This window comes from Castanea sativa, chromosome 6, assembly GCF_040712315.1.
Source record: "Castanea sativa cultivar Marrone di Chiusa Pesio chromosome 6, ASM4071231v1".
NCBI lineage: Eukaryota > Viridiplantae > Streptophyta > Magnoliopsida > Fagales > Fagaceae > Castanea > Castanea sativa.
The window spans coordinates 51217639-51332401 of NC_134018.1; the positions used below are offsets into that span (position 1 = coordinate 51217639).

Here is a 114763-nt window from a genome sequence, read left to right on the forward strand (position 1 = left end):
TGACCTATACCAGTGCTTTTTAATATATAAAAAGCACCGATATAGGCCCTGAAATCCACTAGTACAGGTCTTCAAAGTTATTGGTAAGGACTGTCCCGACACATGTAAAAACACCGGAACAAGGTGTAAAAAGTGCCGGGACCTATCCCAGCGCTTTTGAGAAGCACTGGTATAAGTCCGGCGACCCTATACCGAATGTCATTGCGCAACAGTTTGAAGCACCGGGAAAAAAAGTGCCGAGATAGGCAGTTTGGGCCTATTCCAGCGCTTTCTAGGGCTATCCCAGCAGTTTTGCAAACGCTGGGATAGCCCCATTTTTTTGTAGTGTATATGCTCTTATCACAATACATATCCCTAGAGTACTCTTGATGACCACTAGAGAACCTCAAAAAAATATAGTTTGGGAAATGGTACATATTCATTAATTAATGCAAAACAAACAGGTTTTATAGGTCAAGAATGTATTGACCCATTGTAATAAATTAATTGATTAATTAGCCAAGTTAATTAATTAATCCAATTAACATGCAAAACGCGTGGTAGCACAAACGAATCACCAACTAAGTTAATATGTAGCGAAAAATAAAGTTGACACGGTAATTTATTTACGAATAGGGAAAACCTCCAAGGAAAAAACCCTACTGAGTGATTTTAAGGTCACCACTCCCAAGAATCTACTATTATCACAACAAGTGGTTACAAGTAATGGAATCCCAGTACCTTATACCAACCTAGAGTTGAACTTTTACCCCAATACACAATTGGACTTATTCTGTAGTGACAATCTCTCATTTTCAATGCACAACTCCCAATACGTAACTAACCAATAGATGCGCAGATCCCAGTACGCGACTTAATCACCAACTTGAGAAAGATGTTGGCTGCAAAGTTCTTCAGTTCATCAACACGATGAAGATCACGAAACTCATTGATTACAAAACCCAACAGCGTACAAACGCAGTAGCTTCTTTAAGAGAAAGATGAACTAGTGAAAATTTGGTCTCCAGTCACAATTTGCATGAACAAAACTTTGCTATACTCACGCAACTGTGCAACCTTTGACGGCCCTTAAAATAATCCTTATATATGTTTAGGGTTGTGAGAAAAGAAAGCCTAAACATGTGCACACGAATTGGAGTGAAATCGGATCTAAAAAACTGATTCATAAATCTCGATAGATAGGGTATCTATCGAGAAACTGTCGAGCATCGGGCTAAAGCAGCCTTTTAAACCTCGATAGATGCTATCTATCAAGCTTTAAAATTCAGCACTTCTTCACTTGTATCTTGGATAGATTTGCATGGCTTTAACAATTGGACTTGAACTCTTGTTCCTTGAAGTATTAAACACATCCTAGATTTATCCAATTACAAGTAAAGTGCATTTTGTCAAAGGATTAGCCAATTCTAAATGACATATATTCCTAACAAGATTGATGAAGTCGCTAGAAAGTGAATACATTTAATATAATTTTCCTTTACCTAAAGCATTTAATTTTTCAGCGAGTGAGCGAGGATCTTGGTGTACTAGTGATTTCGTTATTTTAGTACTCCAGCGAATGTACTAATAATATGGATTTATTTTTTCCCAAACTACATTTATTATTTCGTTCTAGTGATCTCATTACTTGGTGTGCTTTTGCTAATAAGATAACTATATGGGTAACAACAAGTAACGCGTTAATAGATTAGTCATACGATATTTGTTGGGCTATTGTATTTTGGGAGAGACAAATTAGAGAAAGCCTACACCTATTATAAAGCTTAGCTAACTGAGAACTTGAATCTTTTTAAAGAGAGCAAGTACCGCACCACAATTCAAAGTGTTGTGTAATTTTTCGCAAATACATATTATCCAGAATTATTTCTATTTTGTTTCTCTTGTATTTTTCCATTTTTCTTGTGTTTGCACCAACATGTTGTAACTTGTAATTTGTAACAACTGGTTAATACCTAGAATTTGGATGCGTTCTCCTTGTCCAATCTACTTTGCACTATTTTATCCCCTACCATACGTATAATAAGATATTGAAGTATGGCTTTGCATTAAAAAGGAGTGCTATTTTACATATACTAGTTTTGAACCTGTGCCATTAGTCATGTGGAAAACATGGATTCGAACACGCTCCTACTTGTTACAAGTGAAAATAAATAAATAAAGAGATAGAAGGTCTTGAAAATTGAAGAGCTTACATAAGCAATATTACGATTCTATCACAACTGGTTTTAATATTAGGCATTGTTATTTGAGGATATTGAGAAATGAAAATGAATATTAGACACTGTTTCAACAAGACTGTTTTATCAAGAAATTGCTAAAAGTTTTTTTTTTTTAATAAGTAATAAACTCTATTGAAAATTGATATAAGGACAAAAGGATAAAACAAGGCACACAAGCAATGTGTTAAGAGCAACAATGAAAGAGAAACTAAATAGCAGTGAAAGTACAAAAATCAAGCATGTCAGGCAGAGATATGAAAGCAACAACACCAAAAGCATTTGCCCATTCAAACAAAGTCTGAAAGAAGAAAAACTTCAACTCTTTAATCGACCTTTCATCCCCTTCAAAAGTACATGTATTCCTAATAAACACAAAATCTAAAATCCATAATTTGCATTTTTGAGAGCATGCAATTATATCTCTATCCACACATCAAAAAATTAAAATTAAAACAACAATAAGTAATTTTTCAAGAATAAGTTTAAAAATAACTTAAAATATGATACTAATAATGATAATGATGGCTTACCTTCGCGTCACAAAGTAATTTAAGGACTATCCTCTAGAAAAGGATAAATAAACAAAAGAATTATAAACCGTAAAGAAAAGAATAAATATATGATAGAGCCACTTTCGTATTTACCTAAGATTTGGGGGGGGAAAAACAATAAAAATGGAATGCCTCTATAGGAAAAATGCTATCTTAAGACCTATGTTGCTTAAGAATTAGTACCAGTCAACAGAAATAAAGAGATGGTAGATGAAAGAAAAGCACCAATTGGAGCTTCTTTTTTTTTTTTTTTTTTTTGAGAATGAATTGGAGCAATTGATCTATGCCACATGATATAATTTCATTACACCCAAAAAAAAGTATTTATTGTCCGATAGAAATAAATGTATTTATAAACTCTTTTATGTTGAATTTTCACATTAATCTTCTTCCTCTCACTCTCCTCTCACTCTCTAAAACATAATAAAGTGAGCTCCAGTTAGTTCAACTAGTAAAGTTTCTGATGGTTGAATAAGAGATCTAGAGTTCAATTCTTGCCTACACCAAAAACTGATTAGTACTTAGTCTAATGATAAAGAGCATTATCATGAGCGGACGCCTTGAAACTTACTCTAAAAAAAAAAAACATAATTAGAATGCAAGGATATTATACTACAAAATATTGACAAAAAACTGCAACTAAAACGAAATCAGCCACCAAATAACTAACTAAAATGAAATTCAAAATCATAGGACATGATCATTGACCAAAAGACACTAAATGGCGTATTTGTCATAAATTTTTTATGTTAATTGTAAAGTTTTCCTTCAGAGTATAAAAATTTACAAAATTCTACCAAGAAAAAATAATAAAAACAAAGACAAACATAACAAATATATCAATTTTGATAGAATTAAAGTAAACACTTCCAAATGTCAAAATATAATCTAACATCAATTTTATTACATGATTGCTAGCAATGTTTAAATTCAAGTAAATTAGTTCTAAATTCAAGCAACATGTACAGATTCTCCACTTGTGCCATTTGGATTTATTGGGTCCACAAATCAATATTTTTTTTTAGAGAGAGTTTTGATCAACCTATGGCATCCACTCCTGATGATAGCTCTTTATCATCAGACCAAGACACCAATCAATTTTTGGTGTAGATGGGGATTGAACCACAGATCTCTTATTCTATCATCAGAGACTTAAATATTAAATAGAAGCATTGAAGTGATTATTATTTACTGAAAATTTTGGTAAGAGTAAAAATTAGTTCAATTCAAATTTCACGTTAAAAATGTTTTTTTTCTTAAAAGAAAAGATAAAGATGCATACATTTTGGATGAGTTTTAAAAATAAAACCTGAAAATTTTACTAAAATAAAGGTTGTGTAATTGCTTGGTAGTGTGGATGAACCTCTTGAACATGGGATTTGATTTTTTAAAAATAATTATTTTTTAATTTAGTTATTGAATTTCCTTATATGCCCCATCTTTTATTTTTAAAGAGTAATGATAATATAATATATTAGGGTTATTTTAGTCAATAGAGTTAGAAGTAACTAATTTTCTAAATCTTCTCAATATATAGAGATTACACTAAACACACGAAAAAAGAGTCTCGTGCACGTGCAACGCGTACAATAAGGTTAATACAAAATAAAAAGGGAGAAAAAGAGTCAATATATAATAAAGAGGAAAGGATGAAAGAAGTGTAACGGTAAGATAGAGAGTAGTGGGAAGACAAATAAGCAAAGAGGGAGGGGAAAAGTTGGAGTGAGTGTAACAAACTAACTGTAGGTGTTGACTAATAGAGAGAAAAATAGTTTTTTTTTTTTAAGAATAAAAAGAAAAAAAGTTTAAAAAGATTATTAAAAAAAAAGGTTGAAAATAAATGAATAATGTGACACAATGATAGAATAAAAAATTTTATTGCTACGTGTCCACACACACACACATATATATATAGTGGCTAAATGATTAAATTCATTATTCTCTACTCTTTAAACTTTTAACTATAGTCACCTTGTGCATGATAGTTGAAATGTTGTGAAGATGACACCATTTTAAATTGAACTATTTTTCCTTCTCCATCATCATAAATGGCAAACATTACAAATTTCTCCAAAAAGGGCTTCAGTTTTGTTTAATATTGATGCAGAGAGTCGAAAACTTAAAACTGGATTTTGCCTAATGTTGCGTGCCTAAATCATAGATGCCAACTTTATTTTCAAATTACAAATGAGAGAGAGAGAGAGAGAGAGAGAGAGAGAGAGAGAGAGAGAGGTTGGACTTGGATCAGATAAAGAAGTCAGAATGAAAAATTATTCTAGTTTCCACTTGGAAGTCCAAAGTGGTTCTTGCTTTTTCTGTGTTAATTTAACATGTGAACTTGGTTAATTATAGAATAAATTTTTTTATTGAAACAATTATAGAAGCAATTAAAGAAAGGATTAGCTAATGAAAAAGGAAGCCCTTCTCAATTAGCAAAGGAAATTTAATTATTCTTCCAACTGTCTTTTTAATTCTATTTGATTTGAATCATTTGATAGCCATAGCAAGTGGAACATATTTCCTTCTTAAAATTTGAATGGGTAGAGAGAAGAACATGGCACTCATCACTCATGTATGGTTATGATTAGGTTGCTGGTCTACATCATATGATTAGAATTCTTTCTTTGTTAAGAAAAGAATTCTATTCCAGATGAAGATATTTCTTGAATTTTTTTTTTTCAATTCCTATTTTGATTTGATCATGGATTTTAGTGGATTTTAATGTGTTATCGGCGGTAAGTATTAGCAGAGTGGGAGTACTCTGGGTTGGGCCACGGTTAAATTAAACAAATATAACATGCCTCATCAAGCAACCCAGTTTCTCTAACACGGTTGAGCTTGGGCCATTTACCGATTATAGTTTTAGTTAGCTACATTTCTACTCTAATCAACCTTCTTGACTGCTGGGCCAATACAATTTAGTCTCATAGAGAAGCAAACACATGGAATGATAGTTATAATAGGAATGGTAGTTTTTTTTTTTTTTTTTTTAGAGTTTCAATCTATAGCGTCCGCTTCTGATAATAGCTCTTTATTATCAGACCAAGACACCAATCAGTTTTTGGTGTAGGCAGGGATTGAATCCCAGATCTCTTATACAACCATCAAAAACTTTACCAGCTAAGCTAACTGGAACCCACAGAAATGGTAGTTTTTATTACTATAAATAAAAGGTATTATAATGAAATAATTAAATATATTCATATGTTTGATTGTAGCTCATAGCACCACCAGCAATAATCATATGTGTGGAGTCAAGATTATGAAAGTAAACATATTCATACATGGGTGTCCATAAACTCACGTACCATTCTTTTTTATTTAGCTTTAACTGGAAATAGAAATCTTAAAAACCTTCTTTTTTTTTTTTTTTTGAGGGTGTAAATCTTGAAAACCTTGTCACCTTACCACACACTATCAAACATAGACTCTGATACTACTTGTTGGGAGATAAGATAACATATTGGAAGACTCCAATTGAGGTTTTTTCTTATTCGTTTTTTTTTTAGAAGAAGTGACAATTGAGTTGTTAATAATATATAAGGTTAATGGGCACTTGTACAAGGTTAAAGATGAATTAATTAGGAGAGAGAAAGAAAGTAGAAAAGAAAATAATATAATATTCTCTCAAATTAATTAGGTTAGCGAATATAGAAAGCAATTAATTTTAAAGATAATATTGATTATAGTGATTTTTTAACCATTAGATTTCTTAGAAATTTACGGTTTAAAAAATGTGTAACTTTTGTAGAGTTACACTAGATGTAACTCTCTCTCTCTCTCTCTCTCTCTCTCTCTATATATATATATATATGGACATCACTTAACCCAAATGTGTAAGCTAATAAGTTTGGATCCAACTATATTATATAATAATTACTTGCTCTTGTCATTATTATTTAATGTGAAATTTTACTCATGTATATATCCAACCAATGGTAATTATGAAAAAAGAGCTGAGCTCTTTGCGCTACAAAACAAAGGGTGCAATTGGATCTCCCTAGCTCCCAAATGAGTTGGCTAAACGAATACTGGGAGTTCATTGATATACATTGTACGTGAAATTTTAATTCAAAATTTTAAGCCAACTTTGGACTTATTTGTTGTGTACATCAGTTTTTAACCCTTTTTTTTTTTTTTTACTTAATTGCCTTATATAAGAATGATTAGGTTCCGAGGTACTTTCACATTAAATTGAGAGAAAAAGAAACATAATATGGAAGGGCTCAACGTATTTGTCCAAATTATTTACTAAATTATCTATGAAGTCGATGCTTATTCTCCAAGATTATGAATGTATTTAATTCATGATTTCTAGATTTTCTGGTTAGTAACTTCCATCACATTTTTTACTGGTTCAGAATCATTATACGCGATTCTGTTCAGATTCAAGACCAATTCAAAATCATTCTACTACATTTTTGTTTTAACACACACTCCAAATGACCTTTATTTAGAGAAAAATATAAACCTTCACGCGTAGTTTCAACCTCCTTTAACATATGAGGAGAAACATATATATATATATATATATATATATATATATATATATATATATATATATATATATTTATATTTATATTTATATACGCCCTTTATATATGATCCAAAGGCACCATAACTTTCTTCATCCTTTCCATTAACATTTTCTTCAAAATAAAAAAGATAGCAATATAAGACATGGACACCAATAAAACCATTGCCATGTTCCTTATTGTCTCCTCCATGCTGGTTGTGATGGCATTTGCAGACGAGGCTCAAGATTTGGAGACATGTCTCTCTGTATGCACGCCTGAGTGCTTGAGACAGAATCCTTCAGCAACACCTCCTGCATGTGACAGTGCCTGCAGAGAAATTTGCACCATTCTCATTAGAAACGGCCAAGATCCCGGTTCACCATTTTCCGTTGAAAAAATGAACGGTTTACAACATTGAATATTCGCCTTCGATATCTACTTGCAGCCTGCAGTTTGCTTTGCTTTGATAAATAAGTAATGTACCAGTCCTAACTTATTTTGATAAATATGTTCCTTTGGTTGTATATGGTATTTCTAAACTTGTATTACATTAACTTGTGAAGACTTTTGGATGAGTTCTTCAAGGGATGTACTGTTTAATGTATAAGATTGTATTTTTGATATAATATATGAGTAAAAGTTTTATTTATTTTTTGTTCTAGTCTCATTATTTGGTGTGTTTGTGCTACTAAGATAACTAAATGCAAGTTACAAGTTACAACAAGCAATACGTTAATAGATCGGTGGACGGCGGAACAACTTGTCCAAGCTAAATCAGAGTAAGATGAAAGATGGTGGTAACTGGTAAGAACTGGTAATACATTGAGTTTGGATGAGTTATCCACGTCCAATCTACTCTGCACTGTTTTATCCCCTATTGAATACCGTACGTATAATAAGATATTGGACTATGGTTTTGCGTAAAAAAGGAGTGCTATTTTACGTATAAGATCGATGCTGACTACAGATTTGAGGTATGATGAATTGGCATCTAAGAATGATGGGAAGTACATTGCTGGAGTACAAATATGTCTTGCCACCAAGAGTTTCAAAGCAGGTACAATGTTGAGGCTGAATTATATGCTGAATAATAAGTATAAGATACCGTCATGGAAATTTTTTTATTGAATCTCATCAATGCCCATCACCTTTTTTTAAAAAAATTATAAGAAATTGACTATATTAAAACCGAAAATAAAAGTACAAGAAGTATCCAGGGTTTAAGAAAACAAAAAGATATAATATAAAATTGATAAGATACAATTATATTAAGTAATCAACGTAACAATATTGGGAATGAATATTATGTGAAAGGTTGATAAGGTAACTCTAATAAAGGAATATAAAATTGAATCACATAACATTAAACTTATTGAATGTTTTGATGGATAACTAATTATATTTGTTACAAAGGCTGCATATCAATCATCTTTCCGGCTTTTCTAGACCTAAAGTGAAAGCTTTGTGCATGCATCTAAGGGAATAAGAATAAGCATGAACACTTTATTTGGGGTATCATGTATGCACTACAAAAAAAAGGTTCTATAGCCGCATTTTTAAAACGTGGCTACAGCTCCAAAAAACATGGCTATAGGACGATTTGGTCTATAGCCATGTTTTTTTAGGCTACATTTTCAACCATGGCCTAAAATGCGTAACTATAGGCTTGATGGGTCTATGGCCACGTTTTTATAAACGTGGCTATAGGACATACTCTAGCCACGGTTTCAAAACCGCGGCTATAGCCACGTTTAAAACGTGGCTATAGGTCAATTGTTGATTTCCAGGAAGAAAGATTAGCCGCATTTAAAACGCGGCCATAGTTGTGAGCTAAAGTCGTGTTTTTAAAAACGTGGCTTTATCCCACAACTATGGCCACGTTTTAAAAACGCGGCTTCAGCCCATACCTATGGCCGCGTTTTAAACGCCACTATAACCCCTGAATAGTTTTTTGAATTTGTCTATAGCCGCGTTTTTAAAACGCTGCTATAGACTTTTATTTTTTTTTAAAAAAAATTTGTAAGCCACATGGTAAATGCATTTATAAACGCTGCTATAAATTTTACAAATGCTACTATAAAAAACCTGTCACACACACAATTCCAACTTCTTATTCCTGCAAAATTCCAACTTGTTGCATACAACAAAATAACAATCTCAAACCTGTCACAATCTCAATCAAGCTTTAAGGACTATAAAAAATTATCAACCTTCAAAGAATATGCAGTTCAATACAGTAAAAAAGTTGCAACAAGCATCAACATATGATTTTTCAACCATCCTCAACTAAAAACATTACACAGATGCTTCTAAGGGTTCCTTCCCATCTCCAAGCTCTTGTCTACAAGTGGGTACCCTTGTTTTATAGGTAGAACACAGTTTATGTCCATAATGGCACTACAAAAATATAATGGCAGCAGTTAGACAAGATTAGTAGCTGTATCTATAAATACAGATACTCTAAAAAACAAGATTAGTGAAGTTAGACAACTTTTTACCCAATTCATGTTTATAATTCTAAAGCAATTATAATTATTGCGGATGAAATTTGGTCTCTACAACTTTTTACCCAATTTATGAAATCAAAATCTTCCACATGCAATGGACCATATCCATATCAAAATAAATTGGATGTACATTATTAGCAGATGTTGTCTCAAATTTTTGCACCTAACTAGAAACAAACCATTCTCTTCTTCATCAAATCATGGCATTATGTGCAACTATCACTACAAGTTCTTTCAACCTTGTACCTCCTCTTCATCAAATTCCACAAACTTCTAAATCCAACCACACCATTCAAGCACACAATATTGTAAAATAAAACCCTATAGCAATGTAGGAAGGTGGGAAAGATAGACACACCTGAATATCAGACTTGGACAGACCAAGCACGTCCATGTAGAAAATGTACTCCTTGGGAGTGTCCAAAATGTCAACTGGAATGCTCAACACACCCTTGTTCTCATTGGACTCGTGTTCCTACAAAGGAAACATCAATTTCTCAAAGCTCTCCGTGAAATTGAACAAGTGGTTCACCAAGTCCCCACTGATCCCAACACGGCTCATTTTTTCCACTTCTTAGCAACGCACACGAATGCTCTGTGAATTTCAACAAACACAACAACAAGCATTAGCAACTAACAACGACAAGAGTGATACTACATAAACTAATTTGTCAAATTATTGTTGATGTGACACTAATTACATTCATTTGCACATTCATTTGGAAACTATTTATAGTAAAAATTCATAGCTTCTCAGTTGTCATACACTCAAAAGCATTATAAATTTCATATCATTCCCTATGCATGTCTCTTCCTAGACAACGTGGCAAGTATAAATTCCTTTGAATACCAAAGGTCAAATTCTTCCTAAACAACAACAAAAACAAATCTTTTAAAAGTGCTGACATACCTGCAACTTGTGAAGGTATTGAGGCTGACCATGTCCTCTCTTAATGGTTCTAGTGCGCTCCAAAAGCCTGTCAACAAAGACTCGACTTGCCATTATCAACATGAGCAATAATGGAAACTTTCCTATCCAAAAAAATTACACAAATTGAACCAGCAAAAAGTACTAAAATAACAATAAAGAAAAAAAAATCAAACCACAAATTACGAAATGGTATTGTTCATATTTCAAACTTACAATGAGAACAATGCATAGCTTCACTATTTAATCCTCTTGGTCGTTCTTCTATGTTGTTAAAGCATCAATGTAGCTGTCTACATATACAAGAGATACAACTACAAGGTTTTTTTGCACAAAAAATATTGTCAATCTTTGAATGGCATGATTGACCTGTATATAATATCAAAATAATAATAATGTCTACAATATTCCTTCATGAACAGCCAAAATATTGTCTATATGTGTATAATACAATATACAATCACAAAATATCCACGAAGAGTCCTCATTTAGATGCAGCGCTACCCTGAATACATTAAACACAACGTATTATTTCTAACATAACAATTCATTGCAATAAACCACTATTTTCATTAAATTAAATTAAATGCAACATTTTTAGTACCTGAGACTGCAGCTGTGAAGCACTTATAAATGGGCCTAAATCACGTAACATGTCGCCCATTGTTTTCATCACCTCTATCATTTGTTCGTTATGCTTTGCTTCTGATTGGACAATTGCTGAGGTGAGTTGCGCCTTATGCTGCTCATGTAAGTCTGCGATTTGCTCCTAATGCCTCTGCTCTACCTGGGCAAGTTGGTCCCTCAAAGTCTGGTGCGAAGTTTCCAATTCAGTCATTCGATGGGTCATTTCGATGGACGACAGTGGAAGTGTATAGTATGAACGGTTGGACCCATTTCTTCCTGATGGAGTTGGTCCAAAACCCACCCAAGAGCAGTGGACCACATAGAAGCTTTCATCGGTAACATAAGCTCCAATTCTTTAAGGAATTGAGGAAGAGCAACAGTTATATTAAGCATGGGCTGCTATATGTTACCTATCAGCCTAGACCAGAATAAGTTCGAATTTTCCTGATTCATGTACTAAGAAATTATAGTTTTATTGAACAAGTTGCAATTTGTCAGCCTAAGTCAATTCAATGCCTGCCAGCTATAGTTTATTAAACACAACTGTCAAAACTTACTCTTAGAGACCAATTATCAGTCATGAATCCATGCTATTGGATTTTAGATCATTTTTTTAACATCAATGCGATGCTTACTTGCTAGTTTAAAATTTATGTCTATTTTTATCTAAAATAGTCTGAAAATTTTATTTTCAGAGAGAAGCCAATCTTAGATATCCGCCTTGTCATGATTCTAGGGGCAGTTCATTCCTCCACCAATGAACTATAGCTCAACTGGCATCACCCCCTTTGTCTAAAAGAGGAAGGCCTTTCAAAGAATAATTTAGCAAACATGGGCATTCAGCTTGAAGTCAATTCCTCTCTATGAGGAAGGCTATTCCATCCTCAACATGAAAATTTGTGACAGTAAAAATATCTTTTGATATTTTATATTTGGAGGTATAAATCCAAACGGTTTGGACATAGTCTTAGTTAACTTTTTCATAGATATTAACAGAAGCAACCTCATTCAAGCTTGAGATGATGATCAGCCTTTGAATTTAAAGATAGTAAGAAGTCCCAGCAGAAACAATATCCAATATAGATGGGATGAGGTTAGTATCACATTAACTTAAAGTCCAGCAAAAATCACATCAATTGAACTATTAATCAAGGCAAAAAAATTTGTAAATCACGGAAAGCATCTAATGAAGAGCAGCATTGGTATGAACTGTAAAACCACATGACCAACAATGTCTCTAGACACAAACAGAAATAATAGAAAACACGAAATATTCCCGAGTTAGTTGTATTCAATAACACAACTAATTTCTAAATGCTTTTGCTAGCTGAGAAGATGCAGGAAAATAGAAAAGAATGAAATAAAAGATACAAAGCTTTTCAATTGAAAAACTACACATCAACAGTAATAATTGTTGAAGCAATTCCTTGATTTAACCTAGTCTCATAATCATCTATTATGGTTATGAGAAGCTTCGATATTGGCAATACCTGTTCTCCAAGCAACCATATTGTACCTAATGCCAGAATCCCCCATCTGGCTAGTGAAGAACGTGAGTTATTTATATTTTTTATTATACAATTTCAGTTATATAGGTGCTGTCCGATTAAGATAAAATTAGTAAAATTGTCATGGTCTCTCATATATGATTTTGCTGTGTGACAAAGTGATATAATGTTGAGATGTGCGAAATGGACCTCCAACCTAGGAAGGAGTGTTCATGGGTGTGGTTTGTGGAGAAGTATTCGGATTAATTAGAATGTGTTCAGCAAAAGCATCCAGCTTTGATTGGTTTAGGGCTTGGGGACTCACATCTAGCGATTCTCTCCCTTTGTTCCTTAGCTCTCTCTTCATTTGTAATTAGTGCTTCTTTTATGTTTTTGCTTTTTTCTCTCTTTTTTTGTACTCTTTGACATGCTTTGCAATATATTTGGTAAATCCTTCAATCCGTGGCCCTCTAAATACTAACACATGTATTTATGTACTCGTAACAACTAGATTTACTTTCTTTTTTAAATAAGTATAGTTAAATAAAAAAAAAATGTCACTCTTTCACAACTAGACAATGTTCCACGCCATAGGCAAATACTTTGTAATTTCATTTGAAAATTATTTTTATATGTTTTTATAAAGATCAATATATAATACTCATTTTGTTGTATAACATTTATGATATTTTTTTTCACACTTTTGCTGAATTCTTTGAAACCCGATTTCCTTAATTCATATCTTATAAATTTTTCTTGTCCTAGAAGTAGTTTCTAAACTATTGAGGGGATTTTCTTTACTAATCTAGATATATGAGGTTGGAACTGAATGGTGCTTAGACAAGAAACTATATTTTATTATAAATTTAATATTAAAATGACTAAAATAAAATCTAGATAAAAAGTAGTCTTTATTTTTATAAATGAGCACTTATTAAACACTTCCTCAACCACTCCAATCTCACCTCTAGATCCTAAGGCCCCAATCACAAACACTGTGTTCATTATCTAAATGAGATGAAATCATTTGTGTACCAACATAAAGAGAACATGATCAAACAACGATAAAATAACTAAAAACACTGCCATTTATTAAAATTTAATTGCCTCTAACTAGGCCTCCATATCCTTAAAAAAAAACTTTGAAATTATCATAATATTTTACTTTTATGGATGTGGCTCATATTGATTCCAAGCAGTCAAATAATACAAAGAAACCAATAAATTCTATGGTCTAAAACAAAATATAAAAATAAAATAAAATAAGAGTGGCTAACCGCATCAGTAATATCAATTAGCTAGAAGCAGTATTTATAAGAAACTGCTTGTAGCTAGAATCAAATAATAATCTTAGCTAGAATCAAATAATAATCTTTTGCAGTGCTGGCAGGGGCAGGAGTTTTGTTTCTGGGAGGGCTTGTTTACAAGAAACTGCGTTCTAATATAAGAAGAAGTTGGTTAGGACTTGCAGCCAGGAGACCGGCTCTTTGAGGTTGCAAGAGATTATTATTTGATTTCACTTTCTTTGATTGCTTGAAGCAATTACTTTTACACCAATAGCTAAATGATTGAATTCATTATTCTCTACAGTTTGAACTTTTAACTAGAGCCACCTTATAAATGAATAGTGGCGGAGCTAGGGGGGGGGCGAGGGGGGGGGGGGCAATGGCCCCCCCTGACTTTTCAAAAAAATTTCTAATCTTCTATTAAAAGTTGTATAAAAATTATAAATTACATAAAATTTTGCCTACTGCCCCCCTCAGATTTTGAATTTGTTATCTCAAAATTTAAATTTGACCCTCAAATTTAGGAACTAATCCAATAAAAGCAAAACCCAACAGAATCAATTAGGTAAAAAAAAAAAATTTGATATAAGAACCCCAGAAATAAAAACCCCATCTGGCCCATTCATTCCTCAGCCCATCCTCCAAATTCTAACAAAAAACCCCATTCTCCTCCATCAAATTCCAAATCACCAATGACAAAAATATTACTAATATATGAACAAAAGAGCAAAACAAATCTCCTCTTACATTTACTAGGAGTATAATGCCCCCATCACGCCGCCTCTCCATGACAGTCCTCCACACCACTAGTCGCCCTTCTATGAATCACTGGTATCTTTCTCATTTTTTATCTCGCTCCCTTCTTGTGTGTTTGTTAGCTTCTTTTTCTTTCTTTCTTTTTTTCTATAACTATGTGTTTTGTATTACTCTGTGTGCTGTGTTACTGCTGTACAACACTTCAAAATACTATGTGTGAGTGTGAGAATGGCGTTTTTGTGGTTGTAAATTTGACAAGTGTGGATTTCTGTCTTTCACTTTAATTATATAATATATTATAATATTTTGAGTTTCTGTCATATAATAATATATAAGATTATAAAATATCGTTATATGTAATTAGTTATTACAATGTATTGTTATTTGCATTTATATTTTGGCTTGAGTGGTTGAATTATAAATGAGTTTTATACAATAAAAAAAACGTAGGACACAACATCATTAAGCTAAAATATTAATTTATAAAATAAAATTTTTTATTGGGTCTTGAATTTTTCTTAATTCAATAATTTTGTTATATTTAATTTGCCCCCTAAAAAAACTTCCTGGCACCGCCACTATAAATGATAGTCCAAATGTTGTCAAGATGACATTGACACCATTCTGAATTGGACTATTCTTCATCCTCCATCATCACACATGGCAAATTTCTCTAGTAAGAGCTTCAGTTTTGTTAAATTTGATGCAGAGAGAGTTGAGCACTTAAACTGGATTTTGTCTAATGTTGCATGCCTAAATTATGCGTGCCGACTGGATTATCAAATTGCAAATTGGAGAGAGAGAGAGAGAGAGAGTTCAAGAATGGATTTGCATCAGATAAGGACGTCAGAACGAAAAATTAGTCTAGTTTCCACTTGAAGTCCAAAGTGTTTCTTGCTTAATATTACAAGTGAACTTGGTTAATTACAGAAGAAATTAAAGAGAGGAAGCACTTCTCAAATAGCCAAGGAAATTTAATTTATTTTTCCAACTTTCCTTTTTTTAATTCTATTTGATTTGATGCCATTTGAGTAGAAGCATTATTTTTGTGCTTAAGGAATGGAATCCTAAACTCTTTGTTTTTCAAAAATAACTTTGTGGGACTACTAGACCCACATCACAGTCAAGAAATTTCATTTATGCACTACCTATAGACATGTCTTGAGCAATGAGGATTCCTGTAGAGCATTGAGAACATTTTATTAAAGCATCATTGGACCCCTTCTCCACTTCTCATTTTATACCTGATTGACTAACATCAATCCTTGAGATTTTTCCTTGGTTCGTAAGATTGCGGCAAAGAATTTTGCTTGTGGAACAACCTCGACGATGACTAATATGTTTCAAATCCTTTTCAACCATATACATTGTTGTGCCACTGGGACTGTTACGAGACTTCGTTAAACATCGTACAAGAACACACGTACCACTTTTTTTGTTTTAGAAAGTTTCAATGTATTGCATTCTTTTTTATAATTGTTTTTTATTATCAGACCAAAACAACAATTGATTTTGGTGTAGGTAAGAATTGAACCACAGATCTTTTATTCGATGACAATAAATTTTACCAATTAAACTAATTGAAACCCACAACACACACGTACCAATTTGATACAAAGTTTGCCACCGTTGCCCTCAATTGACATTGGAAAACTACACTATAATTGTAACAGTCAAATCAAAATAAGTTCAGAGCTAAAAGCTTAATGGAATATTTTCAGTGGCCATAGGTGTGGAATATATTCCTTCTTAAAATTTAAATGAGTAGAGAGAAGGACATGGCACTTGTAAAGTTGAATTTATTAAACTATGTGGTAACTTTATTCCATGCCAAATTTGTTTGTAATTTAGTATTTAGAAACCTTGTATTTAGGTGAGAATAATGTAAGGGTTGTGTGTGTGAGAGTGTCAAGATTTGATCAAGAGTGTGCAACAAAAAAGTGACTCACAACTGGAACTCGCGAGTGGTGACTTGTCAAAATGAAGCATACGTGTGAAGCATGAAGGAAGTTGAAGAGTCAGGACAACTTGATCACTATTGGACAAAAAGTACAGTCTGACCTAGTCTGATAACTGGCGATTGGAACTCGCGACTCATCCCAATCGCGAAATGACTAGCCAGTGCACCCTATTTTGCTGAAAAATGATTTTTCATATTCTATCTCATACCCTACTATAAATATCCTTATACCCACAAAATGTATATGAGAGAGAGAACTTTCAAAAAGAATTTTGAGAGAGAAACCCTTGAGAAAAACAAGATTGATTCATCCACAATCTTATACACTTGATTCTCCAAATTCCTCTACCTCACCCTCTCCATTGTCATACCCAAGAAAGGATCATAAACCAAATCCTTATCTCACCAAATTCAAAGTTGTGAGAAGGTTCTTGGTGTTTGGGAAGCAGTTCAAGAAAAAACCAATTCATATTGGTTGACGCAATGGGCTAATTGCGGGATCCGGAAAGCTAAAGAAGACAAGGTTCGATGTAACCTTGTTGGAGCAAGAAGCTTGGAGGGCTTAGATGCATTGGGTAAATTAGACTTGGAATGTCTATTGCTATTCATGTATCTTAACTGATTTTCTAGTGGATCATTTACTGCTTGGAGAACGGTGAAGAGGTTTTTCATCGAGTTCTTCGATAACACGTGCCAATGTTATCTTGTATTTGCATCTCTCTTTCCCTTACTCTTAGCTTTTAATTTCTGCTGGTTGTGATTAACTAATGGTTTAGAGTAGTTTGCTAATTTGAGTATTGCTTATATTTCATATTCCGCACATATATTGTTTGAATATGCTTACTTTGGAAAATTTGTATTTAGGGGTCCAAACATTCACAAGTGTTTTATACACTAAGTGAGTTTTCAGCACTCATAACTCACGTATGGTTATCATTAGCTCGGTTGTCTAAGTCATATGATTGGAATTCTTTCTTTGTTAGGAAAATAATTTTATTTCAGCTGAAGATGTTTCTTGATTTTTTTTTTTTTTCATTTCCTATTTTGATTTGGACATGGATTTTAGTGGATGTTAATGTGTTTTGGGTAGTAACTATTAGCAGAGTGGGGCTACTATAGGTTGGGCTATGGTTAAATTAAACAAATATAACATGCCTCATCAAGCAGCCCAGTTTCTCTTTTTTTTCTTTTTTTCTTTTTTTTAAAACGAAATTATCACATTTGAACAAAGAAATGCTCAACCCTACAAATCCCTAATACCTCCTACTCATTGAAATTTACACAAGACTTTGTTCTACAAGTGACCACCTATCTTGGATCATATCCTTTTCTTATCACAACCTATTATTTATTCCACCATGTATCCATACAATTCCTTCCTAGCATTTCCTCTTACAATTGAATTCCAAACCTTAAAGAAGATCGCTTATCTCTACATTCATAAATTTGTATTGAACATGAACAGCTTCGCTATTATATTCTTCTTCTGCTTACAAGTCACTGAAGTATTTACTTTCAAGAAATATTTTCTCTACACTGGTTCTTACATTATTTTTTAGAGCCTAAAAACAAGAGTAGTCCACATTTCCACTTATAACATATTCAATAGCCAGATAGCAAGAACAGGACAAATATCCAATTGATCAAACAGTGCATATATATACACACATGCATACATGATTGAAGATAAAAAGATGGAAAAACAATAGATCGATAGACAAATTGTTTGAGTGCTAAGAAAATGTAAGAAAAAACATAACCCCATGAGGCCAGGACCCCAATAATTCCCAAAAGCCACGAAACCCGTCAAAAAAATCTAGCATAGGCATCTTATCTACAATTATATCAGCTAAACAACATAAAAATAAGAAGATTGAAACAAAACACACTTACATATTCAGCTTAAGTACATGAACTTTGAAAGAAACCCAATTAAAAAATTAAAAATAAAATAAAAATAAAAACCTTACTACTAAAAGTCTAAAACCAAATAGTTAGGCGAGACTGGAAAGAGAACGAAGAAGCTGAAGGGAACATGAAATAGAGCAGCTCGGATTTGGGAAAGGTATTAAAGCATTCATATTTGGGAATAAAAGTCGCTAAGGCAGAGCAAAGCAAAAAGATTTGGGAATTGGTGTCTGTGTATTGTGGTTTTTTTCTTTTTTTTGTCAATTGGATTGAGGTAATACCCAAACCCGACCCAAAAAATTCAAGTTTCGGGTAATATCCTGATTACACTTACTCATGATATATTAGATAATACTCAGACAGTTTCGGGTAGGATCCAAGTCGGTGTTGTGAAATGTTAAAGTACTCGCAAGTGTACAAACCATAACAAAGTATAATTTGACAAGAACGATGTCAAACCTACAGGGACTTAAATGAACGTAGGAAAATTAATCAAATCTTAACCAAATTAATCCTAATCTAGTTCAATAAAAATTGGTTGTTTGCAACTAAATATACTAAGAAAATAATTAAACTAAGCAAAGATAAAATATAAAGCAATAAAGAGATGTAAACAATCTAGATAAAGGAATTAAGGTTTTAGAATCTGCCTTGTTAATTCATATCAGCATATATTTATGATCATTAATTTTTCCCAACTACTACATGATAATCTAGAAATCAATCTTGCTACTATGGAAAATATTATCATTAAAACTTCTATTTAAATATCTAAAGCATATTCTTCTCCGCTTCTTAAGTATATAATCAAATCATCAATTTTATCTGTTGACAAACAAATCACAAGAGATATCCAATTTTATAATAAAAATAATAATAAACCAAGCATTCAATTAATTGAGATAAATTCTAAATCATGAGAAAAACATGACTGAACTCATATCTAGAATCTCATCTTAGTCAATTGATATGAAGCAAGAATAATTTAAATCATTAAAGAACAATTATTGTGGGAAAAATCAAATCACATAAACAATACTAATATTTCTTAACAAAGTTTCATCTTCAACCTTAATTATAAATTTAGCTACTCATAGTAATTAAAAGAAAATACAAAAATAAAATACTAAGCATTAAACTAGACAAATTATTAAAACTGTCATGGAAGAAAACCAAAGAGGTAGCCGCAACCTACATGTTCAGCCCCCAGCCGTCCTTTGAATTTTACCCTAAAAAGCCTTTAAATAGGTCAAGAAATCCTATTACAAGTTGAATTTCCCGTTTGGAGAAAATATCAGATTTTTAAGCTTCACTTAACCGACGATTTTAGCCCATTTAACGTCATAATTTAGACTTTTGGTAAACTACAAAGTTGTATCCCTTTAAGTTAACTTTCCAGCCCAACTTGAATCATTGCGATTGGACATTTAAGCCAAAAGTAATGTCAAAAATACTAACTGATGCGCAAACTGGAATCTTAATCCGAATTGGACTTGGATTCGATGCAAATTTCCTTTGATTTCTTGTTCTAATTGGACTTAAATTTAATTGGATTGGTCTTCTTTAACTTCATCATGGCCCTTGTAAAAGTAAAGTCCACTAGCTTTCTTTTTTGCACAAATCAACTTATTTAATTCCATTTTCCTACAAAAGACAAATTCACGCAAAAAGATTCAATTAAGCACAAAATTAATTATTCCAAAACTAAATATAAAATGCATGAATTAACTCAAAATAAGTATGATAATGTTTTCTAACAATAATATAAATATGCAAAATTAAGCTATTATCAATGCATATCAGTCGAGTACTCAATACCCATTGGGTTTGGCCATCCTTAGCTGCGCCAATATAAATTAGTCTCATAAAGATACAAATGGCCCAAACATAACATCTCTCTCTCTCTCTCTCTCTCAAATTACATTTTTCCACAATGAACCCATTTTACATTTACCTCCCTTGAACTACAAGAATGCATGATCGACCTTCTAAACAAAAACTCATGTAAAATTTTACCCCCTCCCGTCACTTTCTTAGTTAAAAGACAAATTTACCCTCTATCATATGTTAAATTTGTCTTTTAATGTTAAATTCCGTTTGACTTAACCCCAAAACAAACGACAATGAGTTAAGTATTATAGAGATAATTTTGGGAATCAATCTTGTATTTAGATAGTTCATAAGAGAAAGTGTGAATGAGGTATAGTCTAAATTGAAAAGGTGTAATTTTCCTCTCTCTTTTTTCACTAAATAACTTAAGTATCGAAGATTTCCCACTGAGGTACAACTCAGCGGTCTCTTTGATTAGTTTTGTTTTCTTGCAGATCATAGAAGATCGTCAAAGACTCCTAATTGGACGAATAACCTGACTGATGATCTTTGACGTCATTAAAAGGAATTGTGAACTAACCCGTAGATGTATTACCCACCACTGTAAAACGCAAATGATTAGTTCTAAGATCTCAATGTTACCTACCACTAGAGTCTAGAGATAATATATATGAACCATGTGGATTGACATATATTGAGATCAGCGAAACGAAATTTCATTAGATTATGACATGTTGGCTTCTTTCCATTGACTTTCATTAGATTGAGACATGTTGGCTTGTAGCATGGACTTAATATAGGGCATCCCTACATAGGAATTCACTGTTAATTTACCTTTGGTTAATACTAGAAATTTATAGTAGTTTCATGCAATCTAATTTTGTTATGGGTGCAGTTAGGTAGATCGTCCCCCTTATCATGGAGATGAAAGTTGTAAGATTGTTTGTTTTTGAGCCTCAAGTTTGAAGAAACATGAAACTTTCATGTTTGGTCTAACTGAAGAAACATGAAGACGTTGTCTTATCTCCAATTTCACATTTTCACTTAAGTGAATAAAGTTCATGTGTTGTCAACTTGTCATTATTGAAACGTCCAATATTTGATAATGAACCAATAATAAATTACCCCTTTTTTACTAACTTTTATAAAAACAATTTTTTTTTAAAAAAAAACGTTTTTTTATACTTTTAATAATACTAATATTTTAACTCTCACAAAACATAAAATTCAACAATAAACACATTTTTATTAGCGGTTTAGTAAATATTTCTAATCACATCAATAATTCTGAAAAATACTATGTTCGACAATGGTTTGATATCAACAATTATATCTCGTTTATGTCATATATATACTAATCTTATCACATGCGCTTTGTGCATACAATAAAGTTTTTTTTTTTTTTTGGTTTAGTGTTATAATGTTTAAAAGTGAGATAAAGATAGTATCTTAATTTTTAGGGTCTTTCTCTACATGATTTAAAAAAAAAAAAAAGTTATGTGTACGTGAGTTTAAAGTTTGAAATTTTGAATTTAAAATAAAGAATGGTAATTTAGATAAAGAAGATAAAGGAAAAGGTATGTGAATTTTTCTTTTAAGTTATTTGTACGCTAGTTTAAAGTTTGAAATTTAAAATTTAAAGTAAAAAGTAGTAATTCAAATAGAGAAGATAAAAGAAAAAACCTAAAACTTAGAAATAATAAATTACTCTTTTTAACCAATTTGTATTTTTAAATTTAAAATTATTTAACTAAAAGATAAGGGTATTTTAGATAATTTAAGAATTAGTGTGAGGATATTTTAGTATGCAAAATGATGAAACCCAAACAGTGAATTCTGTTATTAGTATATTAGGCTCATCACACACGCTTTGCGCATGTAATAATGCTCTTTTTTTATTTATTTAATTTTTTGTTTAGTGTCATAACGCTTAAAAATGATATATAAATAACCGTATTTTTTTTTTTAAGAATGAGGTAATGTAACGTTGAATAGTGTTTAATAATGAGATAGAGAACTATAAGAAGTTGAAACTCAATGGGACATTTAAATTTATTGATTGGGATAAGAATTGTGATAAGTAAAAAAAGTTTAAGATTTGAACAAAAGAAAGATAATATACATTAGTGTGGATGGATGAGGATTTGTGATAACTGTATAAAGTTTGGATAACAAAAATTTTGGAATGTAAAAAAAAAAAAATTATAGAAATTTCGGGATAAGAATGAGTAGTTTTTACTTTTTACATGAGGTAGGTTTTTTTTTTGGAAGCAATAATTTTTTTTTATAAAGAAAATGTAAGTATTTGAATTCAAATAGATAAAAAAAAAAATACAGATAAAAATAAAAAAAATTTGAATATAAATGGGTGGTGAGAATAACAGCTTTTTTCTTTTCTTTTTGTACGTGATATAGTAATACTGTTTTAACTTCTTCTTTTTTCCTTTTTTGTAGGAAAAAAAATTACACTAAAGGATCTGTTATTTCAAAATTTGTATGAGAATATTTTGGTACTCCAAAAATTGAAGATGAAACATGAGAATCTTCTTATTAATAGTGTGTGTATATATATATATATATATATATATATATATATATATATATATATATATATATATATATATATATATATATATATATATAGCCTCATCACAAGCGCTCCGTGCGTGTAATAAATCTTTTTTTTTTTTTTAGATAGATTTTTTTTTTTAATAGGAACTTGGGGTAATTTTTTTTTTTAAAGAAAAATGGGGTAGTTTTGGTTGCTAGACAGGGTAGTGGGAAGTTTTATAGAACATGGTTTAGTTTTATAAACATTGGTAGGTTTTTTGTTTTTAATTTTGTCAATTTATAGTTTTAACCTCATTTTTATGTTTTAGGAATAAGGATAAGTTAATTAAATTAAGGGTATTTTTGGAAGTGAAAAAGACAATAACTAACTTTCTGAATCCTCTTAATATATAGAAAATATTAATATATAGAGATGAGAGGATTCTCCTCTTTCAACTGAACTTTTATGTGGTTCAAAAATACCCACATTGATGAAGGGTAAATTCATTTAGAAATAAGGTCATAAATGTCAAATAAAAAATTTCATTTTGAATTCAAAAATAGAATTCCTAAAATTTAGGATTTTTTACCTTCACGTTTAAAAAAAAAATAATGTTACAACCACAAACTATTTTACAATATTTTTACAAACTATTGATGTGGTAAATTCTTATTAGTTCTTATAAGAGTGAGTTTTGTGTTCTAAGCCCAAGAAGTGATTGGATTAGGGCTCAGAGAGCTCAACACAATAAATTTGTAGAGAGTGAGCTTAAAACCTAGGCTTCAATGGATTGAGCAACGTGCACAGTAGATTAAGGATAGTAAGAAAGCAAAGAAAATTAAGCTGTGTGCAAAGAAAATCCCTCCTCGGCAAAGTCTGAGAAGAGTAGTTCTTAAATATATTTATTCAAACTTGGTTACAATTTCAGTTCTTAGTTGCTACAGTGTCTTTTTCCATTATTTTCAGATGATCCATTTCCCTGAAGGATCTTTTACATTATATAGCCTATTTCAGCTGATCTTGACCTTTCACTTATTGATTATGCAGGAAGCTATTCAAGTGCTTGTTCCATCAGACGCCCTTCTCAAATCTTTTGTGAGTTACGGCAACCAAGACAATACTATTCAGGGGTCTTCTCTACATAAATGCGACCAGGGGGTTTGGTGGGGTGCATTAAATGTGGTGGCAGCTACCACCCCTCCAATCATGTCAGGACTAACCCCCATCTCTGAAGTTCTTCCTCTATAGTGAGGCCTCCTCTGATGATGTGTCATTCACGTGGCCATGGCTCGCCTCCTTGGCCTTGCTATCTTAGGATATGGCCTTCTCGGAACTGCGCCGGCCTCCTCGGCATCAGGTATGACACGTGGCACTATTACCATATTAAATTTCTGTATCCCACAGTTCTAATATAGGTCCACCACTAACATTACATTTATGTTTATTAATAATTATTTAAAAATTACTAAAGTCACATCAGCAATTTATAAAAATATTGTAAAATAGTTTGTGTCTATAGCATTACTAAAAAAAAATTACAATTACTGCTTATCTTTAAAGTTTATCTTTTTTATTTGTTTTAGAAATAAAAATATATATTTATAAATTATAATAAATGCAAATTATTAACTTTTACTCAAAAAAACAAAAGAGTTTCTGAGCACGTGCGTGAGTGTGTGCTTAGAGACTAATATATATAAAAGAATTATCTTCTTTAAACTGAACTTTTACGTGGTTTAAAAATACATTCATTAATGAAAGGTAACATCTCTTAAAAATAGAATCATAAATGTCAAATAACAAATTTCATTTGAATTCAAAAAAAGAACTCCTAAAATTTAGTTTTTTTTTTTTTTTTTCCGGTTTCACGTACATCTTTTTATTCCCTAATATTTAGTATTTTTATTTATTTTTCATCTAAATAAAAGTAAAGCACTCCCAATTTAAAAAACAAAAATCTAGGGCTTTCCCTCATATTCATCTTATTTTTCCTACCCAAAATTTTCTCTATATTATTACACTACTTTCACACACGCTCAAAAAAAATTTACAGTTCTATCTTTTATAAAAAAATTATCATTATTATTTTTTTGAAAAATAAAAAAATATTTCCAAATTACATAATATATGCAAATTACTAACATTTACCCAAAAAAATAAAAATAAAAATCTCTGAGCAAGCACATGCTTAAAATTGATTGATTTAAAAAAAAAAAAAAAAAAAACTAGTATAAAATAAAGGTGGAGTTAATATTAAAAAGGAAAAAAAGAAAAAATAGGCTTGAAATGAAAAAATTAATGTGGACCCCACAAGGATTCTCTGATCTCAAATTATCTGCAAAAATGGAAGATCTTTTGATCATCACTGGATAACGTACTCCTGTTACACACCATAGATATCCCTATCCATACAGCGCTGGCCGCTTGGCGCTTCATGCTAACGTACGCCCTATGGTATATAAAACACATCCAAACCCCATTCGCCTGAAACCTTCGCTTCAAACCCGTGTACTATGCCGCCCCGGCGTAACCTAGCCAGATGGCAACAGAGCACGCTATCTTGCGCGGGCCAAGAATTGTCACTCAAAACCTAGACAAACAAACCTCTCCTCTCTCTCTCTTTCTTTCTCTCTCTCTCTCTCTCTCTCTCCTCTTGTGTGGTGCTTTTAGAAGGTCAATCATACACTATTCCTTCGCTGTTTCAGGTTCTATTGCTAAATTGCCCTTTGCATTTTTGCTGTTTGATAATAAATTTCCATGCTTTAATGTGGGTTCAGCTTTCAATCACAACAAAACCCATGTGCAATTTTCACCATTAATGTTCCAATCTAGGGTTTTATATTTTTTTTCTTTTCTTTTTTCAATATAATTCTTTGTTTATTGTGTATGGTTGAGTACCGCCCTTGTTAATGTGGTTTGGATTCCATTTCATGTGTTGGTATTGAGAAAATCTTGGTTGTGTAATGGGTAATGTTGAAATACCCAATTGGCTAAAAGGGTTGCCATTGGCACCTGAGTTTAGGCCAACTGACACTGAATTTGCTGACCCAATTGCCTATATATCGAAAATTGAGAAGCAAGCTAGTGCCTTTGGTATTTGTAAGATTATCCCACCATTGCCCAAGCCTTCTAAGAAATATGTGTTTTGTAACTTGAATAAGTCGCTTTCTAAGTCCCCGGAATTGGGTTCTGATGTGAATTGTCCGGGTGCTTGTTATTCGTCGAAAACGGGTTCTGGGGATGGTGGTAATGAGGGGGAGATGCGGGCTGTGTTTACTACTAGGCACCAAGAATTGGGGCAGAGTGTGAAGAGAACAAAAGGGGCGGCGCAGAGTCCGCAATTGGGTGTTCATAAGCAAGTATGGCAAAGTGGGGAGATTTATACATTGGAACAGTTTGAGTCTAAGTCTAAGGTTTTTTCGCGGAGCATATTGGGAATGGTTAAGGAGGTATCACCATTGGTTGTAGAAGCAATGTTTTGGAAGGCAACTTCTGAGAAGCCTATCTATGTGGAGTATGCAAATGATATTCCTGGGTCTGGATTTGGAGAACTGGAGGGTCAGTCTCGGTATTTTCATAGGAGGAGGAGGAAGAGGAATTTTTACCAAAGGAGTAAAGAGAACTCTGACTGCAACAATAATGAGATAGATAGTGTAACGGATTCCCCTAATGATGAGATTAAAGATTCTTCTGCCAAAAATGAACCTGATATGTCTTTGGAGACACCAAAGCCAACTACTACTTCATCAACATTGTTATCAGATGACACTTCACGATGCTCTAGGCGAAAGAGCTCAAGTGCTATTAATGAGATGGAAGGTACTGCGGGTTGGAAGCTATCAAACAGTCCATGGAACTTACAAATAATTGCACGGTCACCCGGCTCACTTACACGTTTCATGCCGGATGATATTCCAGGTGTTACTTCTCCTATGGTCTACATTGGTATGCTTTTCAGCTGGTTTGCTTGGCACGTTGAAGATCATGAGCTTCATAGCATGAATTTTCTCCATACTGGCTCTGCAAAAACTTGGTATGCAGTCCCTGGAGATTATGCATTTGCTTTTGAGGAAGTCATTCGCTCTGAGGCTTATGGTGTCAACATTGATCATTTAGGTATGTAATTTTTTTAGATGATTATTTAGGAAAATGTTTTGGGAGTTTACTAATTTGACAAACTCTAGCATATTTTTGCCAAACTGTAGTATATTTTTGCCAATTTTTTTTTCTTGGAATGTTAATTTGGGGTTTTTTATATTCACAAAGCAAAAAATTTAATAATGAAGGCTATATTTCTGTATTATTTATAGATGGAAAGGGGTGCTCTGTTTAAACAGTAACAAGGGTTCGCAATGTTTTTTGCTGGCATTTACCCCATCTTGCATGGCCACTTGTCAATAGATATGCCTGAATTGTGCATATCTGTGACTCAACATTGTTTCCATGTGATATGACAGTAAGCACAAGTGGCTGACTTGGTTGGACCGTGTAGGCTTTCAAATGATGAGCCACTACATAAGCCTTTTTTTTTTCTTTTTCTTTTTTTGTTATTAAGATTTTGAAGCATTCGTAGCTCTTGTTTTACCTTTTGGATGTAATTCTTTTTTTTCCTAATTATATTTCATTTAGCTAGCATGTTTATCTTTTTGCTGTATATATCATCTCTATCTTGTCATCAATTGATTTTTTTTTTTTTTATAAGTAATAAGTTTTATTGATATCAAAAAGGAAACACCCTAGTACACAGGGAATGTACAAGGGGACAACAAATCAAATACAAAAATTGCATGAATCTAGGAAATCAATAAAAGAAGGGAATGATTGGTTTTGTAAAGCAAACAACCAATCCAATTGTCATCAATTGATGTTTTACTTGATGAATGACTTACAATTCCATTTTTTTTTTCAATTGGTAATTCACACACGCAGTCAGTGATTATCCATTTCGACAGTAAAGATATGAGTGTTTGGTTAGGTTCAGGGCAGGGCTTGCGAACCATTGAGTCTCAATAGACCTTAAACTACTCCAAATGAGTGTACTTTTATATGTGGTTTAGGAGTTGTTAATTCTCAAATTGAATTGGAATTACGTCAAAAGGCAAGCAATTAAGGAAAAGCCATCCACGGGGTTCAAACTAAGGACCTTTGCATTTCAAACACAATGCTCTAACTTGTAAGCTAAGCGGTCTCACAAAGCAGGAACTGCACATGTTTAAGAATTTAGTAAGCTATTGAGATCTTGGCTATTAATCATTCATTCCTAGTTATTCATAATTGATATGAATATAGAATGGTTTCAAAAATTAATAATTAAATGAATAATATAGAATAGAATTTCAAATATATACCCAAAGAAGTACTTTGCATTTGCAGAATCTAAATTCAATTAGGATGTTCTAAATTGGACCTGCCACTTGAAGGAGGGTGATTTTTTAAATAATTTAAAATGGTGAAGCATTAATCAAAAGTTGGTCCCACAAATAATTTTGATTTTTTTGGCAATTTTGCAAAGTATTTAATTTGCAGTTCTGTCCTGACACAGCTGGAATTTACTGTCCAAAATTTGCCAAATTTTCATCGATTTTTTGATTTATTTTTAATAGAGGCACAGTTCTTAGTCTGGCCATTTTATTTTACTTTCTTTAATGTAGACAGTTCATTTCAATCTGAAATTAGTTTGATTTTATCACTTCTATAGCATTTTTGTAACTCAGGTCCAGTTTCTCTTATCTGCAGCTGCACTCACATTATTGGGCGAGAAGACAACTCTTCTATCACCTGAGGTAGTTGTTGCATCGGGCATTCCATGTTGTAGGTGGGTTGCTTTCTTTCTGATTAGCATTCTAAAATTTATGTGAGGGTTATACTTTTCTGTAATTGAAAATGTTTTAGGTTTGACTTATGGTGCTGAGTTGCTGTTTCTGTTCTTTTTTTTTTTTTGGTTGGAGCTGTACTCATGTCTGTTCTTATTTTTCCTTTAGGTTAGTACAGAATCCTGGTGAATTTGTCGTGACTTTTCCAAGAGCCTACCATGTAGGATTCAGCCACGGTAATTGCTTTATAGTTTTCATATTTTCATGATTCTTTAACTTATAAACTCCTGCCCTGAACATACTGATCTTACTGTATTAAAGACATACCACCTGGTGTATAGTACTTTGGAGAAACACATGTTAATCTAAGACAACCTAGAAGGTGGAAGTTCTGTAAAAATTTGGAGTGGAAGTTGGTTTACAAAATATGAATAAATTTCCATTTATGTTGTTTCTTGTAAAAGCAAAGGATTCAATTTTTTTGTGAGCAGGACCATTTTGGCTTGCAAATGAGCTGAAAATGTGTTGTTGGGCTTAAAATGATCAAAAGAATTAATTGGACACCTTACAACACTTCTGCCAAGTGACCTTGCAAGCACCTTTTTCTGCATGGCCATTGTCAATCCATTTCTGCCACTAATATATATTGTTTTATCTTCCCTTTCAACATTGGCATTTCTGATTGATGTCTGTAACAGTAATTTGTATGTTTATTCTGCTCTTAGAATCTCGATGTCTCAGTGACTAGAGTTAACTAGAGAGCCTGATTATAGGCTTGTTGCTATTACAAGAAGTTCCCTGGAATTTTTCTTTCAGAGTGTATTCATTTTTATCCTTTTAATGGATTATTATAGCCTTTCTTTTGTAAATTAGGTTTCAATTGTGGGGAAGCTGCTAACTTTGGAACCCCACAATGGCTCACAGTAGCCAAGGAAGCTGCAGTGCGCAGAGCTGCAATGAATTATCTTCCCATGCTCTCTCATCAGCAGCTGCTATACCTGCTGACCATGTCTTTTGTCTCAAGGTTAGCTCACTATAGTTCCTTCAAATATTCTGTTGATCCTAAGTGTAGTAACTGAAATATCCTGTCCACATTGCTTCTTAGACTGCTCTCTGAAGATCTATACAAGATAATTCTCATGAATGTTTATTGATTGTAGTGTTCTTGCCTAATTCCTCTACAAGATTAGATTCTCTTTCCAAATATTTGATGTTCAATGGCCAGACTCAGGCATCTGTGACCATCAAAGTTTCCAGCCATTCTTCTTGGTGGTTCACAACTTCTGAAACATGTTTACAGATGTTAATTTAATTTTTTCCAGGATAATATGTAAATTTATGTATTTGTAAAATAGTTTATGAATGTACTTCTGATTCTGTAAGAGTTGCAATTGTCGAGCGGGATTTCTTTTTATTATTTTGTTAGGTATATTTCAAAATATGCTTTAATACTGAATATGGGCTGGAAACTTTATAATTAGACTGGTCCTAATGAAATGAGTTGGGCCTTAATGCACATCTTGTGAAAACTGATAATTGAGCATTTTTGCTTTACTTTCATTTTACATATAATAAATTCTTTGAAGGGAATGTGTAATTGTGTTTGGTAATTGGAATTAGCTGAAATATGTAATAACTGTTAATTTTTCCTATTTATCCTTAAAAGAAAATGCTCTTCCTTTTATTTAGTGCATTAGAGAGTCTCTGTGGTGGCGGTTGAAACCACAAGAGTTTCTCTGTGGAGATAGTGTTGTTATAATTAATGTATCAGTTGTTGCTTAGGGCCATAGATGAGTAACAAGGGCTCAGTAGGCAGATTTCTACTGTACACTTCACATTTGAAATTGATACTTTGGTTGCATTTACCCTTACTTTGTGTGATGCTGCTTTTACATCATATGTTTTTACTTATTGTGTCCATAAAAATATCATGTGGATACCATATCTTTAGTTATTTCTTATGTTTGATTTGCTGGACTTTTGATGCCAGAGTGCCAAGATCCTTACTACCAGGTGTGCGCAGTTCTCGTCTGAGAGATCGTCAAAAGGAAGAAAGAGAATTGTTAGTAAAGAAGGCTTTTATAGAAGATATTCTAAAAGAAAACATTAAGCTATCTAATCTTCTTGGAAAAGTATCAACTTGCCATGCTGTTTTATGGAATGCTGATTTGCTTCCATATCCAAGTAGAGATTCTCAATTGCCCAGCATAGTTGCTACTGATTCTACCTCACCAAGAGAAAATGCTTCCCATATTCATACTGAAAACAACAATAATATTCAGAACGATCTGTTTCACGAGATGAACTTGTATATAGAGACTCTCAATGATTTGTCTCTGGATGGTGACGATTTATCATGTGACTTTCAAGTTGATTCGGGTACATTGGCATGTGTGGCTTGTGGAATACTTGGTTTTCCATTTATGTCTGTGGTACAACCATCTGAAGAAGCATCCTTAAAACTTGAGCCCATGGATCATCATTTGGTTCAAGGAGGCCCCAGAGTCTCAGGACCTGAGAATGCTTGTTCCTCTCCAGATTGTGATGGGTCTATTAAGAGCATTATTCCAGGTATTTGGTCTATATACTTTCTTGCCTGGTAATTTGCTCACATTTTCAATCACTTGTTTAATCTTATTCTGTCAAAAGTAAGTTGTCATTGAACTTTTCTGGATTATATGTTAAAGCCTTACTTCATTCTGTGACCATGTTGTGGCCTATCATATTGTTAGATTGGTTTGTCGTTGATTCTAGCATCTACATGTACACATTTACCACTTCTACTCGTATTTCTGGCAAGACCCCAAATCAGCTAAATTGTTGTACATAAAACTGTGTTAAAAAGAATTGTTGAAGAATGCATAGAACTAGTCTTAAGTCTCCACATAATATAAGTTGGGCTCCCATCTTATGGAGAGGTATTAGCAGACCAAACAACCATGGGGAAGAATGGCATTTTTAAATGTATCTTCAACTGGTGCCAGTAGCTTCTCATCAAAGCAAATAAAAACATGAAATTGAATAGGATTAATCCTTTCGACCACTAAACTCGGCCTCTTCAAGTGCTTTACTGAGTTAATTAATGCTTTGTTCTGCAGAGAATCTCCCTCCTGCTCCTGATGTTTCTCCACCACCAAAGGATCTGAAAATGTCACTCTTAACCAAATTTGACATGCGATGGAACACCTCTAGTAAATTTCTGAGGCCACGGATTTTTTGCCTGGAGCATGCCATTGAGATTGTGGAACTCTTGCAGCCAAAAGGTGGAGTAAACATGCTTATGATTTGCCATTCAGGTAAGATAGGCTTTAACTATGTCAATGATTTATGCTGCATATTACTGTTGTATACCCACCCCTAATTTTAAAGTTAATCACTTTCCCCCTTTTTTATTTTATGATATTTGATTTTTTTTTTACCTCTCTCAAGGATAAACCTGGTTTCTGAATGATGTTGAAATTAATTAATATCTAAATGAGACACATTCAGCTTTTGTTTAATACCCACTTTCTGTTTACTATGAATCTGTGACACATCTTTTTATTTGTCAACCAACCATTATGAGCATACATGCGCATCATCCAGATTTCAACAATAATTATTCTTCAATTTTCTTAATTTATGTAGACTATCAGAAAATGAAGGCACATGCCGTGGCCGTTTCTGAGGAAATTGGTAAACCTTTTGATTATAATGAGGTTCCATTAGATACTGCATCCCAGGAAGATCTGAACTTGATAGATCTTGCAATTGATGATGAAGAACATGATGAATGTGGAGAAGACTGGACATCAAAACTGGGTATCAATTTACGGTACTGTGCCAAGGTCAGAAAGAACTCTCCATCTATGCAAATACGGCATGCACTGACATTGGGTGGATTGTTCTCTGAAAAAAGTGTCACTTCAGAATGCTTGACCGTCAAATGGCGGTCTAGAAGATCACGCTCAAGAAAGTCAAACCATTCTTCCCATGGTAAAGTGTGCGACACAGCTCAATTAAAGAAGGATGAAGTGTTGGGGGGAAGGTCAAATGGCATCATTGTCAACAATGAAAAAAAACTAATTCAATATTCAAGAAGGAATCCTAAGTTAAAACTGGGTGTTTCCACAGGTGCAAGTACAGTTGATGCATGCCCTGGAAAGAATCTGTCAAAAGATGTTTCAGCTGCTACCTATGGAGACCGCAATAAGCAAAGTGGGAAGGCTACTGAAAATGACCTTTCTAACAAAGGAAATTCCAAAAGTGATGCAGGATTTGTTTTCTCTAGTGCTTCCGGAGTGTCTGAAATGCAGCATGAATCCTCAGGGTTTGCAGCTACCAGTGGTAGGAGCTTGAATTCTGCTCCATCCCGAATTGAAGATTCCCTTGCCTCTGACACACTAGTGGTTGTTGAGACACAAAGTGAGAATCACACTCTGGATGATTTTGACATTGATGGCAAAGCTTGTAATGTAGCAACATGGGATGGTTCTGAGATGCAACACAAGATCAAGAGCACTGATGAAACCAAGGAGGAGTGCAAGATAACTTATGCCGAAAAATGTGGTAGTCCACTTATCATTGCAACTGATGAGAGGTCTGGAATGCTGGCAGAGAATCGAAGTATGGAAAAAATCAGCATCACAAATGGGTCTTGTCATCTGGTTTCTGAAGGGGATGTTGTGATGAATGAGGTTTCTGATCTTTCTAAACCTCCAACTCCCCATGTTGCTGATCCTGTTGTGAGAAATTTTGAGGCACAGGTGGAAAATGTACTTCTGGAGGAATCTTGCGTCAACAATGAAGTGCAGCAAAAGGTCCATACCACCAGCAGAATTGAATATGATGGACCTCTTTCAAGTAATGTGGCACCAATCAACCGGCTTACTCTTGCTTCAACAGAAGGTGTTTCTTGTAATATTGCAGTGACAAACCAGCCTACTCTTGCCTCAATGCAAGAAAGTTGTGAAGGTCCCACAGAGATTCATGCTGCAGAAGACATTAGTATTGCCATGTCTTCAGATGCTATGGAGCAAGAACTTGAGTCTGAAAATGGAAGTAACGAGGATGAACCGGTTTCAAGTTATGTTACACCGACAAATGAGCCTACTCCTGCATCAAGAGAGATCCATTCCCCAGACAGAAATAATGAGCAACTTGTCTCAAGTTCTATTTCACCAATGGAAGTTAGTCAGCCTTGTGTATCACTGGAACAATGTCCTGAAGTTCCAAGAGGGTGCTCTGCTGAAGAAGACCTGCATGATGGTGTGACTTTAGAGGTGCAACAAGATATCCAGATCTCAGATGGAACAGATGAGGGGATGCCCGTCCCTAGTTTCATTACGCAAGTGGAAAAAGAGCCTGTAACTATCTCAGGGGGGGAATGTTACAAAGTTCCGAGAGGGATCGATGCTGAGGAAAATTTGAGTGATGGAGTGGCTTTATATAATGAAGTGGAGCAAAAGAGAGAGCTGACAAATGAAAATGATGAGGAGATTTCTGAGTATGATACACTTATAAATTCACCTAGTCCTGCCACAATCCAGAAATGTTCCAGAATCCAAAGAGACACCCATGTTGCAGAAAACCTGCTTCGCAAAGAAGTTTGTTCATCACAGGATGATAGAGAGCTTGAAAGCATTGAGTCCACTCTACTAGAACCCAGATCAAGCACAGACAAAAGAAGAAAAAGAAAAAGAGAAGCAGACCATTTGACAGAAAACAAGTTCGGTTGCAGTGACTTTATCAGGAGTCCATGTGAAGGGTTGAGGCCAAGGGCTGGGAAGGATGCAACCAGTAGATGTGGAATTGACACCAGTAAAATAGTTGAGGAGAAGTTGGTGCGAAAGAAGGTGAGCAAAGCTTCAGATGTTCCTCTTCCTCCTAAGAATAAAAACTCAACAGGGTCTCACAAGTGTGACCTTGAAGGCTGCCGCATGAGTTTCAAAACAAAGGCAGAGCTTCTCTTGCACAAACGCAACCGGTGCCCACATGAAGGGTGTGGGAAGAGGTTCAGCAACCACAAGTATGCAATGCTACACAAACGTGTTCATGACGATGACAGGCCCCTCAAGTGCCCATGGAAAGGTTGCACCATGTCGTTCAAGTGGGCATGGGCTAGGACAGAGCATATACGTGTGCACACTGGTGAGCGCCCATACAAGTGCAAGGTTGAGGGATGTGGCCTTTCTTTCAGGTTCGTATCAGATTACAGCAGGCACAGACGGAAAACAGGGCACTATGTGAACTTACCTGCCTGAAGATATGTCCTCTTTGTTCAAGCTGGTTTTGTAATATATAATATGGGTATAAGCAAGTGGGGCTTCTGAGGCCAAGGGTCACATGTAGTTTACATTGTTCTGGTTAGGTGTAGTGTTAGGCACATAGATTGATCATTTTGTAGGTGGGCATTCTCCAATCATTTGTATGCATTGATAGTTGAAAAGTCTTCAGGGTCTTGATCTCTCTGGATTCTTCGTTTAGGATCCAGCAGCATCATCAGCAGGAGAGGAAGCTCTCCCCAAAAAACAAAAACAAAAGAGAAATGCTACATGTTGGGTGGTCAAATCCTGGCTGGCCAAAATTGTCGGACCTACTAGTTTGGTTATCTAAGAAGATGATTCTCATTTTTTTGTACTAGTGAGGATAGATACTATGTTCTTTGTTGTCCCTTGGTAAATGGATGAAGGAGATGAATCGTGGTACTACATTACCACTCTTTGTTTGAGGGGTAATGATCAAACAACGATAGAGTTAAGTCTGTTCGAGATTGACAATGTGCCAAATGTAGATATGAAATGAATACTGACGCCTTTCTTTACTTTCTTCTCTCTTGTATTTTTCTTTCTTCATGGAGGAGACACATGAGATAGGTACCATTGATCAGGCTAGAAAAGTCCATTGCTATGCTTTTGTGGGTCTCTTAGCTTGTCTAGAGGCGGATTTGGATAATGTGCTGTGGGTTTGGATTGCTTTTTTTTTTTTCATTGTAGATTATGCTCAAAGTGGGTCTGAATTATTTTAATCTTTGACACAGCTATCCAAGAGAGACAAATCATTTTTGTCTTTGTTGTTTCAAGTATGAAATTTCCACGTATCACACTAAAATTCTTAGTCAAATATTTTAACAAATATTGTACGTTTCTTTTGCTAAGATCAAATCTTTAACAAACAGCAGCCCAGTTACGTCTTCCAGCAACCCACTGCTTTTCCAAATTTAGAAATCTTGTAACTATTTTTTTTTTTAATAGTAATTATTTTGAGACCTTATTTTGATTTTTTTTTTATATTAAAAAATTACTATATAATGTGCATTTTTAAGATGAAAAATGCTAAAGACGCAACTTGTTTATAAACTATTAACTTAGCGAATGATTATTAATAGGTAAAAAAGTAACACGAGTGATAATTTTAAATAAAAATTAATAAAAATTTGTCATATTAACCGGGTGTTAAAATATTGTGAAATTGCGGAGCAAGTTAATCATAAAAGTTGATTATCTGATAGACCCTGTCAACTCATGGGGGGGAAAATTTGTGTTTGGTGACTTTTAGTGGTACACGTAACAAGTTAGAAAAACTCTCCTTAATCTCCTCGAAATTTCTTACCTCCTGTTTCAACCACTAAACCAAAACTCAACTAGTATAACTGTAGATTCTTGAAGAGTAAGTATAACTGCAGAAACTAGAAACCCCAACTTTCTCACTTTCCCAAACCAACAACAAAGAACCAAAAAAAAAACACACTCAAAAAATGGCCGCAGCTGCACCACCACCAGCGCCAACCCCAGCTGCCACAGCACTACCAGACCCAACACCAATAGGACACCCTCTCTTTACACGCATCCGTCTCGCCACCGCATCGGACGTCCCTCACATCCACAAGCTCATCCACCAGCTCGCTAACTTCGAACACCTTGCCCACCACTGCTCCGCCACTGAAGCCTCCCTCTCCTCCACACTCTTCACTTCCCCACCTTTCCAATCCTTCACTGTCTTCATCCTAGAACTCTCCCAAACCCCATTCCCTCCCCAACTCCACACACACTCAGCTCTCTTCTCCCCCATTACCCAAACCATCACTCTCGACCTCCCCATCGATGACCCAGAAATCGAAACCTTTAAATCCAATGATAAAGATTGTGGCTTTGACGTTGTGGTTGGTGGGTTTGCTTTGTTTTTTCCGAACTACTCAACTTTCTTGGGGAAACCAGGGTTTTACGTGGAGGACTTGTTCGTGAGAGAGTGTTATAGGAGGAAAGGGTTTGGGAAGATGCTACTCTCAGCTGTGGCTGCTCAAGCTGTGAAGATGGGGTATGGGAGAGTGGAGTGGACGGTGCTTGATTGGAATGTGAAAGCTATAAAGTTCTATGAGGAAATGGGTGCTAAGGTCTTGCAAGATTGGAGGATTTGCAGGCTTACTGATGAGGCTCTCCAAGCTTATGCCAATCCTGCTGCTATCTAAAAATTAATGGGTTCTCTTTTTTTTCTTTTTTTCTTTTTTGTGGCTTTTATTTATTTGTTTGTGTGTTTTTAGATTCCTAGAAATAAAAAGGAACATTATGGTTTGATGCATCTGATGTGAGTGTGTTTGTGATCTACTTGATTCCTTGATGTTTTCTCTATGTGATTTAACTTCTATGCAGCTATGCTTTAGTTGATTCCTCAAATTTACTTTCATTGGTGTTTGTTGAATGTAACTACTTATATGGTGCTTTGTGTGTTTCGTTGTATCAAAAAAAAAAAAATTTTTCAAAAATTTCAAATCTTTGTAATTGGCTAATCCTCATTCATGCATGGATTATCTATTCCTTTTAAATTATAGTGGGATAAAATCAGTAATCACTTTCCGAAAACATTTGAATAAGCTGTTGCTGGGTTACCAGACTTGTGGGCTGAGACTTCTTTGTGGGAAGTGATTTGGGTTGAGGCTAATCTGGAACTATCTAGAGGGCTGAGAGCCTGAGACTGAGACGCTTCTTATTATGTTCTTTCCTTTAGAGGACCAAAAAGTGCTCTGAATCCGACATGATTGAATTGCAATTTTTATTTTTCTCCACGTATCCAAAGTTCTAGACCCCTCGCGAGTCGTCATGATGTGAGGCCCACAGTCTATGCTTGTGACTTGTCAGATTGTAGATACGTACTATGCGGGAGGTTTGTGCCACCGACTTTGAAAACCTTGTCAAAGAATTTTTTTTTTTTTTTTTTTTAAGGATAAGATATTACGGGTCCGTTTGGATAGAACTTATTGCTGAAAACTGAAAACTAAAAATACTGTAGCAAAATAATTTTTAAATGTGTAAATAGTATTGAGGGTCTCATATTTAATTTTTTTTTTTCTGAATAAAGTGTTTATGGATCCCATAAACAATACATGAACAATATTAAGATACACGTTTGGATACACGTTTTTTCCTTCACCCTTGCGTTCACTGCGTTTATGCAGGTCTTGTGTACTATTTAGGAGAACTACCAACTTTTTTTTAAATTGAGTCTCAAGTATAATTCATACATTTAAATATTATTTTAGTATAATATTTTTAATTTTTAATTTTTAGCAATAAGCGATATTCAAACACACCTAAAACGTTATGAATGGGTTAAAATTAAGTGATTTCTTGTTCTTAAATTTAAAATAATAAGTTTTTGAATTATAAAAATTTCTAAATTCATCCATTCTTCTTATTCTATTAATAAATTTAAAAATAGTTATTTAATAAATCTTACTTTTAAATAATTTTTTTCTTTCTAAAATGAATCGGTTGCTCCTTACATGATGTGTTATTTATTCAATCTTGTTAGTAACAAAACAATTAATTTAGAGATTTCTCAAAGTTCAAGGAATTAACTATCATTTCACACTAAAAGAACAAACAATCAATTTGGAGAATTTTCAAAATTCAAGGACTTAACTATCATTTCACATTAAGGGTCCATTTGGTTAGAAGAATGAAAAAGTGAAAGAATAAAAAATGCAGAGAGGATAGAGAAGATTTTAATTTTTCTCATTTATGTTTGATTGGGAGGGTGGAAAAGTGGATGAATGGAAAAAAAAAATTTTGTTTTGTTGAAAATAAAGTTTGTATAAATTTATTATCATGTCTCTATTAAATAAAATAAAAGGTAACACATTATACTTTTAAAAAAATTTATGTATAGATAGACACTAAAAAAAAAAAAGCATAACAAAATGTTTAAAAAAAAAAAGAGAAAAAAAAAACCAACCAAAATTAATGAGAAAATAAACATGAGCAAAAAAAAAAAAAAAAAAACTACACATCTAGAAAAAGTCAAAGAAAATAAAAAGAAGAAAAGAAAAGAAGCTACATGAAAAAAGAAAAGAAGAAAAAAATAATAAAAAAATGAAAACAATCACGTCAGTAACAAAGAAAAAAAAATCAAGGAAAAAAAGTCAACAAGTCAATAACAAAGGAAGAAAAAATGAATAGAGAAAATAAAAAGCCAACACAATAGAGACATGAATGTGAATTTTAAAGGTATTTTTAGAAGCTTATTTTATGATTTTTTTTTTTCTCTCAGTTTTCTCTCTATTTTGGAGAGAAAATTTTTTTGTGGGTCATAAGAGAAAACACTTAGACCCTACCATTTATTTTTAGGAATGGCAACAGGTCAGGTTCGAGTCGGGTTTTTGCATACCCGGACCCAACCCGCGGGCCAAGACCCACAGCTCGGACCCGACCTGATTATTAATAGGGTTTTTTTTTCCGGGGCCCAGACCCGCCCCGTCGAACCCCACGGGCCCCGTTTATCTTCATGGGCCCAAATCTGGCCCAACCAAAAAAAAAAATTGAAGCCCATTAATTTTTTTTTTCTAGATTCAAGCTCATTCAAGCCATATAACGTGGCCCAAATGCCAAAATTTGGCATTTAGGCCACATTATATGGCAGCCAAATCAATTCAAATTATAGGTTAAAATAAAACGCTACAAAATAAAAATAAAATAAAATAAATCAAACAAGTCCAAAAAATAAATATCACAAGTCCAACAAGTTCAAGAAATTAAAAAGTTACAAAATAAATCCCACAAGTCTAAGAAATTAAAAAGGCTAAGAAATTACAAAATATTTTATCCTCCACAAACCAACAAATTAAAAATGCTAAGAAATTACAAAAGGCTTAGAATAATTACAAACCAACAAATTAATCCAACAAGTCTAAAAAATTAAAAGAGCTACTAAATTATTACAAAATGTCTAATCCTCCGCAACTGTGACACAACTCCCATCCTCCTTGTTAGGCTCCCCATCATCAAGAATTGTTTGAAGATCACAATCACCGGACATAGTTGAAGAACCTGCAACAACAATGAATTAAAAAATGGAATAAACTTCATCAATTTGTAACTAGCAACAATAAAAATACTTCTCAAACTATCTTCTGATCACTAGATACCAAACTACCTCCAAAAACCCAATTTGGACAACCTTTCCAACTGATAATCTGGTAAAACAGAAAGTAACAAAATAAAGTATGAATAATCTAAGCATACCCCGTTGAAATAAGCACATTTAACAATTAAAACGAAAGTAACCCAATTTGGTTTCATGTAATACAATCACTAATTATACGAAACTATGATATTTTCCAAAGATTCTATTACAGAGCATCCATAAAAATAAAATTTTGTTTCATCTCCTGGTTGAGATCCTCTTTCAATACAAACCAAAGCTTTAAAACAGAAAAACAAAAATACATACATCAATTGGAATCAGAAGCAGCACAACACATATACTCATGTTTCACAAGACCATGTTTATGAACAAAACTAAATCATGTAAAAGTTACTTGAAAAAAGAATTCAATACCACAAAAAGAGAGAAAAAAGAGAATCAGTTATAGATTAGAAACATCAGACTACTGGGTTTCCAGTGAAGAAATGAAAAACCCAGATTAGCAACTACATATGTTTACCTATGAGCTTGGCCGAGGGCCAGAGGCGTGGCTGATCCTGTGGGCTTGGCCAAGGCGTGGCTGTGTGCTGAGGCATGAAGGGCTAAGGTGAGGGCGTGATGAGCTCTGAAGGGCTGAGGCGAGGGCGTGATGAGGCGTGAGGGCTGAGGCGTACTGAGGCGTGATGGCTGAGGGCACTGAGGCGTGAAGCTGAGGGGCTGAGGGCACTGAGGCATGAAGCTGAGGGGCTGCTGCGGTGCTGCCTGCTAACTTTTGGGGACTGAGAGGCGTGAGCGTGAGGGGCTGATGGGTAGTGAGCATGAGGGGCTGCTGGGGACTGAGGCGGCTGGGGCTGATGGGTAGTGACTTAGGGTTACAAATCTATATATACATATATACATAAGGGGGTTTTAGTAATTTAACATAATCGGGTATTTATCCGGGCCGAGTTTCGGGTTGGGTTTCAGATTTTTTTGACAAAAACCGGACTCGCTTAGGGTTTTTTTTTTTTAAATCCATACCCGACCCTATTCTTTATCGGGTCGGGTAAAATCCGGCCCATTAGGGTCGGGTCGGGCCGGGCCGGGCCGGGTATCCGGGGGTCGGATCTAAATTACCATCCCTATTTATTTTCCTTCCTCCCCACCCAATCAAATACACTCTAAAAAAGTTCTCCTTCCTATTTTTTCTCTAAAGTTTTTCGCCCTCCCTATTTCACCTCCAAACAAACACACGCTAAAAGAACAAGGGATCAATTTGATTTTGACCAAAGTAAAGAGTGTAAGATTGAATTTATTCAATCATTTTGTTTGCTTTATTTCGTGTCAATTTGATTGTAATTCAGCATTTAGAAACTCTTGTATTTAGGTGAGAATCATGTAAGGATAGTGTGTGAGAAAGTATGAAGAAAAACTCAAGAGTGTGCACTCAAGCAAAGGCTCGCGACTGGACCTTGCAACTGGCAAGTCGCCAAAAAGGCACACATGTGAAGCATGCAGGGGGAGCTAAAGAGTCACGCCAGCTGTCGCACTACAGGACAAAACCTCCAGCTGGCCAGGCAGTTAGCTCGCCACTCAAACTCGCGACTCATTCCAGTCGCGAGCTCGAGTCGCCAGAATGCTCTGTTTGGCTAAAAACTGACCTTTCGCATTCTAAACACACACCAATATAAATACCTCTTATACCCACGTATTGTAGAGAGCTTCCAAAGAGAATTTTGAGAGAGAAACCCTAGAAAAAAACAAGATTGACTCATCTACAATCTTCGTCCTTTGATTCTTCAAATTCCTTTACTCTCACCCTCTCCATTGTTAAATCCTTGAGAGGTACATTAGCCAAATCTTTTTCTCACCATACCCATACCTGTGAGAAGGTTATTTGGTGCTTGGAAAGCAATTAGGAATGAACTAATTGATATTGGTTGATGCTATGGGCTATAGCGGAATCCGATAAGTTAGAGAAGACAAAGATTCAGCGTAACCTTGGAGGGCTTAGGTACGCTGGGTAGATTAGGCTTTGAGGGTCTTCTGCTGTTCATGTATCCCAACTTCATTCTCTAATGAATTATTGACCACTTGGAGGGCGGCGAAGAGGTTTTACGCCGAAGACTTCTGTTTCCTCTTCAATAACACATCATTGTATTGTCTTTGTATTTGCATCTTTCTTCCCTTAATCTTTATCTTTTAATTGCTACTGTGGTTGTGATTAATTTTGGTTTAGATTGTTTTACCAATTTTGATTTAGCTTATTTTCATATTCTGCACATACATTGTTTGATGATAAGCTTGTGTTGGTAATTTGTAAATTGGAGGTCTAAACGTTCATAGGTGTTTTACACACTTTTTGAACATTCAAAGAGGTATATAAAACAAGGTTTTTTAGTTTTAATTTTTATGGGTACATGGGAGTATTCAAAAATAATGAATAAAAAGGTAAATATTTTTTATTATACTCTTTATCTTTTATTTGCCTTTTTTTCCTTAGGATTTATGAGATACTTGCATTTCCATCTAACCATTTCATTCATTTTCACTAAAGTTCCAAATAGCATAATAAATGAAATGTTTCTTAAAATTCCATTTTGTTTAATTCACTTTCATTCCTTTCCCCCTCCGTAATGAGTTGTGAAAATCCATTCCAATTTAGTGATCTATTCCATTCCTTTTCTCTCCTCCCAGCTCCCAAATAAGTTGTAAAGGCATCATTGTTCTCCCACTTAAAGAAAAAATGCCTATGTTTTAAAAATTGAACCATTAAAAGAAAAAGAAAAGGAAAGTAGAAATACTTGATGTTATTAAATTATTTTTTAATCTCATCCCTTTGATCAAAAAAAAAAAAACTTTTTTAAATTTTTAACTGCATGAGATATTATATGAGATTTAACCGTTACGTCGAATCCAAAACCTAATTCCTACACGGCAACTCAAAAGATAATTTTAATAACATAACCTACTTAATAACTATGTAACTTATTTAATATAATTGAATAATCTAAGTGAGGCAAAAGCTCCCCTAACGGGAAAATATTGTGGACAAATTGTATGATACAGAAGTCACATACAAAATTACAAATACACATACACCTAGTAGCTCCTTCGTTAATTGCCTTCCCTACTCTCATGACCTATCTCCAAACTCAACTAGTACTATAAATGTAAATTCCCACACCCCAACTTCACCACCTCATGAGGTATATAACTTTACCATGCACCTTTTCTCCGCCACAGAAGCCACTCTCTTCCTCACTCTTCACAGTCTTCACCTGTCCTCCTCTCCAATCCGTCACTATCTTCATTCTTTTACTCTCCCAAACCCCATTCTCACCTGGCAGTGACCCACTCCAACCCCTTCTATGCTCTTTTCCCCCATTACTCACACCATCACTCTCTAGGGTTTTACTTGGAGGACTTGTTTGGGAGGAAGTGTTATAGGAGGAAAGGGTTTGGGAAGATGCTACTCTCGGCTGTGGCAGCGCAAGCGGTGAAGATGGGGTATGGGAGAGTGGAGTGGGTGGTGCATGTTTGGAACGTCAATGCCATTGCGTTCTACGAAGAAATGGGTGGTGCATATTTAATCAGCAGGTACCTGCTGATTAAATATGGGATTATTTAAATGTAAAGAATATATAGAGGGGTTAGGGTAAAGGATTAAGGTAGAGATAAGATGATGTAAAAATAATAATAATAAAGAGAGAGAGAGATTAAAAACTAGAAAGGTAAGAGACATAAACATGATATTGCACACTTGGGCCAAATAATTATTAAAACAAAAATTAGTATCATAAAAATATGTGCACAATTGTCATTAGGGCTGTACACGGTGCGGTGCGGCCGGTTTTAAGAGGCTTTTTTGTGCTGCACCTACAGGGACAGTTTTTCCTCATCCCTGACTACACCTCACCTATGGAGAGTTGGGAACTGGTCTACACAAGGTGCGGTGTAAGATACCGGTTCGGTGCGATTAGTTCGGTTAATTCCTCATTTTTTTAGGTACCAAACACAATGCAATTAACAACCCCAAATCACATCATGCTCATTAAAAAAATAAAAATAAAATAAAAAAACCAAATATTCTATAAACAAAAAAACAAAAGAAAACTACAAACAATTAACTATTAACAAATTCACAATCTTTTCTCAAACATAACCATTTCCAATCACAAAAAAAAAAAAAAAAAAAACCCAAATAAAAAACTAAACCAAACCCATAAAAGATCAAACAAACACCATTGGAAATAAATTACATAAACAAACCTAGTGGAAAAGCATTGCATTTGTAAGGAGAAGCATCTGATCTCTGAAGTCGGAAGATCACTAGAAAATGATAGAAGTTAAGGCGAAAGAGAGAGGAGATGTGAAGATTTTGTTGCTGGTACTGGGAGTCTAGGAGAAGGGGACTAACGAGAGCGAGGGAGAGAATGGGAGAAAATGGGTAAATAATCCTAGGGTTTAAATTTAAAACGTCATCGTTAGCAGCTTACAATACTTTTTTTTTTTAATCTAATGATAAAATAACGTCGTTTTGGAGCTGGTATTAAAATTTGATATCAAGTACTAAAACGACATCATTTTAGTGCCAAATTTTATATATATATATATATATATATATATATATATATAAAATAAAAATTAAAAAATTAAAAAAAAAAAAAAAAACTAACTAACTTTTTTTCTTAACTTACTCAACGTCGTTTTCTTATTCTTCTTCTGCCTTGTTTCTTTAGCTTTGGTGTCTGTTTTCAGTTTTATTTTCTCTTTACACTGAAACATATATTTTAAATCATAGTGTGTATGTATATAAATACCGGTTCGGTGTGGTTTCTTGTCAGAGTGCAAAATAGCCATTGCTCGCTGCACCGCTCATCTTTAGTTTGCCCATAAACCGTCAATCACCGCATCGAACAGCTACAGTGAGGCTTGGAAGCAGTCGGATTGGTTCGGTGCCGACCGGTTTCATCCGTGCCAGTTAAATCTTGAACAGGCCTAATTGTCATCATTTGTGACAGCTCCTCATGTGTTTAATGTGATTACTGATTAGTGGATATAAAGTTGTAAGTTTATTTGAAAGTAATAGACAACCAGTTACAATTTACCACGTAAGAAAGTTGTGATAAAAATAAGTTTGTTTGTAGTAACATAAGAACTCATTAATTAATTAAGTTACAGAACACAAGGAAGAGGAGGATCAACCACATTAAAAAAATTAGTTATCATGGATGCACATGTTGAATATAATTAAACTAGATATTAAAACCTAGATTAGTGACAAGTCAAGTCAATAAATGCACATACGACGTTGGGCAGTTACTTAACTTAATTACCTCGAGGAAAACGTGGGTAATTATCTCAAACGGTTAATAAAAATAGTCAGACGGCAAGACACGTGCCAAGTAAATGAAGATGGAAAGGAAGCAATTGCCCCAAGGTGATTATATGATGTTACCAAGTCCAACTAATAACAAGACACTTGGCAATGAGTGTTAATTAAGGGGAGACACATGGAAAAAGAAATCAAGCATAATTGTCAAAGCCTCAAGTATAAATAGGGGATAATTCTACAAATAAAAGACACCATGCACAACCAAAAATACATTAGAGCACTTCTGAGACCAATTGTGCTTAAATTATTGGGATATCTAGTAGTTCTTAGATAATTCAAGTAGTTCTTAGGCTTTGTAGAAGACTTAATACTTGTAAGTCCGTTCCCTTTGTACTTGCGATCTTATCTAATCAAGTATTCAATTAGTTTGATGCAAAATTTAGTTGTTTATTCAAGTGTAATTTGATCTCCTGCTTGCTTCAAATCAATTTAGTGTTAGAATAATCATTTAAGCTTTAATCTATTATATTTTTAGCAATTTACTTTACTTCAAGATGACTTTTTTGGGATTAGTTCACTTCGAGATGATTTACTCCAAATTAGTTCACTTTGAGATGATTTACCTCAAACCAGTTTAGTTCAATTAAGCTTGATAACTTGGTCTTTGTAACTTGGGCTTAATAATTTAATTTAGAGCATCCACATCAATGGATGCAAAATCTTGTATAAGTATAATAGAAAAATACACAACTTTTACATATTTTGCCTCAAAAATACTCCACATCAGTACTTCCAAAAGTATGTAAAGATATGTATATTTATACACTTGCTACAGTAACCATGTATATTTATATGATTATTGTAGCTCGTCCATTTATTATTTTATTAATTTCACGTTTGCACCTTTTGTTCTTCTCTCTTCTCCGTGCACAACAAACTCAATAACTTCTCCTCTCCTCATCTTCTTTTTCCTCAGATGCGCACAAACACACCCACACACAAACACATCCACACAGACAAATCAACACAGAGATACACAAACATACCCACACACAAACAAACCCACACGGAAAAACAAACAAAAAGACAGATCGGTGCTTGATTGGAACGATCGGTGCTTGATCTGTGCTTATGGAACGATCAATGCTTGTGGGTCTTGCTTGATCGGTGCTTGTGGGTCTTGTTTTATCAGTGCTTGTGGGTCTTGCTTGAACAAAGCTCATAGGTCTTGCTTGATCGGTGCTTGATCGAGTTTGATCGGAACTCATGGGTCTTGCTTGATCGGAGCTCGTGGGTCTTGCATTATCGGAGCTAGGGAGATTTGACTGAGAGGGAGAGTTGATCTGTGTTCAAAAATGGGTATAGAGATAGGTATAGAGAGATAGAGAGAGTGCACATATGTAAAGGGGGTAGTTGAGAGAAATAATAAAAAAAATTGAGAAAATTGATTATTTAAATAAAATAGATTGTAGAACAGATGGACTAATGTGGAGTATTTTGAGAAGTTGGTATGTAAAATAGAATAAAAAAAGTAGGTTTTTAGTGTAAAATAGGCGGGAAATTATAGCCAAATGCTTTAGTCATTTAGGAACTTAATCACTTAAGATTCTCTCAGTCTTATTAATTAACTCACTCATTTCCCCAAAAATCCTATTAAATTAGGCATTTATGGATCTTAAGCCCTAGTCTTCGAATCTAGAGAATCACTTCGAGCAACTTGAAACTAATAGAGAAATTCAAGTTCCCATGTGAAAATACTTTTTAAGTTTGAATTAAATTCATCTTTCCCTTGTCATTTAAACTCAAAATTGTAGATTGATCTTAAATTAATTTTCGTAAAAAACATTATTTATATCTTATTTTCTCATGAACCACACATTTTGGGAGATATTGAGAAATAATTAATATGATTTCATTTATTCATGTGGGTTTAATTTTATACAAGATAGAATTTCTACTCTAATCTAATTTAAGTGTATATGTGTGTAAAACTCCCTCCTAGAAACTTGAACTCTAACCCTTGCCCCTCACACCCCACAAGCATTTATACTTATGAATTGACCATCGCACCAAGGGTGCGCGATGATACCATATCATATCTCTTAATATAAAAAGAAATGGAAAAAAATTTTACTCTACACTGTGGTTATGTCAAGTGAACACCTTCTTTTTTTCTTTCTTTTTTTTCTCCTTGTGCTGCATAACTGGTTGCTTTATCCTTGTATTTTATATACATCTAAAACTTTTATCATGACTAACAAAATAGTGCTTAGTGCTTAAAAATATTACTTTGACTAAATTTATATTTTCAAAAGTTTCTAGAAATTAAAATATATCATTATTTATTTTAAATTTCTTTCATAATTATCTGCTATAATTTTTTTTTTTTTTTTGGTTTTGAAGATAAGAGTTAGGTTTTACCTAATTGTACTTGAGCTATTGTGATTCAACAAAAGTGCTACATGTCATATAATATACTTACAGCATTTGTCATAATAAATACATTAAATGATTAATTTAATTTAATATAACATAAACTCATTATCAAATTTCAATATATTAATATGCTAATCAGATTAAAACTTAAGCACCAAAAGTTTCAAAAAATTAAAATAAATATTACTTATTTTAAAATTTTAATAACCTAAGATAATATATGATTTTAATAACAACTCAATCTTAACATCATTTTGGTCTTCTATATTTCCTATATATATATATATATATATATATATATATATATATATATATATATGTATATTTTAAAGATATCATCATTGATTTAAATTATTTAAACTAGTTTTAGTTTTGGAGCCCAATTATCGATTAACGATGCCCCAAGTCTCAACATGTGTAGTGTTTCATTCATGCAAACAAAACAAAAACTGTCTGTTAATATACAGAACACCCACATATGATAGCGTGAAAGTGAAAGCAGCCACTAGAATGACACAAAAAGAGAGCTTAGATTTTCTTTAAATGAATCTAAGGACCATCTTATGCGTATCAAGAATCCACAAACCTTGTTGTTTGTCTCTTCACTTCTCTTCCTCAGCTTCAAAATCCAATCCCGAACTTTCTGATGACTCAAGTTACAGCCTTTCCACCTGCGTTGCCTCTTTACAAGGCTGTGCCCACCACAAGAATCTCAGCAAAGGCAAACAACTCCACTCTTACATGCTCACCAATGCCTTTCTCAACTCTCCCGTGTCCACCACCAGCCTTATCAACATGTACTCAAAATGCAACCGAATGAAAGATGCGGTTTTGGTGTTCAATCACCAAGCCCATCATTGCAATGTGTTTGCCTATAACGCAATCATTTCTGGGTTTGTTTCAAATGGGCTTGCGGAAGATGGGTTTGAGTTTTATAAGCGTATGAGGGTGTTGGATGTTAGGCCAGACAAGTTTACTTTTCCTTGTGTGATCAAAGCTTGTTGTGATATTGTGGAGGTTTTGGAGGTTAGGAAGATTCATGGGCTGTTGTTTAAACTTGGGTTGGAGGTGGATGTGTTTATTGGCAGTGCTTTGGTTAATAACTATTTGAAATTTGGGTTGATTGTAGAGGCACAAGAGGTGTTTGAGAAATTGCCTGTGAGGGATGTTGCGCTTTGGAATGCGCTGGTTAATGGTTATGCGCAAATTGGGAGGTTGGATGAGGTTTTGGAGGTTTTTAAGAGAATGGGTGTAGAAGGAGTTGTTCCTAATAGATTTACGGTTACCGGGGTGTTATCGGTTTTAGCTTTGATGGAGGAGTTTAACAATGGGAGAGCAATTCATGGGTTTGCGATGAAAATGGGGTATGTTTCAGGTGTCGCAGTTTCCAATGCCTTGATTGATATGTATGGAAAATGCATGCATATTGGAGATGCTTTGGAAATTTTTGAGACGATAAATGAAAAAGATATATTTTCATGGAATTCAATCATATCTGTTCATGGACAATGCGGTGATTATGATGTTACTTTAAGACTTTTTGATAGGATGTTAGGTGCTGGAGTTAAGCCTGATTTGGTTACTATCACAGCAGTCCTTCCTGCTTGCTCTAATCTGGTTGCACTGATGCATGGAAGACAGATTCATGGGTATATGATAGGCAATGGGTTGGGGAAGGATGGCAATCATAAAGATACTGATGATGTGCTAGTGAACAATGCTATTATGGACATGTATGCAAAATGTGGCAGTATGAGAGATGCTCATTCAGTTTTTTGTAAGATGAGAAATAAAGATGTGGCCTCATGGAACATCATGATCATGGGATATGGCATGCAAGGTCATGGTGATGAGGCTTTGGATGTGTTTTCTCGTATGTGTGAGGCACAAATTAAGCCTGATGGTGTCACATTTATTGGGGTATTGTCTGCATGCAGCCATGCAGGCCTCGTGAGACATGGGCGTGAGTTATTGACGCTGATGAAGTCAAAATATGGTGTGGATCCAACTATTGAGCATTATGCCTGTGTGATTGACATGCTTGGTCGAGCTGGGCAGCTTGAGGAAGCTTATGAATTGGCACAAGCAATGCCTATTGAGGCCAATCCAGTGGTATGGAGGACTTTGTTAGCAGCATGTCGGCTCCATGGTAATGCTGATCTTGCTGACATTGTTGTACGACAGGTTCTTAAACTTGAACCAGAGCATTGTGGAAATTACGTACTAATGTCAAATATTTATGGAGTAAGTGGTCGATATGAAGATGTATTAGATATTAGACAGGCAATGAGGCAACAAAATGTGAAGAATGCACCAGGGTGTAGTTGGATTGAGCTCAAGAATGGTGTGCGTACTTTTATTACGCGTGATATGACCCATCCTGAAACCAACCTTATTTATGTAACTTTAAATTCATTGACTGTGCGTCTGCATGAGTATGGTTATGTGCCTAATCTCTAACATTGGGGTTGTGCTGAAAATCTAGCATGGAACTGTGCCAATAGGAAATTCTTTAATTTTCCCTGGGATAGGTGGGAAAGAAGGCAAACTAAGATTGTATCAGAGAGTATTAACAGTTTTGTTTTGGTTTGTGTGCAAAACAAAGTGGCAATGTTTTGCATCAGATAATTTTGCTATTTTAAAGGAAAGACAACACTACTACTGTACAATGCATTCAAGATCATTCACTGGACAGCATCAGGAGAAAAGAGCCTGAATACAAAAGGATCATGATTGAGTTGAGCACTAGAAGACTAACCTGAGCTTATGTCCCCAACTTACAGGTTGATTCATATCCCTTTTTAAAAATTTTGCCAGTATCTAATGGTCATGGGATTCTCTGTGTATTCAGAAAATACAAATTTTATAACATGTGATAGTTATCCATGTTTTTAATTCGTGTATACTTTTTTTCTAAAATTAATTATTAGCAGTGCACAGTATAAACTCAATTGCTTCTCAAACTTTTGGTGAAGTGGATGAATTATGGATGTTGTTCTCAGGTTTCATGTCACCCCCATGCCAATGAAACTTTTTACTTGACATCAATGACGCTAACTATGTGTTGACCTATGCTCATGTAGTAAGTTCACAGTACTCATTTGACCGCTGCATTAACGAAACATTTACTAGAATGGTGACCAAGGTTGTTTGAAGCCTAGGAGGACAAAACGATTAAAGAAAATATAATCAAGGGTTTTTTTTTTTAATACAAAAAATTTAGTAGAGTTGGGCACTGCAGGAATGTTGAAAGTCCTTATATTGACCAGAATACTCTGTCTGTCTGCACTAGAGCTTCTTTCTGTCATTGCCAGTACAGCTAAGTTTCCTTGTTTCATTTATGTGTTTTAGATGAATATCTTGCAAAGTTACTTATTTTCCTGATTGAATTAGATTATATATATTTGCTTGAGATCATAGTCTTGTCTGTGTGTGTGTGTGGCTTTATCTTTATTGGTGGCAGAACCCTTTTGGCAATCTCTTCCTTCTGCAAATGCATCGTTTAGCAGATTCAAGTATGGTAAAGAGGAATTCAGACGCAAACAAAACAGATGATTCAGACACAAACAAAACAGATGAGGATCTGGAAAGTCATGAAACTGGCAGTTTTAAGCCTGATTGAGACTCAGTGAAGTTTTCTCCTGATATAAATAGGATTGCAAGTTCAGCTGTGATTCCTGTGAAGTATTCTACTACCTCTAATTTGTAAACATCAATAAGGTGTGGTCTTGCCATGATCTTTAGTTGCCAGGCTGTGAAAACATTTTGTCTCAAATCATGTGAGAAAGGGGTGGTGGTAGCATGTTGTAGTGGGAGTAATAATCTACACCTGATTGCATATTTTCTCATATGGTTTAGAGAACCAGGGAACTTTTGAAGAATACCTAGCTGCTTGTGACAAGGAAGTGAAGAATGGTTCTGTTGAGACCTTGAATCTGATGCTTGAAGATTTAGCTGGAAGGATACTGTGAAAGAATTATACAACAGTGTTACAGATAAGATATCTAAGTTATAAATAATTTTCAGTGAACCTAACTCTTGTTTTTTTGTTTTAAGATTTTTTTTTTCCTTTTTTTGGGGTTAAATTAAGTTACTTATTCTTATTTTTAAGAGTAATCGCAATTCGCAAATGCTCTACACATAGCATTTTCCGCTTGGGTATCTATTGACAATGTACACGAGTCTTACACTTTAATGAAACGCCAGTTGTTTTCTTGTAGTTAATGAATAAGAATCCTTTCCAATAGTTGATATCATTTCAAAGGATACGTTATTGTTATCGATTTTGATAGCAGTGTAGTTTGTATTAGCTTGAAGGTTCTCTCATACAGAAAAGGATAGGATAGGGTATCTCTTGCATTCAATGTGCTTAGATCCTTGACCAAAAGGTAAAAGGGCTTGTTGATCTAGTTTTTCTGCTACTCGGCAGAGTCAATTGAAAATTTAAACAGCCTTAAACTATACAATGAAGCGCACATCTCTTCATTCTGAGACTTGAAAGATGGTTCACAGACAAAGATGAATGCTTTTCCATTGCTCCCGTCCTAAAAATAATGGGAGCAAAACTTATGTACATCACTAAATTGCTGTTATTTAAATTCTTCTTTTAAAATTCAGTCATGTTATTATATTTAACTAAAATTGCATTTTCATCCCACAAGAAAAAATATACAAAGCTGAATTTTAGAAGAAAAAATTAAAGAACAACACCTAAAATATTATACTTCAATTTTGTCATGGAAGATATAAAAAGAAATCATTTCAGGGTGGTCCCAAAGTATTGGATAAGAGACTTTAACCCAAGCTACATATATATTTCCCATAATAAGGCCCAAAAACAACAATTCCTTAGGATTGGGCTTAAATCTTAATGGGATTCTTGTTCATACATCTTAGCACTGTAATGTTTACATCTTACTCAAACCCCACGTGTCCAACCCCAACCAAACTCCTAAAATTCATACTCTGTTATCATTCATCTATCTCTTTTTACTCCCAAACTGCCACACACAATAGAGAAAACTGTAGAACCGTAAAAACTAGACCCCTTTCCAAACCGACATATTCACAAAATCCAATGGCCGCCGCCGCCGCACCACCACCAGCACCAACCCCAGCAGCCACCGCACTTCCAAACCCAACACCAACAGGCCTCCCACTCTTCTCCCGTGTCCGCCTTGCCACCCCATCGGACATCCCTCACATCCACAAACTCATCCACCAAATGGCCGTCTTTGAACGCCTCACCCACCTCTTCTCCGCCACAGAAGCCTCCCTCTCCTCCACGCTCTTCACTTCCCCACCTTTCCAATCCTTCACCATCTTCATCCTCGAACTCTCCCAAGCCCCTTTCCCACCTTCTCCATCTCCTCCTCTCTTCTTCTCCCCCATTACTCAGACCACCACTCTCGACCTCCCCATCGATGACCCAGAAGGCGAAACCTTCAAATCCAACGATAAGGATTGCGGCTTTGACGTTGTGGTTGGTGGGTTTGTTTTGTTTTTTCCAAACTACTCGACATTCCTGGGGAAACCAGGGTTTTATGTGGAGGACTTGTTTGTGAGGGAGTGTTATAGGAGGAAAGGGTTTGGGAAGATGCTACTCTCAGCTGTGGCTGCTCAAGCTGTGAAGATGGGGTATGGGAGAGTGGAGTGGGTGGTGCTTGATTGGAATGTGAATGCTATTAAGTTCTATGAGGACATGGGTGCTAAGGTCTTGCAAGAATGGAGGATTTGTAGGCTCACTGGTGAGGCTCTCCAAGCTTATGCCAATCCTGCTATTTAATTCATTTAATTAATGGGTTTTTCTTTTTGTGGGGTTTTAGTACTTTGTGGGTTTTTTTAGATTTCAAGAAATGAATTTGAAAAGTGGATTAGAATGTATGACAAAGATGAACTGTATCTGGTGTGGGTGTTGTTTGTAACTCACCTGATTCCTGATGTTTTTAACAAGTAATTTCAATGCTATCCTTACTTGGTTCCCTCAAATTTACTGTCTTTGGTGTTTGTTGCATGTAACAATATATCTGGTGTTTTGTGTGTTTAGGTTGGTTGTTTCAAAATTTTCTCTTGAAATTGGCTAGCACTCCTCCATGGATGATCTTTTCCGTTTAAAAATGGTGGGATAAATCACTTCGTACTGAGGAAGAGAGGATTTTTCTTAACATCTATTCGTTCATAGTATCAAATAAAATTAAACCATCTTCAGTCGTCTGGATGAGGCTTACTTTTAGATTTGGTGGAATCATTGAGAAGAGGAGGAAGACATTTCCGAGAGCAACACATTTTAACTATAGTTACATTCATGGTCACGCAGCAAAATATTTGAATCGGCTATTGTAGGGCAGGCTAACAATAGATGCTTACCAAGCTAGGATTACAGTTACTTTAGATTGGACATAATGAGGTCAGGGCACCCAAAGCAATTTTACCCTCAAAAGCCCAATTTGAGGTGACTCACAAGAAATATCATTATCTATTTTATAGGGGGAGGGGAAACCCCAGAAACTTCAAAAATTTCTCAACCTTGTGGAAAAGCATTTTTTTTGAAAAAAAATGAAAAGGCACTAATATTTCATGTAAGCATGGTGCTGGTGCTAATTCCGAAGCTTGAAACATGTTGTGTGATTTGGTTCTCACGAAAAGGCACTAATATTTCATGTAGTATGATGCTAGTGCTAATTCCATATCTCGAAACATGTTATGTCGTTTTTTTTTTTTTTTTAATAAATACTTTATTTTTCAACCCATAACAAGGGAAATACCCAAAAGTTTGGGTTTGGAACCATCTCTATTTAAAGCTTTCATCAATAAAGGCAGAATAGAGATGGAAACTAGCCTAAACCAAGTTACAAAAGCAGGCCATTGGGCCAGAAGATGAGCAAAGGCATTGTCTTCTCTATTTACAAAAGAGAGAAACATTTACAAAAGATTTAACTAAATACAAAATATTATCAGATATGGATTTAATGCTCCAGTGAAGGACTGAATCTATATTCTTCAAAGGATAAATAACATTTAGAACATCACCTTCCAATATTATATTTCTATATCCTTCCATAGTAGCACACTTGATAGTAAACCAAGCTGCTTTGGCTTCTCCTAGCAAAAAATTCCCTGGATCCAATTGTTCTACCCATGCCAACAGAAGCTTTCTTGAATCATCTCTACCCACTACTGCAACAGAAATGTCATTAGATTCGCACGACAAGACACTAATATTTCATAACAATGACTATGGTAGTGGTGCGCAATGATGACAATGATCAATAGTAACAATGGTTTAATTTTTTTTTTAATGAGGAACCGGTAAGAAGTAACAATGGTGCAAGTTAGAAAAAAAACTTTCTTCCATTTTTTCCTCGAAATTTCTTTCCTCCTGTTTGCATTTAAACCAAATTCAAGTAGTATAACTTCAGATTCTCAAAGATTAAGTATAAGTGCAGAAACTAAAAACCTCAACTTTCTCACTTTCCCACACCAAGAAAAAAAATAAATTTTAAAAAATAAAAAATAAATTTTTTTAAAAAAATAAATAAATAAATTTTTAAAAAAAAAAATAAATAAATAACGCACACACAGACACACTCGATCTCTCTCTCTGTCTCTCTCAAAATGGCTGCAGCTGCACCACCAACCCCAGCTACCACAGCACTACCAAACCCAACACCAACAGGTCACCCTCTCTTCACACGCATTCGTCTTGCCACCACATCGGACATCCTTAACATCCATAAGCTCATACGCCAACTTGCCAACTTCGAACACCTTTCCCGCTACTCCACCACTGAAGCCTCATCTATATGCTCATCCCTCCGATCACTGTCTTTTTAAAATTTTCATTTGATTCCCATTAGGTTGTGTTTGGAAACTTGGATTTGGATTTTAAATTTATAGATTTGAAATCAAAGGATTTTAAATTAATAGATTTGAAATCAAAGGATTTGAAATCCATCGATTTTAAAAATTATTTCAAATCCAAGTATTTTAAAAGTTTAAAATTATTAGTAGATTTGTCAAATCCAAATTCCTGACATTTTTTAAACTTTCCAAACAAGTTATTTGGATTTTAATCACTTAAATCCAAATCCAAATCTAAATGCCCAAATCATGTCATCCAAAAGCACCATTAGAGATTTTTAAAAATTTTCCTTTATATCTTCTTAATTCTACAGTTTCACTTTGTTCAACATTTCATCTACTTCCACCCTTCCTCTTCCATCTTCATCTTCATACATATTTCTTCTTACTTCATTTCCATCTATCCCCCTATTCCTTCCAGTTGTCCACAACAAAAAAAAGTCAATATTCTCTCTCTTTCTCCAATTTTGTTTCTCTTTTGATGGCTACACATTTTTTATCATTTTCTCTTTCTTATATATTGACTCTTCTTTTTCCCATTATATTGTGTATAAATTTGATATTATTTCTCCCATTCAATCCACATTTTTTCCTACAGAAAAACAATAAGCTCTCTCTCTCTCTCTCTCTCTCTCTTATATTTGGTTGAATTTTGGTTTAGGTTAATACTTACTTTTTTATTTTGAAAATAAGAATTTGAGTTTATATCAAAACATAATCTACATGACTATGAATTTGAATATTCCGACCAATTTTTTGAGTAATAAATTATTACAAAGTCTATCTTTTATTCTTTTGGTTTCATCTTAATTTTGATTTAGATAACATTGTAATTTTGTGATGAATTTTGATTATCATAATAATCTCTTTATTCCTTAAGAGATGAGAAATTTTAATAATAATTTTGAAACTTATACAATTTAGTTGTATATTAGGCAAATTTTTTTTTTATAACATGTATATTAGGCAAATATAGCACATTACAATAGAAGTAAGAAAAATATAGTTTACCTTCAAAAAATATTAATCAAACACACAAAAAGAATAAAATGATATATTTGTATTTTTTAGAGATAAAAAATATTAAAAATTTTATCGAAATCTTTTTCAAAAATAGAAAATACTATTGTAGTGGTGTAGCAATGATGACAATGCAGTGATAGTAAAAATGGTGGCAAAAGAGGTGATGGTGGTGCTGGTAGAGGTAGGTAACGGTGGTGATGGCAATAATACTTGTAACAATAGCATTGGAGATAGTCCAGTGTGGCAACTGACATTAAAGATTGTACGATGTGGGATCTGGCGATATAGGAACTGTGGTCTTGGTGGTGGGGCGACAATGGTGGTAATGACAATGGCAGCAACAGTGGTGATGGTAGTGGGGTGCCACTATTGGTGGCAATTGTGGTCATGACGACAGTGATAATGATAGTAAGAATTCACACGATGTAAAATGAAAGAATTGAAAGTCAGAAAATTATTGTATACTCGTAAAGTACACAATATCAACCCAAAAATCAGGAATATCCTGAAGCTAAAGGAAAACTCTAAAGACACCTTTTTTTTCAATTAAATCCGATGGATGTTGAAATGTCAATTTATAATTAATTTGTGACGGTGCACCAAAATCCATTTTTTTCATTAAGAACCCGTGGGGGTCCCGCGTGCCAATCTACCCTAAAGTCAAAAAAGTTGGAGCAGCTTGGAACTATCTCAGGTCAAGAGTTCTTGCTCCCTCCCCTGAGACTTGAGAGGACCAAAATAATCCAAAGATAACAAGTGCTCCGAAAACCGACTTGATTGGGATAGGTGTCGCCTGCTAGTGGCTGGTGCAACTCTTACGTTTCCCCACATAGAGTTTTAGGCCCACAATGAAGTCCTAAAGTTCGGCCGTGTATGTGAACTTCTTGTGCTTGCGTCTGTAAGAGGTTTCTGTGTCACGAGGGACAAAAGAACTGCCAATTTTTGCAACATTTCTATTCTCTGTGGATGGATTTTCCTTCCGGAGTAATGAATGAGTTTTGCAATTTGATCTTGGGTGACGTATAAGATTGAGAAATTATTGAATTCATGAAAAGTAAACAAGATAATAGTGTAAAAGGCGCATATTGCTGGAGTCTTTTGGGTAAATATTGCTAAAAGTTAAGTTTTTTGGGGTTATAGTCACTGTTCGAAGTTATTTGGGGAAATGAGGAGAGTGAGTGAATTTCGGCAACAGTGTTGCCGAAATTCGAAGAAAAGTATGAGAGAGAAAATTAAAAGTGAGGAGAGAGAAATTTTGGAATTTCGGCAATAGTGTTGCCGAAATTCTTTCTGCCCAAACCCTGCCCGCTTCATTGAGTACCCATGCGTGTGAGTACCCAAAAGGAAAAAATAAAAAAGGTTTGTGGCAATCCCATTGCCGAAAATGGAGGGAAAAGAAGAAAAAAAAAAAGGTGGCCATGTAGTGCCGAAATAGGGAAAAAAAAAAGTAAAATTGGCAATGGGGTTGCCGAAATTGGGGGGGAAAAAAAAAAAAAAAGGAAAATTGGCAATGGGGTTGCCGAAATAGGGGGGAACAAAAAAAAAAAAAAAAAAGGAAATGTGGCAAATAAGGAATGCTAGGGCATACATGTTTCAGGTATTGGCTTTACTATTTGAAAATAAGAGCCAAAATAAATTGCATTGCTGCTTTCTCAGGCTGTTAGCGGACTTTGGTGTAGCTAGGCAATATAGCTGGGGTAGTGCCACGCTTGCTTTCCTTTATAAAGAGTTGTGTATTGCTTTCCTTTTGGCTCTTATTTGCCACATTTCCTTTTTTTTTTTTTTTTTCCTATTTCGGCACTACATGGCCAATTTTTTTTTTTTTTTTTTCTTTCCCCCCTATTTCGGCAACCCCATTGCCAATTTTACTTTTTTTTTTTTTTTTCTATTTCGGCACTACATGGCCATTTTTTTTCTTTTTTCTTTTTTCTTTCCCCCCTATTTCGGCAATCTCATTGCCGTAATTCTTTTTTTCTTTTTTTTTTCTTCTTTTCCCTCCATCTTCGGCAATGGGATTGCCACAAACCTTTTTTATTTTTTCCTTTTGGGCACTCACGCGCATGGGCACTCAATGAAGCGGGCAGGGTTTGGGCAGAAGGAATTTCGGCAACACTGTTGCCGAAATTCCAAAATTTCTCTCTCCTCACTTTTAATTTTCTCTCTCATACTTTTCTTCGAATTTTGGCAATACTGTTGCCGAAATTCACCCTCTCTCCTCATTTCCCCAAATAACTTCGAACAGTGACTATAACCCCAAAAAACTTCACTTTTAGCAATATTTACCCAAAAGACTCCATATTGCCGTATACAACCGAATAAGATTTTAAATGTTTGTGTCATACTAGAGACAGTAGGCTCGACTATTTAAATTTTGTCCTACATCTAATTTCGTCTAATTCCATTAGCTTAAAGTAAACAAGATAATAGTTTTTTTTTTTTACCGATATAATTCTAATATACTGCTAACTCCGCAACTCAAACTCTTTCCTCCCTAAACCATAAGCATTTTGTACATAAGAAGGTGCCAATTCAACTACAAGACCCTTAACAAAAAAGATAATAGTGTAAAGGCACATATACAACTAAATAAAATTTTAAATGTTTATACATCATACTAGAGAGACAATAGGCTCAACTTATTAAATTCGACCAAAAGCCTTTTAGCCAAACTAGTTGCATCTTCCAATATTTGTAACGGAAACATCCAAGATTCAGATCCCATTAAATTTATAATAAAAAAAATAAAAATTAAAAAAAATAAAAAACATCTCTAACCACAAACCCATTTAACCTTTGCAGAACAAGTCCGTTTTGAGAGTCCATAATTCCTTTTAATTGTTGATTTTTGGGAGTATTTTATCAGAAGTGAACTTTGAACTGAATCAACTTCAATCTGTAGACAATTAGTGTGGGTATAAAATGTTTAAAGAAAAGCCCAACCAAGAGAGAGAAAATCAAATACACATTAACCCTACTTAAAACAGTGACATTGACACTGGTTTTAAGATCTTCGTTTTATTTAATACAAGCTTTATATATTATTTAGATAAGCAATAGTCACAACTTTGTACAGCAGTGAATTTAAACAGAGCATGGTAAGGAAGGTGCAACATTGCTTATAAAGAGCATGCCAAATTAAAAATAAAAAACAAAATGTAGTGTCAAGAATATCTCCTGCCTGAGTCCACAAGCCATATGCCAATGAACCACAACTCAAAGTTGACCTTTTCCAAGTATTAAAATTTATTCATCAACGGAAAAAGAATTAGCAGCACAAATAAATCAATATAGTCTATACTACAAATGTAAGCAAACTGTCCCTATTTTATATTAATGAGAATCCTTACTCATCTTCACCTATCATCCTGATTACGCCACTTGATTTCTTTATCCTTCAGAAAGTCAAGGACACCGAGAAAACCAAAGAGGATCCATCCACCCGATGGAATGTCTCCACCGCCGCCGCCGCCGCCGCCCCCACCACGATCATATGGAGGAAAACCAGTGCCACCATCATCAAGTCTTGGTGACATCTCCTTGCCTGAAATTTCATTTTACTATTATGCTACTTGAAATGATCCAATAAAATTCAAGAGGAAAATCAGAATTCTTGACCAAAGTAGAGTTGCATTGTTTGTAATAACTGCAGATGAACTTCTAAATAAACATAAGAAATCAAAAACTCATAAAAAAAGGATTACACAAAAATAAAGAGAATGCAGTTCTAATTCATTTGTAGAACAGTTATTCCCATAGGCACTTTAAAAAATTTAAATTTAAACAACAATATTATTCAAGAAAAAAACTGGTCTCTCTGCATTTTGCAGCATCCTTCTGGCAATCCACAAGGTGGAAAATATTAACCATCCAAAAAATTTTAACTTGCCCTTTTTTTTTCCTTTTGGTAAGTATTTAACTTGAATCTCCTTTTTATTGGTAACTTCATGTATTACTACACAGCTATTAGAAATATTCCTGCATAATGAGAGCTCCCTATTGGCACTGTCTGGGACAAGGATTTCTATAAACTATTTCCTTAAAATTTACATAAAAAACATCCAGTGCAAAGTTGACCAAATAATGTCATACAAGCACAGTTCAATACAAGCCCACATATTTATATTGGAGATCCTAGAACTTATACTAGAGCCGTAAAGTAGAAAAATCAAAAGGAACATCACACAAAATTACCACAACTATGTTATAGAAAATGGAAAAGGAAACCACACCGAGAATGAGAATTGAACTAGATGCTGGGTAAAGTAATCAAAATGCACATAATTTTTTCTCTGTGAAGCCAAGCCACCCTCTCGAAATAACAAAGTTAACTTCACATAACTACAAGCTAAAGCAATATTTGGTGGTCTGGCTAGGGACAGAATGCATTGTGCAAACCACATGCACTTTGGTAGTGCAAAGTTAACTAAATGATGCCATACAAGCACAGTTCCATACATGCCCACATATTTAAATTGGAGATCCTAGAACTTATACTGGAGCCATAAAGTAGAAAAATCAAAGGAACATATCACACACAATTACCACAACTTTACTATAGCAAATGGAAAAGGAGACCACACTGAGAATGAGAATTAAACTAGATGGAGGGTAAAGTAATCAAAATGCACATGATTTTTTTTTCAGCCACCCTCTCAAATTAACAAAGCTAACTTCACATACCTACAAGCTAAGGAAATATTTAGTGGTCTGGCTAGGGACAGAATGCATTGTGCAAACCACATGCAGTTTGGTAATTAATAACATTGAGAAATAGCAATTACCAGGAATAGAAGCAATTGTTGGAGACTTCTTTGTAACAGTCTGGGTTTGCTCCGAAGTAGCAGCAGCACATCTCGCATTCTGCAAACACAGTGTGTGTGACAGAGCATTTAAGATTCATATACAACCAGATTGCAAATAGAAAAATACGGTAGCTTAAATTCTAAAGTAAAATAATGTCCATGCATCAGTGTATAGTTCCTAAATCAGATGGTTAATTAACTGGGTTCTTAGCCAGCTCTTTGTTTGAATACTAAGACTAATACTCAATCCAACTTATTACAAAAAATTTACAGAAAATAGCACCCACATCTAGTCCTGAAAAGCTTTCACCATGAGCTTGCTGCAGCAATTCTAAATTTTAAGGCGGTCAGAGACAATAAATCACCTAATTCAAAAGGTTAGATTCTAACCAACAACATAATAAGAAGGTTGAAATCTCAGTCTAGATGTAACAATACTCCTAAAAAACACTTACAAAAACACTCTCTTCCACATTGCAGCAGAAGAGTAGTGTAAAGTTTATTATTATTATTATTATTGGTATGTTACATACACCACCAGTGGGTCTTGAACCCACACCCCCCCTCCACCTTGCGCTTATTAAAAGAGGAGGTGTCATCTGAGCTAGACATCATTGGCAAATAGTAAGCTATAGGTTGCCATCAACATACAAGAGACACCAACCAAAGAATTACATCTGACCTAGACCTCATTGGCAAATAGCAATCTATAGGTTTCCATCAACATACTGGAGGCGCCAATAAAAGAATTATGTCTAGCAATATAAAGACATGAAACACATATACAAAGAACAGGAGATACACAGAAACTAACATACCGAGGCAGCTGCACATATAACAGACATTCCAATGGAACGCATGATGGGCGTTCTTCTATCAAAATGTGAAAGACTGGCTCCAGAACTAGCAATCTGAAAACGTCCTCTTCTATAATCTAAAGGTTGAAACTGCATGCAAACCCTCCCTAGATCAGATCCAGTTTGCTTAATTCCCTCCACGCGCAGACCATATGTTCTCACTGTATACAGAAAAGATAAACAGTCAAGTAACATCACCAAAATCAAAATCCGCGCAGAGCCTTCATTTTCAATGCATAAAAAAGTAATGCAGCATTTGTAAGTATCAAAATCTAAATAATCTCTTCGACCAAACTGCATCATTGCTTTGCTTCATCTCTCAATTCCACATTCTTAGACAACTTCAAGTGAACTAAAACCACTTTTTCTATTCCTTAGTAAAAGACATTGTTAAACTATCACATAACCCACCTAATAAAATAACAAACTGATATGATAACATGTCCAATTTACTTGCTCAAAACCACATGATCTAGTAAAATTAAAAAAAAAACTCATATTTCCGTTTCAATTTGTTATGATCAATAAGCAACTCTATTTTCTAGTGTCGGCAAAACTCGGCAATCAAAGGGCATATATACTCTTCCAATAGCAGCTAATAATCTAAAATCAAATTCATGAATACCCATATATACCTGGTGCCAATTGGGGTGGTGTAGCAATGGTACTCGCAACCGAAGTTAACATCTTTATGGCAAATACCAATTAACCTACATGACAACAACCTATTTGAATCAAAACAATAACATATATAATACAACAGCAACAACAGCAATACTAGACGGAAGCAATCGATCAAAATCAACAGCTGGGAAAAAAAAAGTTCAAAAGTTAAAAATGTTCATGAAACAGATATTTTTCACACTATATATTTACACTCAAAATTTAATAATAACAATAAAACTTCAACACACAATATATATATATATATTAGAGTGAAGCTTATTCAATTTCCGATCTTTATTAGGGATTAAAAATACAATTCCCAAAAGCCCTAGATTCTTATTAAGAATTTTTTCTTCTTTTTTCTTTACGAACCTGTTATTGGTGATGATCGGTGGGAGTGAGAGAGAGAGAGATGAGAGCAAAGGTGGTCGCTTGTGTTCTTTAGGGTTTCTTGAATTCCTCGGATATGCGAACTGAACAATTTGTTTTGATGGGAGAGAGAGGGGTTGGTGTTTGGTGCGGTGAAGAAGAAACTAGAAGGCGAAAGAGAAAGTAAAAGAGGGGGGAATTTACATATATAGAATGCCCCTTTTTAGGTCGGTTTGAACTTCGGATGGTGACTTTATAAACTAGGACTGTAGGAGGAGGAATCGAGGAACATAAATACTTTTTTTTTTGGGATAAATATTACTTTTTTGGTTTTTTTTTTCTTTATTTAATGTACTTATTTTCTAGCCTTTAAAAAGTTTTCATTTTTCAATTTGGTGTTTATAGTTTCAAATTTTCAAAAAAAAAATTGTCAAATGGATTGTCCACATTTTTTTTCTTTTTTATATCCATATTTTTTTTCATTAATTAAATATGGGATAGAGCATTATTCAACATATATATATATATTTTTTTTAAAGTTCTTTTGAGAATTTCAACTTAATGTCATGTGATAATTAAAATTTATCATCGTGTGTCATTTATAATGCATTTAGACTGAGTTGTGTTTAATTTGTAAGTCACATGGACATATTTCATCATAAAAATATGCCAAGTCATATGATATATGATGTGGGAGGTTTCATTTTTAAATAAAGTGAATGAAACTACAATTTTCTTTAAGCATATGCAACCTATTAAAATTAGGCACACGTAATACCAAAGAGTCACGCATGGTGACATGTGTTCTATACATTAAGCCTAAATTGCCATATGACCTACCATGCAAAGATCTTCATTATAAAAGGGGGAGAGACCATTTGGAAAAGGGGTCTCTCTCTCTCTCTCTCTCTCTCTCTCTCTCTCTCTTTAATTCTCTTAGAGCTCTAATCCTTTGAAGGATTCTCTGCTTTTGACTGAGGAGACTTTCTAGAGCACTCTCCTAGACCTTCTTAGGTAGTCCTTCTAACTTGGCCAAGGTGCATTAGATTGAGGACTCCCTTTGGCCGAGTAAACTTTCCTAAGCACTCTCTCAGACCTTCCTAGGTAATCTCTCTGACTTGGCTGAGGTGCATTAGGCCAAGGAATCCTTTTGGCCGAGAAGACTTTCTGAAGTACTCTCTTAGACCCTCCTAGGTACCCCTTTAGACTTAACCAAGGTGCATTAGGCCGAGGACTTCCTTTGGCCGAGGAGACTTTCATAACATTCTTTCAGACCTTTCTGGGTACTCCCTCTGACTTGACCAAGGTACATTAGGCTGAGGACTCCCTTTAGGGATGGCAATTGTTACCTAACCTGTGGGTACCCAACCCAACCCAATAAGCAATAAGGTTGGGTCTGGGTTTTTTAAATAAAACCAGAAGCAAGTCTGAGTCAAGTTCAGGTTTTGGCAATGCTCACCCCGAACCCGAACCCGGACCTGAACCTGTGCCACTTAAAACTAAAATTACCAAAAAGACCTAATAAACCCTAATATTCTCTCATTTCACTCAACCAATCCTAGCTGGTCCCTCTACTGAGCACACCCTCCTGATATTTCATGATGTACTTAGTTTCAGCAGAGTTTCCTTCAAATAACAAAATTTATTGCCAGGTTTTTTGAATAAAACCCGAAGCAAGTCCGAGTCAAGTTCAGGTTTTGGCAATGCTCACCCTAAACCCGGACCCGGACCCAAACTTGACCCACTTAAAACTAAAATTACCAAAAAATACCTAATAAACCCTAATATTCTCTCATTTCACACAACCAATCCTAGCTGGTCCCTCTACTAAGCACACCTTCTTGATATTTCATGATGTACTTAGTTTCAGCAAAGCTTCCTTCAAATAACAAAATTTATTGTAGGAAAGTCAACACCACCATATTTTTAACCACTATGCATAAGTTTTCAACTTACTGTATGGATTAAATTGAATAATTTTACATACTTTGAGAACTTGATTATTACTATAGTGGATTAAAAAAATGAGAAATATACAATTTAATTGTATTGATATCGAAAAATTCCACAATATGAATAAGGAGCTCAAAAATCTCACTCCCCTTTCCTATATCTCTCTCTCTCTCTTTCTTTCCTTAAAAGCTCTGATTATGATTAAACTCTCTCTCTCTCTCTCTCTCTCTCTCTCTCTCTCTCTCTCTCATAATGTTTTTATTTTCCTCTCCATCTATTTGTCTTTGTTGTGATAGGGGTGGGTATTTATACTAGTTGATGGTGCAACATCCCATGAGTTATTCAATCAATATCCTTTTGACTGTGTTTAGTGGTAATGGTAGGTCTGCTAATGACTATTTTACTATTCATAATTTTAGATGGGCCATTCAACATTTAATGCTGAGTGGATGTTAGTAGCTAAAGACCATTAATATAGAGGTGACTATTGTTCCTCTTACACGCCTCTTCTTGAACTGACCAAGTCTTTCTTCTTGAATACTTCTTAATCTCCATCCTTCCCCTAATCTGAAGGTCATGCAAAGAATTCCTACTTCTTTGGTCAACTTTTTTTTTAGTGGTAAATAAAAAAAAATTATTGAAAATAAAAAAGAGGTACAAAAAAAAAAACAATTATCCAAGTACATAGGGAGTGTACAAAGGAAACAAAAAGCTATACAAAACTACATAAATTTAGAAAATCCAACAAATAAAATATAGGAAGACAACTCATTCTTTAGTTAACTACTGACATCATTCCTCAATTGGTGTCCTTTTATCTGATTTTAAATGAAATTTCCATGGATTATCACGTTTGGACCCTAACAAAAAGGTCCGCAATTCGGGCTCATTTGGAAGAGGGCCCGAATTCATACCTACACAATTAAATTGAAAAATGAGACACTATATACTGACCAAAAGTGATATTTGTTCGTGTATAAATTGATGAGAAATAGAAAATAGACTGCAAGACATGTTTAGTTAGAAATATTGGATGCTTATGTTTATGCTTGTGTTAAAAAATAATTACAATATTTTCTCTTTAGCTGTGTTGAAAATTCAATCTTTATCTCCAACCAAATGCATTAAGTATCAAAGGGGTATAGAGGCATTGTAGTTGAGAACTTAAATAAGGTAGGAAAATGAGTTTCGATTACCCAGCAATATGTTCTATGTTAAAGATCATTTAGTTTGTAATTAGCTTTGTAACACTGTGTACATAAACTACATGTAGTAGTTGTAAGCAATACTACTTGTAGTTTTGTAATGTTCATAGTTAGTTTGTTTGTTAAACACTATACATGACACATGTATAGAAGTTACAAATTGGATAGTTTGTTAGATTTCTGTTACTCCTTTTACGCCTCTATAGTTGTTATATAAGGAACAAATCAAGTTAATTATTAGCATAGAAAATTCATTTCTCAATCTTTGCTTCTTGCTCTTTGTCTTCCTTCTTTATGTACTGAGCAGTCCACCATTGTAGAAGCTTAGGTTCATGAATGAATTTCAACATGGTATCAGAGCAGAGCTAATTTCAGAGTTCATTCATTTTGCATTCTCTGAACTTTCTTAGTTCACTTTTCTTCCTTTGTAGTCTCTGTGCTTTCTCTTGAATCAAGCATATTTTCATCTATGTTCTTTCTTGATTCTTGCATTGTTGTTTGTCTTCTAAATCTTGACCTAGGGTTTTCAATTGCTTAATTGGAAATTTGATAATTGATTCTTGATTTAGGGTTCTTTAATTGCTTAATTGTAGATTCTGTTTTCTTGATTCTTAGATTCGTTTGATCAATATAGTTCTGAGATTGACCTTTTGTGATCAAAAAGGTTCTTTGGTTGATTTGTGATTTAAGGCTATGACTTTGGTTTTCATTTGCATTGAAAATGGCTGATACTGCTTCTAGTACCTCTGTACCCATTGTTCAACCATGGGAAAATCCTTCTAGTCCTTATTTCTTGACTAGTAGTGATAATCCTAGTGTGTCCCTTGTTGTGGAACGTCTTATTGAAGAGAATTACAGTACCTAGAGTAGGGCAGTATTGATCTCATTGGATGCTAAAACAAAGATTGGGTTCATTGATGGTTCAAGACCAAAACCCCAATCACCTGATCATCCATGCTATGCAGCTTGGTGTAAGTGCAATAGCACAGTGTTAGCTTGGTTATTCAATTCAATCTCAAAGGATTTATAGCCTAGTGTTGTCTATTTTAAGACAACAAGGGAGGTTTGGGTTGATTTGCAATATAGGTATTCACAAGGTAATGGACCTAGAATCTTTAAGCTAAGAAAAGAAGTTAGTTCTTTGGCACAAGAGGATATGACTATTAATGCCTATTACACCAAATTCAAGGGTATTTAGGATGAGTTTACTACCTACAGAAATTGCATTTGTGGTAATCAAGTGGAAGATTGCACAATGCCCTTTCTAATGGGGCTGAATGACACCTATTCTGCAATAAGAGAACAAATTTTACTCATGGATCCGATTACTCCCTTGAGCAAGGTTTTCTCTCTTTTGCTTCAAGATGAAAAGCAAAGAAAGGTTGGAGCTGGTAAGAAGATTCAGGTTGATACAGTTGCAATTTTGGCAGCATTGGGGAACAAGAACATTACCAATGCCAAGAATTTCACTAAGAACAAGTCTGGGAGGCCTCAGTGTACTCATCGTGGTGCCATGGGACATGTGGTAGATAAATATTATAAACTACATGGCTACCCACCTAGCTATAAATTCAAGAATAAGGCTAGTTCAAATACTTCTGCCAACACTGCTATTACTACTGAAGACGGTTCAAGTGAAGATGTTTCTCTAAACAAGGTAGAATATCAACAATTGATAGGGTTGTTGAATTCTCAGTGCCATTTTGGTACTCAAGCTCCACTAGAAGTGGTTGTAGAGATTCCTCAGGTTGCCAATATCATTGCACAACCTTCCATTGGACTTCAAGGAATAAGCTATCAGGTATATGATCTTGTTATCTCTAGAGTATTTTGTGTTTTCTTCCACTGTTGACACTTCTCACATCAATCCAACTGATTGGATTCTTGATAGTGGGGTCACTGATCACATGGTCCATTCACTCACCTTCTTTAAAGCCATTATTGCTTCAATCCAACTTTCAGTTAGGTTGCCTAATAGAGACATGGCCAAGGTTACTCACATAGAAACTGTCCAAGTATCAGCTTCTTTGATTCTTGAAAATGTTCTTTGCATCCCATCCTTTTCTTTTAACCTTGTCTCTATAAGTAAATTGACTCAAAATCCTTCATGTTGTTGCATTTTTCTTTCCCATTATTGTTTCATACAAGACTTGCAGCTTTGGAAGATGATTAGGTTGGGTAAAAAGCAAAGAGGTCTATATACTTTACAGAATTCTACTCAAGTTGCTTTGCCAAAGTCTGTCTCTGAAGTTCTGTCCAAGTTGTCTTCTCATTTTTCTGTTAATCATGTAAAATCTTGTACTTCAGTTTCTACAAGTGCTATTTTTAAGCTATGACATTGCAGGTTAGGTCATCCTTCTTCACAAAGACTAGCTTTGATGAGAAACATTGTACTCAACTTCAATTCTTGCAATGATAATAAATCTTTTGAATGCAATATTTGTCCTTTAGCTAAACAAAAAAGGCTGCCTTTTTCCCATTCTGTGACTGCATCCTCTTCTTGTTTTGATTTAGTTTTTGCTGATATTTGGAGCCCCTATTCCACTTCTAGCTTGACTGGTTCTAAGTATTTTCTTACTTTGGTGGATGATTATAGCAGGTGCACTTGGGTTTACTTAATGAAACATAAATTTGATGCATCCTTGCTTGTTCAATCTTTCTTTAACATGATCCTAGCTCAATTCAAAACAACTATCAAGGTTATTAGAACCGACAATGGTCCTGAGTTTGCTATTGATTCCTTTTATGCTTCTAAAGGTGTTGTACACCAATTATCTTGTGTTGAAACACCACAACAAAATGCAATGATTGAAAGAAAAACATCAACACCTTTTGAATGTTGCTAGAGCTTTAAGGTTTCAAGAAAACTTACCATTGAAATTCTGGGGGGATTGTGTTTTGACTGCCACATATCTTATCAATAGGTTACCTAGTCCATTTCTACATGGTTTAACTCCTTATGAAAAGTTGCTAGGTCATCCTCCTACTTATAATCATCTTAGGGTATTTGGCTGTTTGTGTTTTGCTTCCACATTACATAGGAATAGAATCAAATTTGATCCTAGAGCCAAATCTTGCATTTTTCTTGGTTATCCCTTTGGTTCAAAAGGTTACAAATTGTATGATTTATCTACTAAATCTTGTTTCATTTCTAGGGATGTTGTCTTTAGGGAGTTTGTTTTTCCTCTTAAGCATTGGACATCCAAGTCTGTGTCTACGGTCTACTTCTCTTCCTATCACTCATTCCATGTTTCCATCTTAGCCATTGGTTCCAGACAATTCACAAGTTCATGTGCCTTTAGTTTCTGCAGAATTATTCCATTCCTTTGTCTTCTGTTGATATTTTGTTCCACCTAATGAGTTTCCTGATTTGGTTCATCCTGATTGAGTTGCTTCTAGTCCTGATTAGATTGATTTTTGTCCTAATTTTCTTTTTGATGTTCCTCTCCTTGCATCTAATGCTCCTGTCCTTACTTCCATTGCTCCTGCACCTGTTAGAAGGTCTACTAGACCTCATAATCCTCCTTCCTATCTTCATGACTACCATTGCAATCTTGTTTCTACACATGTGTTGGCCTCAGCTTCTCTCACTGAGTCACATGAATCCACTGCTACTAGCAATTCAGGTATTCTTTATCCTCTTTCTTCCACTCTTTCCTATAGCAAATTGTCGACTCCACATAGAATTTTTTCTGTTGCCTTGTCTGTTGCTAAAGAACCAAATTCCTATGCTCAAGCCTTGAAAGATCCTTTATGGCAAGTTGCAATAAAGGCTGAGATTGCTGCTCTTATAGCCAATCATACTTAGGTTATGACTGAATTGCCTCCTAGTAAAGTTCCTATTGGATGTAAATAGGTGTATAAGGTTAAACTCAAGGTAGATGGTTCTATTGAAATGTACAAGGCCAGATTGGTAGCAAAAGGCTTTACACAAACTGAAGAAGTTGATTTTTATGAAACCTTCTCTCCTGTAGTGAAGTTTGTAACTGTCAGAACCTTGTTGGCATTGGCTACTATCTATGGTTGGCATCTCACTCAATTGGATGTCAATAATACATTTCTCCATTGGAATTTGGATGAAGAGGTATATATGCTTCCTCCACGATTTTGGCAACAAGGGGGAGGTGTGTAGGTTAACAAAGTTCTTATATGGGCTTAAGCAAGCTAGCAGGCAATGGTTTGCCAAATTGTCATCTACCATTGTTGATCTTGGTTTTCTTCAATCAAAATCAGATTTTATTGTTTTTACCGGGGTTAATAAATGTTCAATCATTATTTTTTTGATCTGTGTGGATGATATACTAATTGCTAGTAATGATGTAGATGTAGTAAATGTCTTCAAACTCAAAGACCTAGGCATTTTGAAGTACTTTCTAGGTCTTGAAGTTGTTAGAACTACCAAAAGGTTGTCCTTATGTCAAAGAAATTATACCTTAGAGCTTCTATTTGACACTGGTTTATTGGCAAGCAAACTTGCAAACATTCCAATGGAGCAATCTACCAAGTTTAGTAATTTTGTTGGTGAATATTAGGGCTATTCATGGTGCGGTGCGGCCGGTTTTGGGGGGGTTTTTTGCACCACGCCTATAAGGTGCAATTTCCCTTCAACCCTGTCCGCACCTCGTTTATGGGGAGGTGGAAACCGGTCTACACAAGGTGCGGTGCACCATTCCGGTTCCATGCGGTTAGTTTGGTTAAAAAGCAACCCAAATATTAAAAAAAAAATCTCAATCCACATCAAACAACCCATACAGAATTATCAAACAATCAAAATATTCATTAAAAAAAAAACAAACAAACATATTTACAATATTTTTCAAATTCGCACACAAAATATCTCAAATAAATTCACAATCTTTCTAAAAAGCATTGTAAGTATCTTAGGTCTCGAGCATCAAATAAATTACATACCTAATAGCAAGGAGAAGCATAATAGCCTAGGTATTGACCACCAAAACCTTTTCTTAAAACTTCCAATGAATAGCTATGAGAAATAGAAGAGAGGAGAGGAAGATGCTTGGAGAGTGGTCCGAATGGAGGCATCGAGCAGTAGAGGGTGGTGGCTGCGAGTAGTGAAGGCTAAGGGGGGAGAGAGAGTGAGCTAGCAAGAGGCTGTGAGCCTGTGACCTCTGAGGAGAGAGAGAACGAGAGGTTGTTTGATATAAATGGGGAAATAAGAAAATTTAACCTAACAAAAAATGACGTCGTTCCACAGTTTTTAATTTTATTTATTTTTAAGTCCAAAACGATGTCATTTTAATATCAAAAAAAAATAAATAAATAAAACCCAAAATGACTTCATTTTATTACGTGTAAAACAACTTCAACCCTAACTCCAATTTATTTTTCTTCTTCCTTTAGATCAGTCGTCGTTCTCGCTCTCTCTCTCTCTTGCTCGCTTCTTCTCAGACCTTTTTCTATGCCACTGAAACACACACACACACACACACACACATACATACATGTATATATAGGCAGTTCATAAAAAAAAAAAAAGCGGTGCGGTGCGGTTTTCATTGTAAGCAAAACCCACCACCACTCGCCGCACCTGGTGGCTTCGGTACTTGGAAAATGCTACCGATCACTGCACCGGACGCCTACAGTGGAGCTTTGAGGCGGGCAGCTCGGTGCAGTGAGGGGTGGTTCCATTGGGTGATGGCTAAACAAGCCTAGTGAAGATGCTCCTGATCTTGATCTCTATAGAAGATTAATAGGAAAGTTGCTTTATTTGACGCTTACAAGGCCTGATATTTGTTATGCAGTGCACAAGTTAAGCCAATTCATGGCTGCCCCTAAAGTGCCTCATTTACAAGCTACTTACAGAATCCTTAAGTATTTGAAAAAGAATCCAGGACAAGGTTTATTTCTCTCTGCAGAGTCAAAATTGAAACTTAAATCATATTGTGATGCTGACTGGGCAAAATGTCCTGACACTAGGAGGTCTGTTTTTGGTTTTTGTATTTTCCTTGGTGATTCCTTGATCTTGTGGAAGTATAAAAAACAACATGTAGTGTCTAGATCTTCTGCAGAATCTGAGTATAGAGCTATGACCACAATAACAAGTGAGATAGTATGGCTCATAGCATTGCTTAAGACTTTTGGATTAGAACATAAACAAGCAGCTTCTCTTTATTGTGACAATAGGGTGGCTTTGTACATTGCATCCAATCCAGTGTACCATGAAAAAACTAAGCACATTGAAGTTGATTGCCACTCCGAGAGAAGATTCAAGATGGTACAATCAAAACATTCCATGTTCCCTCAAGACATCAAGTTGCAGACTTCTTCACTAAAGCACTTGGGCACAAATAGTTTTATTATCTTTTGTTCAAGATGAATCTAATAAATATGTATAGTTCATCTTGAGGGGGAGTGTTAAAGATTGTTTAGTTTGTAATTAGCTTTGTAACACTATGTACATAAACTACATGTAGTAGTTGTAAGCAAAGCGACCTATAGTTTTGTTAATGTTCATAGTTAGTTAGTTTGTTAAACACTGTAGATGACATGTGTATAGAAGTTACAAGTTGGATAGTTAGTTAAATTTCTGTTACTCCTTTCCCGCCTCTGTAGTTGTTATATAAGGAACAGAGCAACTTAATTATCAACACAGAAAATTCATTTCTCAATCTTTGCTTCTTGCTCTTCGTCCCTCTTCTTTGTGTACTAAGCAGTCCACCATTGTAGAAGCTTAGTTTGGTGAATGAATTTCAACATTCTATAATATTGTGGCTATATGAGTGCAGATAGCTAACATTCCTTTCGCATTTAGTGGAGGATTACCAAAAAAATTTCTACCCACGTCAACCTGATTTTTAAATAAAATTACCTTACCTTTTTCTTTTAATTCATTTTTATATGGACCACCCGACCTTTACAAAAAAAAAAGTCGCTATGGATTGGGTTATCTAAATTTTACTTAGACTGTCTCTAAAAAAAATAAATTTTACTTGAATTTTTCCAACTTTTACTCAAAAAAAATATTTAAAAAAAATTATGCTTGACTTTACAGCTCCCCACTACATGCACGAATCAATAATTGAGGTAAGACTTATTATTATTCAACCACTAAAGTTTAAATTCTTATTTGAAATAAAAGAAAAACAAATTGAATTTATTAAGAGAGAGTGCATTAAAAATACAATTTTTTTTTTTGGATAATCAAAAAATGAATAAAAAGGGGCAACTTGAGTTGTTATCTTCTACCTGAGCGTGATGCTAGTGAACGTAAGTCGAAAGCATGCAGTTATTTCCCAAACACTTCGCATTGTAGAATTCAAACTTAGGAGCAAACAAACCAAGAATTGGAGAAAATGAACTTTTATCCCTTTCGCTAAAAAAAAAAATAGCAAAATGTCCATGTTTAGAAACTATTTAGCAAAATGCCCATATATTGAAACTCAATTTTTAGAAAATCGAGTTATTTGAAAAAAACTACATAGAACTCAAGTTCCTTGTTTTTTATTTTTTTTAGTTTGATTGCCTATAACTCGATTTTCTAAAAATCAAGTTTTTCATTGAAACTCAATTTTTTAATAATTGAGTTTAAAACAATGACATTTTCTTAAATAGTTTCAGAACAGGCTATATCCCTATTTTGGCCACTAAGAACTAGTTTTTGATTGTATTCCAATTTTAAATGAAAAAATATCAAGTTTCGAACTCGCTATTTGAACCGAAAATTTTAACAATCAAAAAATAATAATTTAAAACGATTATATTATTCTTGTTTGTTTGGTTCTATTGGAGTTGAACTATAATCAATATAGTCGGCTATATTGCAATAAAGTATAAACCACCATAATGCGTTCAACTAAAAAAAAAAAACTATCATAATGCATTCTTTGATTTTGGATTGTTGGAAGTTATCAAACAAAGTCGTTTATGCCTTGCACAGCTAACCAACTTGTGTACTCTTACTCTTTACCTCATGCATGAAGTCAAAAGTATCGTAGGTTGAAATGAGAATCAGATTTATTAGTCATATTGGCTTCTAATCGCACTGTATATTTTGATGACTAGCCTACAAAGTACTAGTTGACAGGGGTTGTTAATTTAATAATTACGTCACTATACATATCCAAAATTTCCGTAACCATGTTCGCACCAATCTATTAGCCTCAAGTCACTATCAAATTACCTTTCTCCCGGGGAAAAAAAAAAAAAAACTAGAAAAGACACATGTTGCCTAAAACAATACTTCATCATCAACATGCTTTTACATAAAGAATATGCTTTTTAGTTGTCAATCCAATTTTAGTCTCCTCTTAATTTCTTCCCTCTTCACTATTTATACGTACCATTTATAAGTCATGCCTTTACATTTATATATATATATATATATATATATATATATATATATATATAAGAGGATGGAAAAATTGAAGGATATAAAATGGTGAGAGGATGAAAAAGTAAGAGGATAGAAAAGATTTTAATTTTTCTTATTTTTATTTGGTTGAGAGTGAAAAATTGGAGGGATGGAAAGAGTGAGTTTGTATAAATTTACGCATATATTCTTATTAAAAAATGATGCTCAATTAAAATAAAAAAGCGATAAACCAAAAAAAAATCAATTTATTAAAAAATAAAAATCATGTCCATAAAAAAATCACATCTAAACAAAAAAAAAACATAAAATAAAACAAAAAAAATAAAATATTGGACAAGCCTGCCAGTAAATCAAAAGGAAAAAAAAAAAATCAGGCAATGCCTGCCCACTAAATCAAAAGAAAAAAAAATAAAAGGAAAAAGAGGGTGGGAAGAAAAGTAATGCAGATGAATTCACTGCACATGCTTATTTTTGTCCAAAAATGATGCACAGTTTCTCTCTTCAGTTTTTTCTTTATTTTGAAAAAAAAACTTTTGGTAGGTCCGGAGAGAAAACACATAGACCCCACCATTTATTTTCCTTCCTCTTCATCTAACCAAACACACTCAAAAAAGTTTTCCTTCCTATTTTCTCTCTTAAGTTTTCCATCCACCTTATTTCACCTCCAAACAAACACACCCTTAAGGCATATATTATTAATTCATTTTAAGAAATTTTTGTATGAAAAAACGAAAAAATAATTCACTGTTGTAAGGACGCGTTTTAAACCTTAATCTGAGAGAGGATGAATGTATACCCAAAAAGCCAATACAATAAATTTGTAAAGAATGAGCTATCAATCTAGGTTCTAAGAAGTCGAGACAACGATGGCAACAGGCTAAATCTTCTAGTGAGATGGAGATAGATCAATTAAAGTGTTGTGATTTGTCCTCGGGCTCAAGCCGAGGAGTTTAATTCTTGCATTTCTCTTTTCTAAGACAAATTACATATAATGTTCTTGAAGCTACATTGTTTTCTTTCTCTTTTCCTTTTTTCTTCGATCCTTCTCCTATGGGGGATCTTTTATCTTATATAGACATTTTCAGATGATACTAACCCTCCATCTGTTTGTTGCACGGGTCATCTCCTATTCTCCAACCCATTCTCCTCTCTCCTTCAAGCCCCTGAGAGGTATGGCGCCCAAAATAACACTGTTCACAGGTCTCTTCCACATAAATGTTGCTAGAAAATACTGCTCAAGGGTCTTCTCCACATAAATATGGCTAGAAAGTTTGGTGAATGTGGTGGTAGTATCTAGCCTTTCAGTCCCGTCATTGCCATTTCCCCTTCCCAAAGCCCTTTTTGCACAGTAGAGCATCCTCTGATAGCGTATCGATGATGTGATCATAAAATCCAAGGACATGGCCTACTCGGCCCAGTAACTGTCCTTCTCGGCTAGACGTGACACGTGACGTAATCAGCTTACTCAGAGTTCTTATACCCCACAACTGTTATATGAGTACATAAAGAATTTATTATTTATATAATTTATTCAATTACAATTATGTGAGATTCTCTTAATACAAAAAAAGCATTGCAAATAATTGGTTTCCTTTGCTAAATATAATCTAATCAATCACAAGTAACTACCGCACGCCAATTCAATAATTTAATCTTTTGATTTTTTCAAAAAAATTTAAAATATATAAATATAATTTTTCATTACCAACAATATATATATATTTGTGGCAAACATATGATTTTATTCCCTTACAGTATCCATAGCAGATGTGTCAAATGTGTCAAATGCCAAATATTTGGCACATTTGGCACACCAAACACCAAAATACTCCCTTTATCAGATGTGATAAATGTGTCAAATTTTTGCAACACGCTACAGTACACTCACAATTTGGCACGATACGGACAAACAATGACAAAATATATATTGTTATTTTATTCTCGTTTTCTCCCTCCTCATCACAGATATCTCTCACTCCGTCTTCTCATCTCTGTCTTCTTTCTAATCTTTGTCTTCTTTCTCATCTCTTTCTTCTCTATTCGTCTTCCACAACACGCCGATCACCAAAGTCCACCACTTGACGCCACCGATCTCACCAAAGACCACCACTCGATGTCTTTGACCATCTGTCTTCTCTATTTTGCTTTGAGTTTTTTTTTTTTTTTTTCACGTTTTTTGGCTGTGGTTTAATGGGGAGGTTGGGCAATGGGTGGGTTCGGATGGGCAGATCAATGGTGGGTGGGTTCGGGTTGTGGGTTACGGCGGTGGATGGGTTGAGATGGTGATGGGCGAATCGATGGTGGTGTCGATCTCTGTTCTGATTTGTTTTTGTTTTTCTATTTTGGTGGTTGTGATTTTTTTTTCCCTGGTGATTGTGGCCACAACAATTTTTTGGTTGTTGTTGTAGTTGTTGCTGTTGATGATGATGATGGGGAGGAATTTAATATATTATTTTAATGTGTTGTAAATATTATTTTAATATATAAAATTGAAAAATAAAATATCTGATAAATAAAATATTGTAAAATAATGTGGTAAAATAATAAAATAAGCTGCCAGTGTATTAAAATGATTTTTTTTTTTTTTTTGGCAACATCTTTAGGGATGCTCTTAGAATCTGTTGCAAACAAAGACTTCACTACACATCCAATTAGCTCAGCTTGACGAAGCAAAGTGGGATTTAATTACAGTATTTAATATAAGAATATTTATTACTTATTTGACCAAAAAAAAAAAACTCATTCAATAAAAAAATTTATAAAACCGGCCATTTCATACACTAATACACAACATTTCAACTATGTTACACGCCGGTACCATCGACAGCGCACGTTTGATGAACGAGAAAAACCAAATGTGCAAAACGAAGAAGAGCATAGAGGTAATCGAACCCAAGAGTCCGAATTCCAATTCCAGGCCCCGGAAATCGTTCACCGATTCGATTCCCGACCCGTTTTCCAACAACTACGCCACCGGGTCCGGGTCCGGGTCCGGGTCGAGCTACAACAACAAGTACTACTCTTCAAAATCTTCGGCTTCGAGCCGAGCCTCTCTCTCTAGCCTCAAGGATTCTCTGCCGGAAAATCCTCACATCTACCAGTTCTCGGAGATCTCCGCCGCCACCAACAACTTCCTCTCCAATAAATTCTCCGCCTCCTCCTCCGCCGCCGCTTGGCGGTGCTGTCTCCGCGACAAGGAGGTCGCCGTCTTCCAACGCAAGCTCCGACGACCAATCGAGGTGCCGGAGCTCCGAGACAGGCTGTTGTCGATCTGCCGGCTCCACCATAGTAGCCTGATCAAGCTCCTCGGCGCTTCGCTCTCGGGGAATTACATTTACTTGGTGTACGAATTCGTCACCGGAGCGAATCTCAAAGAGTGTCTCCGAAACCCTAAAAACCCTAGCTTCACCGTGCTGTCCACCTGGTTGAAGCGCATGCAAATCGCTACGGACCTCGCTCACGGGCTCGACTATGTCCACCATTGCACCGGGGTACAAAGCTCGGGCTTCGTTCACAACCACATCAAAAGCTCGAGCGTGATCGTCACCGAAGAGTCCCTCAACGCGAAGATCTGCCACTTCGGCACCGCCGAGCTCTGCGGCGAGATCGCCGATAATTCCAGAACACCGCCGCCGCCGACGCAGCAGCAGCAGAAATCCAAAGAGGTGAAGCTCGAAGGCACGAGAGGGTACATGGCACCGGAGTTTCAGCAGACGGGACTCGCGACGCAGGAGAGCGACGTGTACGCGTTCGGCGTGGTGGTGTTGGAGCTGTTATCGGGAGAGGAAGTGTTGAAGTTCGCTTTCGACGACAATGGCGGGTATAGGAGAGTGAGCGTTATCGACACGGCGAGAGAAGCGAGTGGGGAATATGGTGGAGTGAGGAAATGGGTCGACCGGAGATTGCGGGACTCGTACCCGGTGGAAGTGGCGGAGAAGATGGTGAGACTGACGTTGGAGTGCGTGGAGGAGGATCCGAATAAGAGACCCGATATGGGTCGGGTCGCGGTTTTGGTTTCCAAGTTGTATTTGGAGTCTCAGCGTTGGGCTGACCAGATTGGTTTACCCACCGATTTCTCGGTTTCCTTGGCCCCCCGGTGAAGTAGGATACACGGGATACGGACACGGACACGGACACGGTGCAGGTGTAATACACAATTTTTGTCCATTACAATACAGATACGACACTCAAATGAAGCATTTGTGTGATGCCTTAAAGACTAACTTTACTCGCCATTCTTTTCTCAAAAAAAAAAACTTTACTTGCCATTGGGCTTTTGAATTTTTTATAATTTTGATTTGAGGTAAATATTTGCATGAGTTAGGGTTAGATTGATTCGTTTTGAGGGTAAAAGGAATTGATAGTTTTGTTTATACTTGTAAATGATGTGAATAACAGACAAGAAAAGATTTTTAGTTTTTTAGTTTTTGTTTTTGTTTTTGTTTTTGTTGGCATTCGTTTATGCTGAGTGTGAATTTTTTTTAAATGGACATTTTTGTGCGTGTTTAATTCTTGCTAGTTTGTTGTTATTGTTTTGTTCTCTTTAGGCTTTGATTGATTCTTTTCAAACTGTTGAAGAAATTGACAGGTGTTCTTATTTACCAAAAAAGAAATTGTGAATATTGTATTTTAATATTTTAGTCTGGATATCAATATACCTTTGTTTGGTTGTGAATATCATATATTATCATATAACTCAATGGGAGTTTTTTGAAATTAGCTAATGTCGACTTCCTCAAAAAAAAAAAAAAAAAGACTTTCTATTTTTGGCTAATTAAAAAATAAGGCTAAAGTTTAGTTTAATCCCTTGATTTATTTACTTCAATAGTCAAATTAGTAATTAAGATTAAAAAGAAAAGAAAAGAGAGTAGTAATTAATTATATTTTCTTTTTCCAATTTACTCGCTCCTTGAGTTGAGCTAGTCATTCCATCCAACTTTGATATCAAATGACAAACTAACAAAGCACAAATAAAAAAGATGTGAAAAAGTTAAAAGTCTTGGATGAAATGCAAATTTTTTATTAATGATTTCTTGTTTTTCTTTATTTTGTTATCATCTATAATGATGTAGATGAATATGGAGTGGGCAAATAATTTAAGTATAAATGATTTTCATAAGTTACGAATTTTAATTGACAAAATCACAAACCTTAGACGTAATTTGAATACAAGCTTTTTGTAGTCCAGATATATGATTGTCAACTTGAGTGTTCTCCACCAATGAAAATATTGCATATTTTATCTTGTTTATATTGCTTAATTGATGTATTTTTGTGTTTCTAACGATGACGTTCAATGTTCCCAATCTTACCTCCTCTTAAAGTAACTATCAAATTATTATTAAAAAAGAAAGAAAAGAAGAAGTGCTAAACTGGTATATTTAGCTGGACATATAATAAAAGAATGAGTAGGAAATAAATATGGTCATGTTTTCTTATTGGTGATGTAATATCAATTAAGAAAACATCATGTTGATGTTCAATGAAGTCAAGAAGGAGGCTGCTTTTAAGAGTTAATAATTTTCGAATTAATCCCCTAATCCTTCCCTCCTCTCCTTTTCATGATTACTTAAGAAAAAAGAGGTTATTTCTCAAGTCTAAGCATAGATTGTAATGTCATTAGCTTAGAATCCTCATGAGCCAGTCTGGTAATACTTTTAATGTGGTTTGGCCTGGTTGGTGGACAACAAATTAAGGATCAATTGAGACCAATTCTGAGTCTCTTGATTCCATAGGAGAGAGATCCATCCTGAGTACTTGCACTTACGTCAAGAGAAGACCATTGACTTAACAAGTTTGCCGCCAAGGAAGATACATATGATCTGAGAATATCTTAATTCTTACGAGTGCTAGACATGTATGTTCACTGAGCTTGACATTGAGTCAAGGGTATGTTCACTGAGCTTGACATTGAGTCAAGGGTAAATTCTGCTTATGATACTCACGTTTTCAGCAACAGCCCTATAGTAAAAGGATGAGTAGCAAAAATATACGGCCACTTTTTGATATTGGTGTGAACCTTTTTACTGGAATGTATTAGTTTGCGTTTGAGTTTGACCAGTAGAATCCATACATTAATTGCTTCCTCATCGTGTCCACTCAAACAAATAAACTTAAACTTACTCGTATAATCAGTATTGTCAATTGTGAGTTAATATGACAAAAGCAAAAAAACCACCAATCTTCAACAGATTGTGTTTGGCCAACCAAACTTAGAGAATCTACTGTTTTTATTTTGATCAAAAGTTTGTATTCTACCTGTGGGGTACAGAAATTTAATAAAGAGGTCATGCCACATGTCATACCTGAGGCCGAGGAGGCCACTGTAACTCCGAGGAGATCACGCCCTCAAATAATAAGGCCATTTCAATGGCACGTTATCAGAGGAGGTCACATTGAAGAGAAGGAATTTTGGGAAAGGGGCTAGCTCTAACTGAAGGGATGGTGGCTGCCACCACATTTAATACTTCCCACCAAACCTCCTGGCCGCATTTATGTGGAGAAGACCCCTAAATAGTACTGCCTTGATTGCCGCAACTCACAAAGTGTTTGGGAAGGTGTCTGATGGGACAAACACTCAAGTGGTAGCCTGGACGATCAACAATTAGAGAGCCAAGATCATTTAAAGGGGGCTATATAATGTGAGAGACCCTTCAGAGGAAAGGGATTTGAAAAATGGTGGGAGAAGATACTGTAGCAACTTAGAATAGAAATTGTAACCAAGTTTGAAGGAATATATTCAAGAGCTATTCTCCTCGGGCTTTGCGAGCAGTGATTTTGTTTGCATACAACTTAATTTTCTTTACTTTCCTACTATCCTTAATTCATTGTGCACGTTGATCCTTCCATTGAAGCCTAGCCTACAAGTCCATTCTCTACAAATTCATTGTGCTGGGCTCTTTGGACCTTAGTCCTGTTGCTTTTTGGGCATAGGATCCAAAACCATCCCCTTACAATTGGTGCCGTCTGTGGGAAGGCTTGAGCTTTGGTAAGATCAACGTCTACCCATAGTAGGTTCGGGGCCGGACCGGGAGGAATTTGTTGGCTCCTAGCGTCAAGATCATTTTCTCAATCTCGGAGAAGGGATTGGGAGGTTAGCATGCACACCACACACACAAGTAACAGCCAGTCTCGAGGCAGGAGTCACGACTCTCATGAGGAAAATACTAGGAGCCTGCAGCTGGAGATAGATAGTTTGCGTAGGAAGTTACGCCGCAAGTGACGCAGAGGAACTCCCTCCAGTTCTGGCCATTCTTCTGATGATAATGGCGATAATAGTTACCGGCCCAAATCGAGGACTCCTCCCAATGAGTCTTTTACCTACAACGAAGAGCGCCATGATAGGCGAAGAAGGAAAAGTTCGTCTCGTGAGGGCCTGAGCTACGATGCGATGAGCAGAGCCCTGACTCCGATCTCTAAGTCACCATTCACCCGTAGGATTGAGGTAGGAAGCCTTCCTTGGCGGTGCACTCAACTAACTTTCACCATGTACAATGGCAAAACGAACCCTGTGGAGCATGTTAACCACTTCAACCAGAGACTGACTGTTCACTCGAAGAATGAAACCTTGATGTGCAAAGTATTCCCATCGAGTCTGGGACCCATAGCGATGAGATGGTTCGATAGCTTGAAGGAAGGCTCTGTTAACTCCTTTAAGGAGCTTGTGAGGGCCTTTGGATCTTGGTTTGTCACTTGTACTAGGGTTCCTCGTCCTTTAGACTCCCTATTGTCCATGACTACGAGAGAAGGGGAAACCTTGAAGCCGTATTCCAACAGATACTGGGAAATGTTTAATGAGTTAAATGAGAAATTTGACGATGTGACTATAAGGACGTTCAATGTTGGCCTACCTGCTGAGCAAGTTTGAGGAAATCTTTGATTGGGAAACCTGTCGAGAGTGTGCGTCAGCTCATGAACCGTTTTGACAAATACAAGCGGGTCGAGGAAGATCAATAACAAAGAAAAGGGAAAGCTAAGGTGGTCCCTCAAGATAGAAGGGATTTTAGGTTGGACCGATACAACAATAACTGTCCTTGAGGAGATTTCGCCGAGCAATCTGCATCTACAACTACCCAAGTGGTCAACACGATGTTTCGAGAGCCAGTACATAAAATCCTGGAGAAAATTAAGAATAAGCCATACTTTCACTGGCCAAACAAGATAGGAGGAGATCCCGCGAAGTACAACCAAAGCCTTCATTGCCAATACCACCGGGAGCGATGACACATCACAGAAAATTGCAGGACTTTGTGGAATCACTTAGAGTAGTTTGTCCGAAGCAGAAAGAAAAGAAGAAGTGCTAAACTCGTATATTTAGCTTGACATATAATAAAAGAATGAGTAGGAAATAAATATGGTCATGTTTTCTTATTGGTGATGTAATATCAATTAAGAAAACATCATGTTGATGTTCAATGAAGTCAAGAAGGAGACTGCTTTTAAGAGTTAATAATTTTCAAAAGTAATCCACTAATCCTTTCCTTCTCTCCTTTTCATGATTACTTAAGAAAAAAGAGGTTATTTCTCAAGTCTAAGCATAGATTGTAATGTCATTGTCATTAGCTTAGAATCCTCATGAGCCAGTCTGGTAAAACTTTTAATGTGGTTTGGCCTGGTTGGTGGACAACAAATTAAGGATCAATTGAGACCAATTCTGAGTCTCTTGACTCCACAGGAGAGAGATCCATCCTGAGTGTTTGCACTTAAGGCAAAGAGAAGACTGTCGACTTAACAAGTCTACCGCCGACGAAGATACATATGATATGAGAATATCTTAATTCTTACAAGTGCTAGACATGCATGTTCACTGAGCTTGACATTGAGACATATGCTAGTCAAGGGTAAATTCTGTTTATGATACTCACGTTTTCAGCCACAATCCTATAGTAAAAGGATGAGTAGCAAAAATATACGACCACTTTTTTTATATTGGTGTGAACCTTCTTACTGGAATGTGGTATTAGTTTGCATTTTGAGTTTGACCAGTAGAATCCATACATTAATGGCTACCTTGCCGTGTCCATTCAAACAAATAAATTTTTTTTTTTTTTTGAGAATATTATGTATTTTAGGTATTTTTGGATATACACTACTATCAGTTAATATGACGAATGCAAAAAAACCCACCAATCTTCTATGAATTGTGCTTGGCCAACCAAACTTAGAGAATCTATTGTTTTTATTCTGATTGAAAGTTTATATTCTACATAAAAATTTATGTTTATCTTAGCATAAGAATTTACTTTTTATATTTTACATAAGTTAGACTTGTAAATTTGCACAAATACTATAGCTAAATCCTATTTTACCTCTTCCTCAAAAAAAAAAAAAAAAAAAAAATCTATTTTACCTACATAAGCTGACGTGAGTATTTTTTTGTGGATTGTTGGGCAACTTTTGGGCTTACATTATTTAGCATATATGATGGACATGTCAAGTACATGAGTTTCTTACAAGTGCTAGACACGCATGTTCACTAAGCTTGACATTGAGACATATGCTAGTCAAGGGTAAATTCTGTTTATGATACTCACGTTTTCAGCCACAGCCCTATAGTCAAAGGATGAGTAGCAAAAATATACGGCCACTTTTTTGATATTGGTGTGAACCTTCTTACTGGAATGTGGTATTAGTTTGCATTTTGAGTTTGACCAGTAGAATCCATACATTAATGGCTACCTTGCCGTGTCCATTCAAACAAATATATATATATATATATATATATATATATATATATATATATATATATATATTTTGTTGAGAATATTATATATTTTAGATACTTTTGGATATACACTACTATAAATTAATATGACAAAAGCAAAAAAACCCACCAATCTTCTATGAATTGTGCTTGGCCAACCAAACTTAGAGAATCTATTGTTTTTATTCTTATTGAAAGTTTGTATTCTACCTATAAAAATTTATGTTTATCTTACCATAGAATTGACTTTTTATATTTTACATAAGTTAGACTTGTAAATTTGCACAATAGCTAAATCCTATTTTACCTCTTCCTCCAAAAAAAAAAAAAAAAAAAAAAAAAAAATTTTACCTCATGGATACATAAGCTGATGTGAGTGTTTTTTTGTGGATTGTTGGGCAACTTTTGGGCTTACATTATTTAGCATATATGATGGACATGAGTTTCTATATATATATATATACCTCATGGATACATAAGCTAATGTGAGTGTTTTTTTGTGGATTGTTGGGCAACTTTTGGGCTTACATTATTTAGCATATATGATGGACATGAGTTTCTATATATATATATATATCAAAATATTTTGTTGGTTCTTAAAATTTACTTAATGAGCATTATTGATCCAAGAAATTTGAAATGAATGTTATTGGTCTCTAAAATTTACTTAATGAGCGTTATTGGTCCATGATGTTTGAAATAAACACTATTAGTCCCTAAAATTTTAAAATTGAGTATTATTGACACCTAAGGTAACTTTTGTTAATTTTCTTACAATGAAGTGACATTTTTAAAATGAAGTAGCATCTTATATTATATCAAAACATTACATTAGTAAAATGTAGGGATCAATAACGCTAATTTAAATTTCAGGAACCAATAGTATTCACTAGGTAAATTTTGAGGGATTTTTTTTCTAGAATTTCAAATTGGGGTTGGTCTTTTAGGGTAGGTAAAGATGATATTTAGTTTTTACATAATATCGAACGATCTTTTGGCCTTTCCAAGTACTTCTGTTGGTCTTGATCATTTGGTGTCACGAGTGCATATTTTTCTTCTAAGTTACTTAAAAATGTTACGTATCATAAAGTTTTTAATTTGAGCGATCAATCATGTGTTTCAATAGCTATCACTTTTATCTCTACCTCATTAATTTTTCAGCCACCTTGGCTTAACCCTCACTGAATAGGGTTTTCTCACCCCAATAAAAAATAGAGCACCTTAACCTAATGGCTTGCGTAACATGCACATGAAGTCACGAACTTAATATTATATACAAAGGAAACTAATACAAGTTTCTCAAAAAAAAAGGAAACTAAAACAAAAAGCTTGAACTTGGGGGGAAAATATATAAATTCCAAAACTTGCGGGGCACACTGTAATTCCCTCCATTGAATAACAATAAAAATTTGGGACCGTACGTGTGCTTCTCTAACCTACGAAACCCACAAACGATGGCGGCCAGGATGTTCCAGAAGCGACTACTCTCTCTCTTTGTCCATAATCAAGCTCAGCTTCAGACCCATTTCCCTAAATCTAAAGGTGATTTATGCGAATTAAGATAATACTAATGTTCTTCTGACTATTATGTTTTTGTTTTTGGAAGTTCAAAACTATCGTATGCTATGTTTGGTTTCTAAGAAAACTGAGGTAAACTGAAACACATACTAAAAATGTGAGGATGTAGCTGGTTTTGGGTTGTGGGTTGTGTTTGGTTCTGTTAAAAATTGGTTTTTTAAAGATGAATATTTTACTTATTGTTAGTTTGTTAAAGTTGAATGAAATTAAAGACTGAATGCAAAAATTTGGTCTTTTTAAAACTTATTATTAGTTTTTTTTTTGGAAGTTTAAAGCTGTCGTATGGTACTGTTTGGTTTCTAAGAAAACTGAGGTAAATTGAAACAAATACTAATAATTTTTCAGTATTGCCACTTTTTTTTTTTTTTTGAGTTGAATTTGTTTGTGAAGATGTAGCTGGTTTTGGGTTGTGGGTTGTATTTGGTTCTGTTAAAATTTGGTTTTTTCGAGATGAATATTTGGCTTATTATTAGTTTGTTAAGTTGAATGAAATTAAAGACTGAATGCAAAAACTTTGTCTTTTTAACTTATTATTAGTTTCTTGGCTGAACAGGTGAAGGGTTTTTCTGTGGGTTTTATTTATTTATTGTTAGTATTTTTCCTTGAAGAAACAAATTTGCTATTGAGCGTGTAAAAGAGTTGAGAATAGAGTTGGAAGCTACAAAGTGATAACAACTGAATAAGGTTTATAATTATTCTCAACAGCTTTTTCAACTATGAGAGTCAGACATAGTACATTTGATTTGAAGTTTGGAGAGCAAACTTTGGATTATTAGCTTATTATTCTTTTGCGTTATTAATAGACATGAGTGTGCTGAAGACCAAGTACCAATATGTTAAGATTTCATATTTGTTGATTGAATTTAGAATTTTATGAGGTAATATTGAACATGGTCTTTATTAGGGGTTTGGTTTAACCCTTTAGGCAATGGTTTGATGGCTTACCAGCTTCAGTGGAAAAAGTAATACCATCAATTAAAAATGCAGTTAAGCAAAAATTAAGAAATTGAGAAATTCTGTTAAAAATCTAGCAAGCAATGATGAATCATTTTGTGATGATCATGACATATCCTTGACATCCTTGTATTTATCTTAAGGGCGTGGTAGAATGCGTTTTGATAATCTTTGGTAACTCAGTTAAAACTAAAATTTATTTGATTCCTCGGTTTCTAGGCCTTAAACTGAGATGCTTCCTTGAACTTTTGGTGAAGTGGATGAATTATGGATGTGTTTCTCAAGTTTCATGTTACTACCATACTAATGAAACATCTTACTTAAGAGCAATGATACTAGCTATTTGTTGTCCTATGATCATGTGGTAAGTTCACAATACTCATTTCATCACTGCATTACTGAAACATTTTACTTAAAATCAGTAAAACTAGAGTGGTGACCAAGGATGTTGAGACCTAGGAGGTGGAAACATTTATAGAAGATAGAGTAGAGATGAGCACTTCAGGACTGTTCAAAGTGCTTATATTGATCTAATATACTCTTTCGCCACAAAAGAGTTTATTTCTGACCTTGCTGGTTCAGTTAAGTTTCCTTTTGTTATTTAAATGTCTAAATGAATGTCTTCCTATGTAACATATTTTCCTGTGTGAATTATTGTTTATATTATTTGCTTGATATCTTAGTCATCTCTGTCTATGTGTGGCTTTTCCCTTATTGGTGGCAGAATCTTTTTGGCAATCTCTTCAATCTCTTTCTTCTGCAAATGCATCCTTTAGCAGATCTGAATTTTGTCAAAGAGGGGTTCAGACACAAACACAACCAACTAGCCATGCCAATGAAGATTTGGAAAATCATGAAACAGGCACTTTGAAGCCTGATTGTGACTCAGTAAATGCTCCCTCCAATATAAACAGTAATGATAGTTCAACCGTGAAGTATTCTGCAAATTCTAACTTGAAGCCATCCGCAAGGCATGATCTTGCCATGATCTTTACTTGCAAGGTCTGTGAAACAAGATCTGTAAAGACAGTTTGTCGCGAATCATATGATAAAGGGGTGGTGGTGGCACGGTGTGGTGGGTGTAATAATCTACACCTGATTGCTGATCACCTTGGAATGTTTGGACAACCAGGGAGCATTGAAGATTATCTGGCTGCTCGTGGTGAGGAAGTGAAGAAAGGTTCTGTTGATACCCTGAATCTGACGCTTGAAGATTTAGCAGGAAGCAAACCTTGAAAGAATTACATAGCAGTTTTCAGATGATGTTTCTGAGTTATGTAAGAATTACATAGCAGTTTTCAGATGAGGTTTCTGAGTAATGTATAATTATCTGTGAACCTAATTTTTATTTGTTTTGTTAAAAGGTTTTTTTTTTTTTGGATATATTTTTAAAATTAAGTTGCCTATACATGTTATTCATATAAGCAATCACAAATGGTTTATGCTTAGCATTATCCACTGGATAATCTAATGAAAATGCCGGGCTGCGTCTGTCAGCTAAAACACTGGTAATCCATTGAATGAAGATGGAAAATGTCAACATGAGGATTACAAAATGACAAAACACCAATTGCTTAATTGTAATCAATAAAGTTTCCAACAGTTTTTATCTTTTCCAAGGATAGCTTATTGCTATTATTATTATTATTATTATGGTAGTGCATCTGTTTAGGTTAGCATGAAGGCCCTCTTAGGCATAAGAGGGTAGTCACGCTCACGCATTCAATGTGCATGCAGATTGGAGTTATTCGGCAACTTGGCAGGGTCAATTCAGAATTTGGAGTTTTGAGCTATCATGAGCTAAACACAAGCCAGATGATCTCTGAATGTTTTTCCATCTCCCACCTCTGTATGAACATTTGATTCCACGTCTTATAATCAGTTATAGTGATTTCATCGATGAGCCAAGTGACAGATGCACCTTCATAGCCAATGAATTTTCTATATATCCAATCTTAATACTATTATGGAAAGATGAGGATTTTTTTTCCTGGTGTGTTTGAAATGATTTGAACAAAGCAGATGAAATGATTTACTTGTTTTTGTAGAGAATCACGAGGGCAGGCTAGTGTATTATGTTGGAAATGAAGCATTAGAGAAAGCGGAGATTACCATATTAAATACTTGCATTGATTTGCGAATGCTCAAACTCGAAGTTTTAATTGAATTCAAGTCAGCAATCAGAATAACGAAATTAATTTAGTTCAATCAAATTTTCAATTGGGCCAAGATATATGACAAATATGAATAGCATTGAGCAACCGATTATCTTTAATTCAATTGGCACATTCATTCTCATTGGAGGACAAGTATTGAATGATATTGCATGTAGAAAGTCATACAGTGTTACAGAACTTGTAAAGTTATAAAATAAACGACTATCATACTTGTTAGAAGTAAAACTTTTTCACTTCTAAAAAGTTTAGAAACTGAGAGAATTTCACATGCCCTCTTTATCTTTGTATTTTGATGAATCCAAGTGAAGTGAATGACAATTCAACTTAAAAAAAAATTCAATATAATTTTTGGTGCTACAAGGCTCTTTTTAGCCAAGTAAGCTAATACTAAGATTTAAGAAAGAGATTACACTAACTAGAAAAGGCAAAATTTTGAGTTAGACTTGGCTAAAATTTGTGTCCTACAAAGTAGACGACAGGCGTTGTGTTATTATTAACAACTAGTTTCACACGACAAAATAGTGCGTGTCGTATAGCAGTAGACAATTGAGGTTTTTTTTTTTGTTTTTTTGGGGGGGTGGGGCTCAGAAAATGGAAATGAGAGAAGGTTTTTAATTTCCGGAGTCCAAAGCCGAAGGATAGTTTCTAGTTTCTACCAGAAAAAACTATGGCTACTCGTCTTGTTCCCTCCACTTTTTCAGCTCCTCTTCACAGCTTAGCTTCAAGAAGCTCCATGGCCATGGTGGGTTTGGTCTCTTGCTCACCCAAGACCCTTACACCATTTTCTCTCACCAAAAGCTTCAACTTTATCTCACTCTCCACCACAAGGAAACCTCTCACAAAATCACTCCAAGGTAAAATCTTTTTCAATACCCATTCTTTTAAGTTGTGATTTATTCCGTGGGGGTCTTTTTTTTTTTGCTGGTGAAATTGTATCTGTATTCATATGTATATATGTCAATATGAAGACTGAAACTTTCACTGGGATTTTAATTGGTTTGAGTGTTTCAGGGCTTTACATAATGAAATTTATACTTTTGTAGGGACAATCAATTGTCTGTTTTCAATGAAAAAAAAAATAGTTGTAATTGGTGGATTGTCTGGTTGAACTTGAATAGAAGTAAGCACATAAGAGGCAAGGAAAAAACATGTGGAAACTAATTCTTTATGGGAGAAGAAATAATAAAATATAGAACAAAAGATAATTATGGAGGGTAAGGGGTAAAAAAGTTTTAATGTTTTCATTTGATTGTTTCATAAGGAAGGCAGAACACAGATTTTAGTAAGGTCCATTTGTGTTTCAATAACATTTTTTTGGTGACAGAATAGAAAGATTGGTTTTTTTTTTTTACCGAGGCTATCACAAAGTGCCAATTGAATCAAATTCCATGTAAAAAAAGTGTGAATGAAGAAAAGGATAAATCTCCCAAGCATCGAGGGTCCTGACAGAATGAACTGGAGATTGAATAGTGATGGTCAATTTGATGTTAGGTCATACTACGATGCTATAAGAGGCACAAGGGCATTGACACATTTCCTTGGAAATGTATTTGGGAGGCACAGGCTTCGAAGAGGGTAGCTTCTTTTGTGTGGACAGCAGCGTGGGGAAAGGTTCTAATTGTTGATATCCTTGTTAAGAGAGGCATTAGTCTAGTAATTTGATGTTGCATGTGTAGAAGAAGTGGTCATCTGTTTTGACATCGTGTCATTACCTATAAATTGTGGACTTTTACCTTTCCAGTGTTTGTTGCACAATAGTAAAGCCCAGGAATGTTGTAGAGCTACTTTCTGGATGGATGGATTAGGTTGGACAATATTCTTCAGTTATGTGGAACTTAGCTCCTTTATGCCTGTTGTGAACTTTTTGGCTGGAAAGGAACAAGCATACTTTTGAGGGTGTGGAGGCCTTGGTTATTTTGCTATAATTGTCTTTCCTAAGAACTTTGTTTGAATGGTCGTGTTTTTGGGTCATAATGAGATACGTTCCATTGTAGAATTCATTGATTCTCTTTTCATTTAGACTGTAACTTTCACCCTGTTATCTCAAGATAATATAAACTGAATTTTGAATCTAAAATTTTATTTTATGACCCCCCCCCAAACAAAAAAAAAGTCGTTTAAATGAGCCCATGTTTCATTTTTTAAGATATAATAAGAGAAACATAGACTAAATTTGCTTTCTCTTCTTTTTCACTTAAACCAAAATGAAAGTTGTTGGATGATGTACCTTTTTGTTAGTAACTAGCACATGAAGTTGCTTCCAATTACCCATTGAACTTTACATATGACCCAGTTTTTATTTGTTACATCATGATTTATGATCATGGTTCTGTACAAGCAGCAATAAGTCATAATTTTGGTTTTTGTATAAGTCATTATTTAGAAGACAGGAGGTGTGACAATTGAGGTTTTGCTTCATTTTATGCACCCCAGAAGTTCCAAAGAATAATGTTCCAAAGAGAGAAGAACTTGATCCCATTGAAAAACTTCTCAGGATAAAAATGAATATTTATTGTGTACTACTTTTTGGCAGTGAGATCAGTGTCTACTCCTGCTGAAGGTGTTACTGTGTTTGATGATATGGTTTCTGGGACCAAGCGGAAGTATTACATGCTAGGCGGAAAGGGAGGGGTAGGGAAGACGAGTTGCGCTGCCTCACTTGCAGTAAAATTTGCTAACAGTGGGCACCCCACTCTAGTGGTTTCCACTGACCCTGCACACTCCTTGAGTGATTCTTTTGCTCAGGTTTTAAATATTTTTTTTCTTCTTGTTCTCGATTAAAATATCTGCTGGGCAAGCAGCACTTCACTAATTGGATTGAGTATGCACTTGTATTATTTATCCAGGATTTGACTGGAGGGACACTGGTACCAGTTGAAGGACCTGAATCTCCATTGTTTGCTCTTGAGGTATAGAAAGATGTCTGTATGGTTATCCTCTCTCATGTCCTTATTCTTTTTCTTCTTCCTCTCCCTCTTCTTCTTCTTCTTCTTCTTCTTCTTCTTCTTCTCCTCTTTATTTATTTATTTATTTATCTTTAAGTTAAATTCATTAGTTTTATGCCAGATAAACCCTGAGAAGGCTAGGGAAGAATTCCGTAGTGCAACTCAGAAAAATGGTGGAACTGGGGTTCAGGATTTCATGAATGGTATGGGCCTTGGAATGCTTGCTGATCAGGTAAAGCTCTATATGAAATTCTTGATATTGCAACATAACCTTATATTATAGGTATCTTTACTCAATATGAACACTATAACAATACACCAGGGCTATTCTCAATGGTTGACCCTATATTACAGTTAGAATAACTTCAGAACTTCATTTATCCAGAATTGAATTGAGTGGGTTGGTTTTTCCATGGTTTTATTTCTATCCTTGGGTGACTGTGTAAGTGTACAAATGCATGCATCTGCACATGCATAAGTAGAGCTGCTCACTTATGGTGCAAAATGAGGTCAAGTCATGAGAAGTTGGGATTTTTTCCCCATCATAAATTTCCTCCCAACAGTTTATGATATACCTTTCCTTATTTTTTTTCTAAAAAAAAAAAAATGAAAGAAAGAGAAAGAATGTCCTGACTTTTGAATGATCACAGTCCATATTCTCTTTGACTGACATATTTTTGATTGATGAAGTTAGGAGAGCTAAAACTAGGAGAGCTGCTTGAAACACCTCCCCCTGGTTTGGATGAAGCTATGGCAATATCCAAGGTATGTATTATCTGCAGTCCTTATTTAGCTCTGTGTTTTGCACAATAAATCTTTTTAGTTTCCTTGCTTCCTTACTAACTAGAAATCCTCTTGCCAGGTTATTCAATTTCTGGAATCACAAGAATATAACATGGTTACTCGTATAGTTTTTGATACTGCACCCACGGTAAGCACATAATGAAATGTTCTGTGTCATGCATGTTGTTCTAATATCTATTGAAGTTAATGAATTATTTTTGACAGGGTCATACTTTGCGCCTTTTGTCCTTGCCAGACTTCCTGGATGCATCCATAGGCAAGATATTGAAGGTAGCCATGTGGATGGGGAGAAAGAATAACCTACAGCAATCCCTCACCCCACAAAACCCCCCCCCCCCCCCCCCAAAAAAAAAGAAAAAGAAAAAGAATATAATGATTATAAAAGTCAAATTATCACTCATGGTGAGAATGTGAGTTGTTTGCAGTGTCTTAATTCTTTTATCAGGATACATATTTCCGATAATTTATAATAAGTTGACTATAATGAATGACCAAGGTTGACTTCTGGCTCTCTTTGTCATGGAAAAGCAACTAAATAAAATTTTTTTCCAGCTCTAATAGCTTTTAATTGGCCAATTTTAAAGAATGTGATGACTATATAGTTAGAGTGCTGATTCTAAGCTAAATTTATAGATTGTATTCTTTTGCTTTTGTTAAAGAAAGAGAATAATTGATAAAGATCTTGTACATAGAAGGAGGAGCTGGAAATTCTTAGATACTAACCCTTAGATCATTCTTTACTTGTATATGGGAGATGTGGCTACAACCGGATGAGGAATATTCCAATGGTGACAACTGATAGGGATACCTCTTCACTTGAAATTCCAAACTCGTCTAGAAGAGTACCACTCATAAACCTCAAGAGTACAACACAATATATCTCCCTAAGGCAACAGCTTTGAATAACTTTGATAATCAGAGAGAGAGAGAGAGATCTGATCATAACTGTGATGCAGAGGAATCTGTAAAATTCTGGAAATAACACTGAAAATGTGTGGATTTGAAATTATCCATTTGTGTAAACTTAACTATGAGAATCATGATGTCCATAATATTCTTTGGACAAAGTTATGTTATTAGATTAAGCAAGTGGAACATGGAAGACAATGGTTGATTTTCCATGCGATGACAAATCCATCTGTGTGTGTGAGAAAGAGAGAAGAATCCAAGACTCTATCCCCCTTCTTTTGATGCCTTTAGTCCATATTACTAAGTTCAGACATCATTGACATTCTCTCTCTGTCTCTCTCTCTCCCTCTCCCCCTTTGAGTTATTTTTTACCATATTACTTATTGCCAAGACTTTCATCATTCTGTTTTCAACACTCTCGGTAAGTATCATACCTTAGATTTAAAAGAGTCCCATGGGCATTGCCTTTTTTTTTTTGTTTGACATGTTGCTTCATCACAAACTTCCAGTTAGACTCATTTGACAAAAAAATTGTGATGCTATTTATGTCAACTTTCCATTTTGTGGGTAGGTAAGGAACATTTTCAATTATATTCTACTTGTAATCACTTGATTGTACCTTGTTGGGTTGGATTGGTAAATGTAAGCATTTCTTACAAATTCAGAAGAATTTTTTAAACTAGTTCTATACTACTTCCAACGCATTGTTTCTAGTGTTGTTTTCCATTTTCATTGACATTGTTTTTTCCATTCAAATTGGCTCTTGCAGCTCAGACAGAAAATAGCTTCAGCCACCTCAGCCATCAAATCTGTTTTTGGGCAAGAAGAAACCCGGATGGATGCGGTCAGCCTTATGTTACTAGGAATTGGTGTTGCAATTTATTTTTTGATTTTGATTTTGATTTTCAAAATATCTGAATGTTGCTTTATAATGCAGGCTGACAAGTTAGAGAAACTGCGGGAGAGGATGGTAAAAGTGCGTGAGCTTTTTCGTGACACAGATTCAACTGAGTTTGTCATAGTAACAATCCCCACGGTGAGAATCTTTAGTAGTAGTTCTATACCAGTTGTTTTTCTTGTCATCTAAATGGTTTATTACTTTATTTGCTCTGTGGTACTTCCATTTGCTTTGAGTTTACCTCAAATGAATCGAGTGTTGGTTTACATGAGTGTAGGATGGCTGATTAGCTTGTTGAGTGATTAGTTTGGGCTATATGCCTGTACCTTAATTACTCGCATTTTTCTATTTTTGCAAGGTAATGGCGGTTAGTGAGTCTTCTAGGTTGCGTGCCTCCTTGAAGAAGGAACATGTTCCTGTAAAGAGGCTTATTGTTAATCAGATCCTCCCCCCTTCTGCCTCAGACTGCAAGTTTTGTGCAATGAAAAGAAAGGTATTAATCAGTATACACACTTATTGGTAGATTATATGCTTTATTATGTATTGATTTTGATAACTGCTTAATGCAAGAACAATCAAACTGTGAGCATTTGCCTTTTACACTAGAAGAAAACATCGTGTAGTTTGAATTACTTTTCTTTCTTTATTTTGCTGTATTTTTGGGGATAGTTGAAATGGAAAGTATTCTTTTTTTACATATTTCAGGATCAGTCGCGTGCTCTTGATATGATTCGGGATGATACAGAACTCTCCAGCTTGGAATTGATCCAGGCACCACTAGTAGATGTAGAGATTAGAGGTGTTCCAGCTCTTAAATTTTTGGGAGACATTATTTGGAAATGACAATCTGCAATATGATAAGGTAAACTTTTCTGAAATCTTTTTCATAGTCTTTGCCTCTAAAAAGCCCACTTATTCTTCAGCAATTGGAGAACTATATTTCAGTGAACTGATGTTTTGGGTTATCATCAGCAGCAATGATAGTCACTCTTGATTGTATGGCTTGGCATGTTGATGTAGTCAAGAGTCGTGGCGCATCCAAGTTATAGGAAGCCGTCAGTTAACAAGATCCTGAAGTCTGAACTTTGGGATGTCAAAAAAAAGGGTGGCACCAATATGAATTTGGGATGGATTGCATGATCCCACTGTACTTCTTGCCCCCAAAATATTTGGACACAGTACAGAAACTTTTTTCCATTAAAAAAAAAATTTCCAACCATGTATTTATCGGCATGAATTTTACTAGCAATTGAGAGTCATAAGTCTTGCATATATTCTCAACGAAAATGACGACCCCGATACGTTATGGTTTCTTTCAGCCAGCCTGGTTTATAAAGAAAAGGGGGACGAAAAGTGGACTCAAATTTCCCAATAATTGTACCTCAGGAATTCCATAATGTCACAAGTGTTATATTTTTTATTCACATAAAAGTGGCTTTAGATATGTTCAATTCATCACAGGAAAGAAGATATATAATGGTGACGCTCAATCATCTTATATCCCTTTGTTTGGATTCCAGTATATTGTTATTGAAGCAACTAATTGCAATTTTTACCCAGCAATTTCATAACTTTCCTATTCTTCTAATTTACAAAATTTGATGGAATAAAAGTTGCTGAACGAATTTGTAATAAGCTTGAGATAAAAGTTTAGACAGTTAGAAACGATCCCATGTTTCCTCTCCTTGTTCAGGTCTGTCATTTTGTTTGTTCGTGCATGCATGTGTTTTGTTTGGCACCTGTGCCTTTCTTTTTATTACTATGGTAAAAGTTAATAGGGATATATTCATAACTTTCATTACAAGTTTTCAGCCCACGCAATAGTCAGAGAAATCTCTAATTTGAAATGTATTTAAAATAAAATGATAATGGAATTGCAAAGTATTAGCAGTGTCTGGAAAGTGGTAATTTGGCCAGCGGATTAGCTGATAAAACTTTAAACCAATGTTCTTAGGGTATTTGTTAACTTTTCTCTTATAAATTTTACAACATAAAATTTACAAACTCATTATCACTGGTTACAAAGAAGTAATTTAGATATTTATTTATTATGTTGTGAAAGTGAAACAATGACTCACTGTCATGTTAATTTGTAAGTCTTAAAATTGGTAAATAACTTGGCATTTTTATACTATAAAAGAATGTCATTAGTCCGCTCTCACTTCCTTTGGAAGGTCACCATAGAAAGAAATGCAATCACACGACTAATGATTCCTATAAGGATAAGGATAAATATACACAGGTTCCAATCACGAAGGTCATAGCCATTCTTAAGAAGGAAGCCACACCGAGTAATCAGCCACACTCCATTATACCTGCAGTGCAAATCCAACAAGTAGCACCAAGGAAACTGTTAATTCTTTAGGAGAAAAAAGAAGGTACAAATCCTAAATTATCCTAATAATGGTTGTTCCAACTTCCAAGTATCTTGATGAAGACGGCCTTATTCACAAACATGAATATTTGAATCGTATTACGATTTAAAAGTAATGGTATAATGGTAATGACATCTTTACTTAATAATAAAAATATTAAAAAAAAAGAAATTTTCAATTGTATTTCAGGCTTGATCTAGAAATTCATAACCCACTTGAGATATGTTGGCATTAGAGTCAAGCTATTTAATATAGGTTTGCTGGAAACTTCGACTGTAATTAGTTGCAAACTCATTTATGATTTATAATTTATTTTCTAAATTTTATTGTAAATAATTTGTTTTCCCTAGAAATTAAACAATTTTTGAAAGTAATTATCATCTCTCTATTTTTATAAATATATTATTTTATTATTTTTTGTGTTTTTAATTGATATTATTCTTTTTGAAGTGGTCCATATTCTTCTAATTATTGTTATTATGGATTATATTTTACTAATTTCTTTTTGCACAACTAACATTTTTAAGTTTCAAATTTCACATTCTCTTGAGGAAATTATCATGATAATCAAAATTTATCACATAATTGTAATTGATTTATTCAAATAATTGATAGACACATTCAAACAGAGAGACAGAGAGAGAGAGCATAATGGTCCAAACCGGACAAAAATGGATTGAATGGACTGAAGTGGATAGAGTGGACTGAAATGTTATGTTGATGTGACCCAACAAGAGTGTAATAATAATAAATATATGTTTCAGCTTTTAGATAATACATAGATAGGATATATGTTTGGTTAGACTCTTCCATAAGCATGTGCAGAATGGGTGCAACACATATACAGTGTCGGTGTACACATTTGTAAGTTTATTTACAGGAAGGGTGATTCTGCCTTACCTTTCAGCATTTGCAATGATGAATGCTTCCAAAGCCCGGTTAGGATACCAAAACTTCGCTAAAATCTTCATGAATTCACCATCTTTTGGCTGTGTCCCCACGAGAGTCAAAACAACTGGAGGAACTGAACACTGCAAGAGATAGTGCTTTGTAGGTGAAATTAAAATCAATCAATATATATATAGTGCATAGACACTTATACGAGTATTTATGCGCTCCCATGCCACACGTTTATTTGAGCTCTATTAGACCAATTATTGCATTTAACCTTCCCAAATCACCTTCACTTAAAAAATAAATTCCAACATCCTTTTAGAAATTGAAAAGATGCACATTACTTATTGTTTAGCAAAATCAAATTATTTCTAAAAGGATGCACATTACTTATTATTTAGCAAAATCAAAGTCACCTCTTTCTCTTTCTTAACTCTTCAGTTCCCCTTTAATTTTGATGCACACTAATATAAGTCTTTTTAAATCAATATATATATATATATATATATATATATTATCTGTAGACCATAGAGCTTGCTGGACACTGAGGAAAATAAATCAATGTAATAGTTCTTTGGACAATAACCCAAATCCCATTAGATACCTCTACCCTTTCTAGCTCCATTGATGCCAATTTGCTTCAACCATTATATCTTCTTCTCGGAGCTGTGCTTTAGATCCCAAATTTAATCATAAGGTAATTCTTTCTCTAAAAGGTGGGTATATAATCTCTAAAAACAACCCTTTCTCTGTCAGTCTCTTAATTTTTTACTTTATTACTTTAATATCTTTAATTTTACTTTGTAATTTTGGTTTGAACGCAATTGTCTTTAATTTATATGCACACAAATTGTTTGATAAAATAGTTGAATGTTTTGGTATAGGAAACTATTAATGCAGGAGCAGCAAATTATTTTTTATGTGTTCATACTGTAAATTGTAGCAATACACAATAAATATGGTCTGTGCTAGAATTAACGTTGTAAATTGCTTCATATAAACACTATTTTGGTTTTGCTTTCTTTTCTATAATTTTTATGGTTTGCTTAACTTGACAATTTTGTCACTAAACCAGAACAAAATAAAAAAAAACAAGACAGGAGAATTCTATAGCTATGAAATTTATCTTAAGTGATGCTTATTTTGCAACATTTTGGTTGTGTATGTGTGAGTGATATTAGAATAATTCAAAACATTTAAGAATATATATATATATATATATTAATTACAAGTCAATTCTTTCAATTTTTATTTTTATTTTTATTAGTGTGACTGTTATTTATTCCAATAGTACTATAAGCATGAATTTTATAGAAAGGTATATAACAAAATCTGCCAATTGTTTGAAATACAAGCTCTTTTGGTTTTTGACCGGCACTTCGCCACTTCTTTTTATCATAAATCAAACATGAACTTTCTAAATATAGTATTTGTATTTTTGCTTTCCTATAAATACTCGGTAATTAGTATATTGTCATACGTGTATTGAAGATGGATTGTGGGTTAAGAACAAGTTTTTGGACTAGGTTTTAGGATAATTATATCTAATTATATTTATTCAAATCAAAATTGCTGATACTTAAAACATCCTAAATTAACATTATAAGGCTAATATAAGGAGGCTCAACTCCATGTTTCAATGAATTCTATGAGTGAGTGTCAATGCCTTAATGAAGGACGAAGTCCTTACTTCTTTCAATCGAATGTCCAAAACCACCACAAAATTGGGTCATTACTTTTGATAATTGGAGAAAAACCCCGTTTTGCACTCCTAAAGATTTTTTTTTTTTTTTTTGAGAAGGCGCCAAAGAGATTGATAATAGGCTAACTGCTTTGCCTAGACATGACTCACTATATGACCTTGACACTACTATATATATAGTTAAAATATTATTGAGGATGCTTGATGAGATCAATGCCTTGGTTAGAAAGTTCATATGAAAAGCGATAGATTCAACAAGTCTGATATGTACAACATATCCTTGCAGCTAATTCGGTTCATGATCAACTGATGGTAGGGAATAAAATATGCCTACTTGGTTTGAAGTTTCAGCTATAATTGTAGGTGATTTTTTTTTTTTTTGAGAAGCAATTGTAGGTGATTTTAGCAATGAAAATATTCACCGTTTGTGTTATAATATATGTACTACATTTTTCAAAATCATCTTACATAAAAGCTTATATAGCATTATCCGCGCATCGCGCGGGCAACTTCCTAGTTATATAACAATTGGAAAGCTGATATTTTCTTCTATGTGTGTTTATTTTACTCACCAGCTGGGCTATGCCTGACTCGAAAATGATGGCAAATGCATAGGCTGTACCAGTTACACAGTACACAAGGCAGAACAAGACCAAGTAATTATCTGCAAAGCTAGATCTTGGATTCGTGAAGAAGGAGAACATAGAGAGATATACTGCAGGTTTGATTACTGTATTAAAATGGTCAACTGTATCCTCAGAGAGAAAATAAGCTAGGCTGCTCATGCCAGAACCACTTTCTCTCCAGTAGTGTAATTTATCCAGAGAGAATGTTCTCAAAGCTGCAACCTTGCATAGAAGAGCTGAAATCAGCAATAGAGATCACAGTAAGTAACCTTCGTGCACATGGATTCCAGGTAGTACTATATGATTTATTTGACTAGGCAATCCGCAATCAGACTCATTCATTATAGCCAAATCTGACATTTTTAATTTGTTACTGATTATTACTTTGCAGATTTTAGGACAAATAAAGAACGCAGTTTGTTGTTTAACTGAGAAACAATAATACTGATTTCTCAAATCAAGTATGTACCACTACTAATATATATATATATATATATATATAAATCAACAATAATAACTGTGAATTATTGGACTTACAAACTGCAATTATGGTATAAATATAAGCATCTTCACGAAAGTTTTGATCATTCACTTTAATGAGTGATCCTAAGCAAGCTCCAGCAAGTAATGAGATCAGATAATCCATTGCTAGCATTCTAGCTTCCCGTCGTCGCTGCTTAGCAACCCGGAAATGTCATGGGCATAGAGAAGATCAAGCTTCAACTTCTAATGAAAAGATAGCAGTATGGAACTAATGATCAGTGTAGGGGTAACTCAAAATTTTCATATCATTTAAATAAAATGTACTATTATGGGTATGGAGAACTAACATGGCATAATGTTTCAAAGGAATATGACTCACTGGAATGACCAACAATCATTTACCCTCCATTGGGTTCTCAGATAATACGTGGCAAAGGAGGGCAATGTTTGTAGAAGTTAAAATGCTTCAGAAAGAACATCTCTATCACATTTTTCCTTTTCTTTCCTAGTAATTTCGAAGAACCATGTTTTAGATTTTGGGAATTTTATTATGCTAACCAGATACCAGGTACCATTTTGTAGATTTCAATAAATCAATTATCTGAAAAATGTGTGATTTCAAGGTTACCTAGAAACATAATATATTATTTACCTCACAACAAAGTATTTGTATTGCTGGCATAGACCTAGAGTTCACTAATTTGTCAAGTCCTTGGACTTCAAAAAATTCAGTCGTATCTTATCCTGTTGCAGTTCCGCATTGCTTTTCATACTTTGCCATAACTCTCCAGCAAAAGAATGTACCTTCATTCCAGAGCAAACAGGATTGGTTTCACTAACTGGAATTACATCTATTGAAGACCTAGCAAGTCCAGCACCAAACTGCCGCATATCAGGGGGTGCTGAGTACCCATTGTGAAGCATCCATCTGACTGCAAGATCTTCATGACTCACTCCTGAGCTGCCACCTGGTATCGCTATACCCTCCACAATGTCAATTAAGTGGTCTGGAGGATTTACGCGCTCTGGGATATGGATCCCAAGGCCAGAAAAGTATTTTTCAACTTTCTTCACTGATCCATGATAGACAGTAAGACCACCTTTTGCCAGAAGTATCAAATCATCAAACATGTTGAACAAGGCATAGCTGAAGCAGAAATTACACTCATTAATAAATAACAGAAGAAAATTAAACCCACAGTCAACCAAACTCAAAATATGCATAGAATCTAAGATGGGATTTATAATAATTTTCAGAACCGAGGTAATAAGCCAAGCCTGTTCAGCTTATGCAGGATCCTAGTAAACATGTCAAGAAATTCTATATCTCTACCTTACAGTGCATATTGCTTTAGGGGTGATGAATTAGAACTGATGCTAGAAGCTAATGCTAGAAATCTATAAACTGGCTTTCTGTTTTAGTTGTTTGTATGCACATCTCATTGGCAGGAATTTAAAGCCAATCAGTTAGGATTTTAGTGTTGGTTAATTTCATGACAAAAATATGTTGTAATTTTGAGTTATGTACCGTGTAACATGAAAGGCTGTAATTTGGGTTGAAGATTTAAGCTATTGTTCACTGTGCAAGGCTGAAAACCTCGCTTGAGAAAAATCCTGAGCTCAGTTGAGCAAAAATGAATTCCAGATAGAAATTTTCAGTAGTCACTTGATTGACATTTGGTTGAGTAAGACCTTCTTATGGAAGTCATGGATTTTTAGTTCCAGGGCTGATTTTGTAGCCACATCAACCTCAAACCGTGCATGAATAAAAGCCAAAATTGAACCCTGATCTCAAGAGAGGAAAATGGCTGCAAAAATAGAGAGGGAATTCCATAGTCTTCCAACCTCTCCAACTGAACATCCTTGAGAGGTATTATTGTTCCAACAACTTGATCACCTACTATGTGTTGGATCTTGATCACGGAAACACTGAGCAAATGCAAATCTTCAGGAAGCTCTTGAAGTGGCCAAGAAATTGGTCCACAAGCTGCGATTGTTTGTGAAGTGGATCACATTAAGACACAAGGCACGAGTCTGTAGTTGCTAGTAGGAAGAAGGAGCTTGGGTACGGTGTCTATCTACATGTTATGAGATGTCGTGTGAGTATAGTATTTACTGCAAAAACCTTTTATAGTGGATTTTCTTTTTGGGGCTTGGCCCTTGAAGTGTTTTTACATTGGTAGGTCTTTCTATAATCACTTTGTGAACGCATACTGTTCTCCGTGTGGTGGTGTTTGCTCTTTATGCTTTTTGCATATGTTCATCTGTGATCAAATTGTGATTTGAATATTGTAATTATTAACTACCAAATAAATAAGTGAATCAATTGAATTAATATTAGTAGCTGAGCCATCAATGGTCTAAACCAATATTTTTAATAATCTAAAAACTCTACATTTAACATGTGAAAAAGTGGCATTACTTCCCATTCTGCAGAAAAAATAATCCTTTTTAGTCAATAGTAAGATTCAAATCAAAGAAGTGAGTGGCCAACAATGATTTTATAGTCTCGAAACAATCTTCGAGTAAAACATTTGATGTATGTTTTCCAGCATCCTTTTCTTCTAACTTTTTACCTTATTTGCTCATGTACAGCTTTTTAAACCTAATTATTTCTTGGTACAACTATACTTTAACCAGTTTTCAACAATTTCAACAAATCAACAAATGCTCAACCAAAGGCACACAAGGAGAGAATTCAAGGGATATATGAAGACTTTGTGATTACAGGAGTTACCTTGGTTGGTGGACCGCCATGCAGATATCTACCCCTTCAAGAGCTTCACGTCTAAGGGCTCTAATGAGTTGCAGAGATGATGCACTGTCCAAACCAGATGTGGGTTCATCCAAGATCAGTAGTGAAGGTTCCATGACCATTTCCAATCCAACATTTACTCTCTTTCTCTGCCCTCCTGAGATTTCTCAATTTTCCACTGTTCCAACCAATGATGACCGCACTGTCTCAAGCCCCAGGAAGCAGGAACTCAATAACTCTTTCAACAACTAGAACTTTATCCGGTTTTGACAAGTCAGTGGATAGTCTTTGCAATCAGAAGTCCATAATAAAAAGATATAGCAGTTAGGACAGGAAGATTGACAGAAAAATCATCATGCAGAATAAAGATTAGAGATGATTATAAAGGAAAGAAAAAGATTGTTGCTTTTTGAACATAAATTTTGATCCATGGCGTGATGATAAAGCTTGTCACCAAATCTCCATTAGTCAAGTGAAGATGATGGCCTCAATCAGAGTATAAATTATAAGCAGTAGGAGTTAACAAGGAGCTAAATGGGGTGTACCTGCACTTCACACTGAACCAAAGATTCTCTTCCACAGTCAAGTTTCCATGCACAATATCATCTTGTGGCACAAAACCAATGATTTTCTTGTATGATTGGATTGAATCATTCTTTCCATTTTTTAGAATTGAACCAGTCATTATGCATCCAATTGCCTTTCCTGCTACAGCAGAAAGAAATGTTGTTTTTCCAGCCCTGGATGGACCCATGATGGCAGTAATGCAGCCAGGCTTAATTTTCCCGGTAACACACCTCAATAGATGCTTGTTTTTCACTTTCAAGGTAAGGGTCACATCTTTAAAAGCAATCTCAATCAGAGGCCTTTTCCTGATTTCAGGATTATTAACCATTTTAACCATTCCTGAGAAGGTAAGTTGCTCATACTCTTGCCGCTGAGCTCTCTCTTTCTCAAGTTGAGCGTAGGCATACTTGAAACTGTGGGAACGAGTTTGTTTTCTCATTGGGACATTTGCTTTGATACTAATATCTCCAGTTCCAATACTGAAACCCTGATAACTATCTTGGTCATCTTCAAATTCGGGCATCATCTCATTAGGTTCTTTTTTATCTTCTACTGATGTCACATTTGAGGGAAGAGAGGCATCTAAAGTTATTGGATGTGGATGTGGTAATTGAGCATTATCTATGTCAGATTTAACTTGATCTGAAACCATAAGCTTCTCGGGATCCTTTACATCTTTTTTAGGAGAAACGCCTGATAGATGAGCTTGCAATTCACTTGCATGCTTCTTAGCAGCATCTTTTTCTGTTTGCCACATCTGGTGTGCTTTTACTCTCTCCTTAACACTTCTGGCTGCTGCGTCCCTGTATTTGGCTAGTCTCCTTTGCCTAGTCACTAGAACTTGATCAGAACAGTGGTAAATGATGATTAGCAGAGTACTTAAACCAGCCTGTACAAGTAATTGAAAGGGGTTAATATTATATTTGAACTAATGTTAGCCACAGTTTAATGATGATCTATAACTTCTTATTGTGTAAAGCAGAGAAATAGTTTCTGCTATATTAGTTAATACTTGCATAGTTTTTTTCAAGAAAAATTAATGATGCTGAGACATGGAGCCAGCCAAGATCATTTATAAAGTTTATGGTTCAGAAGTAAAAGGAGCAACTTACTAAAACCAATATTCCATATACGTGAATATCTTGGTTTGCGGTGTTTGGGCTACATGAATTCAATTTGAAGCATTCTGCAAGATGGTTGATAAGGAGTTAAATGCACTTTGCACCCTGCAGAACAGCAAAACTTGAACTCCAAAAAGATACAGCATACATATAAATTGTGAAAATTCAACTACATGCAAATGAGACCAAAATAATATTTTACACAAAGGCATGCCTAAACATGAAATTAGCACTACAAATTATGTGCAACTAATTCACAATTCTAGCAGGAAAAGAGAGAGAGGGGTGATGGGGGGTGGTTGGGGGGGGAGAGGAAAAGAACTTACTTTCCTCGGATGTAGAACCCATCCTGCAGTTATGCCTATAATTTCATGAAAAACACAAAAAAACATTGCTATCAAGAAAGTAATCACGGAGGCAGCACAAAGCAATTATATTCATTATCAAAAGAACACCATGATAGCTTAAACATAAAAGTCCTTACATATCCACTATCCAGTCAAAACATGATTTGAAAAAAAGTACAAGTTTGTAACTAGCAAAACATTATACACGGTTTCTATGTGACCAATAATGGGGGAAAATTTTGTACCCACTACTACAATTAAGTTTGCTGGTGGTAGTTGGACAATATGATCCAGCTGAACAGAATAATTCACTACCACTTAAAGCATCCGCCCAAATATTTGCTCCTCCACAAGTATGGTTTGGCTGCCCTGGAGGTAGTTGGTATAAATATCTGCAGAAACATATATCATCTTTAATATAGTATTTTGTAAGCAAATAGGCCTTACCATAAAGGCTAAAGGCACTATTGATTTTACTATAAAAGACTAACAAATTTACAATGCAACAACATAATAAATAAATTTCTACATTATTGTTTTGTTTTGTGTTTCAAAATTGACACACTAGATTGCACTGCTTATATATGTAGTAAAATTTGTAGTACCTCTAATGTCATTCTACCATAAAGAAAAAAGTGATTTTAGGGCAAGAAATTGAACTTACGGTTCACATACACCAGTCATTTTGTTGAGAGTTGCAAGGGGACAATAGGCACCTAACGGGCAAGCTTCAAGAACATGATGGCAAATGGCAACAACAAGAAGAAACATCAGAGACATCTATTAACCAAGGAAAAAGAAAAGTAAATTTCACAAGTACTGCTTGATTCCTAGGAGAGATATCAAAGAACATATATATATATGTGTGTGTGTGTGTATATAATCCAATTTATAGTTGACCTTCTTAACTTCTCATAGTATTAGAGAAGGTCAGTTGAGTGTAAATCCTATCTCCACTCTACTTTCTATTTAAAAAGTTAAAAATATCACATGTGGACCCGTATTAAGGGGAAGTCTAGGACTACATGAGTAGTGTTAAAATAATGGTTAATGATTAAGTTTATTCTGGCAATTGATGTCTATAAGATGAATCAACATTTGGAGGTTTGTCCTAGTTTTTAAAGAAAGAAAGCATATAAAGGAATATCAAATACTTACATATCAGGCAAGTAATACCATAAGGACAAAAGAAACCTTCACTGTAGGGAATTACCACGAAATTTCCAACAAATTATAACTTGCTGAAGGCAATGTAAGATGAGGAGGATGTACAATGGTAGTACTGGTAGCACTTTACTTATTGGTTGCTAGAAGAATTTGATGGTGTGTAAATCAACTGTCATTAGTAATCCTAGCCAACTTCTAGTGCAAGTAATGGAATCCACTTTACTAATTACTACTTTGGGATTTGGTCTATATTCCTTGTAGTTGAAAATTGTAACTTCAATCTTCATAGTGGAATTTTCAAGTTGGTGGGAAGCTTTCAAATCACCCGTTGTGGATTTTCTTGTCAAGGTTTTCCTAGTCGTAATCATATTGCACGTGTCAAATTTATTTTTCGTTGCATTTAGTTATTGCGATATGGTTTTATTAATCACATATTAAATTGGACATTTGCATAAGTGGACCAAATAGGAACAAGGTGGACCAAATAGAACTAAAGTGGACTGAATAAGAACAGACAGATTAGGACCAAGACCAAAGTAGACAGGATGGACCGAACGGGACCAAATTAGACCTAAATGGACCGAAAAAGACCAATGTAAATTGGATAGGACCGAAGTAGACCAAAGTGTACCTAATGGCCCGAATAAGACTGAAGTGGACCAAAGTGGAATGAATGGACATAATAGGACCAAATAGGACCAAAGTGGGCAGAATGGACCGAAGAGAACTAATGTGAAGTGAATAGGACCAAGGTGGAAATAATAGGACCAATGTGGACTGAATAAGGCCAATGTGGACCGAATACACCAAATAGAACTTTAGTGGACATAATGGACTAAATAGGACCGAATGAACTGATTACGACCATATGGACTAAATTGGACTGAAGTGGACAAAATGGACCGAATAGAACCAATGTGGACCAAATGAGACTTTTGAATATTTATTAGTTTTATTGCATTTTTATGGGTCATATTTCTAATTTTTAATGTCTATTTTCTTTGTATTTTTTTAACTCAAAACTAAAGAGTTTAGCCCAAATATAATAAAATTTCATACTTTTTAACCTAGGAATTAAGAATGAATTTTTTTTTTTGGAGCCAAACTTGAAAAGAAAACTTACAAAAAGAATCAGCTTAAGACCCAATTAGTCTAAAATGGACTGAAGGGGACCGAATTGGACCGAACGGACCAAATTGGACTGAAGTAGACTTAGTTGGATCGAATATGAATTGTTTAATTTTTAGGAAGAACAAATTAGCTGCAACAAATTTTAGAGAAAAAAATTATATATTATTACAATACAAAATAATTATTTATTTTCACGTATTGCATGGGTCTATGACTAATTATGATAATACTAAAGATATAATTACTCGATGGCAATATACCATAGACAGAAACTGTTAAATCGAACCATGGTAAATTTATTAATGAGTCTAATCTAATTTACTTCTATATAGCTATCCGAATGACTGGTACCTTCGCGAGGTCTTTTGATCACTGAATCAACACACTCTTTCCGTTTTAAATCCGTGCAATAACAAGGACCAGTTTCTGGCTGAGACTTGAACACTTCGGTTACCAAAAAAAAAAAGAAAAAAGAACTGAGCTAACAAACGAATGCAAAAGTTTAGAGTATATGGTTAAAATATTGTCTTCGTTCCACAAAAATTTCAATTTTCATTTCTAAACTTTAAAAAGTTTATTTTTCCGTCTCTAAACTATTTCAAATATGTAAAATTTTTGTGCTTAAATTTTAAAAAATAAGTTCTCTTTTTTTTTTTACTAATTCATTTAGCAAAAGAGTTTTATTTTCTAAGATAAAAGAATTTATACCTTCAGTTTTTTGGATGCAATAAGAAAAGAAGTCTACGTTGGATGAAAAATTAAAGGCTTGATTCCAATCAGCATCCCTTAAACGTAAACAAAGCTTGATCAAAATGAAATCAAATATTAACAACTCAACTATACTTGTAAAAACTAAAAAGATGAAATGATTAACAGCCTCTTGTGTGTTTATGTATATAGACAAAAACTTGTAGCAGAAGAAATGAAATTTAAATGGTGATCTTAAACACAAATAGACTTTGGCGATTCCCTTACCAGCTTATAGTTTAAGCACACCGATTAAATCTAACAATTTTATTTATTTTTTATAATATAAGGAACCTTCCTAAAAATGAGTCATTTGGACCCGTCTCAACCCAATAAAACTTGTAGTTAATTGGCCTCACCTACCAAAACTAGTTGCTAGATATAATTTAGGGATATTCACCTCAGACAGACTAAAAAGTTTATGTTCATGCCCAAGAAAATTGTTAAATCTAACAATTCAATCACATATATATATAAAGCCAAATGTGAAAAAAAATCTATTTAGATTTTCAATTGAATTCTCAATTTTGTGTCACGTGCCCATCTAATTTTTTTTTAATAAGTGAGTTATTGGGTTCAAAATCTGAAAAGATTATTTATAACTTTGATCCACAATCCCTAGAAACCTCCAAATTCTCTCTCCCTCTCTCTCATACTTCTTGATCACTAAAGGGATATATGTATGTATGAATGTGTGTATATGTGTGTGTGTGTATATATATATATATATATATATATATATATATATATATATATATATATATATATATTACCTTCATCATGCTTATTTACATAAGTTGTTCATCTTCCCATCAAATACAAACCCCTAATATTTCTCCATCTCTTACCTCTTTCAAGTGCCAAAGGTCTCTACAATATTAAATTTTCTACTTCATTTTAAATCATAACACGTTACTATTGCTAATAGAATAAGAAATAGTTCCCGAAAACCCAAAACACGACTCAAATCTTTTTACCAAAAAAAAGAAGAAGAAAAAACCGCAAACTAAACTACTTCAACTACACACACTTCATTTTTTTATTCCTTTTTAGAATTTATTCCAATTGTCCTAATTCATCTATTAATCTTGAGTGGAGTCATTCTCAAATGTAATAAAACTTAAATTCTTAATTTCTTTTGTTTTCATCTAAGTATCCATATTGTCTATGGATACGATTACAATACAATACGGTCATGACGATATCATAAAATTGTGAAGATGGAGTATGGTGGGAATGCGATAAAATGAATCAATATAGATATATTTTTGGATACATCTTATGTCAATTTCAAGATTAAGAATTGAATAAGCATCAAAACGTTGCAAAACACATCAACAAGTAGTAATAATTGATAATTACCGGAATCATACATGGTTCATATTTTATTATTTTAACATATTATTTTTAGTAACTACAAATTTTATTTAGGGGTCAAAGATAATCCTATCACTAACAATAGCACTCAGATTGGAAATCTGGCTGTAGTGCTGTTTTATGGATATGAGATTCTGTATAGAGCCGTCGAAACTCTCATATTGGCACTGGACCAAGTGCACCAAACTCAAAACTAAAATGGCTGAGGTGAAAATTTTCCTCAAGTTAAAAATCTTGAAGAAGCTCATTTGGGGATTGGAAGCAGGTAAGTTTTGATATAATGTAACAAAGATTAGGGGCTCATAAAAAGGGTATATAATGCATGGAGTTGTGGGGTTTCAGAGTTCAAAATGTAGAGAATGGTTTAAGCAGGAGTGATGCTAGCTAGCTAGCATGGTACCACCAACTTAGAAGACAACGTCCTAAGGATATTGTCGTTGCCGGCTTAAATAATTATTCGTTTTCTTCGTCTTTATTATGCATGGTTGAAATAAAAAATAGTGATTGGAACAAGAAAGCCATATTATGGAAAAAGGAAAAAAAATTCAAGCCTCAAAAAAAAAAAAATGGTTAAAAGAAGTGAGGATGGTTGTGAAGTTGATATATAACAATAAGGAGAAATGTCCCTAAGCAGCAAAGGGCAAAAGCACCAAAAAGTCATGAAGGATGGTCCAAATGATGTCTCAAAGAAAATGATTATATATTATATATATATTTTTTGCTACAAGATAGAATTCTACTCCAGCCTAATCTAAGTGTATATGTGTGTGAAGTTTTCTCCTGGAGACTTGAACCCTGACCTTTGCCCCCTACACTCCACAAGTACTTATACTTGTGGAGTGATCATCGCACCAAGGGTGTGCGGTGGTATGATTGTTTAATATTTAGTTATTTATTTTTTGATAATAAAAAAAAAAAAGACTACTTATCACGATTTCTCACGCCCTGTGCATGGTACATTGCCACTTAGGCCTTTTGGTAAACTTATAGATATATACAACCCATGCACAACAGTACATGTCACTACTCGACCCCATTACTATGATTTCTACATATTACGAAGTATAGGTTAGTACTAATACTCAAACCCACAATCTCTTGGTGCTTAGTTCGAAGTGATAGGTCTCTTGGCTTCCTATCGCAACAATCTTCACTTTTTTTTTTTTTTAAATTTAAAAATTTACAATTTGACAAATTGTGATTAAAGTAATATCATTTTTTATGGGTCTACTATTGACATCATTTTTATTAACACTAATAATTATATATCACTGATATATATATAAAAAAAAAAAACTGTATTATTAAAAGCCATGATCATTGAGCAAAGACACTTATGATCATCAGTGGATGACTATGAAGCAAAGACCCTTACGACAAATCACGAAATAACTTTGTTGAGATGTGTGTAGAAGAATCATACAGACATTGTTCACTGGTGAGAAAAACTGTCATTCGCTGGATTGGTAATTGTTTATTTTTCGATGTATTGTATGTTCCAATCATTGGAAAGAACCTTATATGTATGTCTGTACTTAATGAGATAGTTTAGCTTCGGTCATCTAACTGTTTAAAAAAGATAATCACTTCCATTGTAATAACTAGTCGATGTCCCGCGCAATGCGTGAAAACTTTATACTTTTATTTTTGAAATAATTTATAACTATTCTTTACGGCCTTATAACACGCATCTTATGTTCAATTATAATATACATATCATTAAGAGGAAGAAAATAAAAAGAACCCAAATTATTATGAATATACATAATTAAGAATATGAATATATATAGCTTAAATGAATTTCATAATTATTTAATTATTTTGGCTAATTAAAATGTACAATTATCTTTTGCATTCCTTGAAAGAGAGTGGACAACTTGGGCATACAATATGTTGGCCTCAAGAGTCTTCTACATCTATATATATCTATATATATATATATAATAATAATAATAATAGGTAAAGCCAAGAGAAAATTCAATTAAATTTCAAATTGGAATTCAATTAGAGTCTAATTTTGCGCCATGTGTCTCACCTAATCTAAATATTAGAATTTTGTGCCAAGTGGGTTAATTTAGTGTAAAAATTGAATTTCAATTAGAGTTTAATTTTGTGCCACGTGTCCCATCTAATCTAAATTTTAATTTTTTTTTTGCCAAATTAGTTAATTTAGTGTAGAAAACGAGGAGTCCAATATAATAAACCATAAAAAATATAATCATATAACTAAAAAAATTGAAATTTATAAGTCATCTAATAATAATAATAATAATAATTGTAGGGACGCAGTTTGGTACCCAAGCCCAAAAGAAAAAAGGGAGTAGGCCCAATGAGCCCAATACAATAAATTTGTTGAGAGTAGCTTAGAAATCTAGGTTCTAATGAGTTTAGACAACAATCATAGCGGGTAAAGATGACAATTGAATAAAGATGAACTGATTTTATCTAAGGAAAATCGTCCTCGGACACAATCTGAGGAGGTTGTTTCTTCTATCTATCTCTTTTGGGACTAATTACAAATATTTGTTCTTGTTTCTACAGTGTTTTTCTCTTTTTTCTTCGATTCCTTTTCCTCATGGTCTCCCCTCTATTTTATACTATCCTCCCTCTTTTATCTCTACCCTCCACGTGTAAATCAGATTGTTGGTGTTGATCCTTGTCCCATCAACACTTTCCTGAAGTCTTTGGGAGTAGCTGTAAGGCTGAAAACTACTGTTTAGGTATCACTCCCTTATTAATGCGGTCAGAGAGTTACCTACAGAGCATTCAATGCGGTAGTAGCAGGTTTCTCTTATATATTTTATAGCTTTCCTCTGTCTTGTGCTCTCACAATGTATATCCTTATCAATAGAATCTCCTGGAACGTTGCTTCTGGATGGCAGACCTTACTTTCTGACCTTTGCTTCGCCTAGCTGAGGAAGCATCCCTCCTTGGACCCCCTTCCCCAATCATCCTAACCAGACCCCTTTTTTCATTTATCAATGCCAACCTCCATAACAACATCTACCCATCCTCGGACAACTAGGCGTCTTCGGACTGGGCCCCTGGCCCAATATATACTATTGGGCCTATCATCCCTACAACAACAACAGCAACAACAACAACAATAATAATAATAACAGGTAAAGTTGAGAGAAACTCAGTTTAGAATTCCAAATTAGAATTTCGAATTAGAGTTCCAATTTTATGCCATGTGTCCTAAATTATTTATTCTTAAAAGAGTTTTATCTCTTAATTTTAGAATCAAATGTGAGACCACATCATAAATATTCATCCAAGTGAGTTATTAAGTACAAAAACCAAAAAGTTTAGAATAAATAAATCGTAAAAAAAAGTGCTTACAATAATAAAAAAATGACAATTTACATTTTATATCTGATAATATCCTTACAAAATTTTTTAAAGAGTTAACAAAATATAAAAATGACTATAAGTAGTATTTAAATTATACATATAGGAATTATATTATGCATCTTATTGTATATATTTAAGTGTATCCATGCATATGCATGGGGTTACAAGCTAGTCTATATATATATATATAATCATAGGTAAAGCTGAGAGAAAATCTAATTAGATTTCAAATTGGAATTCAATTAGAGTCTAATTTTGCGCCACGTGTCCTATTTAATCTAAGTTTTTAAATTTTTATGCCAAGTGAGTTAATTCAATGTAAAAATTAGATTTCAATTACAATTTAATTTTGCGACATGTGTCCAATCTAATCTAAGTTTTTTAATTTTTGTACCAAATGAGTTAATTTAGTATAAAAAACGAGGAGTCCAAAATAATAATTTTTGAATGATTTTATATATATGAGCATTTTTTATAGAACTAAAAACAATTCAAGTTTATAAGTCATCTATATATATATATATATATATATATATATATATATATATATATATAAAAATGCAAAACTGAGAGAAATCTAATTAGATTTCAAATTATAATTCAATTGGAATCTATATATATATATGTGTGTGTGTGTGTGTGTGTGTGTGTGTGTATATCCCATCTAATCAAAATTTTTAATTTTTGTGTCAAATGAGTTAATTTAGTGTAAAAAACCAAAAGTCCAATATAAATAAATCTTAAAAAATATAATCATATATCTAACACTATATATAAAATTAGAGGAAGAGAGAGTTTGAATGATTTTATATTTATGAGCTTTTTTTTTGTATAACTAAAAATAATTTAAATTTATAAGTCATATATATATTAATAGGTAACATTTAGAGAAAATCCAATTAGATTCTACAATTGAAGTCCAATTTCGCGTCATATGTTCTAAATTATTTATTTTTAGAGAGAGTTTTATTTCTTAATTTTGAAATCAAATG

The 114763-nt window shown here is 34.5% G+C and overlaps 8 protein-coding genes, 1 long non-coding RNA gene and 1 pseudogene across 13 annotated transcripts; 7 read left to right on the forward strand and 3 right to left on the reverse strand.

The window, feature by feature from the left end:
• Positions 1-9321: 9321 nt before the first annotated feature.
• Positions 9322-15045, reverse strand: LOC142638793 (uncharacterized). Of its 3 annotated transcripts, none has more exons than XR_012845055.1 (5): positions 14870-15045; positions 11327-11702; positions 10705-11227; positions 10153-10389; positions 9322-9684 (listed from the first exon to the last, which is right to left on the reverse strand). It is a non-coding gene; the product is annotated as an uncharacterized LOC142638793 (long non-coding RNA). The 3 variants fall into 3 exon arrangements; XR_012845056.1 differs by lacking the exon at positions 14870-15045 and having other exon boundaries at positions 10705-10771; positions 10939-11227; positions 11327-14477; XR_012845054.1 differs by lacking the exon at positions 14870-15045 and having other exon boundaries at positions 11327-14477.
• Positions 15046-25615: 10570 nt separating this feature from the next.
• LOC142639179 (lysine-specific demethylase ELF6) lies at positions 25616-35742 on the forward strand. The gene is made up of 7 exons (XM_075813306.1): positions 25616-27243; positions 28864-28942; positions 29109-29176; positions 29814-29964; positions 30931-31511; positions 32039-32236; positions 32568-35742. The coding sequence occupies exons 1-7, from the start codon at positions 26091-26093 to the stop codon at positions 35180-35182; spliced, it is 4845 nt and encodes a 1614-aa protein (XP_075669421.1). The 5' UTR covers positions 25616-26090; the 3' UTR covers positions 35183-35742.
• Positions 35743-36540: 798 nt separating this feature from the next.
• On the forward strand, positions 36541-37591 carry LOC142638531 (GCN5-related N-acetyltransferase 8-like). Its single transcript, XM_075812557.1, has one exon. It carries the CDS (start codon positions 36676-36678, stop codon positions 37384-37386), a length of 711 nt encoding a protein of 236 aa, XP_075668672.1. The 5' UTR covers positions 36541-36675; the 3' UTR covers positions 37387-37591.
• A 10970-nt stretch (positions 37592-48561) lies between these two features.
• LOC142638843 (pentatricopeptide repeat-containing protein At3g14730) lies at positions 48562-52220 on the forward strand. Of its 2 annotated transcripts, XR_012845067.1 has the most exons (2): positions 48562-50873; positions 51597-51614. XR_012845067.1 is itself a non-coding variant. In XM_075812902.1 (1 exon), exon 1 carries the CDS (start codon positions 48634-48636, stop codon positions 50548-50550), a length of 1917 nt encoding a protein of 638 aa, XP_075669017.1. In that variant the 5' UTR covers positions 48562-48633; the 3' UTR covers positions 50551-52220. The 2 variants fall into 2 exon arrangements, 1 of the variants encoding a protein (XP_075669017.1); XM_075812902.1 differs by having other exon boundaries at positions 48562-52220.
• Positions 52221-53041: 821 nt separating this feature from the next.
• LOC142638523 (GCN5-related N-acetyltransferase 8-like) lies at positions 53042-54078 on the forward strand. Its single transcript, XM_075812553.1, has one exon. It carries the CDS (start codon positions 53168-53170, stop codon positions 53873-53875), a length of 708 nt encoding a protein of 235 aa, XP_075668668.1. The 5' UTR covers positions 53042-53167; the 3' UTR covers positions 53876-54078.
• A 5908-nt stretch (positions 54079-59986) lies between these two features.
• On the reverse strand, positions 59987-63931 carry LOC142638341 (uncharacterized). Its single transcript, XM_075812360.1, has 5 exons — positions 63671-63931; positions 63268-63342; positions 62594-62793; positions 61755-61833; positions 59987-60514 (listed from the first exon to the last, which is right to left on the reverse strand). Exons 2-5 carry the CDS (start codon positions 63317-63319, stop codon positions 60327-60329), a joined length of 519 nt encoding a protein of 172 aa, XP_075668475.1. The 5' UTR covers positions 63320-63342; positions 63671-63931; the 3' UTR covers positions 59987-60326.
• A 14012-nt stretch (positions 63932-77943) lies between these two features.
• Positions 77944-79645, forward strand: LOC142638458 (lysM domain receptor-like kinase 3). Its single transcript, XM_075812489.1, has one exon. It carries the CDS (start codon positions 77959-77961, stop codon positions 79255-79257), a length of 1299 nt encoding a protein of 432 aa, XP_075668604.1. The 5' UTR covers positions 77944-77958; the 3' UTR covers positions 79258-79645.
• Positions 79646-86243: 6598 nt separating this feature from the next.
• On the forward strand, positions 86244-88820 carry LOC142638064 (uncharacterized). Its single transcript, XM_075812061.1, has 2 exons — positions 86244-86402; positions 88117-88820. Exons 1-2 carry the CDS (start codon positions 86315-86317, stop codon positions 88626-88628), a joined length of 600 nt encoding a protein of 199 aa, XP_075668176.1. The 5' UTR covers positions 86244-86314; the 3' UTR covers positions 88629-88820.
• Positions 88821-90151: 1331 nt separating this feature from the next.
• LOC142641530 (ATPase GET3B-like) lies at positions 90152-96556 on the forward strand. Of its 2 annotated transcripts, none has more exons than XM_075815968.1 (12): positions 90152-90423; positions 92103-92314; positions 92416-92478; positions 92636-92746; positions 93205-93279; positions 93377-93445; positions 93523-93588; positions 94997-95071; positions 95165-95263; positions 95484-95618; positions 95831-95987; positions 96098-96556. In XM_075815968.1, exons 1-11 carry the CDS (start codon positions 90237-90239, stop codon positions 95966-95968), a joined length of 1230 nt encoding a protein of 409 aa, XP_075672083.1. In that variant the 5' UTR covers positions 90152-90236; the 3' UTR covers positions 95969-95987; positions 96098-96556. The 2 variants fall into 2 exon arrangements, with proteins under 2 accessions (XP_075672083.1, XP_075672082.1); XM_075815967.1 differs by having other exon boundaries at positions 96101-96556.
• A 727-nt stretch (positions 96557-97283) lies between these two features.
• On the reverse strand, positions 97284-113369 carry LOC142640149 (ABC transporter G family member 24-like; annotated as a pseudogene).
• Positions 113370-114763: the final 1394 nt, after the last annotated feature.

What these genes read in the sequence shown, in the direction of transcription:
- LOC142638064 (XM_075812061.1), top strand. Translation starts at nt 86,315, where the DNA reads ATGGCGGCCAGGATGTTCCAGAAGCGACTACTCTCTCTCTTTGTCCAT. An exon ending in CCATTTCCCTAAATCTAAAG is followed by an intron (nt 86,403 to 88,116) that starts GTGATTTATGCG and finishes TATTGGTGGCAG; the next exon opens with AATCTTTTTGGCAATCTCTT.
- LOC142641530 (XM_075815968.1), top strand. Translation starts at nt 90,237, where the DNA reads ATGGCTACTCGTCTTGTTCCCTCCACTTTTTCAGCTCCTCTTCACAGC. An exon ending in TGAGTGATTCTTTTGCTCAG is followed by an intron (nt 92,315 to 92,415) that starts GTTTTAAATATT and finishes TTATTTATCCAG; the next exon opens with GATTTGACTGGAGGGACACT. An exon ending in TTTGTGCAATGAAAAGAAAG is followed by an intron (nt 95,619 to 95,830) that starts GTATTAATCAGT and finishes TACATATTTCAG; the next exon opens with GATCAGTCGCGTGCTCTTGA.
- LOC142639179 (XM_075813306.1), top strand. Translation starts at nt 26,091, where the DNA reads ATGGGTAATGTTGAAATACCCAATTGGCTAAAAGGGTTGCCATTGGCA. An exon ending in TCGGGCATTCCATGTTGTAG is followed by an intron (nt 28,943 to 29,108) that starts GTGGGTTGCTTT and finishes TTTTTCCTTTAG; the next exon opens with GTTAGTACAGAATCCTGGTG. An exon ending in ACCATGTCTTTTGTCTCAAG is followed by an intron (nt 29,965 to 30,930) that starts GTTAGCTCACTA and finishes TTTTGATGCCAG; the next exon opens with AGTGCCAAGATCCTTACTAC.
- LOC142638523 (XM_075812553.1), top strand. Translation starts at nt 53,168, where the DNA reads ATGGCCGCCGCCGCCGCACCACCACCAGCACCAACCCCAGCAGCCACC.
- LOC142638458 (XM_075812489.1), top strand. Translation starts at nt 77,959, where the DNA reads ATGTTACACGCCGGTACCATCGACAGCGCACGTTTGATGAACGAGAAA.
- LOC142638341 (XM_075812360.1), bottom strand. Translation starts at nt 63,319, where the DNA reads ATGTTAACTTCGGTTGCGAGTACCATTGCTACACCACCCCAATTGGCA. An exon ending in ACCACCCCAATTGGCACCAG is followed by an intron (nt 62,794 to 63,267) that starts GTATATATGGGT and finishes TTCTGTATACAG; the next exon opens with TGAGAACATATGGTCTGCGC. An exon ending in TTATATGTGCAGCTGCCTCG is followed by an intron (nt 61,834 to 62,593) that starts GTATGTTAGTTT and finishes CTGTGTTTGCAG; the next exon opens with AATGCGAGATGTGCTGCTGC.
- LOC142638531 (XM_075812557.1), top strand. Translation starts at nt 36,676, where the DNA reads ATGGCCGCAGCTGCACCACCACCAGCGCCAACCCCAGCTGCCACAGCA.
- LOC142638843 (XM_075812902.1), top strand. Translation starts at nt 48,634, where the DNA reads ATGAATCTAAGGACCATCTTATGCGTATCAAGAATCCACAAACCTTGT.